Consider the following 144179-nt stretch of genomic DNA (forward strand, 5'->3'; position numbering starts at 1 on the left):
TAAATGATTTCAAAACCTGCAAGCAATTTTTCTTTAAGCCTGTTTAATATACATTTTAATTTCATAGCGCTCACTTAAATCAAGTCACCAGAAGAAAAAAAAAATAAATAAATAAAAATGGATTCCGGAAAAAAAGAGCACAGAAAAAAGTACTACCTACAAAAGCACAATTTAAGATTACTGTGTAAAACCGGCTGATAAAGTAGTGTTGTGATGTTCTCTCTAAAAATCATATGAAATTAACGATCAATTCGATTCTGCCCAACGAGCCTGAATTAAAAATAAAATATATTTATTCGAATTCGGTTAGATATTTTAAAGGAATTTATAAATATGGGAGGAATAATTTGAAGTTTATGGTAAAGAACTTTTAACGCCTCCTTATAACTGAAAGCCTCCACTCGGTTTTTTATAGGTAGTACGATCAGACCACTGTGAAGGATATCCACTTAGCGAACGAGTGATTTAATACAGAATATAATGAAAATAAGAAAGTGGTAGCAAATATATATATGACTAAAAATTTATTTTATTTATGAATATTATTGGTTTGCCTTATTCACTTGTCAACCACTACAGATTCAATTCTCAAATATATAAGATAAATTTCTCTCAATTACTTTCATAAAAGGTTTTGTGTTCATGCGCACAACTGGTTCACTTCTTAAACAGTGTGCGCGGACTACTTATAAAAGACCGTGTGGAGGCTGACCGCCAAATAAAAAAACTTTTGATCTAGTAAAATGATCAGGTTTTCACACACAAAAAGTCTATCTTAATGGCTCGAGGGCATAACTTCATATAAGCTAATAAATTAGTGCAAATTGTAATTTCGATATTATAAGTTACGAAATCAGACACAAAAACGTACTTTCTCTTTTCTCTGAATAAGCATACCTTTAATCCAACAGATATGGATTCTGTTAAAACATGCCCCAAACAAGGAAATATGGTCTCAATAGAAAGGTTGATAATTTGGACCTCTTAATTATGTTAATTCTTCCTTTTGCGTATTTCGTCATACCTCAAGAATTTTTTAAACGGTTCCAAAAATCTTTGCACATAAATTTAAAATCCGCTAAACTAAAGATAATTTCATACAAAAAATTATTTTTACTGATTTTTTTTCATTATTTTATTTATTTATGATAAAAATTTTGATTTGTAATCTCTACAACCATTTAAATCCTTTAAAAGAACCTAACTTGGCAAAATCTAACTTAAATGGCAAAATACAAAATTTGTGCGAAATCAGTCGAATAGTTTCTGAGTGATCAAACTTTAAAAAATTTGTATACTTCAAATTTAATTTTTCAATATCTATTCCACTGTCTTAGTTTCGTGATCATTAGGTCAAAAGTTATTTAAGAAATTTAATTATTTGTTTATTTTTCTTTATTTGCTTATTTATTTATTTTATACTGCACATTTTTCAATATATATCTCCTATAATAGAGTATAATAATTTAACTCTGATCTGCCTGGGGGTAAATTTTAAAAGTATGTGCAGAAATGATGAAATGGTTTATTTATATACATGTTTTAAAATTACACTCGTTTAAAGTTTCTTTCTTTCTATACGAGTTTTATCTTGTGGCATTAATTAATTAATAAATTAATAATTACTTACAGTCGAATTACATTAAATTAAAGCACTCAGTTTTGCATTGCCGTCTTAACCCTTTCGAAGGCCGTGGGAAGTATACTTGCAACCACTTTTTCACCACTTTTAATTTAGGTTTCCATTTGTTAATAACTTCAGCCTTCTTGAAGTGCGTTTGAATAAAATTGGTAACCATTTGTTAGTTTAAAAAAACGTATAAAAGTTATAAAATACATAATTCCTTTTGAAGTTTGTAGCATTTATAAAATTTATGTTATAAATAGGGAAAAATAAAAGTCAATAAGTTCCTAATAGGTCGTGTTAAATACATTCACCACCAAAAAAATGGCATTATAGTAAACTAAATTAATATTTTTTTCTTATATCAATTACTATTCTTAAAGCAATTTCAATTCCAAAATACTTCAATTTACCTTTACTAGAAACAAATGGCACACTAAAGGGACTCCTTTTTTATGTGTTTTTTTCTCATTTTAAAACAGAAAAATGACAAGAATTTCCTGAACGTATGGGTCCACTGTAAAATAATGTAACTAAGAAATTGCAAAAAAAAAGTACGAATTGAAAGAAAAAGAAAAAAAAAATAGAGCTGACAAAAAGCAACTGGAAAAAAAAAACATCGGGAAACGAAGCACCAAAATAGAATCCATGTAAATACAACAAAGAAAAGAAGAAAGAAAAAAAGAATTATTAAGTTTTAATGTGAAAATTTAAAAAAAAAAAAAATTATTGTTAATGACTGTTTAATGCCATATGAATTTAATGACCGTTGCGATCGGTATACGCGTATTTTAAGATTTCTGATCTTAAGTTCATAAAGCGGTAAGTGTGATTAAGTGATAACAACAAAACAAAATCGGTTTAAATAATTCTTGTTTTTAAAATGAGCAAGTATAATCAAAATGGAACTGATTTTTATGTAGATATACTGCCTCAATTAATTAATCTTGACATTTTTTATTTTAATTAATGTTAAGGTTGTGAAAGGTTTTTGACGGTTCGTTTTACTAGACTGAATGATTGACTTGAATCATAATTTGATTAGGACTTGAATCATATATTGAATAGGACTTAAATCATATATGTCCTGTCTTCCTCACCCACGTGACCCTCAGGCCAGGGCTCATCCTCTTGCGTGGGAGTCAGAGTGTCAACAAAGGTCTAATAAGTATTAATTTATAATTAGCAAATAAACGTAATTCCTACTTAGTAAAAAAAAAACTCTTTACTATAACAAGTGTGTTTTGAATATTTTTTAGATTTTATTTTTATTATTATTTAAGTGAAATTCAATTATAGATTATACTTCGCAAATAAATAATAAATGTCAGCTGAGAAGTAACTATAGCATTTCGGTAATATCCATTTTATAAATACAATAAACAGGCAATTATTTTATATTATTTTTATTAAAATGTGTTGAAACATTAGTTTCTTATAAATTTTTCATTGTACTAGCATTTATTGAAATTATTTAAGAAAGTGCGGAAAAGGATTATAAGGAAATTCTAAGCTTAAACAAAATTATCTAATTAATCTAAATTAGCAATTATATATTTTAGGAAGTGATTTTTTTATGCCCTTTTTTCCGGGGCTCTTCCTTTCGCCTACCTTTGAGATCATATGACTAAAACGTGACATACTTTGAAAGATATTGAAAATGCTGCTATTATTAGGAATTATAAATATTTATTTCTTCATAAAAGACACTTTGAACTGTCATCGATAAAATATTCTTCAAAGACAGACGAAATCAGCAGATTTTCTAAATTTCAGAACTTTGATTGAAAAAAATTGCATTTATTTTCTTCAATACCTCACATTGCTTAAATGGATGACCTTGAAGAGACATCTATTTTGAGAGGTTGGATATTGACATTTTGGAAATGGAATTCATAGAATTTCTGGAAATTCCAACGTAATGATCAAGTGCGAAGAAGAATTGAATAATAATCTTAACGAAGAAGAATTGAATAAAATAATGATGTAAAAAAAATTGCATGTATAATTAATAAGTGAGTATACATATAAAATAAAACAATTTTAAGTGTACAGATTCCTGATATTGTTTTTTAAAAAAAAAAAATAAACATAATCCCTGTAGAATGGAATTCTTTGAAAATTGTTTTTGATTGCCATTTTGAATAGTTGTTTATAATGTATAATTATCGTGTTTTGAAACGCAAAAAGTACATTAAGGAAACCTGCTGAGGACGTGATTTATTTTCCTCAAAAATAAATAACTGAAAAGAAATAAAGCAAATAAGATTTTGAGTAATACTGATGCATCTAATTTTTTATAGCATAAATTGCCAATAATATATAAAGAAATTGCGAATAATATTTTTCATAACGAATAAATATTAAATTACATTAAATTTAGGGTGCTACTTGATTTTCACACCGACCGTTATTAAAAATATGCCAAGAATAAAGCCAAGTTAGAGTTATTCGCATTTAGTTTGTGGCGCATCTCCGCGATTGCTTTCAATATTTTATTTTATAACCGTCGTTGAACAGCCGACCCAAGGCTTTCAATATTAAATCAAAAGGCTTGTCTTTCCCATAGGATTTTGCCACATGAATTTCACAAGATATTCAAAGACTGTAGAAGATGACAAGCTGTGCCTTTTTGCCTTTTGCTCCTAACATAAAAGATACTTTTTTTTTTTTTGTTCACAACTTTTTTACATTGCAACTCACCTCTACAAACTTTCCATTACATAAAGTTCCATTTCGTGTCCATTTACGCATATTCGATAGCGTGGTAGTACTCAGGGCTAAAGAGAATAGAAGGGCTGGTTCACTCCTTTGAAGTATCTCTCGCCGCGCCGATCCTCCGACGTCACTCTAATGACGTCACTTTGGCGCAAAGCTCGCACTTTTACTTCAAGAACGGAGCGTTTGGCCTTACTAGCACTAACTATTATTGGATCATTTCTTTTTGCGAGATACTCGTATTCTAAGACATTTGTTATTTTCTATAATGACTTTCCTCAGTTTTTGCAGTGATTTTACAAGAATTTAAAACTATTATCGAAATGCCAGTTTGCGCGATTGCAACTTGCAAAAATTCTGATACAAAAACAAAAGGAAAAAGTATAATTTTTCGCGTGTTCCCTAAAGTAAATGAACAACTATGTAAAGAATGGATTCCGAAATGACACAGTTAATATAAAACAGCAATGCGTTTATTCTGTCGTAAAGAGCTTTTATAAAAATTCATTATCTAAATAGAAAACGCCTCGTTACTTCATAAAGAAAGGCAGGTGAAAAGAATTAAAAAATGGATAAAGTCAAAGAATATTAAAATGTAAATAAAAAGTATAAATAAAATATATAGTATATAGTTGAAATTCTCCTAATTTCATAACATATTTTTTAATGTAGTTATTCTAAATATTTATGGTTTTTTTTAAAAATTATATTCTCTTCAATTTAAATATCTATAAATTATATCATCGTAAATTTAAATGTCTATAAACAATTGCAAAATTTCTAATGTCATTATGAACCTAAATTATTATTTCGTTTCAGTAATTAGCGTTTAAGGTTGATGTTTCCTAATGATTAAGTATGAACAAATTGCTATTAACGACATATTTTAAAATCAGGGATTCTAAATTTAACTTAACTTATCGTTATAAAAGAATATGTAGATAAAAAAAGTGCCGATATATGCCTTCATTTTTCTTAATAGTTAAAGTTAAAACTGAACTTTTTAAAATAAAAATACTTTTATGCATCTAAATACAGAGAGGCTTGTCCGCCTCTCTGTATTTAGATGCATAAAAGTGAATGAGAAGTGCTTTGAAATCAATATTATCTGAGAACAGTGATTTATTACTCTATTGGCCGAAGGTTAATAAAGAAGCTATTATTTTACGCTTTGTAAATGAATGACGAAAAGCCAGAATTGAAATAATGAACGAATTCTTAATTTTTATTTTGCTCAGCAGAAAGTATAAATTAAAATGATATTAGTAGGTAATCGAACTAAAATTAAAAAGAAAAAGGCCGACAATGAACAAAAACTCTGAAGATTTATATTAGCATAACATATTTTTGCAATCTATCGTCATTAGATTTGAGAGAATATCACAACCTCTTCTACCTCTTGATCCGCCGTTGTGTAGCATATGAAAAAAAAATTAAATGATTTTTAATAGCTATCACTTTTATTTAAAAAAGTTATTTGTATGTATTTTTAAATGTTAATTATCAAAGGGAGGAGCGAAAAACTTCAAAGTAGTCAATGCGCTTCAAATCTCTGATATCTATACATTGTAGGTAGGCGGGGAAAGAAGTGAAACTCGTTCTTATTGTAAGTAATCAGAATATGAAGTTGACGACCATTTTAATGCGGGTTGTTAAGCCAATTTTTATTGTAAGTAATTATTCGAAAGAAATTAAATTTTTTTAAGAAATTAATAATAATTTTGACACAGATGAGACAAGGGTGTCCCTTTCATATTGTTCTTTTTTTCTGACTCTCCAATTACAAGTAAAAATATATTTCGGTATTTTTTAATTATAAGAAAACAGTCTAATAGTTACAAACTAAATCTATTTGATTATCGAAATTATATTTGTACTAAAATATAAAATCCAAAAAAAGTAGTTCGTAAAACCTTTTTTTCCTTCAGATTAAAAAAATTATCAATAATTGATTTTGTAAATGAAAGAAATTTCAAAGATGAATAACTGTTTTTTTAGATCTAAATAAATGCTAATTTGAAAAATTATTGTTAGGAGTTGAGCCTGGTTGGAAAATTTTACCTTTAACGTAAAACAGGACGCTGGTATCGGACGCTGTAATCATGAATTATTAAAATGCTAAAGATTAGGCCAAAATAAATATTATCGATTATCGAATAGATCAGGCCAAAATAAATATATCTATTTATTTTGGCCTGAATTAATGTAAAATAACGAGAGAGAAAGAAAAAAAAATAGTAGTAAAAATTCTTTGTCAAAGGTCTTAAGCAGCTCTAAAATTGTTCCAAATTTCAATAAATAACACAATAATATTGTATTGTTTGTGATATTATAATAATACACTAGAATTAATACTTTTTCATCTTATTATATTTTTTTTTAAATTTTGTAATAAAATGAAATGTGATATCTTTTTTTTAATATCCTTAATTTATTTAAATAAATTAAGTCCCTGAGAGATTATTGTTAATTTGTTTAATAGATGCGTTATTTATATTTATAATATTATAGATTATATAAAAGCATTACATTAACAGTTCCTCTCATTCAACTTCAAACGAAACCTTGTATATTAATTATTTTTTAAAAATATCTAATTATGTTCGAATAATAAATAAATACGTTACATTCGGAATCAACGACCCGAATGGAATAGAACATTAAATTAAAAAAATAGTTATTAAGGGTGCTTTTTTTCTGTACTTTTTTCCCCGTTCTCTTAATGCTTGTTTTGTCATTATAAATCGATTCGCTGATACTACTCTGATTCATTGATTCGCTTCCTTTCTCCTCTAACTCATTGATTTACTTTCTTTATCCTCTCGTTTACTCACTCCATAGGGTGGAGTCTACCCCTATAGGATGAAGTCCATAGGGTGGTCTATACCATAGAGTTGATATACTGGGTTGATATTTCAACTCTATGGTCTATACCCCTTTTCGTCAGATTGACAAGGCTTTATTAACATACGTAATAAAAGCATTATGCTTGTTAATTTCTCCAGAAAAGTAAAAATCTTCATAAAAATATGTGTTCTCAACTTTTTATTAAACAAACTTTAAAAAGTTTAGATTAGGGACGTGCTGAGGTATGTAGTTGCCTCTTAGGAGTGTAAATACAGTAATTCCTAAAAGACTTAAAAGAAATCTACTGAAACAAAAAAAATTGACGAACGATGTATGTTCATAACAATTTAAATGTATATTTTAAATATTTTTTATACAAGTGTACCGAACTTATTATTTTTTTTTAAACTAATTATTTCCTTAAAAATAAGTTAAATTTTTTTAAATGTAAAAATATTTAAATTTTAATTACTTGAATCATTTTTTAATTTGCTTGAAAATCCTACCTTTTTTTTCTAAAAGATAATGCTTAAGCCAAATATTTACCTAATTAGCAAAATTTAATTCCTTAAAAAAATGTTTGCATCCAGTGTCAAATTTAAAGTTTTAATTTACTTAGTTGTTGTTTGGATGCCCCCCCCCCTCCCTTTGACTGAATGCCAGAGGCCATTGCCCCTTCGCCCCTCTTTCTACATGTCACTGATATTAGTTATCAGAATTTAAATGAATATATTCTTGTTATAGTGATCAATGGGTGGGGGAAGAATGATGCTTATATCCCCCCTAACTGCGTTATTTTGAAATCTCTTAAAGTACCCCTCAATATTTCAGACAAATGGAGAAAATTTTTATGAATTATAACCGATTTAAAATCATAAAAAGTAAAATCTAGAATTTAAAAATTATTTTTTGTTATGTGTGGCAGTTAGAGAACTAGTATGATTATGCATTTTAATTCCGCCCTACTCAAAAATTAGACATCTGCGACGAAAATGGCGCAGCACATAAACAATTGTTAAAACAAAAATGAAACTTAAAAAAAAGTATCTATTTTTATAATTTTTTTAATAAGAATAATAGTTGTATTGAGTTTTTGAGTGTTTTTAGATGTATTTCTGTTCTTAAGGGCACGATATATTTTTCAAGATATCATAATTCAAACATTTTGTATTTTTTAAACTACCACTATTCAATAAAAATATTTTTGCAAAGTATATATATATAACTTGTTGCCTAAAGGAAATAACTATTTATTAAATGATCTACCTGAAGTGATTATTAATAGATCCTTAAAATGGACTACTGTCCACCAAACACTGACAAGTCTTAACATAATTAATAATTTATTTCAGAGATCATTTAACAAATAGTTTTGCCTTTGAACAAAAATATTTTTTCAACTTCTTTTTTTCCTTACAACTTTTACAATTATCAATTTTTTCAACTCTTGTTTATTTTACTAGCTCCCCTCCCAGTAAGGAACTGCTAGTTGGTCTACGTGAATTCAATGCTTTGCGGTTTCTCGCAGGCTCCTGCTGCCTTCGGCAGCTTTACTCTAATTTCCAGGAATAAATATTTTAATTGGAAATCGGTGGGTTATAATAAGAAATAATAATTTGATTCGCTGTTGGACCGGTGGATGGAAAAAAGTGTAAAAGAAAGGAAAGAAAAAAAAGCACTGAAACAAAAAGTCTGGGAGAAAATGCACTTTTCAGTAATTATATCAATTTAACAACTGATTCAGTTCTTGCAGCTCAGGCAGAATTTAGTGTAATATTTAAATATTTATTCGAATGAAATTGGATATTTATAAAAAAATTAATGAATGTATAACAGTTGATTTAAAGTTTAAGGAATGAACTTTCTCCACTTCATGCTATTTAGCAAACTGATAAGGATATATAATAGTTCAAAATTTAAATTATTACACTTATTGTATTGTGTTTTACACTGATATACAAATAATACCTATAAAACTAACTCTTTTTTATAAAGTTGTATTAAACTGCATATAATGATACGCAAATAACGCTTTTCTCTTAATTTTATTTTTAAATGTAGTATGAAACAGAAATACTAAACCATCTTCTTTAATATTTTTAATTTATCGAAAGATTAACCCCGGAAAGACAACTAAGTGATTAATTATTTATGACAATGTTATACATTATATAATTATATTTACAATTAAAAATATGCAAAGTTTTAAAAGTCTCTTTCATTCGACTTCAAATTAAAGTATGTTTTTTAATTTAAAAAAAAAATCTATAATTACATTCGAATAATTATTTAAAAACAATAAATTACTGTTCAATGGCCTGAATAGCAAGCTAAATTTTCATATCACTAAATGAGGTGATTTTTTTAAAGCTTTATTCCCAGTGCTTTTTTTTATTTTGCGTTTTTTTACACGCTTTTCTTTCAATGCTTCTTTTCCGAGATTCTTATTATGGAGACAAATTTTCTTATTAAAATTTCCCTTATTCAAAGTTGTGAATGAATAAAATTTCAAACGTAAACGATTTCAAAAGCTGCAAACAATTTTTCCTAAAGCCTGCTTAATGTACCTTTTAATTTCAAACATTCACTTAATCGAATCACCGGAAGAGGAAAAAAATTATGGATAACAGAAAAAGGAGCACCGAAAAAAGTGCTAGAAAAGCACCCTTTCAGATTACTGTGCAAAACTGTCTAATAAAGTGGTGCTGTGATGTTCGCTCTAAAATTCATATGAAATTAACGATCAATTCAATTCTGTCCAACGAGCCCGAATTAAAAAAAAAATTTTATTCGAATTCGGTTAAATTTTTCGAAGGAATTTATAAATATGCGAGGAAAAATTTGAAGTTTATGGTAAAGAACTTTTAATGTTTTATCTCTATGCAGTGCGCCAAGAAAATAAAGAAAACTTTTGATCTAGTATAATGATCAGACTTTCACATACAAAGAGTCAATCTTAAAGGCTCGAGGACCTAACTTCATATAAATTAATAAATTAGTGCAAACGATATTTTAAGTAGCGAAATTAGACACAAAAACGTACTTTCTCTGTATAAACATTCCTTTATTCCAACAGATATGGAATCTGTCCCGTTAAAACATGCCCCAAGCAAGGAAATGTGGTCTCAATAGAAAAGTCGATAGTTTGGACCTCTTATTTATGTAAATTTTTCTTTTGCGTATTTCGTCATACCTCAAGAACTTCTTAAACGAATCCAAAAATCCTTGCACACAAATTTAAAATTCGTTTAACCAAAGATAATTTCATACAAAAAATAATTTTTACTGATTTTTTTTATTATATTATTTATCTATAATAAAAATTTTCATTTGTAATGCATACAACCATTTAAATCCTTCAAAAGAATCCAACTTTAAATGTCAAAATACAAAATTTGTGCGAAATCAGTCGAATAGTTTCTGAGTGATCAAACTATGAAAAAGTTGTTTACTTAAATTTTTATTTTTCAAGATCTATGCCACCGTCTTAATGCATGATTTTTTTTCATTATTTTATTTATCTATTATAAAATTTTGATTTGGAATGTATGCAACCATTCAAATCCTCTAAAAGAATCTAACTTTAAATGGCAAAATACAAAATTTGTGCGAAATCAGTCGAATAGTTTCTGAGTGATCAAACTTTAAAAAAGTTGTATTCTTAAAATTTAATTTTTCAAGATCTATTCCACCGTCTTAGTACGTGATAATACTATCATTAGGTCAAAAGTTATTTAAGATATTTAATTATTTGTTTATTTTCATTTATTTGATATTGTGCATTTTTCAGTATATATCTCCTATAATACTGTATAATAGTTTAACTCTGATCAGCCTGGGGGTAAATTTTAAAAATATGTACAAAAATGATGAAATATTTCATTTAAATGCATATTTTTAAATAAATCACTGGTTAAAATTTATTTATTTTTATACGAGTTTTGTTCTACTACATTAATTAACTTTTAAATTAATAATTAATTACATTCGAATTACAATTACATTAAATTCCAGCATTATAATTACATTAAATTAAAGCACTCAGTTTTGCATTGCCATCTTAACCCTTTCGAAGACCGTAGGAAGTATACTTACCACCACTTTTTTACCACTTTTAATTTAGGTTTCCATTTGTTAATAATTTCAGCTTTCTTGAAGTGCGTTTGAATAAAATTGGTAACCATTTGTTAGTTTAAAAAAAACGTATAAAAGTTATAAAATACATAATTCCTTTCGAAGATTGTATCATTTATAAAATTTATTTTATAAATAAAGAAAAATAAAAGTCAATAAGTTCCTAATAGGTCGTGTTAAATACATTTACCACAAAAAAAATGGCATTTTAATAAACTAAATGAATTTTTTTTCTTAAATCAATTACTATACTTAAAACATTTTCAATTCCAAAAATACTTTAATTTACCTTTACTAGAAATAAATGGCCCATTAAAGGGACTCCTTTTTTCTGCATGTCTTTTTCTCATTTGTGCTCATTATTTTCTGTGCTTTTAACCAAAGCTATTTTCCCTATACTTTTCTTCATTTATTAAATTATTACTCCTAAAACTTTATTTAGACATAGCATGGCCCTTAAAAATTATAAAAGTAGATAGGATTCCCTAAATTCATCACTTGGGTATGTATAAGGGAATGAGAAGAATCAGTTATAAATTTAGTAGAACAGAATGTGAGTAAACAAATGAATAAGAAGCTATAAATCAATGTGAGTGTGAAATAAGAATACCAGAGAGGGACAAACGCACACCGCATGCAACTATCTTCAAAACAAGCCTATAAATAAGAATAACCACAGCTCTCTTCTTCCAAGAAACAGGCAAGGTCTAACTAAACAGAGGATGCACCATATATGAAATGGAGGAATGACTTGAAGTGAAATATTTAAAGAAAAATACCGACTGTAACTTAAAACTGAGCAGGAAATTCCAAGTATTTGGACAAGAAAATAAGCTATACAGTTCATTGCCCTTCATAGAAATTAATCTCGAAAATTATAGCATTTGGTGTCACTTAACAAACAGTTCTTGTCGAAAATATCCTTAACGCTTTGAAAGTTCCAAAAATTAAAAAAAAAAAGAAAAAATCAAAATTAAATGAATAAATAATTATAATTGTGACACTCAACAATTCAAAACGACAGGAAAAAAAAATGAGTATTATGTAGTAGCGTGTAAAATAAGGGGGGAGGGGTGGGTGAAGGTGAGCATCTAATCAACGACAAAAAACACTAACATTATTAGTTTAAAAATTAAGATCCTTACTTTGAAATTAAATTTTTTAACGGGTAAATATTCGGCTCAAGGAAAATATTTTATGAAGAACATAATATGATTTTAAAAGAAATTTAACAATGAAATTATTGGATGGTTAAATAAAGAGAAGTATCACCCATAAGAACTAAGTATTCTTTTTGTTTGAGGACGAGTTACTTATATTTCCAGCATGCAATGTCTCTTTCTACTTAGTACCTACCTCAATGATCTGGAATCTAAAGATTTCGCTGTGCAAATTATCTCTTATAGTATTTTCGTATTTTAGTATGGATTGCTTGTATTATACTACCACAAATTGCTTTTGTCTCGAAGCCTTTATCTAATATAGAGAAATAATTTTCAACATCAGCTTACACCGTTCTCTCCATTGCATTCAATATAATACATTCATACTTTCCATTCCTTACAATAATAATTTCAATAATAATTCATTTTTTATGTTCAAATTATTCTGAATTTTGAAAAATTTTACAGAGATAGTACAAAATGGTTAAAGGACACAAAAAAACGCATCGAAAAAAAGCTCTTAAACAGCAAGAAAAAAAAACATAGTAGAAAAATGCTGAAAAAAACATAGAAAAAGCATCTTTTTAGCATTTATATAAATAAGGCCGAGTTGATTCGAGGGGCTGTTAAGCCTGAATTTAATGTACTTAAATATTGGCTGAAAGTAATTAGAAAATTCTTAAATGCCAATTAATTTAATGTTGTAACAGAACTATACTAACTTTAAAACTGAATTACCACCACGCCATCTTGTGGCGAAACTTTTGAGTTGAACTGCGGCAACCGATTGGAGAACATCTCCAAATTAAACTCTCCGTTTAGTGTTATGTGAGTTTCGTTTTGTTAATATGTTTTTTTTAGTAATTTGTAACTGTTTTCTGTGCTCTGCTAGTAACTATATAAATAAATAATTTCAGAGCTAGCCCGGTATTTTGTTTTCTTATTGTTTATTGGAAAATGGTTACAAATTTTGGCGCCCAACGTGGGGCCACGAACAGAATTTTTGTTTAAAATATCCGCTTTATTTTGAAGAGCCCGCTTTCAAAATTTTAGTATTGGTTGCTGGAGATCAACTCCATTTTTTAGGTTAAGACTGCTAGTCTTACATATGAAGAGTGTGGCGGAATAAAACACAGTGGATGATAACCACGAGCAATGCTGCTAGCATTTCTGAAAGCTTCTTCCTAAGGAGTTAAGATAAGTGTTAAAATTTTATTATTCTTGAGATAAATGTTAAAATGCTGCTAGCATTTCTGAAAGCTTCTTCCTAAGGAGTTAAGATAAGTGTCAAAATTTTATTATTCTTGAGATAAATGGTAAAATAAATTGCTTCTCGTAGCAAGTATTTTTAACAATAAAAAGATTTAAAATTGAGAAAGCGAACCAGCTTTCCTTGGAAGAACAAGTTCTATTTTTGGAAATTAATTTTAAATGTGTTATAGTGTATAATTAATATAATTTTGCTTCTATTAGCAATTAGTATGCACATTTGAAGAATAGTATATAAAGAAGTTTGTTATTTCTGATGTGTAATTTATTAACTTAATTCTCTCTTAGACTGAGATAGTTTCATCAAATCTTTTTATATTCAAGTGCCAAATTGTAAATTCTTGTGTTATTGAGAAATATTTTAGTTACGTTGTGTGAATGGTAAATATTTCTAACTGCGTAGAGAAACTTAAGTTATTGTTTCAATATATGTGTTGTGAACGTAAAAATATTGCTTAAAATATATCATTTGTTATTTGTTATATTGAATTTAAGTGAGAATATTTAAGTGTTTTGAGTGAAAATACAATTTATTCATTGAAACTTAGTTAATCTTTTATAATAAGAGCAAGCAGCTCTGTTAAATATTAAGTTGAAGGTCACTCCTCAAGTAGCTGCGATAAATCAGTGGATAGCGCATCACGGGAAAGTTTTATTGCATATTAGTCATACATGTTTTAAAAGTAATTTGAAGTGGTGAAGAGAAATATTTTATGTCAAAAGTTTATATTTCATTCTCTTATTAAAATAAGATATACACTTATTCTGGCGCAGATGTTATTTTTTGATTTTCAAGCCAGACTTATATTTTAAGCACATTCTTAATACTTAATGGTTTTGATGATAATAAGTTATGGAATTGATTTAGTCATGAAGTAATTCTCATTAATTTTATGAAGGATAAATATAAAGTGTGTTTTATTCGTTATATTTTTTCCTATTGACTACTTATATGTAAGTTAACCTAAGGAATGATATTGGGTTAAAATTAATGATATCCGCTTGTTTTAATTTAGGAATGTTAATTTACTTTGGCTTTGTTGATGAGTGCTTTAAATAGTAATAGAGTTAAAAGTGACTGATATCTTGAGTTACATTAGGTGTATAAAATGCTATTATTTTTATAAATATTTGTATTATTTTAAAGGCGTTAAATTTCTTTTGCGTGTTTTTTAAGTTAAGAAAAGCGTTGCAAGTGCTCATGTTTATTGTTAAAAATTAAAATATTTAAAAAAAGAAAAAAAATAAGTAAAACACATTGAAACTTGCAAATATGCTTATAATTTGCATTTAAAGGGGTAATTTCTATATGTGCATACTGAAGTTGATTTTGAAAATTTATCAGTTTTACCAGTTTTCCTCTCTTTTGAAAATATTGGTTTGTTTTATTATTATGTAGTTGTTTCACATGTTTTATTTACAAAGTAGTTGTGATTTCAATGTTACAATTGTAGGGGTTATTATTATTTCTTTTTTTAAAAAAAAGGTATTTTATTACTTGATTGGGTAAATTTATAAAAAAAAAACAAATTTTGTGAAAGAGATTACCTGCAAGGACTAAAAACTGAATAAAAAAAAAAAACAATATCTGAACGATTAAAATATATATTGCAACGTTTTCCCTCCCCCCTGACTCCACAAATAACAATGACTTACTTAGCCAAGGCCCGTAAAGACGATTTAAAAACTTTATCCATTGAATTGGGCTTGGAGGTAAGTGATACTATGCGCATTATTGATTTAAAGGAACTTATCCTGAAATCTGACACTTACGATGAAGAATTCACTAAAACCCTTCTTGATACTATAATAGAAACTAGACATCAAACAGAAAGTGATAACAAAGAATTAGAGGAGCGTAAAAGACAAGAGAGTGAACAGTTGTTAGAGATCGAACGCTTGAAGTTAAACTTGGCGGCTGCTAGCTCAAACCCTACTTTTGGCACATTTGCTTCAAAAGCAACTGCTGAAATAAATATACAACATCTAATTCCCAAGTTTAAAGAAACTTCTGATATTGCAGGCTACCTGCAAATTTTCGAAAGACAATGTCAAAAATTGAAGGTAAATGAAACAGACTACCTAACTCACCTTCTACCCCTCCTGCCTTTAGAAATTTCACAAATTATTTTACGTGAACCAAAAGACAAGTTGGAAGACTATCCGTACATAAAGAAAGTCCTGCTCCAGAGATTTAAATTGAACGCTGAATCTTTTCGAATTAAATTCACCACTCACCAGAGACTGCCTGGGACTTTATGGCAAGATTTTGGATATCAATTAAATAATTATTTGGAAGAATGGCTACATAGCCTAGATGTTACTGACTTTGAATCCCTCAAAGATCTGATGCTAACGGACCAACTTAAAAGAAGAGTGAGTAATGATGTTAGAGAACATTTCGTTGATTCTTGGGGTGCGATAAAAAGTTCGAGCGACTTGATGCAGACACTAGATGATTACGAAGCCGTACGTTTTCAGAACAAGAATCGTAAAGTTCAAGCCTCTGCAAGGCGGAATTATTCTCCCAAGCAAAATTATACAACCAGAAGTAGAACAGACTATCACCCCAGTGATATTCATAGAAACAATAAGACTTTTTCAAGTCATGGGGAGCAGCGAAGACAAGAAAACCGTTCTTTGGTATGTTATGGATGTGGTAAATCAGGTTTTACCAAGGCTAAATGTCCAGATTGTAATCCTTCGAGGCATGTAACTTCTTCTAATTTTGGAACTGTGCAAATCCGATCATGTGCTAACCGAACGGCTGTATTGCCTATTAGTATTGGAGGTGTGTCAGGTACTGCCTTCGCTGATAGTGGGGCAAGTCATTCCATTGCAAGTGAATCACTCTACCAAGTTCTGCAGCAACAGAATGCAGTATTTGAAAAAACGACACTGCAGGTGTCTTTTGCCGATGGTTTGGAATCGGAAAAAGAGGTACTTCGCACTGAACAAAGTATCCGTTTAGAAGGTAGAGAGTTCAGAAATTCATTAATAATTCTGCCTGGTGCTAAAAACAACTCCACTCTTCTAGGTATAGACTTTCTTCAAAAGGCTAAAATTGTGCTGAACCTTTTTGAAAACAAGTGGAGTTTTTCAGATGATCCTCGAAGAAAATATAATTTTGTGAAGCCCCATCAACATAAAGAACAGTCAGAAACTTCGATTGTAGTAAACAATTGCCAACTTCGCGAAAATGAAGGGCAACAATTGACTCCCTCGCAACGGTTGGAAACTGATGTACTACTGAAGAAATACCAGAGTGTCTTTGAAGTAGGGGGAGAAACTACCCCATTCATCGAACATCATATTAACACAGGAAACAGTCCTCCAATTTCCGTACCTCCTTATAGAATGAGCCCAAGTAAGAAAGAGCTGTTAAAACAGGAGCTCGATTCCCTCTTAGAACAAGGCATTATAGAAGAATGTGAAAGCCCATATGCCTCTCCTGTTGTTTTGATTCCCAAGTCTACTGGGAAAATGCGACTTTGCATCGATTATCGCAAACTGAATGCTCAGACTGTTCCCGACACGTATCCTATGCCACGCATAGACGATTTGTTGAATGAAGCGAAACCTACCCCATATATGTCAACTATTGACCTCAGGTCAGGCTATTATCAGGTAGAAGTGGCTAAACAAGACCAGCATAAGACTGCTTTTGTATGCCCTTTTGGCATATATAAATTCAACCGAATGCCCTTTGGCTTAAGAAATGCTCCGGCTACCTTTTCAAGGCTTATGGATAGGTTCCGTTCCGGATTGGATGACGTCTTTGCTCTATCGTTTCTGGATGACATCATCGTGCTGTCTCCTACATTTGAGAAACATTTATCAGACTTAGAGCAAGTTTTCAAACGGTTGACGTTGTTTAAGCTGAATGCTAATAGAGAAAAGTGCCACTTCTGTTGTGAAAAAGTTAAATATTTAGGCCATTACATAACCAACGAGGGTATATCTGTCGATCCTCAGAAGACTGCTGCCATAGCAGACATGCCATCACCAAAGACTGTCAAACAGGTGCAGTCGTTTGTACAGACATGCTCCTGGTATCGGCGTTATATTCCAAATTTCTCACAAATAGCTAAACCCCTGACCGATCTAACAAAGAAGAAAGCATTGTGGAAATGGGAAGCCGAACAAGAAAATGCCTTCCAAGATCTAAAAATGAAATTAACAAGCCCTCCTATTCTTAAGCAAGCTGATGGTACAAAACCTTTCGTTATTCGGACAGATGCTAGCAATGTAGCTATTGGAGCAGTGTTGCTTCAAGGGGAGAAGAATGAAGAACATCCAATAGAATATGCCAGTCGATTGCTGACCTCTTCAGAACGAAACTATTCTACTATAGAGAAAGAAGCACTAGCAGTAGTGTGGGCACTTAACAAGTTTAGAGGGTACGTTGAAAGCCAGTCCATCACAATCACTTCTGACCACCAACCATTGAAGTGGTTGATGACGCTTAAGTCACCGACCGGTAGACTCGCAAGATGGGCGTTACTAATCCAATCTTACAACCTGACAATTAATTACATTCCCGGACGTTCCAACTTTATTGCTGACTTGCTTTCACGACCCATTTGTGAACATTCAAGTACAGATTCCTGCCAAATCTGTGCTGTATCAATTGAAATTCCCACTACTACTCCAGCTCAATTACGTCAATCACAGCTAGAAGATGATGAACTTCGGAAGATCATTGAAGCTTTTGAGAAACCTGAGAAACCACTAGATTTTGCCACCTGGACTGGCCGTGGTTATATTATGAACCGAGGAGTACTATACCGGTACTCTCCAGATTCAGACGAAGAAGAGGCGCAACTGGTCATACCCCAACAAAGGAAAACAGAAATCCTTAAAGAATATCACGATTCTCCAATGTCAGGTCACTTTGGATCTGAAGGAACATTTCATCGTATCGCAAAAAGATACTACTGGGTTGGAATGAGAAAAGATATAGCAGAATATGTTAAAAGTTGTATTGAGTGCTGTCGCTATAAACCATCTAATCAAAAGCCTTCTGGGTTGCTTCAAACTCCTGTTTATGCTCAACGCTTTGAGACCCTGTCAATTGACCTCTTCGGTCCTCTTCCGGAAACACCAACTGGCGAGAAATGGATTTTTATTGTCCAAGACTGTGCTACAAAGTGGACAGAACTATTTGCGTTAAGGGAAGCAACAGCCAGAGAGTGTGCCACAACTCTCATGGAAGAAGTCTTACTTCGATTTGGGCTACCCAGAAAAATAATAAGTGACAACGGTGCTCAGTTTACAAGTGCTGTCATGCAACAGCTATGCTATATCCTGAATATAGACCAATGTCTGACTCCTGTCTATCATCCTCAGTCTAACCCTGTTGAAAGAAGGAACAGAGACTTAAAAACTCGGTTGGCCATACTTGTTGGTAATGACCATCAATCATGGAAAGAAAAGTTGCCATTCATAAGGTTTTCCTTAAACACAGCCAAATGTGAATCAACAGGACAATCTGCCGCCTTTCTCCAATTTGCACGAGAGTTACGAACACTTGATGATGTTAAACATGACATAAAAGCAGTTATTGAGAATGATAATTTCGTTCCGGAAATAACTCCTTATTTGAAACGCTTTGCCAGAACTGTACACCAAGTTCAGGAGAGAGTTGAGAAACATCAAGATAAACAAAAGAAATATGCTGATATGAGCCGCCGAGAAAATCCTATATTCAACCTTGGAGACAAAGTTTGGGTGAGGCTCCACCCGGTAAGCAAGGGTCATCAAAAGAAAACAAGCAAATTCATGCCGAAGAGAGATGGTCCTTACGTCATTGTTGCTATAAAATCTCCAACAACGTTCGATATTGCTGATCCCAATCAACCAGATAAAATTCTCGGCAAATATCATGTATCAGCCCTAACCCCATTTCAAGAACAGAATAAGTTTCGTGTTGCACATCAAATAACTCCAGTGGTTCCCTTGAGGAAAAGAGGACGCCCAAAACGTATACAAGATGTTCAAGTAGTTACACGGATTCCAACTACATCTCCACCTTCTGCACTAAATAGACATAAGAATGATCCTGACTCCTTGCCGAGACGTCTAAGAAGTCAGAGGGGGAGGTTGTAACAGAACTATACTAACTTTAAAACTGAATTACCACCACGCCATCTTGTGGCGAAACTTTTGAGTTGAACTGCGGCAACCGATTGGAGAACATCTCCAAATTAAACTCTCCGTTTAGTGTTATGTGAGTTTCGTTTTGTTAATATGTTTTTTTTAGTAATTTGTAACTGTTTTCTGTGCTCTGCTAGTAACTATATAAATAAATAATTTCAGAGCTAGCCCGGTATTTTGTTTTCTTATTGTTTATTGGAAAATGGTTACAATGTTAATTAAATGCTAATTAATTTAAAGTTCACGGAAGAAACTCTGTACGTTTCTAATTTATTAACTAAATGATTAGGACTCTAAACCAGCTCTAAAAATTATTTTAGTTCCAATAATTACACTTTTTGCGTTATGATATAATATTTGTCGAGTTGATTCGAGGGGCTGATAAGCCTGAATTTAATGCACTAAAATATTGGCTGAAGGTAATTAGAAATTTTTTAAATGCCAATTAATTTAATGTTAATTAAATGCTAATTAATTTAAAGTTCACGAAAGAAACTCTTTACGTTTCTAATTTATTAACTAAATGATTAGGACTCTAAACCAGCTCTAAAAATTACTTTAATTCCAATAATTAAACTTTTTGCATTATGATATAATATTTGTCGAGTTGATTCGTAGGGCTGTTAAGCCTGAATTCAATGTACTTAAATATTGGCTGAAAGTAATTATAAAATTTTTGAATGCTAATTAATTTAATGTTAATTAAATGCTAATTAATTTAAAGTTTACGGAAGAAGCTCTGTACGTTTCTAATTTATTAACTAAATGATTAGGACTCTAAACCAGCTCTAAAACTTATTTTAATTCCAATAATTACACTTTTCGCATTATGATATAATATTTGTCGAGTTGATTCGAGGGGCTGTTAAGCCTGAATTTAATGTACTTAAATATTGGCTGAAGGTAATTAGAAATTTTTTAAATGCCAATTAATTTAATGTTAATTAAATGCTAAATAATTTAAAGTTCGCGGAAGAAACTCTTTACGTTTCTAATTTATTAACTAAATGATTAGGACTCTAAACCAGCTCTAAAACTTATTTTAATTCCAATAATTACACTTTTCGCATTATGATATAATATTTGTCGAGTTGATTCGAGGGGCTGTTAAGCCTGAATTTAATGTACTTAAATATTGGCTGAAGGTAATTAGAAAATTTTTAAATGCCAATTAATTTAATGTTAATTAAATGCTAATTAATTTGAAGTTCACGGAAGAAACTCTTTACGCTTCTAATTTATTAACTAAATGATTAGGACTCCAAACCAGCTCGAAAAATTATTTTAATTCCAATAATTACACTTTTTGCATTAGGATATACTAATAATTTAATACAAATAATAATACTAATAATTTGGATTAAAAATTGTAATAAAATTAACTACATTATCATTTTTGTTAATACTATTTTTACTTTATCACAAGTTAATTCATACATAATATGAAGTGATGTTATTATATCAGGGTAACAATTAAAAAGTATGCTTGTTTTTAATTCATAAGTATGCATGTTTTTGAGTGCGTGTAATTTGAGCGTGTTGAAATAGCCCGTTATCACGAATTATGACGTAGAATATGAATAAGCTATAATCTGAATATCACTGCATAACATGAATCCACTCTTGCCTACGTTTGTGCAGCATTACTATTTTGTATTGAAACATTTTTCGTGTGCTTCGTTTTAACCGACGTTGTTCTTATCTTCATCTGATATTTCCTTTACTGAGTATGATTTCCTATAAAATAATCGGGAATAGTGAATTTTTTATTAGTCTTAGAAGCAACTGTGTACTTTGTAAAATTCATAACCAAAAATCGATAACAAATGATGGCGTTATCCGTGTTTATAAGAAAGGCGAATTATGCGATTACATTATGCTCAAAAGTTTATGTTAGAAAAATATGTAATGTTTATTATGTGTTAAATTATGTTACGTTTTTATTTCCGTTTTTCATTATAAAATGAAATGCAAATTTTTTGGGTTAAAAAAAAGTAAAAAGGTTAAAATATAGGGCATAATCTACGATTGCTTTGGCGTTTTGTCTTTTTGGACGACAGAAAAAGACAAAAAAAGACGAAAGGACCAGGGGGGGAAAAACACCGAATAAAAGAAGAAAAAAAATACAGAAAAAAGCACCTCATTAGTAATTAAATACCAGTCAATTTGTTCCGATTTATCGGAATATTTTTATTTAAATATTTAGAATGGAAATAATTTTTATGATTTGACATTTTATTTTTAATTCAATAAAGTTAATTTTAAATGACTTTGTTCACCACTGATAGAAACAACTTAAGTACATCTATAAAACCTATTAATTGTAGTTTATTTTATAACCGTCGCTGAACCAACCGACCCAGTTTTGAATTTACGGCTAAAAATGTTCAACGGCGAAGCCTTGTAATTTTGAACACAATCCAGAAGACAAAGGAATACCAGGATCAAGTATTGGGAGACAGTTTGCCTTCGTGAAGGACTTTTTGATAAAACTAATCCTCATTTGCGTTTAAAGGGGAAGAAAACCACGAAAATCTCCCATGGTTAGTCTGGTGGCAAAGGGAATCTAGCCCATGATCCGTCCACCACAGAGTATATTTTACGTCAACATTGTGGTCGGTGCAAGCCAGGTGCGGAATCCACCAGCCATCGCTGGGATTTGAACCAGATCTACCTCATTGGGAGGCAAACGCTCTATCCCCTGAACCACCACGAGAATTGAGAAGGGGGAAATGCGGGAAAAACTAAACAAAAATAAGTTTATCTTTAATTGTTATTTGACTATGTTGGCAACTATGTATTTATATGTATATGAATTTGACAACTGATTCAGTTGGGCCGTTGAGTCAGACTTTAATATAATTAAATATTTACTCTAATTAGATATTTTTTAAGAAATCAATTAAGATATAAATATTAATATAAAGTTTACGGAAATTAACTTTTCATATTTCCTGCCATTTAACCAATTGATAAACCACTTCCGACCTAATATATTTTTATTAAGCTCGGCCTAGAAACTGTTTTAATGTGGTAGCTAAATCTTGAAAAATATACAAATTGTGAAGTTATTTATTTGCTAAAATTATTTTCACTTCGTTTATCATGGTGTCGAAACTTCAAAACTGGTTTTAAAAAACTAAATTGGAAGTTAACTTTTTGTGAAATTTTTCTAACAGTCTTGAGAAAAGTTCGTCACTAATCTTTAGTTCTTCCAAGTTGTGGATAATCTGTATTTGATGAAGTGCATTAATGTGTACCTTGGGTTAACTCACTCTTTGATTGGAGTGAACACCATTTTCTACGGTGGTTAGAGCATCCGACTATCCTAAGAGATCCTTGGTTCGAATCCTGATGGTTACAGGTGGCGTAGAGCAGAGAATTCTCTACCTATGGCAACACTTCACATGCTTTCACCATTAGCGTGTGGAGGGTCATAGGAGAAGAAAGTACGTTAGTTTCTGTCTTGATTTTCAAATAGATTAAAATCATTTAAGTTAGGAAACTATATGGAACAGATAACTACATTAAAAATAGTTCTAAAAGTTCATCATGTAAATTTAAAAAAATATTTTTAACAATTAAATACGAAAAATATTAAGAAAAGGAAAAACATCGTAGTACATTCCTAAACAACTGAAAAGAGGAGGAGAGAGAAAAGTCAAAGGCATGGAACCGGTCTTTTCCCCAGATGGCGAATTCGAGTACTGCAATCGTGAATTTCAGTTTGTATCAATTTTGGAACAGATTTGTTACCTCTCTGCAACTGTTCTTTGACCCATTTTTCATTGTCAAACTAGGTTGCTGTAGTTTTAATTTATTTACGTTGCTGCCCAATGGGCTATTGGTTTGGGAAACATCCCTGAGGATGATCCGAAGACATGCCATCACAATTTTGATCCTCTGCATAGGGGATAGAGCACCCCCGCTTCGAGAAACCTACTACCAGCGCTTGAACTTGAGCCCTTTACGACAGAACAGTTTAACCAGGAAAGATACCGCTCACCCACGATGCCATTGTAGACTGATCAAAGTGGTCACCCAACCGCACACTGACCACACCTAGTGATGCTTGACGTCGGTGGGAACCATGTCTTAACGATCAGTCCACTGCGAGATCATCTAACTAGATGATAATAGCTGTTAATGCGAATCAACAAGTAAGGAAAGCAGTAATAAATGAGTGAAATCGATGAAAATACTATTCGATATCAAATCAAGAAACATCTTTGTTGTCTGCAAATGAGATATATTTGATTTTCTTGTACTTGTCGTGTTAGCAAGAATGTCTCATCGAAGGTTTTGTAAATTTGCAAACACTAGTGACTAAAGCAAGCTAAATAATTTTCGGTGGCTTAATTACGTAATGTTTGGATTCAATCCGTGTGGTGTGAAATTTCAAAATATCCTTGAACTTTTCCTAACATACAATGATGAAATTGTACTTATATTTTAATTTCTCTTGATATCTTGATGAATAACATAATTTTATTTGTAAGCTTTTTTAGAAAATATTATATGTTCATTTTTTCCTTTTTTTCCCTAATATTAGACATGAAAAATAACAATTTGTTTCCAATACCTTGATATAATCTGAGGTAATTCTTAAATTTCTTTGTAATAAAACAGTTATACTTTTTTATATATATTTTTTGATTTTGAAGCGTTTTTAATATTTTTTTTCTGTTATTTTTGTATTTCTACGATCCAGTTAAATTTTAATGGTTATATAATTCAACTAGTGCTTGATGTAAAATAGTAGGTATTATCCTACTAAAATTTTTTTTATGGTTTGTATCTTTTCTTCCATTTTTAATGATAACAAGTATTAATGTTTAGTTTCTGTTTCCGTATTTGATGTCGTAGTCAAGGACAGATGGACTTCGAAAGTTTTCAAAATTGAATACTTTGAATTGATATAGTTTATGATGGTGGTGTTTCACAAAACTTAAAATGTTCTCTGGTATTAAAATATTCTGTAAAATAAGTAAACTAAATTATTTTTAATGCGTATCTAGTGTATGTTTTGTAAAAAGTGTATTTTTTCTGGTTGTTAACAAGACATATGTATTAGCAATGAATGTAAAAAATATTAATTAATAAGTTATGATTTATTTTTTTTTGATTAGGTACTTATTCCATTGAATACTTAAATTTCTTTATAACTAAGGAATTTTTTTTAATTGATAGTAGTAATAGAAAATGTAACTTATGGTATACAAGGGTCTGTCTAAGTTTTTCTGAAAGGTACCTATTTTGTGAAAATTTTGACATCATTTGTGAAAAATTAAATATTATATTAAAAAATCAACACAAAAACATTGTAAAAATATAGATTTAGCGTTTCTTAAAGGAATACAAAAATAAAATTTTAAGAAAAAGTATTTTGTGTTCCTAAAGTTGAATTTGTTAAACTACCGTTTTACCTAAAATTGAATTTGTGAAATTACCGCTAAACGGTAGTAAATACGGCCTGGACAGACCCCTGACTGTGCTTATTTTTTGAGTAAATATTTTTCTATTTTTAACGTATATGTTCTTCACATTTTCATACTTTTTATTATTTAAGATATGCTAAAATTTGTCGCTATGTTAAATTTTTCTAACACTTGATTGATTTTTTGGTTGTGCATCTATGCTCTATCTTTGTTTAGGGGAAAAAATAGCAAATATAAAAGAAAAATATTTATTTGAATTGCTACATATTGAATAAAAATAATTAAAAAAAAAAAGATTTATTTGTTAACAGAGATCTCACAAGAAATAGGGAAAAAAAACATGGTTTTTGACTCCTGTAAAATTATTAAAATATGTTAGTATTGCTACTTATTATAATGAAAAAAATAATATAAATGCAACAGAAGTGAATAATTTTATGCAAATATCTTCTTAGGATTAAAAGGGCTTGCATTTAAATTATAGTAACATCAATTTTAAAGGGCACTTGCTCAGCTATAGAAATAATAAATCTTTAATAAAATTGGAAATTATTGTTATATTGTATTTAAGCAAAACGCAGATTTTGTTTTGTTAACAAATTTTTTTTTTTTTTTAATCGTGCGAAAATCATTTAAATAAATTAAAATTTATTTAATGATAACTTTTCATAAAATAAATATATTTAAAAATACATAATTATAAACCAATAAAAAGGTATTTTTATTGATCATTATGTGGCTATTACATAATGAAAAATGTTAAAAAGGAAGGCTTTGCCACTTTTACTTTAAATCATACGTGAAGATCAATTCTCAAACCACTTTTCTTTTATGAGGCCAATTCTGAAACCACTTTTTTTAATAGTTTCTTTTGTGATTTTAATTTATTTCTCTTCCTAAAGAATTATCAACTGTTTGATAGAGAATCTTTAATTATCTAAGTTAAATGAAAATAATATTTATGAAGAAACTATGTTTTTTCTTGAAATAAACAAGGAGTAGAAAGCCCCTACAGTATGTTGACAAAAGCGAACATTGTTTTTAATTTTTTAGAATTTTAATAATTATTTAGTTTAAATGAATTAATAATTTAGTTTAAGCGAATAGTGACATGATAAGGAACATTAATCAATTTTTAGAAAATGAAATTAGAGTGATCTGTTTATTACATTATTTTTTAACTATCTATTATGTGATAATTTGTTTATTTTTGTTTTACAGCTTTTTTTTAAACTTTAAATACGAATGGATAAGAAAAGAAGTGATGTAAACATGGGCATTTATGTGATGTAATTAAACTCCTAAGCAAATATAATGTGGAAAAGAATTTTAAAATCTCAAATAACTTTAACTAAGCAGCCTTGTTTTAAAGGACTTCCTACAAGTTATAGATCAACATTTACTAAATCAAAGCTACAAAGCTTCAATATGATGGCTTACACTCATCTAAATCCAGCATGTTGCCAATTATTTTTAAAATCAACAATCTCACAAGAAAAAAATCAATATTCACTGCATCATGATAAACCTACTATAATGGAAACCTTTGTTAATAAAACCCCAGCCGGCGTTCAACCTTATTTGAAATTGATGAGAATCGAAAAACCTACTGGTAACTATATTTTGTGTTTGTATTAAAAAAATATTTTTAAAATATTGTAAAATATATTTATGCTTTCTTTATTTCATTATTTTATCGCAAATAAATGCCAATATACATACTCATTGTTTTATTAGATATACTTTGTAAGCTTATGGCCAGCATCATTAATTTTAGCGTCATTAATTTTAGCATTATTAATTTTAGCATTATTAATTTAACATTAGCATCATTAATTTTAATTATTCTACTTTAAACACTTTTAAGGGTAATTTGATAATACAGAGTATTGAAAAAATTATATAATTAATACAGAGATATATGGTTAGTATTTAAGTAAGTGATTAACTGATTACTTAAATAAAAAAGTTCTGAATAATTATTGACATTTTACTTAATGCTTATAACTTTAGTTGGTACTTTGCATAAAATTATCATAAAAATATCATAGAATTATCAGCATTAAAATTATCATATTTTGTGAAAACTAAATAGAATTTTTTTTTTCATCATATGCAAGGAACTGAATTTACGAAAAATAAAATAAGTTTATAACTAGAGTTTAACAAAGCCTTGTATTTGTATAATTTAATTTATAAAATCGTATTGATTAATGCAACATATAAGTTGACGTAATACCTTAATTGATAAAAATTTAAAAAAAAGTGATCAACAATAAACACTGATAAAGACTAGAACTATGCAGGTTTATTTTGTTAATGTTGTTGGCCCTTTTACAAAAATCATTGTTTTAAAATCGGATATAAGTCAAAATTTGCACCTCTAAATTTCTATTTAATAATCACCTTCACATATGTTGCAATTTTCTAATTGTTTATTTTGCAAAACAGAGATTTGAAAACTAAGTAAAAACATGTGGTATAAAAATGCAATTGGCAAAATGATGATTATTTGCATTTGCACTGTAATAGATTCATTCGATATGAAACATTTAAATCTATAGTTACTTATATAGGTATCTTAAAAATTTATTTATTGGTGAAATGCTTTAATGTTTTCTATTCTCTTAAATAAAACAAATCTTGTTTATAGGCACATGGCTACTCTTATGGCCTTGTTATTGGAGTCTCTCTTTTGCAACTGCACCTGGTTGCTTACCTGATCCAACTTTATTAGCATTATTTGGTGCAGGTGCTGTTTTAATGAGAGGAGCTGGTTGCACCATAAATGATTTGTGGGATAAAGACATAGATTCAAAAGTTTGTATATGACACATTATTATGTAATACTAATTAATATCATTGACCACTTCTCCACTTTACAAATGTTTTATTTCACTACAACAGCGATTTGAGTGTTATTTAAATTTATGTCTTTTTACACTTAAAAATTTACTTAATGTCACTAGTCATTGTTTTAAATTGTTGCTTGTTTGAAATAAATTTTATTTTATAATTAAGCTTAAAAAAGATTAAGTAAAAGTTAATGTCACAAAATTTAAGGGGCAAGTAGAGGAAAAAGGTATAGTGCGATAAAAAAAAACTTTTAAGATTATAGATTTTCAAACACTGTTCATTAGACAAAAGAGATTTTTACATTTTAAGATATAGTACTTCCTATACATAACATTCTCTCTGCATGTTCAAAAAGATGTTATATTTCTCATAAATTAACAGATGTTACGCATCATCTACTTCAAATATTTTTTAAATTTAATGATTTCTTTGTGGATAAAAAAATTTCAATTTTATAATAGTTTTACAATTTATAAAAAAAAATTTAATTTTTCTCTAGGTGTCTCGAACAAAAGACAGACCCCTTGCTAGAGGTGATATAAGTACCTTAGATGCATGGATGTTTCTTGGTGGACAATTGTCTTTAGCCCTTTTAATTTTACTTCAGTTAAATTGGTACAGGTAAGAAATTTCCTTAATTTCTTGTATTTTTCTTCTTCTTTATTTCTTGTTTGATAGAAGTGACAAAATAGTTGAACGTCTTCTTGCAGGGTATCCGCGCACCTGGAAAGTCATGAATTTTGGTATTGAACAAAATTTGTCATGATTTTTACTATTTTTTAAAAAAAATCATGGAAAGTCATGGATTTAGGTCTCCAAAAAATATTATTTTTAAAATGGAATTAAACCCTCCAAATTTTTGGTGTTCCGAATATCTGAAATTGTAACAAAATCCCCACATACAGTCATATTTTATTACAATATAAAATGTTTTTTTATCATGTTCTTTAAAAAGTATGGTGTTCTTTCAAAAAATGAAAGAAAAACCTTTCTAGAGCAAATTATCTTTTTCTTGAATTTATTTTTTTATTTTATCAATTTGAAATTCTAGCTGAAGCAAGCCAGTCACAGGCAAATTTTTTTTATTCGGAAATGAGAGCAGAAAAAACAAGAGTGTTTCTTTTCTTTCGAATGAACAAAAAAAGTAGAATAGAATATAATATAATTCTGCAGAAAAAATTACTAATTATTTGCTTTTGTATTCCCCCCCCCCCCGCTATTTTATTGCTTCAACTCTTTCTTTACTCTATTTTTTAAATTTAAAATCTATAAACATGAAGATGCAGAGTGTAACAGTTTTGTTTATAGCTATCAATTAAGGTCATTATAATGCTTTTTTAAATTTATTGTTGTGTTTTTGTTGGAGGAAATAGTAACTTCGTTAAGTCATAAAAAATTCGTGGAATTAATCATGGAAAGTCATGAATTTGAAAATCTAAAATGTAGCAGATAACCTGTTCTTGCCTCTTTTAAATTATCTAATATTCTTGAACATATTCTGTAAATTTCATTATTTTTGTGAAAATGAATTTTTTTTGAATTTAGGAAAATATTTAATAGAATATATTTTTTTGTATGAAATGTATATTAGGTTGTATTTATATTGATGTTTAGTTAAACTCATTTGTTGTGTTTCAATTAGGATAATCAGAACTTTGCCTCAATATCATTGTGTGCATCCTTAAATTGACTTTTGTTAATTACATTTATTGAGTAAAGGGTTATAATTTTTTTTTCTCTTTGAATTTCATTAGCTGTTAAGTTAAATTATTGTTTCTGCAATCATTTATGATATAGTTTAACTTATGTTTAGAATTTCCTGAGAAATTTTACTTGCTATTGTATATAATGTTTACAATTTCTTTTAATTGAAATTTCTTTTTGTCTTGAATTTTTATTAGCATAGTTTTAGGAGCCAGTTCACTTCTACTAGTCAGTGTCTACCCTGTTGTTAAGAGATTTTCATATTTTCCACAGCTGATGCTTGGTAAGAATTTTTTAAAAAAATATTTTATGCATTATATAGATTAAACCTAATAATTTGATTTGAATTTATTAAGTGTCCTTTTTGTTGGTATGCTAAATTTATGCTCAACTTGTTTTCTCCATTCTTTTAGCTACTTGTGACATATGGCTCACAAGCAGCACAATGCCTACCTGCTTATGGTATATAGCCCTTTCTTATAAATGAAAGCATTTACAAGCACAAAAATAGAGATTTAAATAAAATATTTTTTTCATGATTAATGAAGCTTGTATAACTTAAATTTTAAAAGTTTTTTTTAAAGTTTTTATTTTTTTGTATTTTCTTTAAATATTGTCTGAGAAATTATTTTAAAGGCATGACTAAAGAACACATTTTTCTGGAATATATATATACAGTAAACTCACGATTATCTGCAGGTGGATCATCTGCACTTCATTCATTTATTTATTTATTTTTGCAATGATAAACAACATACCATCTAGAATTGAAAATAAATTTATAGAGATGGAACTATTTTAAGAGTTTTGAAAACAACATACTAGCAAATATTCATGCTCTTAGCTCAGATGTTCACAATTAATCAAATAATGGGCTAATATTTAAACATTGCAGCCTCAAGTGCAATACCTAAGTAAAAATGAGCATTGAAAGGGTTAAAATGGGGAAGCATTCATTTCAATAGGGAAGCTTTTTTTTCCGAAATGAGAAACTAAGTGGAGTCGTTCAAGCTGTAGAATATTTTAAAATGGAATTTGAACAGTTTCTGGCCTCAGAACTGTTCAGAACTCAAATTTATATAAATCAGAGGAAATTTGTGTATTATTTATTAAATAAAGACTGTATTAATCCTTAAATTTAAATTGTTTCATATCGGTAATTTAAAATGTAAAATAATTTAAATTGAAACAAATTGGTGTCTTACTCTAAGAAATATTAGTGTTCCCCCCCCCCAAATAATGCATATTATCTTGTTTTAGGACTTACTTTTAACTGGGGTGCCATGCTTGGTTGGTCAGCTTTACATGGTTCTTGCCAATGGTCATCAGTTCTTCCCTTGTATATGGCATGTGTTTCTTGGACAATGATTTATGACACAATCTATGCACATCAGGTTTGTGTATATGAATCAATTTCTTTTTAATATCTTAATTACATTAGATCCATGAAGTCTGTTTTTTATGTAGACATTGATAATTCTTTTTTAATCTAGTTCGTCCCGCAGTGGACTGATCGTTAAGACACAGTTCCCAGCAGATCACCGAAGTCAAGCATCACGTTAGTGTGCGGGTGGGTGACCACTTGGATCAGTCTGCATAGGGACCGAGAGTGTGCGGTATTGGCCCTTGTTAAACTGTGCTACCGTTAAGTGCTCAACTTCGCGAGCAGGTCGTCGGGCTACCGAAGCGGAGGTGCCATTCCCTCCGCAGAGGATCAAAATTGTGATGGCATGTCTTCAGATCATCATCTGGGATGTTTCCCAGACCGTCGCCAATAGCCCATTGTGCAGCTCTAGTGCGATGTAAATTAACAACAAGAATTGAATCTAGTTCAAATAATTACTATACAAGCCTCATAAACTATATATTTCTTGGAATTAAATAGAAAAACAATTTTATACTTTTCATAATATAAATTAGTTATGAAAATTAACTGTCTTAAGGCTAATTAGGCAGATGATTGAACCAGAAATCTTTGTTGACTTTGAAGTGTTAATTCTAGAATATTTGAAGTTTGAGTTAAATGTGAGTAAGGTTTGTGCTCGCACTATTAAAAATCTAGCAGTGTAAATATCATAAATTATTTTATAGTATTTCTCTTTTTTTTTCAAAGAGAACTTCAATTATTTGAAAGAAAAGATTAATTGACCATATTTTTTAATTATTATATTAGGTAGAATTTCTTTTTTTGTAACACCATTTTGCAGGTCGTTCTTTTAATTTTTTTTATATATATATGATATGCTTCCACTTTAATAATCATTGCATAAAATCAGGGATTCCAGAAACAACGAAGAGCAAAAAACAATTTTAAAGGGGTGCATTTGTTTTAAAATTCAATTTTTAATGTTGTTGGTTTTTACTAAATTTTTAAACTGAAGGAGAAAATAAAAGACTAGTTTTATCTCTTTAGATATGCAATATAGAAAAAAAACTGCTCCAATAACTGTCCCCATTAAATATTAAGAAAAAAATTGTCATACATTTATGTTGTGTTGTTCGGTGATATCTTGATATAAATTTTTTGCACATAAATATTTTCAGTGTTTTTCACTTTGTGTCACAATAACCCGGTCATGGGTTCACGCTGCCCATTTTTTCAAAATCAAATGTGAGTATGCTCTCTCTAAGAGAAGAAAATTAGGTGATTTTCGATCTCAAATTGACCCTATAGCCCCTGACTGCTGAAAGTGGAAACTAGCCATACACTTATATTCTTTGTAAAACAATTAAACAAACAAACAAAAGGAATAAAGATAGAAAAAAATCAATACTTAATGCAGTCAATCTACTTTATTTTTGCTGTAATGACTGAATTCTTAATTTTCAATATCTGCCTACACACAGGTTTTTGGCTTGAAACTAAGGCTTTTGTGTGCTGTTCAAGACCGCATGATACCAAAGTATTTTTTCAGGCATTTCTCCTAAGTAAGTGTATGAATCAGCAGACCTATGCACACTTTACATACAGCCCCAATTCTCTTTCTCCCAAATTAGTAGTTTTTTTTTAGCTATAGGAGTGTATTTAGTTTATCATTAATTCCTTTTTAGAACAGAAAATACTTGATGTATGATATGTTTACTTTTATTTTCAGGATAAAGTTGATGATGTGTTAGTCAAAGTTAAGTCTACTGCTCTTAAGTTTAAAGAGAATACAAAGTATTACTTGACAGGATTTTCAGTATCAATGATATCCTTTCTAGCTTTATCTGGCTACACTTGTCACCTGTCATGGCCTTTTTATACTTCAGTGGGAATCACTGCTGCTATGCTTGCTTCTCAAGTAAGTTCTGATTTTATTAAACAAATTTTATTAGCAATGTTTCAAATTTAAAAGGAAGGCTATAGCAGAGTTATTTTATACATTAAATATTGATATTTGAAGTTTCAGACAATATTCTTAACTGCACGCATTAGGAATTAATTGTGGTGCACTTTTAAAGGAATCAGAAAAAGTTTTACTGGTTTTATTTTAAGTTCAAGTCTGATATGATTTAATCGAAGCCCATCAAGCCTGATGGGCTATTCTCTAGAAAGTGTGACTTTTGTGTCATTTGCTTTTATTTTTCTTCATGAAGATTTTTGTTTTTAAAGAAACTGTTAAAGCCTTCTAGTTGCATTTTATGTTCATAAGTATTTATCAAGTAATATTCGCCAAAATGAGGTGGCGACAAAAGGGTTGAAACAAGTTAGAAGAGTTAATACATGTAGAAAGTTTCAGTTATCTGAATCTGATGCTTATTACATCTATTTTTTAGAAATTTTAAAATTATGTTTGTATGTTTTTAGTAGCTTAAACCTCCAATATTAATGTTTTTAATTTTTCAAATGAAAATATGCATTAGGAAAATATTAAATTTTATCATTATTCAATCTAATAAATCACAGATACATCTCTTGTTTCCTGTCCGTCTCCCAATAACAGACAAAAGTTTCACTATTTTCTTTGCTAGACAGCTTTTTTTTTTTTTTAATTTGAGTTTTTTAGTGTGTAATTTTTTGATAGAAAGTTTATTATAATATTTCCAGCTGTTAGATTTGAAATCTATAAAAATTGGAGACATTACTGAGGTACCAAGATTTATTTGGCTGAGGTTAAGTTTATGTGAATTTTCTTAAGACAGTTGTATCTGAAAACGTTGTTCGGTAATCTCACTCCTCTCATTCTTTATGTAAACTAAACTAAACTCAGTAGCGTGACAGCCCATAGAGGGCCAAGACCTACTGTGCCCACCTCAGTTTTTTGCGCTCTGGGGTGCAGAGGCAGATGTTCCATTTAGGTGGTCAGCCGAATGTGGAACCTCCGGTGTTTAGTTCCCAAGCATACTTGGTACTCATTTATTGACCCACTGAAGGGATGAAAGGGTGAGACAATCTTGCCCGGCCATAGGATCGAACCCAGGACCTGTGGCACGGGAGAATGAAGCGCTACCACTTAGCCACCGGGCGTCTCTTTATGTAAAACTTATATAAAAATTCCATTGCAATTTAGTGCAAAGAATTAAAATTCATTACAGTTGCAGTAGAACAATGATAAGACTCCTAAAATTAATGCATATTGTAGAAATTGGTATTGAGCTTGGATATTTTCTAAACTAATTTTAAAATATTACTATACAATGCATTTTGTAAATTTCTTCTTTTTTAAAAAAAAAATTCTTTAGATTGTTTTTAGCTTTCTAATCAAAAAAGTACTGATTCTTTAGCTACAGTTTGATAATCATTTATAGCTCAACTTCTATCAATGATTATTATTAAACGGAATACTATTAATTTTCGTACAATGATGGAAAAGAAAACTTTAATCTTTTTTTAGATGTCTTGCAGTGATTTCATCGAATAATGTACTTTTTTAATAAATACTTCAGATTTTAACTTTAAAAATTAATGATCCTAAAAGCTTAATTGATGATCCTTAGCTTAAACTTGAAATTCTTTTGCTTGTTTTTAGTTTTATAATAAAAAAAGTACTGATTCTTTAGCTATAGTGTGATAATCATTTAGAGCTCAATAAGGTCAGTGTATTGACAACAATTACCATTTTTAAACTGAATATTAATTTTAGTATGATATTGTAAAAGTGAATTTTTATAAATATTTTTTTCTAGATATTTTGCAGTAATTTCTTCTAATGATGTACTTTTTTAATAAATATTTTAGATTTCAACTTTAAAAATTGATGATCCTGAAAGCTGTTGGAAAGCCTTTAAATCGAATAGAAAAATTGGACTAGTCATATTTTTAGGTTTAGTTTGTGGTAACTTATTTAAAGAAGAATCAGATTCCAAAAAGAAGACTAATATAATATCACAAGATTCATTTTTATCGGAAACACATCTTCCTATAGCAAAGGCATTTCAATCTTAGTGTTAATATGTGACATTAAAGTACTTTAACTGTTTAAAATTTATTTAAACATTTTCACCAATATTTTAAATTATTAATAATTACATTTGACATTAATTTTATCACTTATGAGTTACTGATTTTTATATTGATTTAATTCTTATTAAGGTAACTAGAATATTCATAAAGTAAGTAATAAAATTGCAAATTTGATGCGTATGAATAATTAATTCCCTTTAAAAAGGTTATTTTTTTCATTATACCTTGTCTCACGTGAGCAAGTTAGCTAAGGTGATAAATAATCAACTAATTTATAAGTGTATAAGATAACAAGTAACTTTTTAATTTTGATGCCTATCAACATCTGATATGTTAATAAGTTCTGTTACTTACATATGAGTAACTTGGATACAAAACTTGTTAACATTATTTTGATAAAAAAAAATTTGTTAAATATTGTGCTAGATTTTTACATAAGTATACATTTTCCCTTCAATATCCAATGATTTGTTATTTTAATGCTAAAAGCAGAAGTTAGTCATATGCATTATTTGCAAATTAATTAAAATTTTATGTAGAAATCATTTTGCATGTAAAATACAACTGGAATGCTGCTAAGCATTTAAAACAAGTATGTTTAATTCAAAACAATATTCAGTATTTTATACCTGTTATTTTCTAGAAAGCATTTAAATTTTAAAAAATTCTAATTTATGATTTTGATTCTAAGATATCAATTTACTGTTATCAGTTATAATAAGTAGTTTAATTTTTAGACATTTATACTTGTGATACTTGCATAGTCCATTATTGTTTGTAAATATGTATTTATTTTGCATTAAAGTTAAAAAACTTGTTTTCCTTCCTCCTTTCTTTGCCTGACATTCAATGCTTTTTGATATTTGCTATCATTATCAATTAAGGCTTTATGTTAACAATGTTCTTTTTTTATACTATAAATTTGAACCCATTTTTTTTAAATCAGGAACTTATTTTGTTCTCAACAAAAAGTGTGGCAACTGATTATTTCTGTATGTTCATGAGCTTAATTGCATAGGAAAGAAGCAATATACTAATCTACCCAAAATTGTTACTAATTTGAATGTAATATATTTCTTACGTTGTAATATGAGGGAAAACCTGGAAACATCATGGAATTTTATTTCAACTCTTGCAAACAAATTATTGCATGAATGTGGATAGGATTATTTCCCTACTGTGCAATCCTGCACTAATTTGTTTGCATTTTGAAAACTTTTAGCATTTAAAATTTCATGGTTAACTCTTTAAGTTTACCTGAACTCGTTTTTTTCTATACTTTAAATTTCTTATGTAGGTAATATTAAAATTAATTTTAAACAATCTAAAATATAAATAATCAATGTCTATCTCTCAATATTTCTCAGCGACTGTGGTAAAATGATCAAAGGTTGACCAGACTGCAGCGCACTATAAAAAGATTGGGGAGCACTGAATTATATCCTCCTCCTCTGTGGAGAATAGTTAATCAAAGTGATGGTATTTACTAGCCATAATCAAGATTTTTTTGTGTAGCTATCTTAATTCTAATAAATTAAAAGTGTCCTTTCTAGACAGAAAAAGGATTTATATTCCTCTGTGTTAACTTATAACAACTGAGTCAACACAATTTACATTTTAGAATATCTTTGTTTTAGTTTATTCATTCAACATGGTAATTAAATTTACAAGGCTAGACTTTTAAAATACCTATTACCTTCAAATTTTGGTACATAAGTTCTACAAAACAAAAAATATTAATTACACAGGGGATTAATTAAAGGGGAAGCAAATTTTTTATTGCAATTATATTAGTACTTAATTCTGCCTAATTAGAGTGTAATTTCAAACCTCAAATTATTTTTGTTCCGAATACAACAGCCTTTTTTAGAAATGGCATTTTTACTCTATTTTTTGTCTGAATGTGCAAGTTTATAAAGAATGCATACATATACACTTGTACGTTCATCCGAAAATTACACTTTAGACAACAAAAAAAACGCGAGTCTTTAACATATCACAACATAAACTAATAGGTATTATCGTCTTTCTACCACTCCCTACATAGTAGAGAAGTTCGGATTCATTCGAGTGAATTTAAAAAAAATTCTGGTTAGAAATGTAATAGGCAACTGCGTAAAAACTAACTGAGAGAGAGAAACCGATTGCGTAATTGAAATCAGCGAGACGAAAATATCTAGGATTCGTTAAAAAATTTCATGCAACTGAAACAAAAAAATTGCTCCTCAGTATTGTAACTCTAGTGAATTTAAAAAAAAGTTATCACTGGTTTTGACAATGTTGTCAAACATTATAAAAACTAGTTTATAGAGTCCAGTTTCCCCAGTCTTATTATTTAATGAATAAAGGAAATATAGCAATACACTTAATTTAAACTGCTTTTTATGTTACTCCTAAAATTAAACCACTGAATTCATGGTACTGGAAGCGTTTTCATGAATAGAAGTTCAAGGGAAAACAAACTTAATTTTAAGAACAATTTAAAAAATAAAGCCCAAAAATCAATTTTTTTATAAGTTTGATAAATTTTATTTGGTGAGTTTGTTTGTATATTTTGAAACCATAAAAAGGATTACACAACCAATTAAGAATCACAATTTATTTTTCTCAAACAATATGGAGATCAGCTGCCTCTAATATTTACACATCTGCAAGGTGGGATGAAATGCATCCCAGTTGTATATATATATTTATTCAATGTACAATTAAATACAATTTACATTAAAAAAAAAGTAAAACTAGAATCACAGATGACTTGCATTTGAGCAGAGTCAATTAGAAAAAATCAAACAAACAAGAAAAATTAAACCTGAAAACTTGCAGCAACATAGCTGTCATAATTTATCACAATTAGAAAAAAAAGTAATAAAAATAAAAATTTAAAGTCACAACCAGAAATATAGCAACTTTGTGTTCAAGTGGATAAAATATTTTTTTAAAATTAAATATAATGAATTTTAACCCTTAAATCAAATTAATTTTAACTTTTTCAATTCATGAATAAAATTTATTTTTCAAGCATTTTCTTTTCAATCCAAAAACGAAAAAAAGAATGATATGGAAAACTTCATTAGCTCCACGAATACAATATTTAACAGTTATGAGATCCTATGAAGATCAGAATGAATTACCACTTTTCAAATTGTGTTTTCATACAATAAAGTCGATCATGGAGCAATGTACAATATTTTAATTATTCAATTTCTATAAATATTTTGCACAAAAACAAGTTTTCATGCAAGTTGAAAAAGGAAATTATGTAATTGTTTTATTAATTTGCAGATTTTAAAAAGTGTAATTTTTTTTATTAAATTATAATTGGGATATTCTTTGTGGTTTCAGATTAAAATTTTTTTTAGAACAGAACGTAAATGTTTTAATTTCTTTTTTTAAAAAAAATTATACCTAAATATTCTTTACATAAAAGGAACTTATATTATTTATCGGTGCAAGAGAAATGTTTGGAACACTACAATAATGAATATCTGCTGTTTTTTCTTTCCACAGCAAAGTTAAACATGAAGTTGAGTTTTGACAGTTGATAAAAATATTAACTAACCCAGGTCTAAATTAAAAATAAATACATGTTTGAAAAAAAGTACTAATACAACATTAAAAATAAAAACTTATTTCTAAATAATTCTCTAATTCATCTAATTTTCTAAAAAAAATAAGAACTTATTTCTAAAAATTATATTAAAATAAAAACTTATTTCTAGAACTGCATTAATTTCATTGGTTATAGGACATTTTATATAAGAAAACATAATCTGTGTCAAAAGTGAGAGACTTTCTTTAATATTTCAATTGCAATTTTCAGTAGTATAACAATTTTACTGCTGGAAACCAGTTTTCTTCAATACATTAACGGGATGAATAGGAAAATTAAAATTATAGCAAGAAAGATTGCTGTAAAAATACAATAAATATGATCAACAAATAGCGCAAGAATAGTGAAAAAGTCAATGGTAGTTAACCATTGAACAGGCGCAACTGGACAGTTCACCTAATAAACTTTCCGATTTTTTTAATTTAAGTGTTAGATAAAAATATATTTGGTGGTTTTGCAAGCATTTTTGTTTTTTGCAAGCATTTTGTTGTAAAACTTTTAGCAATAAATTCAGTATGATAAATTTTAAAACAAACCAGACAAACTAAGTGTCACGTAAATATGGGTCTTGTATACACAGGGCATCGTCAGAATGCCGGCTAAATATGGTACTCGTAACAAAAGAGGTTTAAGATTTACTGCAAACTAAAAATTTTAAACACAATATTTAATAACTGCTTATTTCACATTTACACTTAAAAGCTTTTAATAGTACAAATAATAAAAACAATTGAAAAATGAAAATTTTAGTTGGCTTATATAGTACAGCATGTCATATAGTAATTTCAGTCCATTCTTTATTTATTAATTCTGAGATCAAATTATTTTGTTTGCAATGAGAAATAAATCTTGTGAAAAAAATGTTAATTGAAATATATATATATATGCTATTTTATAATAGAAGTAATTAAATCATTAGAAAGTAAAAATGAAATTTGTTTTCTTTTAATTAAATAATATATTAAATATATAATTGGTTTTTATTACATAACCAAGTTGATACTTAGTTACTAATGAATAGTTACATTATTTTCAATAAAATAAAAAAATATAATATATAAGATATTCATTAAGCATTTTTTTCTTTGTGCAAAATGCGTTGCCTTTTGGTTAACATAAATCACAGTTTCTTAATAACAGATAAAACATTTTCTAAAATCAACACTTATTAATAAAATTATACACTCACATTTAAATTAGTTACATAGTTCAGCAATCACCTAAAATGGTGAAGGCGTTAAATACAACAGAATTGTTATTTGTTTTTTTTACAACAAAATCTACCTTGAAAATGTGATAAAAATATGTAAAACTCTAAGTTTATAGTTGTGGTAATAAAAGCATTAAACCTAATGCAAAAAAGAGATTTGTTTAATTACAATATACAAAAATTTTCTTTTTTAAAGATTTAAATGATATAAAAAATAATTAGAATTAAGAATATTTTTTTTTGGTATTAAAGAGTGCATAAACAGTTAATAGGTTATAAAAACTATTATATACATTAGAAAAGTTGCAATCAAATATGTTTTGCATTTGATATACACTACAATATACATTTTCAGAACCTACTACATACAACAAACATAATTAAATAAAAAATTTAATTTGAATTTTTTTAAAATTAAAAGTGTAAAATGAAAGTATTTGAAGAATCTAGGTTGATCTTTGCAGAAATATTTCCTTAACCATTTCATTTTTTTACACAATTCATTGATAACAATTTCTTTAGTAAAGCTTAAAATTTTGGTTTTTGACTAGAACTGTAACATTGAAATAGTCACACAATACAATTTAGCCCCATTAAATCTACTTCCTAGGAGAACTCACAGTTACAACTCAAATAATTCAGTTAAAAACATTGAAAAATCATCACATCAAAGGTGATTGCTGAAATATATACATATATTATATATTAACTATATCTATAGTAAAAAAAACTTATTCAACAATTTAATCCCATGGAGCATCAATATCATCCCAAAATTCAGGATTCAACTGGACAATTGAATGCTCTTGAGCGATGGCAGCAAGTTCTTTTAGAAATTCCTCCAGAACTACAGCACAAAGAATTGCATTTTTAGCCTTAATTGATTCAATCTCGCCCTCCAGTGAGAAAGGAGCTGGTTTGCTGACGTACCTATAGAAAGAATTCCACATATCATAAAACAAATCTGAGTCACTGTTATGGCCAAGTGATAAATGTTTCAAACTTAAATTGTTTGGTTTTTATAACAGACTGAAAGAAAGTAGATCATTATTTTAATCTGGATTAAAGTTTTTATAAATACAGTTGAACTTGTTTGTTGCTAGTCTTGATTTCGTGATTGAGATAAGGATTTTTTTTAATGGTTAATTTAATGTTAAAATCATACTTAAACCTGCGTTATACTCTTTGTAAATAGAATAGGCATCTTAAACTTATAAAATTTCTCCACTCTCTACACTTTTCCCCTCTCCATTCCCATGATTTTGACAAATCTTGCTTTTTTTTCACCCTACAGCAGTATGTTTTAATAAGAAGTTGAAACATACTGCCATGGGGGAAAATGCAAGATTAGCTGAAATCACAGTAACAGAGATGGGAAAAGTATGAAGAGTATAGTGCGACTCAGATTTAAAGGAATTTTTCCTAGAGTTAAACTGCGTAATTGAAGCTTTCTGGAAAAATAGGATCCAAATAGTCATAAGTATTTTAACTTCAGTAGTTTAAAACATTATTTTTAGCTAAAATTGCTCAAATTTTTTTTAAAAATCTAGATAAGCAGTAAAAATATAAAGTCCCTCATATCTGTTTTACCATGAAACACATACCCATTTCAGACACAAGCCTATAGCTAAGCAGTGGATAAACAGGAAATTCTATTCATAGTAACAAATATTACCATGAAAAACAGCAAATAGATTTTCCTGCTGTTAATGTGCCTGCTTTTATGCACTAATTGCTTGTGAATAATGCTCCGTGGTTAAGGTATTGAACTATCACGGTGAAGAACTGAGGTTCAATCCCCAGTGGCGGCATAAACCACTCTAGCCTCTGATTAATGAGTACCAGCTTGTGGGTGAAATAAAAGCAGCATGTGTACATTGCCACAATCACACTGTTGATTTCAAAATTGTGGAATCTTAATTTTCCATGATCCTTTGGCCCACAAAGGGCTGTTGCAGGAATGCTATGCTTTATAACTGGCGTTGAACAGCCAACCTAATTCAGAGTTTACGACTATCAATGTTCAACTCCATAGCCTAGAAATTTTTAACCCAATCCAGAATCAAAAGGGTCAGTAAATGGATGTGTTAACACGAAATTTGCACGCTTTAATAAAATAGTATTTAAAAAATTGGAATTGCAATCGCCACAAATCGAACGCGTCAGAAAGTAACTAAAAATCGAGCGTCGTAACTAACTTCGTATTAAAACACCAGATGTTGAAAAATGAAATGAAAATCAATCTACCGAAAAACGATTGGAAATCTATAGAAATTTACGATGGAATCATAACGAATCAAGCCTGCCAAAAAAAGTATCACTCTAATTTGCTTATTGTCAAAACATAATATTAGAATAATTACAAAATTAGTATTAAAAAAAAAAAGAAACAACAAAGGCTAAAAAAAAGACATCAGGAAATAACATGGATTTGAAAAATCATGTGAAAAGTGCTAAAAAAATAATAAATGACTGCTGAAAAAACTGTCATCAATTGTGATGGAATCATCATGAATCGAACGCGTCAAAAGTATTCAAATTCAAAAGTATAGTGTCCAATTTTGAATGTCATAATGGCATCGTATTAAAAATATCAGAATCAGATAAACCATGTTAAAGGAATCCAAAAAATAATTATTAATTGGGGATAAATTGTTATCAAATTATGACGGAATCGTCAAGAATCGAACGTTTTAAAGAATTGCACATTGTAACACATTCTAAATATATATGAATTAATTTGAAAAACAATAGGGAAGCAGACAAAAATGATAAAAAAACAAGTAGATTTACAAAAAAAAAAAAAAAAAAAAAAAACTGAATTAACTAAACTACAGTAAAAATTATATAGCTTTATAATTTTTATGTAGAACAGTAATTTTAATGATTCCCACGAATTCTTAACAAGTAACAAGTTTAATTAAAACAGGCATGCTTTGAGCTTGCCAAGTCAAACTCCAGATTTCGACTCAACGATGTTAAATTCCCCAATTTTTTGGACAATTTCTAACTTCCCTGCTTTTTCAGGTAGCATAGCAACCTTGTTACAAGTATAAGTCAGTGCTTATTATTATTTTTTTACCTTAAGAATAAATTAAATAAAACCTGAACAATTTTTATTTTGATATCTTTTAGTTCAATTTCGTGAATAATAGCTTTTAATTTGCATAACTTTGACCAACCCAAGTTTAAAAAGCAAATTGCTGCAAGCCCTTAATTTTTATCATAAATAAGTACCACCGTTTATGGTTTTTAATGAGATACACAACTATCATGGAATAAAAGGTTTTTTAGTTTGTTTTAGAAAATGACCCAATAACATCATAAAATTTTAACAAAAAAATTCGCTAGTGAAATACTGTTACTAAAAAAATGATTTAAAATGTTTAATAACTACATAATTAGCTAAATATAAAATACTTTTTAACTAAATGATAACTTAACACTCCTAAACACTTTAGAAGAAGGGATGATAATGAACAAAAACGATTTTTTTTCTTTCAAAACCTAAGCTTTATCTTTTTGCAATACATAATAATTACATAAAAATTATTTCCAAACTTATTTACTGTATGAATTTTCATGGGAAATCACAAGTATAAGGCATTTTTAGCATTAGAAATTATACTAGAGTGATATTTTGCTATACTGCACATTTCAGTATATATATCAGACATATTCATGATAACTAAATACATCATGAAGAGCAAATATGAATTTATAGTTCTACATACCTGTATCCATGTCCATCAGAAATAGATTCTAACACTGGCTCTTTACTAAGGGCATTTTCTCTTTGTCTTAAGAAACTGCTACTTTTACGAAACAAGTAACTAGTAAGACTTCTACGTCGAGGTTCTCCTGTTAAGAATTAAAAGAATTATTTAGCTTTATTTTAATGAAAAATGAAAGAAAAGAATTTAAATAATAATTAACATATCTGAGTCAAAGCCTATATTTTTAGTTTTGCAAAATAAATTTCATATTTGAATCTTTTTCAAAAATAAAGTCCTTCAAATTGCGAGATTAAAAACCCAATATGATAAAGGATTGAACTAAAAACAATGTAAAATCAACAAACTAAAATTTTATTTAAAATTTTGTTAATAATTTTTATTATTGATTGCAGAAAATGTGCAATTAAATTATGTTAGCACAAAACAGTAACAACAATTAGCTTAAAATATCTTTCACTTACGTTTGGAATCCACTTTATAGTTTTTTGCTTTGGGTTTTGATTATTTTAGCACTTGATTAATGGAATGAAAGTCATAAATGAGCAATTTTGGAAAGCCTTAAAAAAGATTTGTATTCTGAGTTTTTTTTTGAAATGATCATTTTCTAATTGAGATTTTTTAAGACTAAATACTTTGATACCTAAGCCAAACTGGACCAAGTTTGGTATTGGACCAATAACTTTCTGCAATACAGTGAAATATCAACGATGAACAAAATGATAGTTATGTAGCTCAAAGACACTATTTATTATATTAACATGGAAACACTGTTTCAAAAACAAAATAAAGAAGTGAAAGGAAAAAGCTACAAATTTCCAAAAGGAGAAGCTTATTTTTAATGAATCTATGGGGAAACAGATCTATGGGGGAACAGAAAAATAATTGCTTCAAAAAGAACAGAATCTGGCTGAAGAATCCCTATGCGTTAAAAGGTGACGGGTGCATATTAAATTCGTCAAGGTCACAAAGTCCTCCAAGTTCCCATAACAAATCAGTACCTCAGGGGTAATGAATTGGAGATAGATCGTTCTCTGGTTCGAGTTAATATTAAGTTTTGTGGATAAATGAATGCAGTATCAATGGGTCCTCGTCTAAAACAGACTGTGACACGCATGTGTGTGGCTGAAAGCATTTTCTTGGCCATAGATGGCACCACTGAAAAACAAGAAATGCATTCCTCTGCCTTAAACTCGATTGGTTTCCCATAGTAGGCTTGCTGGTATTAGCAAGTGAGATGAGAAACAACAACAGAATCACATTGTGAGGTAAGTAGTCAATTCACCGACTGGCCATCTAATTGTGATATCTGTCTTAATTAAGAACAGGAATTGTTTTTCTTTTTTTGAAAAATAGAATACTTTTTTAAGCCTTCAAAAATTTTCTGCAAAGCATTTAAATAATATCAATTTTAAAAATAAGAAGATTTTAAATGGAACATGGTTCATACCTCTTTGAATTTCTACAATGGGAGGACATTGATTTAGAGATCGAGAATAACTTCGAACAGTATTTGATTCTTGCATATGTTGAATCCTTGTGAAAAGAAACCGCTTACTCTGCTCAACTAAGTCTTCATAATTATCAACAGAATAGGAATAGCTGTCTACTTTTTGCTTCAAAGAACCTAAAACCTGACACAAAAAATTATTATCTATTCATTTGTATATTATTGTAAATTCTTAACATGTATTAATGTACACAATACAAATTACACTCAAATTATCAAAGAATCAGTTATAAATCATTAAAAAATTTTTAAAGAAAATTATTAAATATTTTTTCACATGTTCATGGAAATTTTTTCTCAATGTAAATTTTTTTATTCATTAAAAAGAAAACAAATTAAATTAATACAAAAAAGAGTCATTGCGAGTAAAATACTTTTCATTCTATAGAGCAAGATATGTTGGATTTTAAGAGCATAGCAAAAATGTTCCAGCCCAGTATCGGGCACTGTACATTATTACAGCATCTGTAGATTTTCTTTTTAGTTTATTTATTTATTTTTAAAAGCAAACAAACTATTTGGGGAAAATGTTTCCTTTTAAAAACATCTCTAAACTTGTGTTTCAAATAAAAATTGAGAGAAGACCTTTAAAGATTTTTTTCTCTTTCTGTTATGTATTTACAAGCTTATCTATATAGAGATTTATCAATCATTTTTAGTATCGTTGTATAAAATTCAACTTATATTCAAACATAAAGTGTTTTATATATATGAACCTTACGTGAATAAATTTTGCTACACGTATCTTAGATTAAGCTGAATATTTAGAATGATAATCTCCGTCCGATTGTGTTGAGGTGGCAGACAAATTTGGATTTATAAAAATAGTGTTGCAGATTCATTGCGTAAATTCTCCTACCAGGCTTGGAACTATAAATTTTAATTATATTTCATTTAATACTTGGGAAGTTGATCTTTAAAGGCTACTGTTTAAGTCAAGTTTTGCTACATGCATCTTTGAAGAAGCTGAATTTTTACAATGATAATCTCTGTCTGAATGTATTGAGGTCGCAGACAAATTTGGATTTAAAAAAATAGTGTTGCAGATTCATTCCGTAAATTCTCCTACCAGGCGTGGAACTATAAATCTTAATTATATTTCATTTAATAGTTTGGAAGTCAATCTTTACGAGCTATTGGTTAAACCAACTTTCTTAGCCAATACAGTGGGTCCTTCAAACAAATTTAGACATTAAAATAAAAAATCCAACATTTGATTTTGTTCTGCATGTTTACATATGAGACATATTTATATAAACATGACACATATTTATATAAACAGCCCTTTTCAGTACTGTAATGCATTTAATGTAGAACCATCCACAGAATAAAACCCCAACAGGATGGTTCTGGCTTTAAAACAATTGCATCCATTTCACTATGCTAAAATCATTTATAGGAAATATTATTTAAAAATCTATGGAGAAACATTTTAAATTCTTTTTTCTGCTATTTTAATTTACTTTTGTACAATTTTCCTCTCTATTGATGCATTAATAAAAGTCAGTGATATATTTTTTCCAATATCTAGTAGAACACAGTAACTTTGGGATTATTGATAAAAAAAATTAAGTTTTAAGAACAACATAAAATGATGAGGTCTGCAAACAAAATGTTTTCCATGTGAGGGTTTACCAGCAACATAAAGATATTAAACAAGTACTGTAAATCCCAGTGTTTAAGTAAACTTTTTAAATCTCCAAATTTTACGAAAATCAGAGAGTCAACATAGTGAGACCGTTATGAACAACTGTATCAATTTACTCTTTGTAACTCTCTACTATGTACATATATCGTGTAATAAAAAAAGTGAAGAACGTTAAGAAATACAAGATTCTTATTAATATTTAACGACAGGGGCATTCTCATTCCGTTCATTGGCAGACTTGAAAAGATCTGTACGAATCAGACTCGAGAAATTAGTAATGTTTGAAACTTGTTTCTTTACTAAACTTACATTAAAAGTGGTTGCCAGGATCTGTTAGTCGCGAGAAGAAATTTTTTTTTACAAAAAGCAGGAAATTTCTGTGGTGCTTCTATAGACGTCATGTGTCAAATGATACTAGACATGTGGCAAAATGCTGACTCAAATGCAATCGTAAAATCTTTTAAAATGTGTGGAATTTCAAATTCTTTGGATGGGGTTGAAGGCAATTTTTATATGCGACTCAACAGATGAGAATGAAGAAGAATCCTTTGCAGAGTGGGGTTCTTATGATGATATTGCTAACGTAATTGAATCCAATACAGACGATACTCTGGAGTCATTAAATTTGTAGTTTTATAGAACATTTAAAAAGTTTTCATTATGTTATCTTTACTTATTCTCCCCGTGGCAGAATCGCAGTGACACGGCGACATTGTCGCAGAACGTTACAAAGTTCTTGCAGAAAGATTTTTCTTTTGAAAAGTAAAAAATTTTGTTTTCTTTTATACAGAAATTTACATGCAATCTTTGAATCATACATAATCACCCATTTGACTTGCTCAATTTACGCCGATAGTATCGTAAATCGCAGTAATGTTTCAATTGAATTTTCGGCAGTTATTGCTATTGATATTAATTTTTGCATGTTTTTAAAATATCCCGTTATATTTCAAACAATATGGAAAATTCGAATCGTGCATTTGAGTATTTACTTTCTAAAGCATAATTCTATCGAATTTTTAGCAGTTATTGCTATTAATTTCTTCATAGATTTTAAATCCGATATCCTTTATAGAGTCCGATTCGAGTGATTTCGTCGTCGATCTTTCTTCCGGCAACGCATTGCAGGATTTTAAATTACTTTTTCATTATGATGATTAATTACAAAATGCGAAGAGGGAAATAAATAGTGTGCCCCTCCCCCAAAAAAAAACGCAAGGATATCACCCCTAATATTAGAATAAAAATTATTACGTGTTCAATTTAAAAAAAATTATATTAGTTTTTGTTATTTTAAATTAGTAACATATATGTTTGTTATGATTAAAAGTAGCTTGAAGAAAGATATTAGTGCTAGAGTTTTGTTGCAGATAGCTTGAAAATATTCTGCCATAGGGCTTATTCTTATCATTTTATCTAAATGTAATTTAAAGTATTGTTTGCGTGGCTGCAGCTGGTTTGTCGTCGGCCTTCTGAGCCCAAGTCTGTAGGTTCGATCCCCGGCCCAGACACCGGATTTTCGGGATGCAGAAAATCCTCAGCGGCCATGTCGTATGATTATGCGGCATGTAAAAGATCTCTGGAGTGCCTTATTGGCTCTTGGCATTTCCAGCAAAATTAAATTCCTAGTGCACTTTAGCATCCAAATAGAGTCTCGGTGCTACCATTTAGTGTGGCAGAAACTAGACGTCCAAATTAACATGACCAACGGTATCTCACCCATTGTGGTGGTACTGAAAGAGTGAATACCACCTCTGGAGAAGGCACTAGGTCTGCTCATCGACAAGACCGATTGTGCAGCTCATTGGAAATAAAAAAAAAGTATTTTTGTTATTGTGTAATTTAAAGTATTGTAAAAAAAAATATTCATCTGCAAAGAAAATGTGATGATAGAAAAATGCAATTTTAAAGGTAAAACTATTATAAATCTTACCTGAAACAAGGATCGGACGGTTGGCTGGAAAACTAAGGAGGGATTTAGAAGAAATGACCGCAGCAGAGGCTGTGGGTAGCAGGCTAAACGAGAAATGAGACCAGTCAAGTGTAAATTAGTATATACATCATTCTGCATCATCATTTCTAGCCTTGCAAGTATAATGCTTAAAAATGGACCAATATTTGGAGTCCCAAATGACTCCCAACTTCCAGGAGAAGCTGGACTGTTACTTTTTGTACTTGTTTCAGATACTGATGTGGAACTTCTTTTTAAATCAGTTTTTGTAGAAGGAGGTATACTTATAAATAAAGAGGAGTTATTTTCATTAGATTTGGCACTGATAATTGTCAGAGATGCATTGTCTGAGTCCTTTTCAGATATGCAACTGTCCCTACACTCAAAAACTCCAGAGTCTGCATTTGAGCATTCGTCTTTCAAATCGGCCGGTTCGGTAAAGCAGACGTGAATTCTACCTTCGAAGCCAACACCTGCGTCTAACTCATTGAAATAACTATCAATTGTTTGCAAACTGTCTTCAACGCTATCCTTGGAAGAAAGTGATTCTGTAGAACACACTAAGTTCCAAAACGTTGTTTCATCTTCTGCTTTGACTATTTGATCGAGTATGTCAGAAGGTATCGATCCTTTGTGATTGTCTTTCAAATTAGTTACTTTTTCTGTTCTTTCAATGGCAATAGATCTGTCCCTTTGTATTTGGTTAAATGTGTCCTGTAGAACTGCTAAATTTCTAGAGGACAGCTCCAAAACTTGGCGATCGGAGTTAATGTTGGCTTTTTGAAGTAGATGCTGATTTTTCTCATCTTTATTTACAGAAACTTTCGCACTACAATTTGTTTCACAACTATTAGGCTGTATTTCTTTAACTTGAGAGTCCGTAACAGAATTTGGAGGTGGATCGAGGCCATCGTAGGTAAACGACCAGCACCTACATGCGAGAGTACAAGTTTTCACTTTTTTATGAGCATCTCTCAAATAGTCCATGTAACTAGATAGTTGTGTTTCAGGTATGTTCACATACCATTGAGTCTTAGGAATAGCAGACTGAAGTCTTTCGAGTTCCCCAAAAGCAAAGCTATTAGTGGACGGTGATCTATGATGGCGCTTTATACGAAGACTTCCACCCCGGCTGACTGGTGGCAAGTTTTCCATGTGGTTGATTCCGGAGAATGGCAGCGATGACAGAGGCGTACTTTGGCTAGTTGTGAGCATAGAGTTTAGACCAGTATTATGAAGCACCGACGATGCTGGAATGAGAGATAAGAATTTGTCCGCAGCTTGATTGTACAAGTCCGCATCTCTCACTCTACTTCGCTGGCTCACCATAACATGAGAGCAAGGAATCAAATACCTGTAAGAGGAAAGGTTTTAACTTTTTTCATATTTACAAGAAGTTATTTTTTTAAATGCATTATTTAAAAAATTTACATTAATTTAAAGAACTAAGTATAAAAAATCCTAATTTTTTACTTTATTCACAGTCTTGCTCTTAATATATTTTTTTTTTTAAAAAAAAACAGATAATTAATTTGTTTTAAAAAACACAATTAGTGAACATGCCTTAAATATAATTTGATTACTTTTTATATATTTTTGAATAGCTTCTGGTAATCAAAAAATGTTATTCAATTCATATACAGTCGAATCTCGCTAACTCGAACCTCGATTTTTTCGATATCTGGAAGAAAAGTAAATTCCCTTCAAATTTCCTATACACTCAATGTTAAAAAAAACTTGATTTCACGAATTTTTTTTTCTAATCCCTCGATAACTTGAATTTTTTTCTCTCCATGAATAGTGTAGATTTTTCTTCTGAAAATACAAAACTATTCCAAAAAAAAAAATTCAACAAATTAAGAATAGAAAATCAATTCTCATAATGATAAACTTTTTTTTAAAAATGGACATAAAGACTTCAGTGGCATGGAATGATGCGTCTTTCTCTATGATAATGAATGGCTTCAAGAAGGCTGGATTCATTAAAGATCACGTAAGTAGTCAAACAATCAATATCGTTAATCCTGCTGAAAACTACACTGAAAAAGATTGGTACAGATTGACCGGACTCATTAAACTTGATGACATGAAATTTCATGATTTTGTAAACGTAGATGATGCAGTAACAGTGCGTGGTCAAAGGGATGATAGCATCGCTCAAACGAACGCTTCTTGTGAACTATCAGAAGAAGAGGATGAGGAAATCGAAGATTTACCACCCAATGTTACTAACAAACAAGCACTTTCTGCAGTGGACACTGCAAGGAGATTTATTGAGAGGCAGCCAAATATGTCACAGGAGACATTTAAAGCTATAGTCCACTTAGAAAGTGTTACAAACTTCCTTACGCATCTCTAAAGCAAACAACAATTAAATCTTTTTCAAATGAAAGTATAAAAACTGTTTTTACAATAAATATGGAATAGTAAGTAAGGTATGTAAAGAGCATTTTTCTTCATTCTACCATCGATAACATTCGATTTTCGGTATCTCGAATTTTTTCTCCTCTCCCTTCAAGTTCGAGATATCGAGGTTTGACTGTATAAATTGTTGGTAGCATATGTATAGCATCAAATTGTGCAAGCTGAAAAAAGAAACTTTTTTAATTCTAGAAAATCACTTGATTAAATTAATGATTGATCTATTTTGCTAAACTTGCACCTAAAAACTCTTTTAATTATGTGGAAACGATAATGTAGAAGCGTGCATAACAAAAGCAAAATGTAGAAATCGAATGCATATATAGTAACATAAAAATAAAATAGCAATTATATTAGGCATAAGTATGATTCATGAAAAAAATCAATATTGACGTACCTAAAAACTAATTCAAACAAAACATCTTCGCAATTTAGTTCCAGCAAACTTTGAAACAATGACATCGTAACAAGACAGAGCTGTAAAGAAATAATAATACATTTTACACTACTTATTTCAGGAACTAAAAAGTACTACTAATAAAATAATGATATACTAACCCTTGTTTGTGCCCCTAATCGATCAACTAAAGAATTTAAAATTCGATGACCATCATAACAGGAACTGAGAATGAATTTCAAGAACATTTGTATTAAAATTGGTTCAGTAATTGTACGTATGAAAAGTTCCAAATATGCAGTAGTAGCAACAATTTCCTCTACTGTGTTCTAAAATATAAAATACATTGATTTCTAACTTTAATGCAATGTTGAACTTGGTGAATTTTTATACACAATAAATAATTAAAAACCGAACATCAAGACATCAATAATTGAAAAATTTGGAATTTTTTTTTCTTCTAGACAACTAAAGTAATAAACTTAATATTTGTTTTGAAAATAAAATGTTTCTATAAAAATTAATTATTTTACTTGTGCTCATTATCTAACTTAAAACTATCAAACATATCTTCAAACAATGCAGTCAAACTTAGCTCATAACAAGTCTTGATTTAACGAGAGCCTAGATCTGATGAAGAACTCAATACTTTGATGTTACAAAGTTAACTGCTTCCAGATTAGTAATCTAATGGTAAATTAAATATTTTTTAGACAAAAAAAAATTATAAATTTTGACTTTGTCAAACTTCATCAAGAAAAATAAATAAAGTTATCACTTTTATGCATAAATACATTTTCCAGTTTCAAATATTTTAATAAATCTTGTTAAAGTACTGATATTAAAAATTAACATAAAAACCTACAAATCTTATATTTTTAAATTTGAATACGTAAAAAAATCTAAGGCATTTTATACAAAACAAAAAAAAAAAAAAAAAAAAAAAAAAAACACAATAAATTATTAATTAAATTTGCTTGCAACATGAAAAATTAAAATTATTTGCTGTCATTTTTTTTTCCTTCTAAGTCATGCAATTCAATTTTTTTTCTTTTAAAGTTTTTCTTGAACTAGTAGATTTTGACAGTTAAGTCATATAATTTAGTTTCCCTGCTTCGACAGCAAATTCATTAGTGGACTTAGTAAATTCATCTGCGCAGTGCAATAATCTAAGGAGTTTCTAAAGACTAATTTAGAAATCTAAGTAGTTCCAAGAACTCCTTGGAGACTATTTTATTTCTAAGGAGTTTCTAAGGAGTCTGTAGGCACCCTGAAAATGGTAAGGAATGCAGTTAAGTCTATTGGGGCACAGCTTGTTTTAAACAAACAAAACCTGGTTTTAGTGAGCAATATTTTTGTCATTCAGTCTACCTTTCCAGCTTAGCTAATACTTCTTCTAAAAATTTGTATAATATTTAATAGATAACTGGAAGTTAGTAATGAGTTATAAAACCAGCCAACACATGAACCTTTTTACAAGTGCAAAATATGATATTTTTCAGGTCATGAGTTCTATCAAAAGAACAATAACATAACAGAGACTGTTCATAGCAAATTAACTAACAAAGAGGCAGCAATACTGCTCAAAGCAAATTAACTAACAAGGAGACAATATGACTGTTCAAAGCAAATTAACTAACAATGAGACAATAAGAATGCTCAAAGCAAATTAACCAACTTATTTTGTACAATATACAAATAAAAAAATAAAGTACTACATTTATAATTTAGTAAGTATGTTGGAACTTTTATAATTTTTCACAAATACATTTTTAACCTGTACTCCGTAATTTCAAATAAATATTGCAGTCCCTTCGCACTCGTTATAAGCGAGTTTGAATGTAAATTTTTCTTAAACAAATTTTACAAATCAATTTTAAGCAAGTATGGTATAGTGCAGATTATCCGCACAGGCCAGGATTAACGCCAATATGGTTAACAAAAAATCTGAATAACTGTATAACTTTAAAAAACTTTGATATCAATACATATTAGCGATGGATCACTCTAGAACAATTGCAAGTTCTATCGGTTTGGTTTCGATTGGCAGGTTTTTACTGAACATAAGACAAAACAGAAATTACAAAAGATAATAAAATAATCAATACTAAATAACACACAAATTTAGATATAAATAAAGATACTTTTAAATGGAAGTAAATTTCATGCCTTAGAGCTATTTTTTTGTTATTGCTGGTGAACTGAAGAGTTAAGTGGTTTTACAAGCATCAGCCAAAGCAGATATATGTTTTTCTTTCATATAAAAGTTTTAAAAGAACAGCAGACTACTAGAAACACAGTTGTTTTGCTCATTGTGGCAGCTTTCAGATGAAAATAAAGCTAATATTAAAAATTTAAGCACACTTATATGAAAGTTGAGTTAAATATAAAAAATTTAATAATTGGTATACTTGTTATGTTAGTATTGGTACCTTATGAGCCTTAACCAAAAACGATTATACGTAGGTGATAAAATATTAAAATACATATACTTCACTAATAATATTAGACAATATCCATTTAAATAAAAGAAAAACTAAAATTATAGTAACAAAAACAAATCCTTAAAATTGTAAAAAATTAAAGACTTATAATTTTTATAATCATAATGAATTAAAACCAGCATGGTTATTAAAACTAAAAATACAAATAAGTTATTAAAATAGCAAATTATCCACTCTAACATAAATGTAATACAGTAAAATAAAAAGTATATTTAAGCTTGAACAAAAAAGTAGTGAAAAGAAAAACTAAAGGATATAAAGAAAAAAAAAACTAAAAATTGAATAAATTATAGTACAAAGGTAAGGTTTCTTTTTTAAAATTATAAATTAAATAATTTAGGAAATAAATAAAAGAAACTATTGCATTTTGAGTCAGAAGAATATTGCTCAGAAAATTAGTCTTACATGCAATACGTCAATGCGTGCATTATAGCATGCACAGTTTTGAAGGGGGGTGCTAAGAAGGCTTGTTAGTCAATAGAAGGATTGTCAAGTAAATTAACACCATTAGTCCAAAGCCACAATGAGGAAAAGCAACTGCGTACTGACCAAATACTTTGAAGTGTTTTCAAGCCTTTCAAGAGGCACTGCAACAGCATCCTGGTTCCCAGATAATGTGACACAAACAACGCAGCAACGAGTGGAAAATAGAGAGAAATAGGGTGTAATTACTTTAGAATTGTGCATTATGTTATTGTACAGAAATGTTATTACATATGAGACAAAAAAATGGAAAATTTATAAGAAGGAACCGTATGCAGTCTAAGAAATAAAAATTGCAAATACAAAAATTTTTTAATTTATAGATTAAATAATATGCAAAAATTTTTGAAGAAAGACTAATTTTTAAAATATAATGGTTTAAATTCAACATTACAACTCACAATTACACAAAATTAAAAAAACTAAGAGGATGTGAATTAATAGAGAAATATTTAAAGTTAAAATCATTATTCTGGTTTGTTGCTAAAATATTTCACAAATAATACCTGCTTTTAATATCAAGAAAAATAAAACAATGATGTAATTGAAAAGGCAACTCAAAACTATCTTTTAAATTAATATATGCATCAAATTAATTTAAACTAATGACAAATTTTGTTATCACCCAATGACAAAACTTAAAAGAGATTGAACTTTTCAGTATAATTAGTGAAACTAGAATCAGAAATTAAATTAAATGCCTGCGGAAAAAACTGTTCTACTCTTATAGAGCTTATATAACATACTATCTTTTAAATTAATATGTGTATAAAATTAATTTAAACTAATGCAAATTTTGCTATCATCCATTGAGAAAACTTAAAAGCGATTGAACTTTTCAGTATTAATTGTAGAACTAGAATCAGAAATTCGCCCGGTGACTGAGTGATAGTGCTTCACGCTCCCATGCCACAGGTCCTGGGTTCGATCCTCGGGCCGGGCAAGGTTGACTCAGCCTTTCATCCCTTCAGTGGGTTGATAAATGAGTACCAAGCATGCTTGGGACTAAACACTGAGGGTTCTGCACTCGGCTGTCCGGAACGTCTGCACCCCAGAGCCCAAAGTCAAGAAAACTGAAATGGGCCTTAGCCCTCAATGGGCCGTCGCGGCACTGAGAATAGTTTTTTTTTTTTTTTTTAGAATCAGAAATTAGATTTTTAGGGAAAAAACTGTTCTACGCCCATAGAGCTTATATAACATGATACTAGCTTTTTACAACTTTTTATTTAAAGCAACATGCAAGTAAAATATTTATAAAAAAATTCTACAATTTTTCACACAAACTTGATGTTTGTACAAATTATCCTCCACTAAATTAATAACTTCTTGAAGTAATATTTAAGTTGTTATAAGTTAAATATAGAAACTTATCTTTAATCTAAAAAATTAGTTTTTTAAAGCCTAAGTTGAATAAAAATAAATTTCATTCTTCATCAGAAAATACATCAGTATCATTGAAATTCATGAATTTCAACGAAGAAGATTTTCCAGAATTCTTGAGGTAGTTAACCCGCAATAAAGACTTATTGTAGCAAATTTTAAATTGTGTATTCATATTTTCTTTAAAGAAGGAGAACAATGTTTGTAAAATTGTGGGTAAAATTTCCTTTTATTCATAAATTAGAAATGTTTCTTAAAAGGACAGACCAAGATGCTTAAATAGGATTAGAACCACTGGTCTCAGTATGTTAAAAAAAATATAATCATTCCGTAATACCTGATGAAGAGCAGGTCCCAAAACTGGAACTAAAAATCCTTGATATAAATATTCCATCAATTGTTCTTGAACCATTGGATGTGCGACCTTGAAAAATATTGGAAATGAAATTTTATACAATTAAATAAATCTTAATACTTCTGCAAAATAGCAGAATGAGTTAAATTAAACAATGCAAAACATTCACGCATATTAACCTTCCGTTAGACGCGCGCACCTCACAGGTGCATCTTTACTGCACTTCCACCTCCTTTGCCGTCAATAGATTTTCCCGGGGGACGAGCCTAATGTTATCTTCCTATCTTCGGATTACTCAAAGGACCGTGTACTCCCGACCTTCGAACAAGTCGATGGAGAATTGCAGCAGCTCAAATCACCCCACAGGTGCAACGCGACCATTGACCCAAGTATTATGGATATAATATTTTTATGAATTAAATATCTATATTTTATCTTATTTTCTGCCCTACTCAACGTAGCAGGTATAAATGGTCAAGTTACATACGAAAAAAATGGTTACGAAGTTAAAAACCGCAGAACCTTCTTGCGTCAATTGGCTAAACAACTTGCGATGGATGAAATGATCCGACGTAGGAGCAAGAAAAATTTATCTTCAGTACTTCGCTTTCGATTGGCGGAAGCAAACTTCTCAAGCCTCAGAAAATTCACTGTCAGAAAATCAAGCCAAGAAAAGAAAATTGTGTATTCTATAAATTGTGTATTATATAAGCCTACGAATTATTTCGAGATAGTGGTGGATAAAAATCTACCAAATTGAATTTATTAAACAGAGAATCACAATTGATAAACTACCACTTTTAAATATATATTTGTTGTCCGGAGCAAGTTGGCATCTCTGCTTAACTATGATAAAAATGTTGTAACAAAACAACATTTGACTCAAAACAATTCCATTGAGTTTTAACATTTTACTAAAATAAAATTAAAAATAATTTTACAATACAGATACTACGTAAACTGATGCTATAATAATTTTCACACAGAAGAGTGGGGTCCATTATGAATCCCACTATGATTTATCTATTAATCCACTATAATGTATCAATTCCTTAAATTTTTTTTTTAATAGTTGACCTTCCCAATATGTATTAGTAATCATATTTCTAATTATTCCACAAAATATCATTACCCGTAAAAGAAAATAATGATACAGAATAGACAGATAACAAAATAGTTTTTTCCAAAATTAGTTGGGAAGAAGGATTCATAATAAAGGTTAAACAAAGGTTAAAGGTAGGGTTAAAACAAAGTTCTAAAGTTTGAAATTTTATTTAGGTTGTAAAGACATTTCTCTGTATAATAAAAAATATGGTTACTAATACATACTAGACAAGTCAACTACTAAAATTTTATCTTTAGGAGATGTGAACAGAAAATTTTATTAAAATGTCAGGGTGCAGAAAAATCTCAGAGCTTAAATATTTCCTCAGCACACAGGTTTTTTGATTTGAAATTTTCCCTAAAATTATTAAGTTTTTTTTTTTTAGTTATGTTGAGTTTCCAAAATATTTTTAGAAAGTAAAATCTGTTTATTGTTAAAATTTTATAATAAAAATTTTTTCTTTATATAAAAAAAAAAAAAAAAAAACATTCTTGAATAAACTAATATATGTGTTAAAAACAGAAATCAAAACTCACATCTATTTTCGAAATAGCAATAATTTATAAAATTAAATTTAAGGTCTCACTCACAAATTTAAGACTTCAAACTGGCAAATAAAGTTATTTGTGATATATTTAATATAACAGAAAATATTCTTTTTATTTTTAGACAGTAAGTTGGCATGGTATGTAAGAGTAACCAAAAAAATCTTCCCAGGACTCCCTGAATCTTGCCCCAACTTTGTTTGCACGATCGGACATATTCTGCACCCCTGCTATAGCAGTAGTGACACAACGAATTGGAATCCATACTGGATTACACTTCATTATGCGAAGGTTGATGCACTTTTCGTGAAATCCTTAATGCATTTCAAAATCCACTTAGTAATTTAAAATTATGCTAACCTGTATCACAGCATTACAGAACTCCAAAGAATTCAGAAACATGGCTAATTCAGGCATTTCTGAGATGTCTTCTGCTGTAAACTGATGCCAATCTTCAGGAACATGAGGCAGCTTTCGCGGTAGAACAGAATAGAGTCCGCTCAAACCAGTAGCTAAAACCTACAAATTTATTTAATGAAAGATTTTTAATGCACAAGTTACTGAGAATGAGAATATAAAAATATGGAAACAAAACTGAACTCACTGGACAGAAATTAGAATGTTCAGCAATATAAATTCCTATACTTTCATTCCTTCTAGATAAGGCCATGCAAAGTAATAATGCATCTCTTGCTTGTTGTCCAATAGAGCCTTCACGATGAACAAAAGGTATGAGAAGAGAAAAAATCAAGAACCTACAAAAAGAAAAATAAATTATGACAAAAGGATGCTTAAATGATATTTGAACTTATTACAAAGCATAGCAGTAAGGTCCAAACAAATGAAAAACCTTCAAATCTAAAAGCCCCCCCCCCCCAAAAAAAACGAGGGCAAAACTATCATGATTTTATTTTTACATATTAATTTTTTTAACAGTTAAACATAGAGGGCTTATCCCAAAAAAATTTATAATTGCCTAACAACAATTAACTCTGATATAAAAATAATGTAAAGATATTAAAATCTACTGTGAAAAAATGAAAAAATTAAATAAATGTAATTTTTTTTAAAATCAAAACATCTTGAATAAAAATTTAAATAAATTGTTTAGAGAATATATTTTAAAAGTACGATTTAGTTCTTGTAAAGTAATATAATATATACATATATATATACAAAACAGACAATTTGAAACTTAAAATTTAGTACCAAAAAATAGGGAATTCTTTGAGATTGGGTAATTCTTTTCCTAATCTGTCTGATTATGTTTTTTAGTCAATTTCAATGGTTAAATAGGTGGTTTAGTAAGTAAACAATCGCAGAAAAAAAAACTAATAGTTGGGTAAAAAAACACAGGGTTACTATAAAAACAAATTGCTAAAAATCTATGCCAGTTAACTATTATATTAGAGAAACAATCTAAACATAAACAACTATGCCAAACTTAATATATATATATTTTCAAGATATAGAATGTAAAATAATATTTTCTTTTCAGAGGAAATGTTGAGAGTCCTTATTATTTGAAAAATAGAGTTGAAACATATCAGACACAATTAAAAATGATTTTCTTAAAGGCTTGAAAATGTTTTTAATTCATCAGGTACAAGTTTAAAAAAAAAAAGAAGAAAAAAAAGCATAGCTTTAGAAAATTATTTCTAATTGGATTATCTAGTACAGGTTTCAAACTATTAGGCACATAAAACTTGTACAGAGTAAAACAAAAATAAGTTATTTTTGAAATAGTATAAGAGGTACATTTTAGCACGTTTAATTTTGTAATGGTAATTAATTAACCCATGGTATGTATGGTATTTAAAAACATACAACAAAATACTAAATTCAAATATGTCAAAATATTAACAGATGAACTATGAAGATAATATTGAGCAAGAAAAATTCTTGAATACATAAATTTCAAAACTGAAAAATACTTTACTAAAATTCAGACAGAAATCAACAATTATTCAAAAATAAAAACAGAAATTACAAGATAGATAAGAAATTATAAAAGCCAAATAGCATAATGAAATAATTAATGAACAAATATATTTCTGCATCCATCAAATGCAAGGGAAGGTTTCAGAAATACATATACTAATTACAGAAATAGTTAATACAATGAGGGGAAATAAAAAGTTAAATTAAGATAAGATAAAAACTTAAGGTTTAAAGTGAAAATATATCTTAAATTAAAAAATAAGAATAGGAATAAAAAATAAAAGTAATTACACTGAAAAAACACCTCCATGCCACCTCTTTAAAACAAATATGTAAATATATATATAGAGAGAGATAGCGAGATAAATAAATACACATACACTTTTTTCCATGCACATCCAATACTGATTCAGCAATAATCCATTTTTCACTTTTTGAATAAAAATATTAAGACATTGATAAGTCTAGTTCTTTTTTAAGTTAAAAAAAATTTTAAAAATTTGAAGGATTCTTTTAAAATTATGTATTTGTTGAAATGGCATGTTCTAAACAAAACAAGAAAAAAAATCAGAAATATCAGGACAAAACATTAAAAACAGGATAGATGAGGGCAGAATGTTTTGTATCAGGAAAATCAGGATAACTATGAACCCGGTAAATTAGCAACAAAAAATAAAGTTTTTTTTTTTTCTATTACCAAATTAATAAATTAAAACTAAGCTATTTTATTTATAGTTTATAACATTAGAATAAACTCTAGAAAGCTCAATCTGAGATTAATATTTCCTTAACAACTAACATAAATTTGTATGGAGAAAAAATGCAGCAAATGATGTCTCGAAAAAAAAATTAAGAAATTTCTTATTCCACTTATTTATTTTTCATAAAAAAAATAACTTCATTATTGTCTAAAAATGTTTCTAAGATCATTCTCAATTTAAACAAGGTAAAAAAGGAAAGTCATTCCAACAATAAAAACATACATGAACACTATCACAATAATACCCAAAACTAACACAAACTGCATATCAAAACGAAAAAAAAAAAAAAAGTAACTAATAAAACAAACCCATGCAGCATTCAACATACATGTCTCGTTTTTCAGACCTTGTTGAGCCATGGTCAGAGCTTGCACCAAAGAATACTTGAAGTAAATCAGGAAACTGAGTTAAGCAGACACACAATGTATTTAATAAAATAATTAGCCTTTTTTCAACTTCAACAGGAATACCCTCTCCACAAGAGGCCAGTAGACGTAAGAGTGGTCGAACAATAGGCTTATGGAAAAGTAAATCTTGATGACAATTTGTTACTAAAACCTATAATACAAAAAATATCATTAATATTTACATAATAATAAAAAACTATAAGTTTTTAAACAAATATGTTTGTGTAACTGGAAGAACTCAGCAATGTTAGTTCTTCAGTGAGAGAGTATAAAATATTCAGAGGTGAAACCTGCGTAGGTTGACCATGCGTTGCTTTAGTGGCTAATTTATAGGGCGTGAGTCATTGTTTTTTTTAATATCATGTTATTCTTACACATATAAGAAAAATGGATTTAATATAGGTTATTATGTAAGATAATAGTTTTTCCATATAGTCAATCCATTAAGGGGTTTAAATAAGTACTTCAAACTATTTTGCATCTTCAGTGAAATTCTAATGCATAATAGTTTTGTTTTTTTTGTCAGTCAACTTTTGAAGGGTTAGGAACATCATTAAATAACATTCCTAGACAAATTTGACTTATTTCAGCAGTCAACATACAAGATAGACATATGGTCAAGTTACAGAAGTTTTGCTCTCTTATTACATAAAATAAATTCAGTTCTTGGTAAGAAGGTCAACTTTGTTGCTGTTGTTTCTAATGTCACTTGCCACACCTGCTTGGTGAAACCGAGCAAATTTAAGGCACAGTGTGAGTTTCTTGTTTTTCAGTGGCGCCATCTATGGCCAAGGATTCGACTTCTGCCACACCATATGTCGCACTCGTTTATAGGGTGGACCCATTCATACATCCATTCATTCATCCACAGATTGTAATTTTGACCTAAATCAGAGAATGGTCGATCTTCAATCCAGTATCCCCAGAGGTACTGATTTGTTACGGGAACATGGAGGACTTTTGCGACTCGACAGATTTAGCATGCATCAGTCACTTTACTAAACGGGGAGTCTTTGGTCAGAGGGGTATGAACCCACGAACTCTCAGACATGGGTCCAGCGCCCTACCGACCAGGCTATCCCGGCTCGGAAGGTCAACTTAAGACAGATGATCAAATTTAACAAGTTTCACTATACTACAAATAATGTAACAATAAATTATTTGTAATGATTCCAAACCTTTCACAAGGCTAAAGTTCATTTACTAAAGTTCTGTTTTCATGCTTTAAAACTAGTAAAGCAATTGTAAGTAAGAGCTTAAATACTCTACTGCCATTTTGAGAATATCATAGAGTAGTTTTCACTTGTGAGTAAAAGAAACTATAAACTAATTCATATTGATTCAAAGCTCTATTAAACATATGGTTTATAGATAAATTGACGTTAAGTTTGGAGTTCTCGTTATAGCATGACAGTAGTTTCATTTATCAAAAAATTAACTGAAAAAAATATTTTTTTAATTATTAAAGTTTTTCTTCAGTTAATCATAAATTTCAAACTTAGATTAAAATAAAACTTACTTCGTAAAATTTTAGCTGCTCTAATTTTAAGGCATTTACGAATTCTCCAGCTCTTAAAGACCAGGTAAAAAGTTTATCTAAACAGCCTTCCATTAACAGATAGCTTAAAAGTGGACCAGTTGGTTCTGGTTCACTCCCTGGAGTTCCATTCGTCAGGCAAGCTGGCGATTGTTGTGCTTCTTGCAAAAGGAGTGTAATCATCTGATCCAAATTATTAATAACACCAGTGACATCATCAGATGTCGGCAATGTTTGTTGCCATGGCCTGAAATAAATTTTAGAAAATTGCTGAGCGAATAGAAAATAATATATATAGAGTAACAGAAGTTGTTGATATTTGGTAAGAAAAGAATAATGAAATTAAAACTTCACAATAGATCTATATTTAAGTGCAGATTTTAACCAGATAATATAGTGACTTCATTTCCAATAAGGGTTTTAAAAATGTATATTGAGGAGAAAACATATATCAGTCAGGGGTCTGTCCAGACATTTTGTAAAAGGTCCGTTTTTGTAAAATTGTGAAGAAAATTACTCGTAATTTGTGAATATAAAATAAACGTCAAGTCACATTCTTTCAACCAGGTTCCGCTTTTGAGAATTTGTGCAAATAGGGTCCGTTATTGCATAAAAACTTTTTCAAGGAGTTTTTAAATTGTAAAGAGATACCAAGATTATGCTCAACACTGCAAAATTATAATTAAAAAAATTAAATATTAAAAAATAAAGAGCAATTGCAGCTACTAAATTAGCGATGCAACATACAAATATTTGGTATTTAGCCTTAACTGCTGAACGCAGAATATTCATTTTGGACGAATATAGGAAGAAGCGTCTGCTGAGGACAAAATTTAGTTCGTTTACACCTGTCTTTCTCCCCCCCCTTCCTAGGAAGGGTTTATTTGATTAACAAAACAATAATAAAGATAAACAAATTTGTGAAGGGTCCGATTAAAGGATAAGTATTTTGTGAAGGGTCCGATTTTAAGTTAAAATATTTTGTGAAGGGTCCTTTTTTAAGTATAAATATTTTGTGAAGGGTCCGTTTTTATGAAAAGATATTTTGTGAAGGGTCCGTTAACGGACCCAAATTTCTTCTAAACAGACCCCTGTCAGTGATAAGATAATACTCCAAAATTACTGTACAAATAAATCGGCAATTGACCCTCTAGTTATTTAAACTTAAGATTTCATAGTTTTCTTTTTAACTGTAATCAACAATTTTCAAAAGGTAAAATAATCGAAAGCCCTCTAACAGATCCTCTTAAAAATCATGTGCATATTTTTTCCATTGGTGGCTTTCCCTTACTTTTTTTATCCTAGTGATAATTTTTTTAGTGGTAAGTACCATCAATATTATTCTACTTCCAAAGAAAATGTTAATGATTTACAAGAATGATGCAATGATACTTTAGAAGCTCCAGAGTTGCTTACTTACAGAGTTGCTATTTTCTTTGAACAGTAAATTTTTTTTTTACAACCACAATTTCTGGTGACCTCTTTGATTTGATTACACATTGTGTTAAATTATTTCATAAATAAAATTTTTCTGAAAAATATAGTGAAAAGTTTTTTTTTTAAAATTAAACATGTAAAAATGGAAATAAAATACTGCTATCTAAATCTCTAAAGAGTACATAAAAAAGTTTTTGAATTGTATAAAAAATTGAATACAAGAAAACTTAGCTTTAGGATCTAGGCAATTCTCACAGAATAATAAACCACTTTAATGCAAAAATAGTTTTAAGTTTTCCAGATTTAAGTTATGTAAGTTTAACTATGAATCAAGATGAAAAGTATTTGCCTAAACAGGAATAAACATTATTATAATTTAATGCTTACTCAGTTTAAATTGTACACATAGAAAAAAAATAATAACTTGCACAAAGTTCAAAACCATTTATTTTTATCACAACACATCGCAAAGTCATTTTGGAAAATGCTATGATTCTGCAGTCGAAATAATTCTTTAGAAATCAAAAATGGATCTTCTAGCAAGATTCTACACCAGCACACTACGTAAAAGGTACTAAAAATGGTGCAACATTTTCCCAACTTTCTTAGAACACAAGGATTACGACTTTATACACCACATTTGTATAGTATGGAATTTTTTGTTCATTCCATCTTGCCAAAAAGGGTTTGTGTCCTATCTGTACCTCATAAGATTTTGAAACTCTTTCCTCCATTACCCCCAAAAAAACCTTATACTAGGTATGGGACAAAATATCATTGGTGAGTCGCTAATCATAACATAAAACTTTGCAAGACGTTTAAAGCTTCGTATTAAGCCCGAAGGTGATCACCTATCAAAATTAATGGGTAAGTTATGATTCTTTTCATGTTTACTAGAAAGATTGACTTTGATATTTTAAAATGCTAAAATATATAAGCATCAAAGTTATTACTTGTCACCATGTATGAGCTAAGTTTATTTACCCATTTTTGTCAATGATACTATATGCTTGATGCCAATGTGTTTGAAAGACCTCTAGGCATGCACCTTCTGGCAATTTAGGTGACAGAGAGAATGAATATTTGCGAAGGCTAGATCGCAATGGACTATCACGTTTGAACATCCAACTCATTATGTATGCAAAGTTTAGAAATTCATAACTGAGGATTTCTTCTCTTTCGGGCCATCATTCCAATTGATCTAAAAATAAAAGAAATATATTCAGTAAAATCTTTTGATACTGAAACTGTTATGCTCTTTTTTTTCCAGTAGACAATTCTAATGAAATTTAAACCTTGTAGGGTACAACGTGATAAAGATAATTGAATTACTAATTAAAAATATTTCAGAGAAATAGATTAAATTTAGCAAATTGAATAATTGGATTCTAAGGAATTACAACATATGGCTAAATGTGCCCCATTAATGGTCAATTTCCCACTCAGTATGTTCTAACAAAATTTTAAAACTGTCCATTAAATTAATTTCAATAAATTTTTAAATTTTGAAGAAAACATCAAAATTATAACACGAAATTTCCAAAATGTGAAAGTACTACTTATTTTAAATGTCAAAATAAATAAATAACTATTACTGAAGACACTTCTTTCTGAACCAAAAAACGTTTAAAACAAATATAATTTAGGGCTTAATTTGAAAATTGAAGATGCAAGAATTAGTTATAAAATTCAAATTGTGTTGAAATTATGATTTTTTAAACACAATAATTTTCATTTGCTCTTAATTATAAAACAAAATTTAATAAAATTAGAAATTCTAAATGTTCTTTAATTTAAAAATATAATACATACTTTGATTTTTAAGACAAATTGATATTGCTCTTATTACATTAAAGAATAATTAAGTTAATATCAAATAATAAAAAACTAAATTTCAAATTGTCCCTGAAATAAATATATATATATTTTTAATTTTAAATAAAACCTTAAATTAAATAAAGTGCAAAAACTAAAAAAAAAAAATTAAGATTCACTAGAATTGTATTTTTTTTAAAGACAATTTCAACTATATAATGTAACTACACGATTACCGTATCCTAGCAAAGTTTACAAATACAATAGAGTCTCACCAAATATCCCCATGGTAATGCTTAAGTTTATATTCACCCATAACTTCCATTAACAAAATTAATAAACAGCACTGAGGCAATGTTTATCATTACTTGTGTGTGTTTTATAACTTGAATGTCTCAAAAAGCTTTATCTCAAAATTTACTAGTATGACTTCTTATCTCTACATTTTATTACCATGAATTTTTTTTAAAATCTAATAAAATGCACCACTTTGTTTACCAAATGAGAATTATTACAATAATCATTTATGTTAGATAAACAGTGTAAAGATTAGTAAGGAAACTGCAATTTTACGTCAAATAAAGCATTGTTTATGGTGCTGCAATTGAAATTGAATAATTAATTATGAAAACAAATTATATTGAATTATGAACCTTCAAAGTATCTATAAAAAGTTAATTCAGGTGAATCAATAAAATTCTTTCTTATTAATTTATAATAAATGTATATTTATTTTTTAAAGTTTAATTTCTTGTAGAGCATTTTTCAATACATTTTGGATTTTTCAATACAAGGATTGGTTTAGAAGAAAAAAATTCCAATTTATGAATTCAAAACTATGAGTTGCACTGTGCAATTAAGCACAATTTTAAATTATATACCCTAACTACATACATTAATTTCTGATAAAATTAAATTTTTTTATTTAAGTAAAAAATTTTAAATGGTTATTTAACTTGATTTTAATGTTTATTGTGGTTAACATTAAAAAACCATAATGAATATTCAGAGAGATACATAGCATTATATAAGAAAAACCAATGTAAACAACATTTTTAAATTAAATCATATTTATTTTTTTGTTAATTAGAACTTTTCTATAATCGTTATTTATTGCATATTTTCATATCCAAAGAAATTCCATGGATTTCCAAAATTGCCAGGTCTGTTTTGAAAGCAGAGTTGAAATGAGAAAAAAGATGGATTGTTTACTTTGCAATATGCAGCAGAAAGTACACATTTTAACGTATCACTGGCAAGATTTCCGTATTGTGACCTACAGCAGAATAATCAGCAAGCAGGAGTGATTGTGAGCCCAAGTCAAAATTCCGGAAAATTTCTTGAGTAAAAAAAAAAAAAAAAAAGAAGTTTAAATCGAAAAATTAGAAAAAAATTTAAACAAGGTTTTTTCTTTTTTCTCAGTTTAATTAAAATATATTTAAAATTCTACACATACCTATACCATTTACTCATACCTATGATGATCTGGAGAAGTAACTGAAATTTATAAATATGTCTTTCTTTCTTGAGTTTATGATTATAATAACTATTTACTGATAAAAAATGAATATTAATCTTGAATATAAGCTTATAAAGTATCTGGCTCTCTTTTACAAACAAATAAAATTAACTGTGTTTTTAAGTTCCACCTTTGAAAATTTGATTTCCAGAAACTTTTGTGATCAATGATTTCTTTAAATGCCTGAACCTTCCATCTCCAGAAACTTCCGGAGCACAATCAGCCCTGATAGCAATTTCCAGGCAATGGCCCATAAGAAGCTAAAAAGAACATAACAGAAAGAGACCAACTCGAAGATTATAACTCGTAGCCAACCCCGGGCAAACCTCTACATGTTTTTCTAACAAAAATTTGCACATTTTAGATCACAATACAGAAATACCTCCGTATCACCCCTTCCCTTTTCTAAAGCAGAATCATTTTGCTTTTGAAAACAATCACTGATTTGAATTTAGTGTGATTGTAACGTAAGTAGTCGTAAATATAAAGCAAAATATAGATTTACAGTATAAACTAAAGAAAAAGCAATGCAGAATGTCCTTTAAGGAGAAAAGATTATACTTACAAATACAGATCATAAATGAGGCTTACAAATACAGTTATAAATAAGACTTACATATACAGGTATAAATAAAGAAAAGCAACATCTTCAAAATACAAATAGCTAGAATCTTTAACCTCCTATGTCAATAAGATAAAATTCATCTCAACTTGTTACAAAACTGATATTTTGAATAATTTCTCTAATAACCGATTTTATTTTAAATTGCACTTCCACTTGATGAGGTAGAGAATTCTGGTTCATTGTATACAGTTTTAAAAAAGAACTAACATCATAATAAAAAGCAAAGATATTATCTAAATTAAAAAAAAAATGAAATAGGAACATAAAAATCTATTCACTTGTTTAATATATATACTAATAAATATCATAAACAGTTCAGTTGCGTAGATCTAATTATAACAACTAACAAATCAGACTAATAGCTTTTGTAGCAACAGAAATATGAATGTAAACTGTAATGAAATGAAAATATTTTTCAACTTGATGCTCTTTATAAAATGATTTTAATTCAGTCAAATTATAAACACACCTAGTGAAATTGTACAATACAGATAAACTTAATAATAAGCATAACAATAAAGTTTATTTAAAATGATATGAGTATATACAAAACAAAAAACAACGATTTATTTTCTTTCAAATCCGGTGTAAATGGGCTAAATTCGGCATAACAATTATAACATAAACATAGCCGTATAAACAAATAAACACGGTGTCTGCAATTAACCATAAATTTTATGGCTCAACTTTAAAAAGCTTACACAGTACATTGTAAAAACGAATCTTTTCGTTTTTAAAATCAAGCTATAATGTAAATATTTATAATATATTTAAATTGTAAAGGGAATGACTCATTTCTAATTAAAATTATTGTTAAACAAAATCTCACCTTGATTTCTTCATTTACCTGCTGATCCTCTGGTTTGCTGGCCTCCATGTGTAAATATACTCTCGTCAAACAATAAAAATCAAATTGATTTTTTGGAAAGAATGATGTTACAGCTTCTTCATAAGTTAAAAAATGTTGTTGAAAAGATTATTTGAATATTTTCAAATGCAAATATAATTGCATCATGCGTTAATTTGGATATAATACAATTCTTGATATAATTCAAAAATCACTGGAAACGAGATTACAAGATGGTGTCGATTTGTGGTGGTTTCCACTCTAAAGTTGGTGTAAATGAAATCTTAGAAAATACAGCCGACACCTTGTTTATTTAAAATAAAATTTTCAAATATTGATAATTCACAAATTCTGCTGTATGCGATAAAAAGTCTAATCAGATATCGTTTGTTTTCATTTACTAACTACATTTTATAGCAATCGAACATTTTGCACTTTTCATTAATCGATTTTTATTTATAATGTTTTATTTACATTTAGCAAATATGCAATCTATAGAACAAGTAACTGTTTTAAAGATCTTATTCATAAAAGTAAGGATTTTCTTATATTTATTTATCATTATGTAACGTACACAGTATTATATATTCATTATTTGACTAAATGTAATCAATTTCATTTGTTGTCATGCACACATTAAATTGCACGAAGAGTTACTTAAGAATAAAGTGTGAATTGAGAGCAAATATTGAAGTTGTTATTTATAAAATGTTCAGTACGTTATATATTTTTAAAAAAAATATTTGTTTATACGGCAGGTTTGTCGATAAAATTTTATGTGTAGTAGATACCGGAACTATTCGTCGTACCTATGATTCATCGGTTGTTTACCCTCAACGTTTTTTTAAATATAACATAATATTTAATCAATCTCAGTTTATTACTTTTTTTTAAATCTATTTACCCTGCCATTTATTAAGCATTGCATTTTCTATTCAATTTTTAAAGCAGTGCAATCGTTAAGTTTACATATAATGCCATTTACAACACAGTTTTCTAGTTTTTTGTTGTTGTTTTGTTTAACAGGTAATAAATTACATTAATTCTATTTTTATCGTTACATTAAATAGCAAAGATTTTCTGATAAAATGTTAATCTAATATTTTGTCATGAAAACAATAAAATGAGTTCAAGTTTGTTTACACTTACAGATGTTATTGTGATCACCTTTATTTTTCTTGTAAGATTACTTTATTAAAAGGAAATTGAACTTTTAGTTAATCTAGAATGTTTTAAAACTCAATAATAATACTTAAAACACATTAAATGTGATATTTATATTAATACTTGCCTCTAATGTAAGTTACCACTTCTATATATCATTTGTAATCTTCATTTTTTATTCAGTAATTTGTATGTATACTTGAAAAGCAATAAATCTCATGATTTGTTTTTATTGAAGTACAGTTTTTTATTCAAATTCATTATGCTCATAAAAAGTTAATTGTAAGTTAATGGAATATTAAAATAAGGAAAGAAATCCTCAAGCTTGTTTGTAATTTCTCTCTCATTTTTGAAACTATAATTTTGCTTTAATTTTAAGCAAATAATATTTTGCTTTTCTTTTAAGCAAACCATTTTGTTTTTAATGTATAGAAACTAATAATTCCTGGGAATTTATACAAGTTGTTATTTGAAAAAAAGTTATAGTAACTGTTTTTATTATAAAACAGAGATGAGCAATTTTTTTTTTTGCTGAAACTATTATACTGTTTTAATTACATTACAGTTCTTTGATTTCAGTTTTTAGATATTGCATAAGCTTATTTTCTTTTGTGCATTTGTGGCTAGTAAATATGGGACATTATAAATAAAATAACAATATTAGCAGGAAAGCACAACCATTTTTTGTATTAGAAGTGGGTTACAAAAACTACAAAATACAGAATCTGGAAGGCACCATAACATTATCTTGTAATTATAAATATACAAGGAATATTTAGATTTTTTTTAAAGTAATGTGAATGAGATTGGATGGAATGAGATTAAGTTACAAGTCTATAATTAATCTTTTGCTCCTGTGCAGATAATAAAGATATTTAATGTGAATAAATTTGAACAATTATACTTATTAGATTGCAAAAGCAAATTATGATACATTTATGTAGACATTGGCATACAACAAATTTACATTCATCTTATCCAAGTTAACTTTGGCTATTATTAAGAAAATAAAATTTGTTACTAATACTGTATGAGATTAATCTGATGACCATTGCTAGAATTTTAAAATTATTTTTTTTTATTCATCTTATCTACTTGCGTACATTTTCTTTTCATATAGTTTACAAATTTATAAGTAATTATCTTTCACTGTAAACTTAGAATAATCCATTACATAAATAAGAATTTTCATTATGAAACTGAAAATATCACATTCTTTGAGAAAGGCTGTAAATTAGATCAGTAACTTTCTGTTACTATTTTTCTTTCATATTTTAGACAATTCCAGGGTCTAGTTAAAGTGCTTTAGGGGCCACTTTTGACTTGTTTGCCATAGGTTGTGCATCCAATATTTCATATCTTCATAATCTTGTATCATTATCATTGCACACTATTCTTTAAAAGTAGTCAAATTACAAGTTTCTATACTTATTTATTTAATAATAAATAAAAACATGGAATGAGATGGGAAAATAATGTGTAGCAGGAAAATTTCTGTATAATTTTCCCCAGAAGCTCAATGCTTGAAAGAATAAAACTGCATTTGTTGCTGAACATGAAGAAAAAAAAAATTGTAATCAGTATATGTTTCTTTTTCTTATTTATTTAAATATACTTTTTTAAAATTTTTTTTATGGAGTTATTTTTTGAAATAATTTTACCATCTCTCAACAGTATAATATTCATAACAATTATTCTGTGCAGCAAAATTGCAGCTATTAGTTCATGTTTAAGTTGTAAAGTAGTAAAAAATTTACTGTTATTAAATTTCTTCAAAATGAAATTAATTTTTAGAAAGTATTCTTAGAAATTTTTAAAAGACAATGGATAGCAGGTCTATTCTATTTAGGTCTATTCTATTTATCTCTATTGCAAAAAATAATAAATAGTTTTTCCTTAGTTTCTACAAGGTTTGCTAAAGGCTATAATAACACTTTTTCAGATTCAGATTTTTTTCCTAGTTAGTTCTTGTTATTGTCTTGTTATTCAGGTTTGTTATTGCTATTAATAGACCTGCACATAATATGCAATAATAACTTTAAAAATATTTTATTGTTATAAAACAGAAATATCTAAAACCTTTTGGACAGGGTTGGCAGGTTTTTGACATGTGACAGTTTTTGACAGTTTAAACCATGGTTTAAACCGTCACGTCAAAAACCTCACTGTCAAAAATGTCGAAAATGTCAAAAACCTATATTCATATGTGAAATTTAATTAATACATAAAATTTATATATTTTTTTTATAAAGGATAGTGTTTCTAAATATGTTCTAGAAAAAATAAATTTAAAATTTTGAAGAAACACTTATATTTTGAATAGTAACCAAAATCTTGTACTTAAAACTCACATCTTTTGTAATATTATGTATTCATTTTCATGTGTTATTGAAAATCTGCAGTGATATTATTAAGAAATTTATTTATAACCAAATTTAGCGTATAGTATAGATTATACTAAAAATTAGACATTTTTAAAGATAAACATTAGCAGTTTTGTACATTAGACATCTTCTTTTAAAGAAAAATCTTTTTAATATTCTTTTAAATCTTCTTAATAATCTTTTTAACATAAGACAATACAAATTTAAGTGCTTTCTGTTAAATACACAGAGTAGTTAGTGTCGATTTACAGTATATTCAGCCTATTAATTTACTATGCTGAAAATTTAGTTTATCCAAATACTTGTGAATTTCATTTTGCTGAATACGATATAGTTTTGTTGAATATCTAAATATTCAGCTGTTGAATAATTACTTCTTGCTTTCAAGATATGCATTATTTGTATTCTTAATACAAGTGGAGAAAAAAAAATTAAGAGATAAAAATTGTTTTAAAATGATAAGTGTAATAATTATAAATAAATATAATAAACAATATGAATTATATTTATCATTATTCATAAATATAACTACTTTTAAATTCAAATTAACATACTGGATAATAAAGATATTCGGTATAACATTAAAAAAAAAATTTTATGCACTTGTATCAAGTTTGTATTTATACAACATAACTTGTAAGTTCCTTATAAATATTAGTTATATGTTCCTTATATGTCAAAAATGCATAGTAATAAGCTTTTAATTTTCTTAAGTATCAAAAAAAAAAATTTTTTTTTTAAATAGAAATATTTAAACAATTTTTGTGCAAAATTTTTCTGCCCCTTTCACTTGAATATAAATTTCTGAGATTTTAAATCTGTTATTTTACCTTAATTTTAATTAAAAAATATTTTAAAACCTGCTGATTACCTATAGTATAATTAAATTTCAATCTAATGCATGACAACTGTTGGTAGTTTTGAAGTTTATATATTTTCTTGGCCAACTTCAGTTTTTGACGGTTTAAACCAGTATTATACCCTTGTCATGTCAAAAACCACTTTTTGACGTCAAAAACCCAACCCTGCTTTTGGATAATTTTTCCCCTTAAGTGGACTTGGCCTATTATTATTTTGAATCCTTCATAAGTAATCACTTTTCCAGAAACTTTTTTTTAATTCTAGAGAATTTTACATTTACCTTCTAAATCAGTGTTCCCCAACCTTTTTATCACCCCAGACCTGTCAACGTTTGATATTTTTACCGTGGCCCGCTGGGGGGGGGGGGTTGATTGCTTACATTTAAGATTATTTTGATTTATTAACGATAGCATACCCGCCAACTCTTCCCGTTTTCCCGGAAGATTTTTTTTTCATATTTAAAGTGCTAGCAAAATTCATGTTATTTCACTAAACTTTTTGAATTATATTAATAATTATAAATGAATTTGACCACCACTACATATAAATAATTACAACAAATATATAAAAAGCATATTAGTTCCACGATAGCGAATTTCAACCTGGTTAAAATATAAATTTCTTTTTGAGTGAAACTGTTTTTCGGTAATTGTTTTACTACCACTTGGAAAATCCATTCTCGAAAAGAATGAATGTTGGCAGGTATGCAATAGAGAAAAGATGAAGTTCTTCATTAGTTCTAATGTAAATTTCGCGCCGCGCTTTCGTGTTTTATTTATGATATTTACATTTATGATAATTGATTTTTTTTATTGCAACTTAATTGAAAGAGAAAATAGTCCCAGTGGTTTTCCTTTTTTTTTACTTTTTAAAACATTAAAAAATTTATGTCATACCTTCAGGGCCCCCCTTTTTTTTAAATAAATAAAATTTTAATGGAACACAGATATTTTTAATTTGGGGTATAAACCTAGGAATTTAAATTCAGTTTCAATGAAATGGGCGGCCCTATACCATTTGATCCACGGACTGGGGGGGGGTGGTTGGGGAACACTGTTCTAAATAACCTAATGATGCTTTAGAAACAAAACAGAAGACATTGAGAAAAAAAATGGTAGACATACTAAAAATATGAAATATATTGACTAAGTTTTTATTTAAATATGAAAAAACAGAAATCTAAATAAAGGCTATTAAAACATATTTTTTTCCTTCAAATAAAACTGCTAACAGGTTCTTTGCTCTTGGACATTTAGTATATATTGTCATTTAGTATATATTTATATGTTCTAAGTTGAATATTATAATTTTGATTTCTATGCACTTCTTATTATCTGACAGTTATGAATTGAGATATATTTTCTATTTCAGAATGAGTAATTTAACTACTATGGTAGAGTTGGGAAAAGATACAGAGAAGTGTGACAAATCTTTAAAATGTTTCACTATGGATGAAGCATTTCTCAATGACTTATTAGAATGCTCAGTATGCTTAGAACAGTTAGATAGTAGCAGTAAAGTCCTTCCATGTCAGCACACTTTTTGTAAGAGATGTTTGCATGAAATTTTAAACTCTCACAAAGAACTGAGATGTCCTGAGTGCAGGATATTAGTGGATGTCAAGATTGAAGAATTGCCGTGCAATATACTATTAGTGCGTCTTTTAGAAGGTCTAAAAAATAATGTTCGGCCTAAGAGAGTGGGTAGCAGCACTGATGTTGCTTTACGGAGTGCTGAATCGAGTTCGGGACAGCAAACTACTCCACCTCATCCTCAGCTACCTCAACCTCTTGGTAGCTTACAGCGGTCCCCGAGTGTTACAGATTTACGGATGGTGCCAAAACAGGTAAGCTGATTATTTTCAGAGCCATTTTATTGTATTTGATTTTAGATGTTCTTTACAAAACAAAACTTGATCTCATTTGCAAAATATACTGATACAATTAAATTATTTTTTATTAACTGTTATAGTATTGTATAAAATTCTATAATGTGTTTTTTAATGTATTTTTATCACTGTATTTTTTATAATGACTGTAATGTATTGAAAATAATTGAAATTTTTTTAATTTGTATTTTTCTAGTGTTTTAAGATAACTTTTCTGATTTATTACAGCTAAACAAGACAAATGGAATAAATAATTATAGCATTTCATGTTTATATAACTTCTAATACATACAAAAGATCTTTCATAAATGCCTGTTAATTTGAGCTTTCATTTTAGTCTTTGAGAATTTACAATTTTAGTCGTGACAAAAACTGAATATGATCAAGTATTTTTTTAAATGGATCTAAAATATCATTTATTCAGATTTTGTCATTACATTGAGTTGGGAGAATTTAAAAGTTTCATCATTGAAGCTATATTTATAATAACATTTTTTCTATTAACTTTCTAATTTAAATTCTGCTTTTATGTATTGTTTAGTGTATTTAATATTCAATTATTTATGTTTAAATAGGTTTTACAAGCCTGTCCTTGTGCTAAAGCTCTTTATCCATATGAAGCCAAAGTACCAGGGTAAGATTTTTTCTTCTTCTTTGAATTGTTTGTATGTTTATATGAGATCAATGCTAAATATTAAAATGTAATTGTGTTTCATTTCATAGCTAAATTACAAAATTTTGCACCCATCAAAAAAAAAAAAATTTCTTTTGTTATTACTGGTACTATTTTATAGAAAATTTAATTGCTCAATTAAACATTGGAATTTAAACTTTGCTTTTCAATAATAGTGACAATGGAGATTCTGTAAGATTATCTGGAGTTATATTTAAAAAAAAAAGGAAAATTATTGATATTTTAATGAATTTTCTACATTTTAAATATGATATTTAACATTGTATAAAAAAAAATTGAGATTGTGAAACTTGTTACTAACTGTAAAAAAATGTAGTTCTAAACCACACACATATAATTAAAGTAATTTATATTTATCCTATTAATGCCGAAATGTTTTAATTAATAAAAAGAAGTAATATTTAGTAGACCAAATGCTTTAGATCACTTAAACTTCTTAATTAGATCTCTTTAAATTTTTAATTATTAAAATTTGATTTTCTTAGGTATATAAAGTTTTATCAGCATTAAAATGTGACAAAATTATACCAAAGCCTATAATTCTTACTAGCATTTCCATAAATTAAATGTTTTTAACTTTTGATTAAATTCGATGCACTTTTATTTTTATTTGAAAAAAAAATTTCAATGAATTTTAATAATGTTACATCTTTCAATCTTTTTTATTTATAAAAATTTATTTTATTTCAAGTCATCTCTACTCACTGATAAAAAAATTTTTTAATAAATTCATCTCACTGCTATTTAAAACTAGTATTTATTTAAAAAGAATTTTTACATTATTAAATTTTCCTGCTAAAGACGCAATAAATCTTTTAAAATTTTTTTGTTGTTTTAAAACAAGTGTTTATAGAACAACAAGCTTTAACATTAGTTTCTTTAAATGTATATATGTTCTTTTCTGCTCATTTATGTAATACAGTTTATTTCGCAAGTTTTTGTAAAAAGGAGGTACAGAAAAATGAATCATTTTTAAGGAGTATGAATTGGATTAATTATCTACTCTTTCCAGTAAATCCTTCAATCATTGTTTGATATTCCTGACTTAAAAACACTTTCTTTTTTATTTATAACAGTCATAATTTTAATGTGAATTTTTAAATTAAGATGGCACGTTGACATTGAGTTAGATCTCCATCACTGCCTCCTCAAAAAATTTTAACGCATATACAAAAGTACTCTATATACGTATATAGACTTTTACTTTACGCATTACGTACTACATACACATATACAAAACTGGTTTTATTGTTCACTTCTACATCGTTCAACAGAGAACGATCCGAATTTTTATTTCTCACATTGTACTCAGATCTCGCATACGGGTATGGACTTGGTCATTTGACAATAGATATGACTAACTTTCTTAACTGTGACATATTTTAGGGCTGTGCCTTACATTGCATCCATCCCAAAAACCAAGGTATAACTTTTTTTTTTAATTATGTGAGAAACACACATTACATCTCTTAAGTTGTTACCTGTTAAGAAATGACTTAATTATTATATGTATTAAAATATTATAAGATATACGATAAAATATTATTCAATTGTCTTCATATAAATTCTTTATTTGTTCATAACTTTTTTTATTTCTCTTTTATTTTACTAATTGTGATAATTATTTTATAGTGATCTCACCTTCAAAAAAGGAGATGTCATTATTTTGAGAAAAAGAGTTGACCAAAACTGGTTTTATGGTGAACTTGGTGGAAAATCTGGCTTTGTGCCAGCTAGTTTTGTGCAAGTTGTTGTACCTATACCTTCTCATGTGCCACAGTGCAAAGCTTTGTATGACTTCCAAATAAGTAGCAGTGAAGAAAAGGATTGTTTAACTTTTGTAAAGGTATAATTTTTTTTATTGTAATCCCTTATAATCATAAAAATTTCACTTTAAGGCATGAAAAACAATGTTCGTGGAATAAACATTTTTCAAAAAAATTGTGCTGCCTACTTTAGGTGGACATAACCTGCAGTCTAAAATCTAAGTGCTGCCCGTAGTTTGCCTTCTTACCAAAAATGCATTAGAGAAAATTGCATAACTAGCATAAGGAATTTTATAACTGTTTTCAAACTAATTTTTGTGAACTTTAGTAAAACTCTAAAAGTATAATATCAACTGATTCACTGTTGCACTTTCTTTTAGAAAATGAACATAAAGTGTTTTTTCTTCCGAAGAAGGTGTCTTTTATCTAATAAACGGGAATCTCTGGTCGCTGGACTTTTGCTGTTATTGATCACCAACCATCGGGGACTATATTTTATGAATCCTGATCACAGATATAATAAGGGGAACTTCTTAGTCATGTTTAATTGTTTTAATCAATTTTTCATTTCAGTTTTTCTACTTGTTATTTAGTCCGAATTAATTTATGTAAAAACTGAATTCATTGCAGCCTCCTTAAGGTAAAATATTTTTGCTGGCACCCTCTCAAAAAAGGTTGTGCATTTTTAACTATTAAAGGTTATAATGTGAGTAAACTTTTGATTTTTAACAGAAAAGCAATGGTGCAGTATAGTAAGCAGAGGAAGTAGGGGTAGTCTCTTTTAGTTATATGTAATAATTATAATTTAATTTTTTTATGTTCTAAACCTCCATTTTTTATTGTTTCTTTTACTTTGCTTGTATTATTTTTAGCAAATATGAAAAAACGAAACTTAAATAATTTCTACGTACACAAATCATTCAGTACATGAATTTGTTTTCCAACTTGTAAATAAAGTGTCATAAATAATATTTAGAGGAAATGTTAAATAAATTATTAATTTAGATATGATTTAAGTTAAAGATATTATTTTGCAAAGAAAAATAATTATTAAAAAAAAAATGTGTGCAAAATTTTTTTTCTTCTGAAATTTCACTCTACGTTCTAACATTTATGTTAAAAACTAAATTCTATTATTCAATATAATCTGTTAAATGTTGAAAATTTTTAAATTCCTTTAATTTTTAGGGTGATATATTGAATGTTATTAGACGAATAGATGATCACTGGGCTGAAGGAAAATTGCGTGATAGAATTGGAATTTTCCCCATATCTTTCGTTGAGGTAAGAGATATACTCCAAAAATAATAATTCCAATTGTATTTGAGAATTTTTAAGTAGATGAAATATTTGTTTTTTACTGATTGTCTTAAAAATGTTTCTGTGCTTATATTTTATTTTTAAATTTTGTTGCTGGTGATCATTATTATGAAGAAACATTCCTTTTGTACTGGTATTTGAGAAAAAATTGATTATCAGTTATCAATAACCAGTTATAAATCGTTGTTTAGGAAAAATAATTTGAAGTTTTATTTATTTTTTTTATAATAATTGCCCTTTTTTATTGTGGACACAGAGAACATTAATTGACAAGATTAGGAAATTTATCTGGTGGCCACTAGAGGTAAATTAATTTAAGGCAGTTTTTTTCGTTCCACTGGGCAATTTTTGCATTAAAAGTACTTTAATAATGACTTAGCTTCTTAATTGTTATTAAAAATATTTGTTTATCTTAGTTTTAAAAAAATGTAATTATATAATGAGAAATTATTATAAAAAATCTAGGCATTATACCATATTATGTTTTAAGGAAAAATAACTTAAAAAAAGGGGAGGAATGTATAATAGGTTTGATTTTAGACTTTTTTTTCTGTATCGGAATGAAATGTAATTACCTTATCTGGAAAATTAAACCTCTTAATGAACTTAAAATAGTAATATTAGAAATTTTAAAGCACGTCCGAAAGTGATAATTAAAATGTGTGATTTGAAACTCTTGTATTGTAATAATCTTTGTAAAGATACAGGATTTTGAAAAATGCTTGGAGAAGTGTAGCAATAACTGCCTTAAAAAAAAAATTTTAAAAAATCATCTAGATTTATGATGAAATCTATGCAAATAAAGCAGGCCAGAAAGTGATCTATTATGTGCGTGATTTATAACTCATGAGTTGTAATGCCGCGTTAAATGCATAGGCATTTCAAATACCCCATGGAAATTAGTATCTGTAACTGCAAAAAAAAAATTATTGAAGATGATTGGATTTAGAATGAAATCAGCAAAATAATCGAGTTAAAAAGTGCTTACTCAAACTCGAAATTTGCGTATCGTAATATCATATTAAAAATATTGTTTCTTTTTTTTTTTAAATCATGTGGAATTTCAAAGCAATTATCACAGAAAAAAGTCAAAAGTTATCGAGAAACATAGATTTATATTAGAATCTGTGCAAATTGAGTGTGTTAATAAGTGAGGACTTAAATGTGCTATTCTAAATTTTCGAAATTTTTTAATTTTGTTTTGTTTGGAAGCGCCTACAAACCATGCATCAACATTCGGTAGGCCGCATGTAAGTGGCAGGTTGTGCACCCTTAACCTAGATATACGTTAATCATCAAATTTTTACCCTTCATTTATTATAATCTTAAATTAATTATGTAATGTTTTTTTTAATTTCTTTTCTGTCATGTTGAAAAATTCTTAGTTTTTTTTACTATCATAGTTTATTAATTTTATTGAAAGCATTTTATATTTTCTAGATGAATGCTGCTGCTAGAGCTGTGATGAAATTATCTGCAAAGTAAGATTGCAATTTTCAATATTTTTATTGAAAATGTTTTAGTGTTAAATGACCTAGCAAAAATTGATTCTTGGTTTCTTAAACTGGTTTCAGTTAAATTTTATGTAATACTTTAAGAATGTTTTCCAATATTTTTTGACAGACGAAATAAAAAGCAAAATTTTGAGCACTTTAAGTTCAATGCTGGGAACGAGTGAAGGGACTGTAATTTAAATATTTTTAAAGAAAACTTTAATACACTTTTTTATAATTTTGGTTTGACTCAATTTAAAATCATAACTGCTGGTCAATTTTCACATAATATTCAGAGCCAAATAATGCCACGGTGACGCAACATTTCAAATATTAATTTAGATTTCAAAAGCCTTTCTTTTTTTTAAATCTTATATTTTTTCTTTCTAATAACATTTTGCATTATTTTCGTAATTGACATAGAGGGCTAGAGAGGAACAAAACTTAGCTTAGTTATGAATAACTGTTAGGAACTCTTAATAGTTCTAAAAATAGCATATTATTCATTTAAACATGTTAAATCATTTGATTAAAATTACCCTCATAAATATTCTTTAAGTATATTTCTTATTTTTATTAGAACATTGAAATCCATGCAAGTTGGTCATTTTCATTGAAAGAATGTGTTGGGTCACTTAGATAGGTAGTCAAGTATACTTATAAAGTAGCATTTCAGTTATTTTTTTCTAATTTGATGCTTGAATATGGAGATTAACTAGTTAAAGTAGTCAGTGTAATAGATTTCATTATATGGAATGTTATAGATAAAGTATGTTATATTTAAAAAAATTGTTATTTATTTATTCAGTGTTAAATTACAAAATATTGTTATTTATTATTATAATAATTATTATACTGCTGTAAACTAGGTATAATTTATAAACTTGGTATTCAGTATTGACAAAAGTAGTTCAGGTATAATTTATAAAAATTTATACTGTTAGGTTCGTAAACGTGGTTATAATTTATTTTCAATTTCATGGATCATTTTAGCCTATAATGTCCTTTAATAAAATAATATAATAGACCGTATAGAATTTGAAATAATTATTTAATAATTTATATTTTTGCGTTGTGATCAATTTAAATCAAAAATCAAGTAACATATCTAAAATATTCAAATAATTACGACGTGATTCTAAATTAATTGACGTGATGTTAAATTAATTGGTATATTCATACTTTAAAACTAACATTTAAATTCAGTATTTACTATCTCTCCAACGTGCTCGTGCAGGCCATCCATGTGACTCGAAAATTTGTTAGCAATATTAATCTGCTAATCTAAACAGCAATTTGGATTGGAATTAATTTTTAGCAATGATAATTGGCATTATTTAACGAAATATTTAGTTATTTAAAAAAAGGATTATAGATAATCTTAGAGAAACATGGCACTAGACTGCACGTGCACGGAATTTATTCCTATCCAAGAATTAGCACGAGGCATACTCAGAATTAGAGACAAATATTACTTTTAAAAACAAAATGTATTAAAACATAATTCTTGGTTACAATATATATATAAAACATTCTTCTTAACACACTAATTAGGATGTTAGGAATTCAAATTTTTTGGTACAACATCTCCAAAATAAAATTTAAAAAATGTTACAATAATTTACATTATGGAGAACATTTAACAACTTATAAAATTTGGGCTGGGTTTAAAAAAAAAGAAATATTAATTAATCGCACATGGTGGAAGATTATCGGCGTAATTAGGTTTTACGTATCTATTTAAGTTAATTTAACATTAAAAATACTTTTAGACATTGTTAATTAAAGACGTTCGACATTGTTAATTGATATAAATTACTAATTTAATACGCTAGTTTAAAAGAATAAAAATACTTATCGGACGTCCGGTCCCTGGATCCAGGGCCTAGTAGCCCTAAAACGACTATCTAAAAAAATAACGAGTTACCTTTAAGAAAAAATTTACGATACTGACTAACGTGCTCCGCGTCGAAGATTCGAAAAAAAGGGAGGGAGAAAAACAGCGCCCTCTGGAAAGCTCTGATTGGCTCTCACGCCACTACATCATCCTTACTCAGCTATTTTCTGCCTGTTGGGGAAAATCGTTTACACGCGACCCAGCCACCAGCCAATTGTACAACAGATTAAACATTAAAAATATAATAAAAATAGTTTTAACAATTCAATTTACTGGTTTGTGATGTCTCGATTTTTTTTTTTTTTTTTTTTTTTTTTGTTTATAAAAATTAATACAGAACAAGTATAGTAAAAAGAAAAAAAATTGCATACAAAAAATATAAAATTCTGCTATTTTGTTAAACTGCAACTTAAGTGTTTTTGTTTAATTATCTCAGCATTACAGCTGGAAAGTAAGTTAATTTTAAATAATATAGAAAATTAAACTTAGCTTTTGTGTTCAATGATGTTTAACTTCATATAACACAATCGTGAATTAGACTAATCTTTTTGTGTTGAGATAGAAATTAAAATTCCAAAATCTATTCTTAAATTTAACAGGGCTCATACAGACACCTTATACTTCTTTGAAATAAAAATGCCTCCAAGGGGTACTTGGAACTACTTAGATTTCCAAATTAGTCCTTAGAAACTCCTTAGATTATTGTGTTGGATAGATGAACTTACTAAGTCCGCTGGTGAATTTGCTTTTCCAAGCAGGGAAACAAAATATGACTTAGCTGTCAAAATGTAATAGTTTAGGAGGAACTTTAAAATAAAATAAAATTGAATTGTTAGAGTTAGAAGAAAAAAATAACATCAAATAATTTTAATTTTTCATGTTACAAGCAAACTTAATAACTGTGGTTTTTTAATAAAATGCCTTAGATTTTCTTTTGTATTCAAATTTAAAAATATAAGATTGGAAGCTGTAAAAAATATTTATGTGTGAAAGTGATAACTTTATTTATTTTTCTTGGTGAAGTTTGACTAAGTCAAAATTTATTTCAAAAGGTCTGGAGGAAACATCTTATGCAAAATATACATTTTTGCAAGTTTTTTATAGTAACTGCTTTTAGATTTGAAAAGAAAAAAAACTTATGTTATCTTTTACGCAAATTTTTTAAATTTTGGCCTCCTTGAATTTCTTCTTCTGATCTCTGTATGAATCCTGATTTAAGTCTTAACTGAGTTTCACAACCATTAAATATTAACATATTGATAGAAATGTTATTAAAACTTAACAACTTGATTCAACTCCTATTTTTATTTATTTGAACTTTTTGTACCATAAATAATTTAATTTTATTGTTTATATGAAGTTAAATAAAAATGAAATAGAAAAATATTTTGGTGTTAGTATATTCAACTTGTTTAATTTTGTTTTTCCAATTTTTATTTTGGTTACTAAATAATATTTTTCATTCTAGTGCTCAGTCTTCAAGAATTCTTCCTCCAGTGGCTCCATCTACTGATTCTCATTTTATCACTGCCACAACAAGTAATTTGAATATTTAAATAGGCTTTTTTGTTGGTGTCTCATTAATGCAATGAAAAGAAAATGTATTTAAAATAAAATAGATAACTGATATTTTTGTTATTGTTTGTTTTAAATAGCTTGTTAATTTCAAATAAAATAGCGGGACATAATGTAGTCATTATTATTATTTGACCTTAATTATCAAAAGTAAAATATTTAAATTATTTCAGGTGTTGAAAATGCTGCTCAAAGTCCTCAGTATCAAGATTCAAGCAGTACTGGAAACATGTCTCAGCCTGTTTCATCTGGAATCAGTCCTCCATTTTCATCTACTGCCTTTACATCTCCCATTCATAGTTCTTCTCATACAATTCATCAAAATGTAAGCATGGCTGGCTATCCTGGATCTTCATATGATGGCCAACACCATGCAAGTACATCATCACATCATCGTCAACCACAATCATCATCAGTTAAAGCCTCTTCAGATGAACATCATGTATCAAATGATGGCTCTCATGAAAATTCTGCTGTTTCTAAATCTAGGTCAACACCTAGTCCCAGTACGGCTTTCTCATCTGTCGCATCAGTGACACCTCCTTTGGTAAGTTGTTAATTAATGTATTTAAATTTTTGTTTAGCTAACAATTTTTATTCAATATGCGTGAAGTGAACTCTGAAAGAATGAGATAGTAAAGCTATGAGGGAAAGTTTAAAAGTTTCCAAATAAATAAATAAAAAAAATATGTAATGGTTTTGATTCTGCTTGTTATTTTATGCTTTTTTTCCCCTTCATTTTTTGAAACTAAATGCATCTAATAGTTTGTTTCATATGAAACTATGTTTGTCTTTTTAAATTTGGAAAAGGTGAGGTTTAACATTTGACTTTTGAAAAAAGAGAATAGTTCAGGTACTGATATCAATATAAAACTTTGTAATTAATTTGATAGCAAGCGGCTGATTTTATTTTAATTGTCTACAATAGTGAAGACTTTTTCTGTTTTAACTGTATTAAGTGATATTATTATGCAACCAAAAGAAAAAAAATACTAAATTTTAGGGTTTAGGAAGATGAAAAAAATACTTAAATTTCAAAATGATTAAATCACACATAGCAAGTTACTTGATTAAAATCTTCAAAGGTTTCAAAAATATACAAATTTGGAAAAAAGAGTTAACATGTTTCAAGTCCTCAAAAACAGACACCCATTATCAAGACTTGTCAGACGCAAATGTGAAGAAACAAAAGTGATTTGAAATATAAAGCGTAAAGTTGTCAAAAAAATGGAAAATAATGGTGTGAAACAAAGCTATTAAAACCACAGTAACTGAGAGAGAAAAAAGATGAAAAACAGAACAAGAAAAACCATTTTGGCCGAGAAGGGCAAATCAGGGTGAAAGTCATTTTCACGTGTTATGAAAAGGTGGTCAGGAACTAATGTTTAATGATTATTCTTATTCTTTATAACGGGCTTATCTATCACATTCCTTAAGTCTCTAATTTGTCAGATTCTGATAGTATTTTGTTTTTCCTCAGTTAAATATTAATTTGAATTGCGTGTTTTATATTTTTCTGTTTTCTTTTTTGATTAGGATTCCAAAACTACATATTAAGATATTTTTTTTGCAGGACAGCCTATATATTTAAATGAAAACAGGCTTAAAACTGTCAGAGATATTTGCATCAGTAATTTGAATTTTCCTTTAAAGCTAAGCATTATTGTAGAAAAATGAATCACAAAACTTAAATTACTTTTAGAGACTTTATTTATATTATAATATTTTTATTTAATTTGATATGTATATTAGTTGATGTGCTGTGTTTAAATTTCATAGCGAGCTGAATCAATAGCTGGTGCTCAGACACCGACTCAAGGAAATACAGATGAAGCTCAGGGAGTTTCCACTTCTCTTTCTTGTTCGTCTGAATCTTCTAAAAATAGTCATACACCTGCACGATCCACAGGTGCTTCTCAGCCACCTACGCATGTTCCTGTTCCAACTTTGTATGTTTCATTCATTACAATTCATTTTATTATTTACATTCTAATTTAACAAGGTCTTTTAAGGAAAATAGAAAAGCCACTGTTTAAGTGCCTTACGCTTGAAGCAAAAATAACTGAAATATTTTAAAATGTATAAATTTTTTTTTTTAAATTGCTACTTTGTTGGCATTTTTTTACCTAGATGAAAATTATAAAATCAATTTCTTATTCCCATATTTTGGATTCTTTTACGAACCGGATAATCGGCCAGCATTGGAATAAGTTTTTAAATATTAAAATATCAGACCACAAATGCTTTTTTTTAGTCAAAACTGTGGCTATTGACATTTAGCGCTATTTTCTGAATAAATATAGATGGCGCTGGCTAAATGTAGGTTTAACTTGACCCAACAGTTATAAGTAACTGTTGCTAACTCACATCAGTTATGAAAATAGCATATTATTTGCAAAAAACATCATTTCCTGCGACTACAGTGCCCTCGAGAAACAACCCTAAATGTTAATATAGTGTGAGAAATACCAATTATTGCTCAATATTTTGTAATGTATTTTTTACTGAATAATTTTTTTTGGAACATTTATTTTTAATTAAAAAATTTTCTGTATCTATGTCTTTGTCTAAGGTATCGGTTAAATATTTTTCTTATTCATTTGAGTGCCTGTAGTGAGTTTTTTCATGGCAAGCATTTTTTAAAATGTAAATTGAAAAAGTAGACAAATTTTTTTTGTTTTTTTACTGCCAAAATTTTGATTTATCAAGTATTTTTTTTAAAAATATTTATTTTGTATTATTTTTAGCTATTTGGCTCTTTACACGTACAGACCTTTGAAGGAGGATGAGTTGGAATTGAGAAAAGGTGAATTATATACTGTAAGTGAAAAGTGCCAAGACGGTTGGTTTAAAGGAACATCACTAAGAACAGGTCTAAGTGGAGTATTTCCCGGAAATTATGTTCAAATTGCAAAGTAATTTTTTGATTTTGTCATTTCAAACTCATATCTTTCAATCTTTTCACAAAACTATCTTTTTTAGTAAAATATTTTTTACAGTCAAAATTTAAGGAACATAAATAATAAATTAAGCTTCTGTAGAAGATTATATTAATTGTACTCTGAAATATTTGCTATTCCTACCATCTAATTTAAAATTAGTTATACATGTCCATCTTTATTTTAATTAGTTGGTGTCCATTTGAATAAGCTTTACTTGTATTCATTGATAAATTGGAAATTCATCAGAACTTTGTTGATGTTAAAAAATTGATTTCATTCAGAATATTAACATTCTTTTTATTATATCTTTATTTACATTAAAATATATTAAATGAATCATTATTTCTATTTTTAAATGTTGTTCAAAGTGTATAGCATTTTTTAAAATAGGTTATTTTTGATCTTCAGTTTTTATAAACCCTTAACAATGTTTTTAATTGAATATTTGTGAAAAGTGCTGAATTTATCTTTTCCAAAGAAATTTTGTCGTTGCCCTATCAATTGTTGGCATAAATTACTCATAAAGCGGGGTTTTTCACTATGTTCCATTCAACGTTTAACATTTCATACAACCACAATCTGTTTGGTGGTTTATTGTCTATACTGTAGGAATACACCATCATTTTACACATTGGATGGGTTATGCTTGTGCTCTGCATGCTTGTGCACTGAGCTAAATTGGGTTGGAAGGATTCTTGCACTTACACATCCATCATTTCAGCATTTTGCTAAAAATTTTCGATTTCAGGTTTCATCTCCCGTTCTTTGAAATTGAACTGAAAATCTTTCCAATTTTTGCTCATCGTGGGGACAAACTAAGCATCTTTTCCCCAATAGCAAGAAATTTTTTGTTTTGTTTGTTTCATTGATGATGAAGTGCTATTGTCTTCATTACAAGCAAGTTAATGTTCTTGCATTGTATCATTACCAGAACATGACTTGGGGATCATAAACTAATTAAGTATTTTCATGTGGGTCAAGGGCAGTCAACTATGCTTCATCAATTCAAATTTTCATCTCCCTTTAGTTCAATTTTAAGGATAAGAATTAATTGAAATTATTGATCGTCAGATTTTGTTCCCGGGGTACCATTCTCCAATTGTATAAAATATTTTGGACTTTATATTGTAGACCTACTTTAATTTTGCTGGATTTGTTATTAAAATTTTCAATAACTACTTTTGAGTTACTAAATAGAAAAAAAAATTTAGAGAAAAGATTTTAAATTGTATGAATAAAAAGGCATTTTAACATTTAGCAAATGCAGTAAGAAATATGCGATTCAGATTTTTTATTTCAAAATATAATTTATATCTTTATCATTTGATTTAAAACTAATTGAAATTAAAAGATCAATAATCTCATCTTTGTTAAATGTAAGCAATATAGCATGTAATATAATTTACTTCTGACAAAAATGTTTAGTTTCAATACTCATTGTGTTCTAATTTCAAAATTATTAAAATATTTTAATAATTTTATTAAAGAAATACTGAACAAAATTACAAATTTTATTAAAAACTAAATTTGGGGCCGTTAATTTATTTACATTTGTATTTTCAGTTTATTAAGACTTGCTAATTTCTCTAAACATGTTTATCATTTCAGTATGATATATATTATTAATCATGTAAATGGTTGTAATCGTTGGGTATACATTAAATAATTTTTATTTAAATTTTAACAATATGCCAGGTAACTTTTTCAAGTTGGAAGTTAATCTTACTGTAGCTTCGAATTAAAATTATTATTTTGTTACATAATTGAATAAGTAATTATTAATTTAAAAAATAGAATAAGCAAACCTATATTGAGTATGTTTAAAATAGTCTAAACTTTTTTTTTAAGGTAGCAAAAAAAAAATCAAAAATGGAGTTCTTTACCCAAAACTATTGATTTTGTCTTAATTTTTTTTAAGGGCTTAAAAATATTTCTGAATGCTTTTAAGAAGTACTTATTTTTTGTTGAAAAATTTGGTTACGTATCCTTTTGTTAAAAGATAGTTATCCTACTTTGTGATTAAAGTTTCATGAAATATTTCCATCCAGAAAATAAGCATGAAAATAAGTCCCATAACACTGTGCAGTAGTTGTTATTGGAGTTCCTTTCAAGAAAGCAACTTCAAAATTATATTTAAATATTAAAGACTGAAAAATGTGATTAATAATTGTAGCAATTGCTGATGAGTTTACTATTTATTTAATTTAAATTAATAGTTTTAAACCTAATAACATAATAGTGATCTTTAACAAGTGACAACATTTTCATCCAGAATGATTAAAAAATAAATAATATAAAAAGAAATACTTATAATAAGTTAGTCATATCAGTTTTTTTGCATTTTTTTAAAAATAAAAAACATTTTAAATAAAAATGAGGAATAAATGTTTGATAGGAAGTTATGAGGTATTTGGCAGATTTTTTAAAAAAAAATGTAATCTTTCTTTGTAGTTCTAAGTCAGTTTGAAAAGTTTCAGTGCTGATATTCTATTAATAGTCAATCTAATTTTTGCAGAAATCACTTTTTGATTTTTCTGTGCTTTGCTTGCCTTTTTTTCTCAATATATACTACTATAAATGGAAAAAAAAAACATTGTGATTGAATTCTTTATGCATATTTTTACAGTACAATATGTTCTAAATCTACACATAATTGTTGTATAATCATTTTACATGTTAGATGTAAAAATTACATGCTTGTTGCAATGAGAAAAATGTGATTTTGGCATTATAACTAACATCTGCTCACAAAATACTGCAGTTCATTTAAGATTAAAAAAATCAGATAAATCATAAAATAACAAATAAATTGTAATTTACTACTACAAATTGCTTTTTACTTATTTGAATAATATGTAAAAAAACGTTGTAAATAGAAATATGTTATAAAAGAGGATTTTTTTTTTAAAATGAGTAATATTAAAAAATTGCCCATAAACAGCTCTTGCTTGTTTTATGCATATCTGGTATTTGATTCAAAATTGAGAACATTATTTCATTATGAACATTATTTTATTATGATGGACATACAAATGATGCATAATTTCTTTACAGGTCTGCTGTGCTACAGCCACACATTGGCGTATCAATAGCTGGGCGTACATCTCCGGCATCATCTACTTCTCCTCCGCCAGCTGGAACGACGCCTTTGCAAAGAACAACTTTTTCAGGATTGACCACTGAAAATCCTCACCTGTTTCATCCAATTTCCACTCAAGGCGTCATTTACACCAACAGTCCCATAACACTGTGCAGTAGAGTGCCTGCTACATCTACTTCTCCTGTTTCACCTGCTCATCCTGCTGTGTTAGAGTGGGCTCATAGTATAGCTGTAGCAGCTCCACTTCAGAGGTTGTCACGACCTGTCAGCTCTGTTGCATCATTTTCCCCTGCTTTGTATAAATCAGAGGTAAAGGAAATTTACTTGTTCTTTTTAAATCTCAATGTTTATTTTTATTACTAATAATTATTTAAAAAAAATTAAGGAATTATTGGAATTTTTTTTCTATATTGTAAATTAAAATTTTAAGGGTCCTCTTCAAGCAAAAAAAAAAAAAAGATTTTGCTTTCTCGGTGTTAACTAACAAGGAATTATATGCCCAGAATCTTATTTATTCAGTTACTAAAAAATTTTTGTTGCATTTTATTCATTGAAATTTGTTCTTTTGAATTTAGTTACCAAATTTTAAAGCTTAAGATTGTAAGTATTTTTAAAACTTTTTGAAAGTTTAAAGTTTTTCAAAATTCCAACTTTAAAAATACTTTTACTTTAAAATTTAAAATTCTTCAACCCACAATCCTTAAAATTTAATTTTCTTTAAAATGCTTCGAATTAAGTTCAATGGAATACATTTCAATGAATAAAATGAAGCAAGAATTTTTAAAAAATATTAATTAGTCACTGATTAAATAAGGAAATTTTGAACATTGTTATCTTTAGGTTAGCAGGAAGGATGTAAAATTCTTAAACTCTCTTAAGAATACTCTGAAGGGAACCCTTAGGGGATTTCTTTTAACAAAGTCATTTAGTGTTTGTTTTTTAATTTCTGTAAATATTTAAAATTTATTGAATATTCAAAATATTAGCAAAAAGACTTCAGCTTAAAAATTTATTTACAAATTATATTCTCTGTCTTTTTAGCTAAATATTTATTTTTAAAATATTTTTTTTCCAGCTTAAAAATAGTTCGTATTGTGTAGTTCGTGTGGCACTTTTGTGGTGTTTTTACCTTATCAGAGTAAGCTCTTCTGTATTGCTATGTTGCAACTTAAACTGAATAATTCACTCCAACAATAATCAAATTTGTATGTCTCTAAAATAAAATTTAACATTTATTATATATTAGATAGTGGCACTTGTGTTTTAGATGTTAGTGATCATCAAAAATAATGTTAACAATAAATTTAGTGCGGATTCAGAATTTTGAATGAATGTTTAAGTGTACAAAGTAATCAACTGGAATTAAAAAAAAATACAAGATTCTTTTTAAAATATCTAATTAAGCAGTCTCTCACTTTGAAATAAAATATTTAATTCACATTAATCTAAAAATTTAACTATAATGCAGAAGCTATGCGTTGCATACTTCAATTTGTTGAAAATCTGGAGTAACTAAACCTGTTTATCTTAGTAAAAAAAATGATCTCAAACATTAAATTACAGAAATTTATTTTTTAAACATTACATGTTGAATTTCTTACAGTAAAATTATTTTTCCTCTACATTAATTTTAATCCCAATAGATTGGACCAAAACAAAACGGATTTCCATGTGGCCAGCCTCGTTCATTGGCCATGGCTCCGTGGACTTCTCTATGTGCAATAGATATTAATTCATCGCCATCATCTTCACAGATAGTCACTGATTTCCCAGTGAGAACAACCAGTGCTTCTCCAACAAGAATGCTGTCTTACCAAGCATCACCCAATACTTCTCTCAACCAGAATATGGTATCAAGCAATACAACATCAGAGGGCTTGTCACAGGCAAGGTACAGCACTTCACAGCCCTCTACTCCTCTTATGATGCCCCACTCAGCTCCACCTAATACCAATCCTTTCGTAACTCCTGATCGAGTTAGTTGTTCCACGCCTGTGACAGCTGGAGCAGCATGCCCACAAGCTTCTCAAGCAACGGCCTCACAAAACAGAGTTGAGAAGGTATATTATTTCGTTTGATAATATAAAAACTTTATGCTCTTACAAATTTATTTTCCTGTATTTCATAGAAAACTTTATGCATTTTGATTTAAATATCTTGAAAACAATGTTTTTTCAATCAGTTCTAGTGAATCTGGAGAATAGGAGCCTATTTTTGAGTGCTTGAAATATCTAGACTTTTACCACCCTTATAAGTTTTTAAAGCAAATGAAGTTTCATGTAATTAAGGCATATTTATCTTTCTTAATTTAATCCACTGACAATTTTTTCTGGTATCAGACTATTCATTCGTACGCGATCTTATAAGTTTGAGGTTTGTAATTGCTATCGTTAAACAATAATGGCAAAAGTTATTTCTGAATATCTTAAATGTAAAGTGATTTAAATTGAATCTATCTACGTGGACTTGCCGTTTACCATGGTGTGTAGTGTTTTTAAAAAGTGCTTTAAGGTGTTTATTTTTGATTTTCGTTTTTAAAAGCCCTTCGAGGTGCTTTTTTTATTGGGTGTTTTTAAAAAATGATTAATTTTCCCTTTTTGGAAATTAGGTTTTTTTTCTTTACAATGTCAATTTTCGCTATGCATTATGCAAAAGTGTGGTTTTCACATTGTTCTATTCAACGTTTTCACAATTCATTCAAATACAAAATATTTAGGCGTACCGTCGGTCTGTAGCATGAAAGCGCCAATCATTGTACTTGTTTGATGAAATACTCGCGGGTCCGCATGTGCGTCTACTGAGCTGGGTTTGGTGAAATTCTTGCACTCTCATGTGCAACTCTGCTGCATTTTGCAAGATATTCTCAATTTCAGGCTTAATTTTCCACCCTCTGAAATTGAACTGAAAAATCTTTTGATCTTTTTATGGTGGCTAACATAATCAAGAAAAAGAGTTCTTTATCAAAAACTAGTAATTTTTTCATGATCATGTAAAAGTCTTTGAAAATTATTTTGCATTTTGTTAATGTATTTAGTGCTTAAAAATATTTTTTGAGTACTTAAAAAATACTTAAAAGGTGCTTATTTTTTGTTGAAAGATTTGGCTATTCACCCTGGTTTACGCATTGCATCTTAAAACATATAATTAATTATGCAAGAAATGAAAATTCCTTTTTATGTCAGAGCTAAGTTATTTTTACAATGAAGGATGTTCTATTTTGTGAAAAAGAAAACTACAATTTTTTTATAACCAATTATAACCATTTTTCATAAAAAGTCATTTTTTTTTTAATTATTTTCCTACAGTCTCCATTAATGTAAAACATTTGCTGCAGTGAATGATTATGAATATGTTGGCTGTGTTAATAATAACCTAAATTATAACAACTAAAATAATTATGTGCTAAACTCTTATTAATATCTTTTAGCTAGTTTTTAATTAATAATTTAGTTTTATTTTCCTGAAATAATAAAAATATTTTTTCACAAACATGTCCACAAACATATTACAGGTCCATCTAGAACATTACAGTAAACAAAGTGCCAATTGGTGCACTCATTTTTAAGTTATAAGCTAATTACACAGACAGACATACATTTTTAGATATCAGTAGGGATGAAAAGAATCAGGTACTGATCTAAAAATAGTACAGTACAGAACACGTTATCCGGAAATCAGAAAACCGGAACAAAATTCGATAAATTTTCCCGTCATTTTTAAAAAACTTTTTTCTCCCCTCATAAGATTTTAGGATTTTTCTTTCTTTTTTGAACGATGTTAACCTTACCATCATTTTGGAAATAATCGTTAGTGTATTACTTCATCGTTTTTTCTTCTTTTTAAGATTATTTCCAAACATTTTTTTTTAGTTGGGTTTAACAATAAAGAAAAGCCCTTTTTGTAGCGATTCAGAATACCGGAAAAATCAGTTATCCGGAATAGCGATGGTTCCGATCGTTCCGGATAATCGGTTCCCTACTGTATAACATATTCTATATTTGTAATATTAACCTTCAACTTTTTACTTTGAGTTTTGATGATTAAAATTTAATTTGCATTTGCTACATTTTATTTTTATTGAAAAATATGAAGTGTTATTTATGTTTAATTTGTGTAGCACAAGGAGAAGAAAGAAAAGGAAATTGTTAGTTTAATGAAACGATTAACTAAACGAAAATCTAAATCACCACCTCCATCTGATTATTCTTGTGATAATCCCTCATTTGTGGATGGAACATCATCATCACAGCAATCATTATCTGCTGTGCATGTCAGGTAAGCTAATAAAGTTATAAATCTGTGTGTCATTTAACATATATGAATTATAAAATATATATACTTAGTCATTGCTTGTTTAACAGTGAGTTATTTGAATGTAGATCAACATCTTGTCCCAGTGAAGCTTTGGGTAGTCAAAATGCGAACCATAAAAAAACTGGATCTCTTGATGGTTCCAATGGTGAAGTTCCAAAATCATCATCACGACCTAAGCAGCCAGCGCCGTTGGTGCGGGAAAGGTTGTTCATTGTTTTTTATTTAAATTATCTTTTATTGGTACACTTTAAGAAATGAAAATAAATTGTAAAGAAGCGTAAGAAAACTCAGATATTACAAATGCATGGTACAATTTTTAATTTCTAGTTACGATTCTTTGTAGTAATGATATAACAATTTAGTTTGCAATTGTAAGCAGGAATTATTTTCAATATGCAAACATTTAATACTTTGAATGAATATTGTTAAGTCTCGTATATATTTATTTTAACTATCCGTGTCAAAATCTTTTTAAACAAAGATAATAATATTCACATGTATATTTTGTTACCACTTAAAAAATAAAAATAAATTCTTCCACAGAAATCGGTATACTCCGCCTATGCAAATGTGGAAAAGATTTTTGTATGAGTTTATAAAAGATTTAGTTTCATGTTGTTCCTAAAACTAAACTCAGTGGCGGGACAGCCCATTGAGGGCCAAGGGCTACTGTGCCCATCTCAGTTTTCTTGACCTGGGTGGTCATCGGAACACCAAACCCGTAGTGTTTACTCCCCAAGCATTCTTGGTACTCATTTTATCGACCCACTGAAGTGACAAAAGTGGTTGAGTTGACCTTGCCTGGCCCGAGGGTCGAACCCAGGACTTGTGGCATAAGAGCGTGACACACTACCACTCAGCCACCAGGTATCTTATGTTGTTTCTAAACAACTTAATAAATTTTAGGCAAACACCCATGAAATTTCTTGTACTGTGTCGATAGTAAAATCAGGGAGAGGAAAATAAAAGACCCTGTTTTTTTTTTCTTTCTTTCTCTGACCCTGTCTTTTATTTTTCCTGTTTATGAAGAGATTTAGTTTGTTGTTGTTTTTAATTAAGTTGAATTTTGGGCACACATCCATGAAATTTCCAATGATATTAAATGCTTACAAGAAAGCAAATAAGCAAATTACCACTCTTAATTATAAAATTCTCATTATATATAATTACATTAGGCTATTTATGTATATCTTATCAATATTAGAATCAATACCATTGTGATGAAAAAGTTTGTTGATGTTGGAATTACTATTCTTTAAAGAGGTTCGATGATTTACTGTTAGTAGAAGATCTTTCCAATTGTTCACTATTTTACTTCAGAGTGATACAGGGCAGCAATTACATCATAAACTACTTCATGAAGAATCAAAGTATGATAAATAATAAAGAAAAAAGGTTTATTTATGAAATATATGGAGTTCTAAAGTAAATAGAAATGTTCCTTTTTTTATGTTTGTATGAATTATTAAATATAAATTTATTGCCAAGGCTCTTTTTTCTTAGCCTTATGCATTCAATTGTGTTGGCGGAAGATAAAGTGTGAGAAATAATAATAAATTTTATGGAATTCAAATGATTAGCAACCATATAACGGTTTTTGATTTCTATGCTAATGTGTTAAGTAGATGTAGAAAAAATAGATTTTATTCTGCTCTCAATTCTAGGTTGTTGTGTTAAAAGGATTACTTATTATATTAATTTTTATTTACTGAGAAAAGGATTAAATGAGATAGTTCAGGATGACAACTATATATCACTGTTATAATTACTCTTATATTTAAATAATTTTCATCCAACAGTTTTAAATCTTTTATTTCTCTTTTTATGTCATGATAGTTTTAATTTATTTTGTGCATTATTTTCTCCATTATGTTCATATTTATTATAGATTTTTTTTTATTTAAAACATCAGTTTAGGGAATGTTTATTTCTTGTCTTGCAAAATTTCAAGATTCTTTTCAAATAGAAAAGGAAAATTTTGCATAATGAAAAATATATATTCATGAAACTCATGTTTAAATTAAGAAAAATCCATTGTAAATATGAACATAATAGAGAAAAGAATGCATAAAAGATTTTAAACAATCTTTTCTTCCAACTATTTTTAGGGAGTAATTGTAACATTACACCAAAAACGTAACTGTGACACCATAATTATCATATAAGTAACTTTTGATCTAATGATAATTTTACGTACCAAAACTTATTCTATATAGTTTGAGGGCTGACCTCATTATATGCTAATTATTTATTGCACTCAATATTTTAGGTGGCAAAATCAGACACAAAAACATAATTTGTCAGAATAAATGTATCTTTTTTTCAGCAGATTCAAATTCTTGACCCTCAAAATATGGTCTCAATACTTGTTATGAGAGAGCGGTCTATAATTTTAATTCCTTAATGTAGGGGAGCACAACCTTTTTGAGTGAAGGGCCACTTGCACAGCAGGTTGGCTAACGAAGGGCCGCACATGTATTGAGACATGTTAATGACAAATGTAGTAATGTTTATTTAACATTAGCGTTCTATTTTTTTATCAATAAACTTTGTAATATATTTGTAAAAAATTAAAAGTGTTTATTTTTAGAATTCATTCAAAAATAAAGAAACTTATACTTTTTTTTTCAAAAAAAATTGCTATTTTTATCATATGAACAATAGATTTATCAAAATAAATAAACTTTGAAGAAAAGAAATGTTTTTTTTTTTTTTTTTTTTTTTTTTTTTAAATCATATCATGCAAAACGAAAATTCATTTTAGAATTACGGGGCTCATCCAGAAAGTAAGTTTCCCTATTTTTTTTTTTTTTTAAAAAGAACTCATACTTTCAGGAACATATTTATTGGCAACAAGTACAGCAATGTCTAAGCTATTTTCCAATATAGCCACCACCAGAATTGAGACACTTGTCGTATCGTGAGATCAATTTTTGTATTCCTCTGTCGTAGACAACTCTTCGTCGTTGCCAAAACGCTCACCGGAGGACAGGAATTTCTTGAGGTGCAAGAAAACATGAAAATCGCTAGGAGCAAGATCAGGGCTGTAGGGTGGATGATCAAACAACTCCGAGCCAAATTTCGTCAAAACAGCTGCTGTGTGTCGAGCTGTATGTGAAAGAGCATTGTCATGGAGGAGCACAACACCTGCAGTAAGCATTCCACACCTCTTGTTTTGAATGGCACGTCGCAATTTCCGCAGTGTTTCACAGTAACAGTTGGCGCTTACTGTTTCACAACGTGGTTCCATTCACAGGCGGCAGAGTTCTACGACAGAGGGATACAAAAGTTGAACCCATGATACGACAAGTGTCTCAATTCTATGTTGCTATGTTGACAAATAGCTGAAACATTGCTGTACTTATTGGCCAAAAATATGTTCCTGAAATTATGAGTTATTTTTTTTTTAAAAATAGGGAAACTTACTTTCTGGACACGCCTCGTAAATTCTAATAAATAAAAAAAAAACTGCAATGCCCACAGAATGAAAGTAGGAAAAAATTTGGTCATAATCAAGTAATATAAATTCAAATTAAATATTGTAATTGAAGAAAATTTATAGGTTTTTAACAAAAGCCTAAAATAAAAACAAAACTGTGAGAGTATAGGAAAATAAAATTCAATGCTTATTTTGTAATGTACTTTATTATTTCTTTTTATTAATTATTAGATTTTTTTATATCGTAAAAAAAATTTTTTTATGGAAAAAGATCACTTTAGCAACAACAAATTGAAATCTTAACTACAAACAGTGAGCAGTTTAAAAATTCACGTTTTCCGCCATTTATGAATTTCTCAAGTTGCAATAACATTGCATTTAAATTAGGGATGTAACGAGTATTTGGCCCTTCTGTGAAAAATTCAGAAATATTCAGCAGAATATTTTTTAGAAATGTATTTTTCTAAGTTCTGAATTTTTGAATTTTTATAGATATTACTTTTTTTTAAAAATTATAATCAGACAAGTCAATTTTGTCATTTTTTCGATACTTTGAGAATTGAGAAGGATTTTTTTCCCATTTTTTGCTGTTTTTATTATAACCCAGCATTTCAACAGAACTTCTCATACTATTAATTTATTATCACTCTTTCCCTATACTGTAATATAAATAACCAGTAACATAGAAAAGTGTGATTTTCAGTATTAAAGTTTTGTTTTTGGAACTAAAAAAAATTTGTTTTTTCTGTTTTTCCTTTTTAGGCATTTTTATTATGACTCAGCCTTTTTTTAAAAACCAAAGTTGCTAATAAAATTTATTTTATAGCAATTTTTTTTCTTCTAAAATTATAGCAATAAGAAAAATTTAAATTGCGATTTTCAGCATTAGATTTTCATTTAAAAAATTAAGAACGTTTTTTCTAACTTTTTATTTTTTTTAAATAAAAAAAAACTTTTTTTTGACGTTTTTATAATAACGCAGTAATTTTTAATAGCATTTCTGTTGACTTAATTCTTTTTTCTTGGCTTTTTCTGGTAATTGGAAAACTGAGATGTTCAGCTTTAAAATTTTCTTTCAAAAATTAAGATTGATTTTTATGTTCTCTGTTTCGCTTTTTCACATTTTCAAAAACGTTCTTGATTGGCCTTATTTTTTAGAGTTAATTTATGAATACGTTTTTCCAGGAAATATTATTCTGAGCATTGAAATTTCAGTTTCAGTGTTGCTATGCTGCTAAAAGATTTTGCTATTTGGCCCCAAGTGTACGGCGTTCAGTCGATTTTTCTTCTTCTTCTTTTTTTTTAACGAATATTTGGTTTTGACCAAATCACAATTCATTACCACATTCGACCAAATCATATTCGTTGCGGAAAAAAAACGAAGGAAAAATAACAAGGATTTACGATAAAACTGCACCGAAATACCGTATCAAAAAGTGATTATTTAATTGCGCGATTAACAATCACGTGTCGTAATAACATCATAGTTAAATAACGGGATCGTCAAAATCATATGGAAAAAGTATAGAAATAATTGGGTGAAAAAATTACTTATATTTATGCTGAACTCAGCACGTATAAAGCTTGTCAAATGCACGATTTAAAATTTGCATGTCGTAATAGAATAATTGGAATTTTCTATGATACGTGGGAACGCATAGCAATAACTGCCGAAGAAAATTGTTGAAAAAAAAGAAAGAATTGCAACAAAAAAAAAAGATAAAAAATCACTTAGATTTATGATGAAATCGTCACAAATAAAGTGCACCAAAAAGTGATTATTTAAATGGGCGATCTGAAACTCGCGTCGTAATAAAAATTCGGGATTTCCGAAATCACGTAGAAAAGCGGAAATAACTGTTTAAAAAAAAATCATTTATATTTACGATAAAATCGGCTTAAAGAAAGCGCGTTAAACGTACATTTACTGAAGAATCTATTATAATTGATTGTGCCAAAATGTGATGACTTAAAAGTGCGATTAAAAATTGCCATTTTTTAAACTTCTTTTATTGTGTTTAGAAGTTCTCGCGGGCCGCACTTCAGTAGTCGAAGGGCCGCATTTGGCCCGCGGGCCGCAGGTTGTGCACCCCTACCTTAATGTAAATTTGACTTTCTGCATATATCTCAAGAACTTTTTTAAGCTAAATCGATTGTTAAGTTTCTGAGTTATCAAATTTTTAAAAAATTGTATAATTAAAATTTGAATTCTTGAGAACTATTTGATCAATTTTGTCGTATAAAATTACATTCTTGAAAATGATTTTACAAATTGCATATCTTACCATTCAAAATTTGTTCACATCATTATTAATTAAAATATTAAAAAATAAATATTTAAAATTATCTTTTGCATGGAATTATCTTCAGAAATTTTTTTTTATTCATCTTAAAAGTTCTTGAGACATTGCGAGGTACACAAAATGTAGAATTAAGGGTTCCAAGCTTTTGACCATTCTTATTGGGACCATATTTTCTAGATTGCAATGATCCTTATATTTCAAAAGTCTGGAATCTGAATCCGCCAGAGAAACTAAGTTTTTGTGTCTGATTTTGCAACATTAAATATTGTATTCTACATTAATTAGCCTATTTAAGGCGACGGATTTTGAATCATTTAAGTCTTACTATGTGAAAATTCTATCATTATTCAGGGTGTTTCATCTTACACACTGTTCAATTTTCGCATAGACTTTTATTGTGACAGTGTGAATCCTGATTATGATACTTCATAATTTTTAATATAACCACATCATTATATTTAAGTCAATGACTTTGAAAGATATAGAAATATCTAAAGTTAAGGTAAAACTATTTCCTGTTTTGTTTTTTTAAAAATAGTTTTATTTTCTGATATCAAATAGACAATATAGAGAGGGGCAAAATCTTCTGTTAAATGGCAAAGTACTTTGTTTTACTCTTTTGATGAAATTTGAACTTTCTAATTCTAATTATAGAAATTTTGAATAATCTGTTATATTTAAAATGGAATTTCAATGCTGTATTGTGGTTATCTGTCACTGAAAATATTATTACATAGTTGGGTGAAAATATAAATTTTTTATCTATACAATTTATATACAGTTTATCTCGAATCTCACGGGAAAGGTGAAAAATTCGAGATAGAGAGGTTTCAAGTTATACAGGTACTGTTAAGAAATTTGATTAAAAGTGCTTTGTTTTTAGTAGAAAAATATAGACATTTCTTTAAATTAGTTATACCACATACATCTATATACATAACAGTTTTTTAACATACATTTAACACTGAAAATAATAAATAAGATTTTTGACTGATAACCTTATTTGTTTCAATTATTCTTTAAAACTCTTAATTATCCTTTGATCCATTGGTTGCAATTTTGAGGTGAAAATGAATTTTTATTCTTAGCTTTCGTATCTATGTTGAAAAGCTAACCCCTGATGGTCACTACTCATTAACCCCTCTCTTACTGCCAGAATCATTGTATTCCTTTCTAGTTAAGGAAGTGCAGGGATAGTGATTGAAATTCCAAAAAACACCCCCAACCTGTTCTTCCTGTGGATTCACGAAATTCATCTCTGTCTACAAGTTCTGCTGATAAGGAAAGTTTTGACATTTGTGCTCTATTATTAGAAATTCGAGAAATGGAGGTTTTGAAAAAAAAATCGACATAAACATGGAAAATACATTTATTTTAGACAATAAATGTAGGGAATTTTAAAAATTTCGAGATAAAGAGGTTCGAGATAAACAGGTTCAACTGTATTTTTCATGCCTTATTGGTAATTAATATATGCTTTATTTATTTTTGTTTCTAATTAACTTGCATTAATTTCAGATTTCGCTGTATTGTGCCTTATCCTCCGAACAGTGACTATGAACTAGAATTGAAGGTCGGTGATATAGTTTATGTTCATAAAAAACGTGAAGATGGTTGGTACAAGGGAACATTGCAAAGAACTGGAAAAACTGGACTTTTCCCCTCTAGTTTTGTAGAAGGATTTTGAAGAAAGTCAGGCATAGGCATAACATTTGAAGTCTCAAGAACATGCACATTTCTGCCGAAAGGTGACCGTTGCCTTATTACGTTTGGGTTTTAGAAAACAGTCTGAATCTCAAGTGATATTGGTGTTAAACAAGTCTTATTTAGCTGCTTATTATACTGCCTTTTGTTTTGCAATAACAAAATAACAGTGGAACTTGTGATTAACAATCCCATTTTATGCAAAGTATAAAGTGTGATGCCAAATATTAATCTATTCTTTCATTTTTATTTTCTTTTGTTTTGATACTGTTTATATGTACAATTTGACCAAATTTTGTTAGTATTATAGTAACTATTTTTTTAATTTAGGTATGCTATTTATAATTTAATTGTTTGTTGGTTTATTTATTAGTGGTATGAATAACAATAGAAATCTTCATTTCTCAGTTTGCCATAAATTACCCAGTACCATCAATACAAAAACTGCAACTTTAACCTTTTTTAAAAAATGTGTAGGGGTGCCAATTTATACTCGTTTAAATTTATCAAGAACTAATAGTCTTTAATAAATATATATATATTATTTAAAAAACACACAATAACGTAATATTTTATAACTAAACAAAATCATATGCAGCTACTTAAATGAATAAATTTACATCTGTTTCATGTTGTTGGTGTTTTAATGTATCAGCATGCACTCATATTTTAAAATACACCTAAAATAACTTATTATTTGCTATTTTACACCCACACTATTTAAACTTTATATTTAATTTGAAAGGCTTATATACTACTGCCTTATTACTATTTTCTATAATTTTTGTTTTATGCTAACTGTACAATAATGTGTATTTAATTTTTCACAAACTTAATCGCATCTTTTATTGTATTTGTATAAATAATCCTGTTATTAGATTGCTTAAAGTCTGTATTGATACAAATGTTTCAAAAGGAAAAAATCCAGTTATGGATGATATAAAAAATTATTGTATTTCAAGGAAATAATGGAAAATTAGTTAAGTTCACAATGCATAAGTACATATAATATTTAATCCAAACAGTCTCATACTTATTAAACTTAAGTAATATCTTTAAGTACAAAAATTGTATTTACTTCAGGGCATGCATTTTAGACTGGCACCCCTATTTCCATAAAATATTTTCTTGCATTTAATTTTTTACTGGAAACCTACTGCTATTCCCATTTTTTTTTTTTTTTAAAGGAGGCTGTATTGATAAGAAATGTTATTTGCTGTTTATTTATAGAAATGTTTGCATCTGTTATCTTAATTTTTTATTTCATTTTGTACATTTGTGAAGAATTATTATTATATACTTCAAAGTTAATGCTAATGTGTATAAAAATTGTATCATAATTATTTGTTGCTTGTTTAAATTATTTATTAGTGTAGTTTAACAAACATACAAACTTAGTTATTTCTTTTCCTTGTTAACAACTTCTTTGAAAAATTTAAATTGTGTTTTCAAGCACAATTAAAAATAATAAAAAAAAATTTATATATATATATATATATATATATATATATATATATATATATATATATATATATATATATATATATATATATATATATATAAGAAAAACACGAAGAAAGTTAAGAAAAACAATAAGTTATAATTTTTCTTTGTTTTATTCTTCATTTTGAACATCATATATATATATATATATATATATATATATATATATATATATATATAATGAGCTTAAGTGTAAACTCAAAGACTTAAATTTGACTGTCTTTTTAAGAAGTGGTAAATGATATTGGAGCATTAAAGGAAAAAAATTTTTTTTTTTTGATGCAGTAATATTCACCAGAGAAAATGTGTAGATCTATACATTATTTTTATTTTATTTTTTTAACCATGGGATCAACATTTAAAAAGTCTAAACTCAACATTGCATTTAAAACCTTGTATCCTAAATAAAAACGGGTTAGGTTTTATTTAATAATTTTAAAAATAAATTCAACATTAATTTTGTTTATTTCTTAACACAAAACAATAGAACTCTTTGTTTCTCTGTTTGCTTTAAATTAATGAATACCTTTTACCAGTACCATCAATATAAAAATTGTAACAAGTAAATTGCAACACACTATCTGAACTCACTTAATGCTTGAAAATTATTCAATGTCAGTTACATATTTTTTTGAAAATATTGCATTTGCCTATGTATGTGCTACTTTCATTTTCATTTATTTTTAAACTATAAAATGTTTAATTTCTTTAGTTAAATTTTTGTAGGCATATTATTTTTGATGAAAAGTCTTAAAATACTATTAAGGGACAGCTGGATGATGTTTTAAGATAAAACATTAAACACAACTTTAGAATAAGTTCTCTATTTTTAAAGATGTGATTTGCATAGTTGGAGTGTTATTGAAATTGTGTAGTAAATATCAGTGAGGGTCAAAAGTCAGCATGATAAGATGAATGTTTAGTTTTTCTAGATTTATATTGCTACTATGCGTTATTTTCTACATCTTGTGCACGTAGCCTAATTCATTATCATTTTAAAGATTACATTTCATTGGTAAATTTTAAATTTATGCATTGATAAAAAAAAAATGTTTGCTCACAGCAGAATTAGTTTATGTAATTAGAAAAGTGAAATTATTAAATTTTTGCATTCTGTGGTATTCTTTTTGTTACTATAGTTATATTTGTGGTTGTATTATTTGTACAAGTCCTATTCCTACAATGAATATAGATTTAGTTATGTTTGGTGCTTTATTAAGATAAGTCTGTTATTAATAACGCCTTTTTTTTTAGAAATGTACTTAATCTAAAAGTTATCAGTTTCTTTCTTCTTTTTTTTTTAATTTAGAACTACATTTATTAAAAGTCATAATTAGTTTTTTCAGTGATAGCTGTACATATATTAACACACATTTTATCTTGAGAGTATTTTTAAACCTTTAATTTTTATTGTTTTTAAAATCAGCACGTATATTATTTATTTTAATAATAAACTTAAGTTATGCCTCAGTGTTTGTTTGTTTGCATTAATGTAACAATGATTTTTTTAAAAATGTTTACTTCCCCCACTATTGTCTAAAAAAAGATCGCTCAACAGTTTGTAAAGTGTTTATTGAAAGGCTCTGTGAAAGAGCAAAGCTGTATCAGGCGTATATTTACTTTATAAACCAAATTATTAGTTGATAATTTTTTTATGTTACTTCTTTTAAAGCAACAGTTTCTCACTGAATTTTTAATTTGCAATATTGTCTTCTCTTAAGTATAAATCTTTTACTGAGATCTTTCTCATTTTAGTGTGCCATTGAAAAACTTTTTTCACGAATCATATAAAATGTATTCAACTTGTATGATTTGTTTTAGCTATCCTCAAAAAATAATTAAATAAAAAATAAGAAAAGTGAATTAAAATTCACAGTAAGCAAATTTAGACAGTTGTTTTCTTCCATCCCGTTAAATGGAAGTCTGTCAACTAGGAATAAAAGTTTTATTGCTTCTTGAATAGACTGAAATAATTTTAGAAATGTTTAAGTTGTTGAAATCCATGGGGGTCACCGGTGACTGGCTAAGCCAAGATTATTAGAAACACATAATTCAAGTAAATTTTAAATTTTTTTATATTATTATCGTTACTAAAATGATTTGAAGAAATTAATGCAATATAGAAAACACAAAAATCATTTTGGCCTGGCGGGCAAGCCATGTAAAATTAGCGTGGCATTCAACATGTTAATTTTAAAAAAAAGTACAAAATTTTCAACTTTATTGAATTAAGTTCATACAAACTACATGCACTAAACGTGAATTATTAAAGGCAAAATCTTTTACTGCAGCAAAAGGTAATGTTTCAATAGAGTTAACTCAGTGAAAATACTTCAACTTGCCCAAAATTCAGTAATGCATTTTTTTTTCAATTAAGTTTATTTCTTAGTGAAATTTTAAAAGTATCAAATTAGTAGAGAAATATAGTTAAAATTTTGTGGACCAGCCATTTAACAAAGAAACTAAGTCATGTCACCGTCTATTATTTTGTAATTGAATAGGGAAGTAAAGAATGGAACATTCTGAACATTGATTTCATGCACAGACGTTGTTAACTAATGACAAAAATATATTAACTAAGTTTAAGGAATTTTACTTTTGATAGTGATGACAAAAAATATACGAGACATATACATAAAAAGTAACTTCTTACGCAGTTTTTTAAATTAAATTTAAATATTCCTTTTCGATGAAGATTATCTTAATGTTTTATAAACTGTTGAGTTGATTGTTTCCTAGCTTTTCTACATTTTGAATTAGATTGAAGTTTGAAAAAAAAAATTTCTTGGTGCTCATATGCTGTTTTACATTCCAATTGTCACAGGAGAGAATTATTGAGGCATGGCTTGAAACCAACTTTTTTCATATATAACCCCTGTGGGGTAGTATACTGTACATAGATCAAGTTTATTTATATTTAAAGACATTTCTGGTAGTATAGTCACTGACTGTTTTTTACTGTCTGTTTATATTTAATTGTTGTTAACCCCTGAGATGGTAAATTTTGAGTCCCCCTCCCCCCACACAAATGTGCTTTTAATTGTATGTAGCTTTTAAAAGAGTACTTTAGCTAGCAATGCACTGATTATGAAGTTTTTAAACACTGTATTTTGCATACTTAAACTATGTTTTTCTATGCATGTACTTATTTTTTGTTTATGAAATTATATTAGCATACCTGCCAACATTCACTCTTTTCTAGAATGGATTTTCCAAGTGGTAGTAAAACAATTACCGAAAAACTATCTTCCTCAAAAATAGATTTATATTTTAATCAGGCTGAAATTCGCTATCGTAAGGAATAATATGCTTTTATATATTTGTTGTAATTATTTATATGTAGTGGTGGTCAAACTGATTTAAAATTATTATTATAATTCAAAAAGTTTAGTGAAATAACATGAATTTCGCTAGCACTTTAAATATGAAAATAAAATCTTCCGGGAAAACCGGAAGAGTTGGCAGTTGTGTATTAGTATCACTTTTTATATTAGTATTAATTATAAATTTGTAGAAATTTTTTTTAAAAATGACATACCAGATAAGTATTAGTATTTAACAAAGGCTAAATAATACTTTTCACATATTGTATATCCAATAGAATTGTATTCAATAGTTATCTTTTGCCAATTACATTTGGATAGTTTTATATGCAGTCGCCAAAATTTTGTATTAGGTAGTTACAATAGATATTAAAACCTATAAATTATTTTTAAAACACTTTCTTTTTAATAAAAAAAAAAAGGATTTTTCAATAGGTAATGCTACATTGCAGTATTAAAAAATTTATGTACCTCGGTTATGCTTATCAAATGCAGTAACTGTTCTTGATAAATCTTCTACCATTAAAGTCTTAATAGGTTATATCTAACAAGGGAAACTAGGGAAGTGTGACTCGCCAATTTTGAAATAAACTAGTGGGATGTATGCCTTATGAGGAATAATTTTAGGGGGTAACATCTGTTTTGGCCCATAGAAGGACCTGTGAGAGATAAAAAATAATTCAATATATAGAAAAATCGGTATTTTATTACTTCAATGCAGACTATTACTTATTGTAATTGTCTCATAATCCAATTAATTTGTAATTAATTGGATAATTAATTTTCAAATTAATAAATTAATTAACATTCGTTTCGGCCCATAGAAGGTCCTGTAAGAGATAAAAAATAATTCAATATATAGAAAAATCGATATTTTATTACTTCAATGTAGACTATTAGTTATTGTAATTGTCTCATAATCCAATTAATTTGTAATTAATTGGATAATTAATTAATTTGGTAATTAATAAATTGATCAGAAAATTAATTATTAATTGTTTATTAATAAATTGTTAATTAATTATTAATTAATTAATTGATTTGCAATTACATACTCCAATTATTTTGGAAAGTTTTTTGGAAGAAAAAAAAATTGAAAAAATTTGATGTCAATTTTCTTTTAAAATTAACCTAACAGTTTTTTCTGAAAAACTACAGATATATAAAATTTTCGAAATCAATTTTGACAATAAATATGCATTATATAACTAACTAACTCAGTGGCGCGACAGCCCATTAAGAGGGCCAAGGCCGACTGTGCCCATCTCAGTTTTCTTGACCTTGGGCTCTGGGGTGCAGGAGCATATGTTCCGGTCAGGTGGTCAGCCGAACGCGGAACCCCCAGTGTTAGTACCCAAGCATGCTTGGTACTCATTTTATCGACCCACTGAAGGGATGAAAGGCTGAGTCGGCCTTGCCCGGTCCAAGGATCGAACCAAGGACCTGTGGCACGACAGCGCGAAGCATTATATAGTACGTGAATATACCACAAAATTAATTGGAGTATGAGACAATTGCATTAACTAATAGTCTGCATTGAAGTAATAAAATGCCGATTTTTCTATATATTGAATTATTTTTTATCTCTCATAGGACCTTCTATGGGCCGAAGCGAATGTTGCCCCCTACAATTATTCCTCATAAGGCATACATCCCACTAGTTTATTTCAAAATTGGCGAGTCACACTTCCCTAGTTTCCCTTGTAAGTCATTAATGGATTATACTAAAAATTTTTACAACATGAAACAAGATAAATAGTAATGTATTATTTATAAAAAAAAGTTTTTTTATGTTACTTATTTAATAAATCTTCATTAAATTATGTCCTGATTGATTTTCTTACTACTCTCCCTTATTTGTTTTTAAAATCATTTAATATTTCATTTCTTAAAAGCTTCAAGCAATTTCTTGTTATTTGATTAAAATTTTTGTAATAATCTTTAAGTTAACCTAAATACTTGATGGTCAATATGTAAATTACATTATAAATTGATAACTTTTTAATTCCCTTTCAATTTTCTCTTGGTGGGACCATTAAATTATTTATTTCAAAAACATTACATATCATAAAATAATCTGTATTTTTTTTACTCTAAATGTATTGTTACTGTAAAAGAGGAAAAAAAATATTAACGTAAGATCTTGGGAAAATAAAGTTAATTGATACAAAAATATTTTACCAAAGGAAAATGTAATATATATTTATTTTTATGCATTAAAATATTATTGACAGCTATTAGGTTATTATAAATTTAATTAGCATGGACATTTTTATATTATAAAAATGTATGTTCAAAATTTTATACATTATGAATACATAAATAATTTATTAAAAATAAATTACCTAATAATTCAATTAAAGGAAAAATATAATTTAAATACTAACATTCTACACATTTTTTCGTTATAAACGTACACATTCCTATAATTACGAAATAATTAATAATTGAACTTATTGCTTACATTATTATTATGTGCGTGTACTAAAGAAATAGAAATCATATCTTCATTATTAAAATTTCTTTGTAATGCAAGAATTTACTCTATATTTTTTAAAACACACACATATATATATATGTCATTTAGAGAAATATTTTTATAGCATGAAAATTCATTAAAAATTTTGTTCTGTTTATAATTAAAATTATTTTCTTTTCCAAAATTTTTAATAAATTTTTTTTTTAAATCAAAGTTGGGGGAAAATGTAGACATGTAATTTCAATTTATGTTTAAATTAAACTTCCAAGATTTTTACCCAAAATAGCCTCAAATTTCTCCAATATATCATTGCAGAATTCAGCCTTTAGTGCAATTGGGAAAGAGTTATAAAAGTATTAATTCCATTCTATCGCATATTGTGATAGATTAATTTACAGTAGCGTACTGTACTCTTAAAGGAAATTTTTTTTTTCTCAGGGAAATTATTTTTATTCATTGTAGAGATATCTGGCAGCTATAGCAGTGCAACTGTTTTAACTTCTCTTACTATTTTATTTATAAATAGTGCAATTACATATTGTGCAAATTTTAAACTTCATATATCAGTGCGTGGCTTGCAACTGAACAACAATTTTTTCAGTCTTCTCTGTGAATGTATTCTGTAACCTCATGGCAGAAAACTTAAAGATGTGTTGTTATAGATTGTTATTTTAGTGTATTATTACTGTAAAATAAATTGCTTCTAAACTGATGTCTTTTTTTTAAAAAATTTTAAGAAACTAAAAATCACGCAATTTTTAAAATTAATTTTATGATTAAACATTGTTTTGTTATTTTCAATAGTTATTACATTAAAGTTAATCAAAATATTAGCTCTGAATAGTTTGTAAAACTGATAATGGGATTCAGATCTTTTTAAAACTGATACCAGTTCTTTCTATTTTTCTTTCCTAAACGTTCCGGTATGCTTAAAAAATTTATCAAATAATAAGGTTAATGTCAAAAAGCCAAGCTTTAATCTATTTAGTGTGAAAACAGAAATTTTATAATCCCCAAAGAATGGTAAAAATTTTATTTTATAACCGGCATTGAATTGCCGACCCAATTTTGGGTTTAAGACTACTAATGTTCAACTCCGTAGCCTTGTAATTTTGTACCCAATCCAGAAGACTAGGGAACTCCTGGATCATGTATTAGAAGAAATTTCCCTTTGAGGAGGACTTTTTGATGGAACTAACCTGCATTTGCGTTACATGGAGAGGGAAACCTCCCATGGGTAGCCTGGCGGCAAGTGGACTCTAACCCATGATCTGTCTACCACTGACTATATTTTACGTCATTACCACGAATATCCACGTGTGATGGGTGAACATCGTGATTCTCGGGGATTGTCCTTAGTTTGTGTAGAGTAGAAACGCTTTGCGGCTATCCCGTATTTCTATATTCTTTAAATGTTATAATTACTTTATCTATCTTCAAGAGAAAGAAAATAAAAAAAGCAATTTTATTTTGTATATGCTTATAGATTAAGAACTTTATTTTAATATTCAAAAATTTAAAAAAAAAATTCTGTATTCTTTTTTCTTTCGAATCACTTATATGCTTGAATTTGTTCCATCAAAAATTGATCAGTATCTATATTATATAAAACGCTAATACGTACGTATGTATCAATAAAACCGATGATATTTCTTTTCTCGATCTGGCAACAGTTTTCATTTTTAATTGATTGGATTCGGCGCGCAAGAGCACGTAGTGAGCATCATATGGCTAATCCATGCTATATAAAACGTTAATACGTTTTAATTGATAGGCTTCGGCACGCAAGAGCACGTAGTGAGCATCATATGTCTAATCGGGGGAATTCTCACCGAATTATCAAAAAAATTCTAACAAAATTATCTTCATCGAAGCCGATGCTTTACATCCGGCTTTCAGTACTATTTCATACTGTTTTACAACACATGGTTTTAGCCCTCTGTTGGGAAAGACTTTAAAACAAAACTTACAACAGTTACTTTTCTCAACAACTGAAATTTAGAATAGTGTGATTAAGAAAAATATGTGAACTGTTTGCAATTTCAAATTAATATTGAAAGAATTTTCTAGGTTTAGAATTTTCTACAGTGAAAAGTTTTCGGAACTTCAGTGTTCAAAAAAGTATACAAAAGCTAGATGTTAAGAACGTATCCAATGAGCGAGCATCGGATTGCGAAGCAATCCGAAATTAACTGCGAAAACAGTTCCGGGGGTTGGCGAGCGCCAGCGAGCAGGGGGCGAAGCCTCCTAGTACATATTAAAATCAATTTAAATTAAAATAAATGACTTACGACAGATTTTTTTTATCGCTAGATGTATTCTGTTATGATTAATTTTAAATTTATTCTATTTGATTTTACGCGACCACACTTTTTTTCCAGAGAGTTTGTGTGTTCCACAGAATTAGTTTACAAGTCGAGAAATTTTAAGAAACAATAAACGTTTACCTTCTGACACCCTACACTGGTTTAATTATGATGGTACCTAATATTCTTTCATTATTAAGGACGTCAAATTACCTCTTTGATAAAGACATAAAACGTTAGTACACATAATAATTTTATGAATAAATTTATATTTTTAGTCTAATTTGATGAATGTAAAATGGCCATTAAATTTTGACATATTTTTTTTTAAATTTATTTTTTTGTGTTTGGCATATTGTATGTGTACTTTAAATTCATTAAAAATATTTTATTGCATGAAGATAAAATTCTAAAAATTTAAAATAGGTTATTGTGGCAGTTCCCTAATGGTGTTCCACGGAACTCTAGGGTTTCGTGGAAAAATTAAATGAGTTCCGAGAGTGAAAGACTTTTTTTTAAACATTTTTGAAATATGTAATTATATTTAAATCCTTTTTGGACTTATGGAATTGGTCTAATTGGGATGGACCTCTTGGGGATTAGAAACAACAACAACATATTTAAATCCAATTAATAATCCATTATTTACTCATTTTGATTGCTTTTATGAAATTATATTTAAAGTAAAGAAAACAAAGAAATGAATATTTTATATATATATATATATATTTAAACACGTTTGATTGCCAGAAAAAATAGATGGCAAGTTCTAAAAACGCCACCAAGCTGCAACACTGATTCAAATTGTTTTTTATGTTTTTCATACCGCCTTTCTCAAAAATGTTATATTAAATTTCTGTAGCTTTTTTTTGCAGTAAGAAGCCGGTAAAAAAGGAGTTTTAAATAAATTTTGCAACGATTAGGATTAACTTAATATATTTTTTTTTTATCTTATTGTACACAATTTAATCTTTATTTTATCATGTTACAAACACAAAAATTAAAAAAAAAAAAAATTTAGCGCTTATATAAAACAATATTTGTAACTTATTTTTTAAATTATCCATAACTTAATTATTAATTCATAACTTAATTATTATATAAATTATCCATACTCATAAATGTTGAAAAAAAAGTCATCCAAATTTAATTCCTTTTTGATTTCTTTAAACTACTAGTGTAGTTTTCGTTGCACATAGGATTTTTTAAAAAATATTTTTTTTCTTCACAAAATGGCAGTGTTTTTAAAAAATTAAAATTAAAAAAAAATGACATAAAATAAGTAACATTTTAGTCAAGGTTTCGTGATTAGGTTCAAAAATCCAGCCAATACAATTAAAATCTCCCTGAACTCAACGAAAACTGTATTGACTGTGAACATTGTGTTAAAACTTGGAATAAATCGGCTGAAAATTGAACTAGTTAGAGATACAGCAAGTAAGAGAAACATAGTCTCGAATAAATTGCGTTTAAAGTTTTTTGACCAATATTCCATGTAAATATATATAAAATTTTGTAACTAACTATATTGCACCAATACCAAGTTCATAAGATGAATCTTCTTCATCCTCTTCAACAGTCTCAAGTGCTAGTCTAATCTTAATCCTTGCCGATCTATCCTTATGTGCGACGGCTCATATATTTTTTAAGTAATAGCCGAAATTCCACGCTCATCTACATTTTGAGCATATATTTTTGACTGCTAAGCCTATATTTTTTTAAATTGTTTCATAATAATACCCAACAATAATAAGTTTAATAACCCATTGGCAACGAATACTCACTGTCAACCCATTGCAACCTTCATTAAACATTATTACAGGTAAATAAGTTGCAATTTAAACTATTTTTATTGAAAGTACCCTCTGATTATGTTTCTTAAATAATTTAAACAAATTATTTCGAAATAGTTGAAATAAGAGTGTTCGACTAAAATGTTTTGATAGGAGTTAGCAAATCCACTAATAAACTGAGCGCATAAATTCACATGATCATACTTGTCACAGCGCGTCTTGCGTCGTACGCCACGTTCCGCATATGCTACAACTTTGCATTTAAACGAAAATCAATTCAATATTTTGGTACAATAATCTTAAAAGGACAAACCATCAAAAAATGCAATAATTTTTTTGCCTTATTTTGTGAAAATTTTACTATGTTATTCCTTTTTAAATGCGAATTTGATTACAATTTTCACAAGAGGGAAATAAACACATATATGAAAGAAATAAAAATATTTATAAAAAAATATGTATGAAGAGCAGTCATGGCGAAACACCCAGTATAATTTGTCTAGTATTCGAAGTCATTATAGCAGAAGAAACATTAATTCCTTTTGTTCGCGTCTTTTTCCTTAATTTTTTTCTCTCTAAAAAACCGTAATAATGACAAGCTGTGCGGTTAATTTGAATAATTATTGTTCTGTAACAATCTGTTCAGAAGGAATTTCAAAATCCATCTGTTATTTTGTTCAATATAGCTAGAGCTTTTTTTTTTTTATTAAATAAAGTAAAATGTTTCATAGCTTTATAGATATAGTTAAATAGAATAATTTGTCTAGTATTCGAAGTCATTATAGCAGAAGAAACATTAATTCATTTAGTTCGCGTCTTTTTCCTTAATTCTTTTCTCTAAAAAACCGTAATAGTGACAAGCTGTGCGGTTAATTTGAATAATAATTGTTTCGTAACAATCTCCTCAGAGGGAATTTCAAAATCCATAAGTTTTTTGTTCAATATAGCTAGAGCTTTTTTTTTATTAAATAAAGTAAAATGTTCCATAGCTTTATAGATATAGATAAATAGAATAATTTGTTTAGTATTCGAAGTCATTATAGCAGAAGAAACATTAATTCATTTTGTTCGCGTCTTTTTCTTTAATTTTTTTCTCTCTAAAAAACCGTAATAATGTCAAGCTGTGCGGTTAATTTGAATAATTATTGTTTTGTAACAATCTCCTCAGAGGGAATTTCAAAATCCCTAAGTTATTTTGTTCAATATAGCTAGAGTTTTTCCTTTTTTTATTAAATAAAGTAAAATGTTCCATAGCTTTATAGATATAGATAAATAGAATAATTTGTTTAGTATTCGAAGTCATTATAGCAGAAGAAACATTAATTCATTTTGTTCGCGTCTTTTTCTTTAATTTTTTTCTCTCTAAAAAACCGTAATAATGTCAAGCTGTGCGGTTAATTTGAATAATTATTGTTTTGTAACAATCTCCTCAGAGGGAATTTCAAAATCCCTAAGTTATTTTGTTCAATATAGCTAGAGTTTTTCCTTTTTTTATTAAATAAAGTAAAATGTTCCATAGCTTTATAGATATAGATAAATAGAATAATTTGTTTAGTATTCGAAGTCATTATAGCAGAAGAAACATTAATTCATTTTGTTCGCGTCTTTTTCTTTAATTTTTTTCTCTCTAAAAAACCGTAATAATGTCAAGCTGTGCGGTTAATTTGAATAATTATTGTTTTGTAACAATCTCCTCAGAGGGAATTTCAAAATCCCTAAGTTATTTTGTTCAATATAGCTAGAGTTTTTCCTTTTTTTATTAAATAAAGTAAAATGTTCCATAGCTTTATAGATATAGATAAATAGAATAATTTGTTTAGTATTCGAAGTCATTATAGCAGAAGAAACATTAATTCATTTTGTTCGCGTCTTTTTCTTTAATTTTTTTCTCTCTAAAAAACCGTAATAATGTCAAGCTGTGCGGTTAATTTGAATAATTATTGTTTTGTAACAATCTCCTCAGAGGGAATTTCAAAATCCCTAAGTTATTTTGTTCAATATAGCTAGAGTTTTTCCTTTTTTTATTAAATAAAGTAAAATGTTCCATAACTTTATAGATATAGATTAATAGAATAATTTGTTTAGTATTCGAAGTCTTTATAGCAGAAGAAACATTAATTCATTTTGTTCGCGTCTTTTTCTTTAATTTTTCTCTCTAAAAAATCGTAATAATGACAAGCTGTGCGGTTAATTTAAATAATAATTGTTTTGTAGCAATCTCCTCAGAGGGAATTTCAAAATCCCTAAGTTATTTTGTTCAATATAGCTAGAGTTTTTCCTTTTTTTATTAAATAAAGTAAAATGTTCCATAACTTTATAGATATAGATAAACAGAATAATTTGTTTAGTATTCGAAGTCATTAAAGCAGAAGAAACATTAATTCATTTTGTTCGCGTCTTTTTCTTTAATTTTTCTCGCTAAAAAATCGTAATAATGACAAGCTGTGCGGTTAATTTAAAAAATAATTATTTTGTAGCAATCTCCTCAGAGGGAATTTCAAAATCCCTAAGTTATTTTGTTCAATATAGCTAGAGTTTTTCCTTTTTTTATTAAATAAAGTAAAATGTTCCATAACTTTATAGATATAGATAAATAGAATAATTTGTTTAGTATTCGAAGTCATTATAGCAGAAGAAACATTAATTCATTTTGTTCGCGTCTTTTTCTTTAATTTTTCTCTCTAAAAAATCGTAATAATGACAAGCTGTGCGGTTAATTTAAATAATAATTGTTTTGTAGCAATCTCCTCAGAGGTAATTTCAAAATCCCTAAGTTATTTTGTTCAATATAGCTAGAGTTTTTCCTTTTTTTATTAAATAAAGTAAAATGTTCCATAACTTTATAGATATAGATAAACAGAATAATTTGTTTAGTATTCGAAGTCATTAAAGCAGAAGAAACATTAATTCATTTTGTTCGCGTCTTTTTCTTTAATTTTTCTCGCTAAAAAATCGTAATAATGACAAGCTGTGCGGTTAATTTAAAAAATAATTATTTTGTAGCAATCTCCTCAGAGGGAATTTCAAAATCCCTAAGTTATTTTGTTCAATATAGCTAGAGTTTTTCCTTTTTTTATTAAATAAAGTAAAATGTTCCATAACTTTATAGATATAGATAAATAGAATAATTTGTTTAGTATTCGAAGTCATTATAGCAGAAGAAACATTAATTCATTTTGTTCGCGTCTTTTTCTTTAATTTTTCTCTCTAAAAAATCGTAATAATGACAAGCTGTGCGGTTAATTTAAATAATAATTGTTTTGTAGCAATCTCCTCAGAGGGAATTTCAAAATCCCTAAGTTATTTTGTTCAATATAGCTAGAGTTTTTCCTTTTTTTATTAAATAAAGTAAAATGTTCCATAACTTTATAGATATAGATAAATAGAATAATTTGTTTAGTATTCGAAGTCATTATAGCAGAAGAAACATTAATTCATTTTGTTCGCGTCTTTTTCTTTAATTTTTCGCTCTAAAAAATCGTAATAATGACAAGCTGTGCGGTTAATTTAAATAATAATTATTTTGTAGCAATCCCCTCAGAGGGAATTTCAAAATCCCTAAGTTATTTTGTTCAATATAGCTAGAGTTTTTCCTTTTTTTATTAAATAAAGTAAAATGTTCCATAACTTTATAGATATAGATAAATAGAATAATTTGTTTAGTATTCGAAGTCATTATAGCAGAAGAAACATTAATTCATTTTGTTCGCGTCTTTTTCTTTAATTTTTCTCTCTAAAAAATCGTAATAATGACAAGCTGTGCGGTTAATTTAAATAATAATTATTTTGTAGCAATCTCCTCAGAGGGAATTTCAAAATCCCTAAGTTATTTTGTTCAATATAGCTAGAGTTTTTCCTTTTTCTATTAAATAAAGTAAAATGTTCCATAACTTTATAGATATAGATAAATAGAATAATTTGTTTAGTATTCGAAGTCATTATAGCAGAAGAAACATTAATTCATTTTGTTCGCGTCTTTTTCTTTAATTTTTCTCTCTAAAAAATCGTAATAATGACAAGCTGTGCGGTTAATTTAAATAATAATTATTTTGTAGCAATCTCCTCAGAGGGAATTTCAAAATCCCTAAGTTATTTTGTTCAATATAGCTAGAGTTTTTCCTTTTTTTATTAAATAAAGTAAAATGTTCCACAACTTTATAGATATAGATAAATAGAATAATTTGTTTAGTATTCGAAGTCATTATAGCAGAAGAAACATTAATTCATTTTGTTCGCGTCTTTTTCTTTAATTTTTCTCTCTAAAAAATCGTAATAATGACAAGCTGTGCGGTTAATTTAAATAATAATTGTTTTGTAGCAATCTCCTCAGAGGGAATTTCAAAATCCCTAAGTTATTTTGTTCAATATAGCTAGAGTTTTTCCTTTTTTTTTATTAAATAAAGTAAAATGTTCCATAACTTTATAGATATAGATAAATAGAATAATTTGTTTAGTATTCGAAGTCATTAAAGCAGAAGAAACATTAATTCATTTTGTTCGCGTCTTTTTCTTTAATTTTTCTCTCTAAAAAATCGTAATAATGACAAGCTGTGCGGTTAATTTAAATAATAATTATTTTGTAGCAATCTCCTCAGAGGGAATTTCAAAATCCCTAAGTTATTTTGTTCAATATAGCTAGAGTTTTTCCTTTTTTTATTAAATAAAGTAAAATGTTCCATAACTTTATAGATATAGATAAATAGAATAATTTGTTTAGTATTCGAAGTCATTATAGCAGAAGAAACATTAATTCATTTTGTTCGCGTCTTTTTCTTTAATTTTTCTCTCTAAAAAATCGTAATAATGACAAGCTGTGCGGTTAATTTAAATAATAATTGTTTTGTAGCAATCTCCTCAGAGGGAATTTCAAAACCCCTAAGTTATTTTGTTCAATATAGCTAGAGTTTTACCTTTTTTTATTAAATAAAGTAAAATGTTCCTTAACTTTATAGATATAGATAAATAGAATAATTTCTTTAGTATTCGAAGTCATTATAGCAGAAGAAACATTAATTCATTTTGTTCGCGTCTTTTTCTTTAATTTTTCTCTCTAAAAAATCGTAATAATGACAAGCTGTGCGGTTAATTTAAATAATAATTGTTTTGTAGCAATCTCCTCAGAGGGAATTTCAAAATCCCTAAGTTATTTTGTTCAATATAGCTAGAGTTTTTCCTTTTTTTATTAAATAAAGTTAAATGTTCCATAACTTTATAGATATAGATAAATAGAATAATTTGTTTAGTATTCGAAGTCATTATAGCAGAAGAAACATTAATTCATTTTGTTCGCGTCTTTTTCTTTAACTTTACTCTCTAAAAAATCGTAATAATGACAAGCTGTGCGGTTAATTTAAATAATAATTGTTTTGTAGCAATCTCCTCAGAGGGAATTTCAAAATCCCTAAGTCATTTTGTTCAATATAGCTAGAGTTTTTCCTTTTTTTATTAAATAAAGTAAAATGTTCCATAACTTTATAGATATAGATAAATAGAATAATTTGTTTAGTATTCGAAGTCATTATAGCAGAAGAAACATTAATTCATTTTGTTCGCGTCTTTTTCTTTAATTTTTCTCTCTAAAAAATCGTAATAATGACAAGCTGTGCGGTTAATTTAAATAATAATTGTTTTGTAGCAATCTCCTCAGAGGGAATTTCAAAATCCCTAAGTTATTTTGTTCAATATAGCTAGAGTTTTACCTTTTTTTATTAAATAAAGTAAAATGTTCCATAACTTTATAGATATAGATAAATAGAATAATTTGTTTAGTATTCGAAGTCATTATAGCAGAAGAAACATTAATTCATTTTGTTCGCGTCTTTTTCTTTAATTTTTCTCTCTAAAAAATCGTAATAATGACAAGCTGTGCGGTTAATTTAAATAATAATTGTTTTGTAGCAATCTCCTCAGAGGGAATTTCAAAATCCCTAAGTTATTTTGTTCAATATAGCTAGAGTTTTTCCTTTTTTTATTAAATAAAGTTAAATGTTCCATAACTTTATAGATATAGATAAATAGAATAATTTGTTTAGTATTCGAAGTCATTATAGCAGAAGAAACATTAATTCATTTTGTTCGCGTCTTTTTCTTTAACTTTACTCTCTAAAAAATCGTAATAATGACAAGCTGTGCGGTTAATTTAAATAATAATTGTTTTGTAGCAATCTCCTCAGAGGGAATTTCAAAATCCCTAAGTTATTTTGTTCAATATAGCTAGAGTTTTTCCTTTTTTTATTAAATAAAGTAAAATGTTCCATAACTTTATAGATATAGATAAATAGAATAATTTGTTTAGTATTCGAAGTCATTATAGCAGAAGAAACATTAATTCATTTTGTTCGCGTCTTTTTCTTTAATTTTTCTCTCTAAAAAATCGTAATAATGACAAGCTGTGCGGTTAATTTAAATAATAATTATTTTGTAGCAATCTCCTCAGAGGGAATTTCAAAATCCCTAAGTTATTTTGTTCAATATAGCTAGAGTTTTTCCTTTTTTTATTAAATAAAGTAAAATGTTCCATAACTTTATAGATATAGATAAATAGAATAATTTGTTTAGTATTCGAAGTCATTATAGCAGAAGAAACATTAATTCATTTTGTTCGCGTCTTTTTCTTTAATTTTTCTCTCTAAAAAATCGTAATAATGACAAGCTGTGCGGTTAATTTAAATAATAATTATTTTGTAGCAATCTCCTCAGAGGGAATTTCAAAATCCCTAAGTTATTTTGTTCAATATAGCTAGAGTTTTTCCTTTTTTTATTAAATAAAGTAAAATGTTCCATAACTTTATAGATATAGATAAATAGAATAATTTGTTTAGTATTCCAAGTCATTATAGCAGAAGAAACATTAATTCATTTTGTTCGCGTCTTTTTCTTTAATTTTTCTCTCTAAAAAATCGTTATAATGACAAGCTGTGCGGTTAATTTAAATGATAATTGTTTTGTAGCAATCTCCTCAGAGGGAATTTCAAAATCCCTAAGTTATTTTGTTCAATATAGCTAGAGTTTTTCCTTTTTTTATTAAATAAAGTAAAATGTTCCATAGCTTTATAGATATAGATAAATAGAATAATTTGTTTAGTATTCGAAGTCATTATAGCAGATGAAACATTAATTCATTTTGTTCGCGTCTTTTTCTTTAATTTTTTTCTCTCTAAAAAACCGTAATAATGTCAAGCTGTGCGGTTAATTTGAATAATTATTGTTTTGTAACAATCTCCTCAGAGGGAATTTCAAAATCCCTAAGTTATTTTGTTCAATATAGCTAGAGTTTTTCCTTTTTTTATTAAATAAAGTAAAATGTTCCATAGCTTTATAGATATAGATAAATAGAATAATTTGTTTAGTATTCGAAGTCATTATAGCAGAAGAAACATTAATTCATTTTGTTCGCGTCTTTTTCTTTAATTTTTTTCTCTCTAAAAAACCGTAATAATGTCAAGCTGTGCGGTTAATTTGAATAATTATTGTTTTGTAACAATCTCCTCAGAGGGAATTTCAAAATCCCTAAGTTATTTTGTTCAATATAGCTAGAGTTTTTCCTTTTTTTATTAAATAAAGTAAAATGTTCCATAGCTTTATAGATATAGATAAATAGAATAATTTGTTTAGTATTCGAAGTCATTATAGCAGAAGAAACATTAATTCATTTTGTTCGCGTCTTTTTCTTTAATTTTTTTCTCTCTAAAAAACCGTAATAATGTCAAGCTGTGCGGTTAATTTGAATAATTATTGTTTTGTAACAATCTCCTCAGAGGGAATTTCAAAATCCCTAAGTTATTTTGTTCAATATAGCTAGAGTTTTTCCTTTTTTTATTAAATAAAGTAAAATGTTCCATAACTTTATAGATATAGATTAATAGAATAATTTGTTTAGTATTCGAAGTCTTTATAGCAGAAGAAACATTAATTCATTTTGTTCGCGTCTTTTTCTTTAATTTTTCTCTCTAAAAAATCGTAATAATGACAAGCTGTGCGGTTAATTTAAATAATAATTGTTTTGTAGCAATCTCCTCAGAGGGAATTTCAAAATCCCTAAGTTATTTTGTTCAATATAGCTAGAGTTTTTCCTTTTTTTATTAAATAAAGTAAAATGTTCCATAACTTTATAGATATAGATAAACAGAATAATTTGTTTAGTATTCGAAGTCATTAAAGCAGAAGAAACATTAATTCATTTTGTTCGCGTCTTTTTCTTTAATTTTTCTCGCTAAAAAATCGTAATAATGACAAGCTGTGCGGTTAATTTAAAAAATAATTATTTTGTAGCAATCTCCTCAGAGGGAATTTCAAAATCCCTAAGTTATTTTGTTCAATATAGCTAGAGTTTTTCCTTTTTTTATTAAATAAAGTAAAATGTTCCATAACTTTATAGATATAGATAAATAGAATAATTTGTTTAGTATTCGAAGTCATTATAGCAGAAGAAACATTAATTCATTTTGTTCGCGTCTTTTTCTTTAATTTTTCTCTCTAAAAAATCGTAATAATGACAAGCTGTGCGGTTAATTTAAATAATAATTGTTTTGTAGCAATCTCCTCAGAGGTAATTTCAAAATCCCTAAGTTATTTTGTTCAATATAGCTAGAGTTTTTCCTTTTTTTATTAAATAAAGTAAAATGTTCCATAACTTTATAGATATAGATAAACAGAATAATTTGTTTAGTATTCGAAGTCATTAAAGCAGAAGAAACATTAATTCATTTTGTTCGCGTCTTTTTCTTTAATTTTTCTCGCTAAAAAATCGTAATAATGACAAGCTGTGCGGTTAATTTAAAAAATAATTATTTTGTAGCAATCTCCTCAGAGGGAATTTCAAAATCCCTAAGTTATTTTGTTCAATATAGCTAGAGTTTTTCCTTTTTTTATTAAATAAAGTAAAATGTTCCATAACTTTATAGATATAGATAAATAGAATAATTTGTTTAGTATTCGAAGTCATTATAGCAGAAGAAACATTAATTCATTTTGTTCGCGTCTTTTTCTTTAATTTTTCTCTCTAAAAAATCGTAATAATGACAAGCTGTGCGGTTAATTTAAATAATAATTGTTTTGTAGCAATCTCCTCAGAGGGAATTTCAAAATCCCTAAGTTATTTTGTTCAATATAGCTAGAGTTTTTCCTTTTTTTATTAAATAAAGTAAAATGTTCCATAACTTTATAGATATAGATAAATAGAATAATTTGTTTAGTATTCGAAGTCATTATAGCAGAAGAAACATTAATTCATTTTGTTCGCGTCTTTTTCTTTAATTTTTCGCTCTAAAAAATCGTAATAATGACAAGCTGTGCGGTTAATTTAAATAATAATTATTTTGTAGCAATCCCCTCAGAGGGAATTTCAAAATCCCTAAGTTATTTTGTTCAATATAGCTAGAGTTTTTCCTTTTTTTATTAAATAAAGTAAAATGTTCCATAACTTTATAGATATAGATAAATAGAATAATTTGTTTAGTATTCGAAGTCATTATAGCAGAAGAAACATTAATTCATTTTGTTCGCGTCTTTTTCTTTAATTTTTCTCTCTAAAAAATCGTAATAATGACAAGCTGTGCGGTTAATTTAAATAATAATTATTTTGTAGCAATCTCCTCAGAGGGAATTTCAAAATCCCTAAGTTATTTTGTTCAATATAGCTAGAGTTTTTCCTTTTTCTATTAAATAAAGTAAAATGTTCCATAACTTTATAGATATAGATAAATAGAATAATTTGTTTAGTATTCGAAGTCATTATAGCAGAAGAAACATTAATTCATTTTGTTCGCGTCTTTTTCTTTAATTTTTCTCTCTAAAAAATCGTAATAATGACAAGCTGTGCGGTTAATTTAAATAATAATTATTTTGTAGCAATCTCCTCAGAGGGAATTTCAAAATCCCTAAGTTATTTTGTTCAACATAGCTAGAGTTTTTCCTTTTTTTATTAAATAAAGTAAAATGTTCCACAACTTTATAGATATAGATAAATAGAATAATTTGTTTAGTATTCGAAGTCATTATAGCAGAAGAAACATTAATTCATTTTGTTCGCGTCTTTTTCTTTAATTTTTCTCTCTAAAAAATCGTAATAATGACAAGCTGTGCGGTTAATTTAAATAATAATTGTTTTGTAGCAATCTCCTCAGAGGGAATTTCAAAATCCCTAAGTTATTTTGTTCAATATAGCTAGAGTTTTTCCTTTTTTTTATTAAATAAAGTAAAATGTTCCATAACTTTATAGATATAGATAAATAGAATAATTTGTTTAGTATTCGAAGTCATTAAAGCAGAAGAAACATTAATTCATTTTGTTCGCGTCTTTTTCTTTAATTTTTCTCTCTAAAAAATCGTAATAATGACAAGCTGTGCGGTTAATTTAAATAATAATTATTTTGTAGCAATCTCCTCAGAGGGAATTTCAAAATCCCTAAGTTATTTTGTTCAATATAGCTAGAGTTTTTCCTTTTTTTATTAAATAAAGTAAAATGTTCCATAACTTTATAGATATAGATAAATAGAATAATTTGTTTAGTATTCGAAGTCATTATAGCAGAAGAAACATTAATTCATTTTGTTCGCGTCTTTTTCTTTAATTTTTCTCTCTAAAAAATCGTAATAATGACAAGCTGTGCGGTTAATTTAAATAATAATTGTTTTGTAGCAATCTCCTCAGAGGGAATTTCAAAACCCCTAAGTTATTTTGTTCAATATAGCTAGAGTTTTACCTTTTTTTATTAAATAAAGTAAAATGTTCCATAACTTTATAGATATAGATAAATAGAATAATTTGTTTAGTATTCGAAGTCATTATAGCAGAAGAAACATTAATTCATTTTGTTCGCGTCTTTTTCTTTAATTTTTCTCTCTAAAAAATCGTAATAATGACAAGCTGTGCGGTTAATTTAAATAATAATTGTTTTGTAGCAATCTCCTCAGAGGGAATTTCAAAATCCCTAAGTTATTTTGTTCAATATAGCTAGAGTTTTTCCTTTTTTTATTAAATAAAGTTAAATGTTCCATAACTTTATAGATATAGATAAATAGAATAATTTGTTTAGTATTCGAAGTCATTATAGCAGAAGAAACATTAATTCATTTTGTTCGCGTCTTTTTCTTTAACTTTACTCTCTAAAAAATCGTAATAATGACAAGCTGTGCGGTTAATTTAAATAATAATTGTTTTGTAGCAATCTCCTCAGAGGGAATTTCAAAATCCCTAAGTTATTTTGTTCAATATAGCTAGAGTTTTTCCTTTTTTTATTAAATAAAGTTAAATGTTCCATAACTTTATAGATATAGATAAATAGAATAATTTGTTTAGTATTCGAAGTCATTATAGCAGAAGAAACATTAATTCATTTTGTTCGCGTCTTTTTCTTTAACTTTACTCTCTAAAAAATCGTAATAATGACAAGCTGTGCGGTTAATTTAAATAATAATTGTTTTGTAGCAATCTCCTCAGAGGGAATTTCAAAATCCCTAAGTTATTTTGTTCAATATAGCTAGAGTTTTTCCTTTTTTTATTAAATAAAGTAAAATGTTCCATAACTTTATAGATATAGATAAATAGAATAATTTGTTTAGTATTCGAAGTCATTATAGCAGAAGAAACATTAATTCATTTTGTTCGCGTCTTTTTCTTTAATTTTTCTCTCTAAAAAATCGTAATAATGACAAGCTGTGCGGTTAATTTAAATAATAATTATTTTGTAGCAATCTCCTCAGAGGGAATTTCAAAATCCCTAAGTTATTTTGTTCAATATAGCTAGAGTTTTTCCTTTTTTTATTAAATAAAGTAAAATGTTCCATAACTTTATAGATATAGATAAATAGAATAATTTGTTTAGTATTCGAAGTCATTATAGCAGAAGAAACATTAATTCATTTTGTTCGCGTCTTTTTCTTTAATTTTTCTCTCTAAAAAATCGTAATAATGACAAGCTGTGCGGTTAATTTAAATAATAATTATTTTGTAGCAATCTCCTCAGAGGGAATTTCAAAATCCCTAAGTTATTTTGTTCAATATAGCTAGAGTTTTTCCTTTTTTTATTAAATAAAGTAAAATGTTCCATAACTTTATAGATATAGATAAATAGAATAATTTGTTTAGTATTCGAAGTCATTATAGCAGAAGAAACATTAATTCATTTTGTTCGCGTCTTTTTCTTTAATTTTTCTCTCTAAAAAATCGTTATAATGACAAGCTGTGCGGTTAATTTAAATGATAATTGTTTTGTAGCAATCTCCTCAGAGGGAATTTCAAAATCCCTAAGTTATTTTGTTCAATATAGCTAGAGTTTTTCCTTTTTTTATTAAATAAAGTAAAATGTTCCATAACTTTATAGATATAGAAAAATAGAATAATTTGTTTAGTATTCGAAGTCATTATAGCAGAAGAAACATTAATTCATTTTTTTCGCGTCTTTTTCTTTAATTTTTCTCTCTAAAAAATCGTAATAATGACAAGCTGTGCGGTTAATTTAAATAATAATTATTTTGTAGCAATCTCCTCAGAGGGAATTTCAAAATCCCTAAGTTATTTTGTTCAATATAGCTAGAGTTTTTCCTTTTTTTTATTAAATAAAGTAAAATGTTCCATAACTTTATAGATATAGATAAATAGAATAATTTGTTTAGTATTCGAAGTCATTATAGCAGAAGAAACATTAATTCATTTTGTTCGCGTCTTTTTCTTTAATTTTTCTCTCTAAAAAATCGTAATAATGACAAGCTGTGCGGTTAATTTAAATGATAATTATTTTGTAGCAATCTCCTCAGAGGGAATTTCAAAATCCCTAAGTTATTTTGTTCAATATAGCTAGAGTTTTTCCTTTTTTTATTAAATAAAGTAAAATGTTCCATAACTTTATAGATATAGATAAATAGAATAATTTGTTTAGTATTCGAAGTCATTATAGCAGAAGAAACATTAATTCATTTTGTTCGCGTCTTTTTCTTTAATTTTTCTCTCTAAAAAATCGTAATAATGACAAGCTGTGCGGTTAATTTAATAAAAAAAGGAAAAACTCTAGCTATATTGAACAAAATAACTTAGGGATTTTGAAATTCCCTCTGAGGAGATTGCTACAAAATAATTATTATTTAAATAAAGTAAAATGTTCCATAACTTTATAGATATAGATAAATAGAATAATTTGTTTATTATTCGAAGTCATTATAGCAGAAGAAACATTAATTCATTTTGTTCGCGTCTTTTTCTTTAATTTTTCTCTCTAAAAAATCGTAATAATGACAAGCTGTGCGGTTAATTTAAATAATAATTGTTTTGTAGCAATCTCCTCAGAGGGAATTTCAAAATCCCTAAGTTATTTTGTTCAATATAGCTAGAGTTTTTCCTTTTTTTATTAAATAAAGTAAAATGTTCCATAACTTTATAGATATAGATAAATAGAATAATTTGTTTAGTATTCGAAGTCATTAAAGCAGAAGAAACATTAATTCATTTTGTTCGCGTCTTTTTCTTTAATTTTTCTCTCTAAAAAATCGTAATAATGACAAGCTGTGCGGTTAATTTAAATAATAATTATTTTGTAGCAATCTCCTCAGAGGGAATTTCAAAATCCCTAAGTTATTTTGTTCAATATAGCTAGAGTTTTTCCTTTTTTTATTAAATAAAGTAAAATGTTCCATAGCTTTATAGATATAGATAAATAGAATAATTTGTTTAGTATTCGAAGTCATTATAGCAGAAGAAACATTAATTCATTTTGTTCGCGTCTTTTTCTTTAATTTTTTTCTCTCTAAAAAACCGTAATAATGTCAAGCTGTGCGGTTAATTTGAATAATTATTGTTTTGTAACAATCTCCTCAGAGGGAATTTCAAAATCCCTAAGTTATTTTGTTCAATATAGCTAGAGTTTTTCCTTTTTTTATTAAATAAAGTAAAATGTTCCATAGCTTTATAGATATAGATAAATAGAATAATTTGTTTAGTATTCGAAGTCATTATAGCAGAAGAAACATTAATTCATTTTGTTCGCGTCTTTTTCTTTAATTTTTTTCTCTCTAAAAAACCGTAATAATGTCAAGCTGTGCGGTTAATTTGAATAATTATTGTTTTGTAACAATCTCCTCAGAGGGAATTTCAAAATCCCTAAGTTATTTTGTTCAATATAGCTAGAGTTTTTCCTTTTTTTATTAAATAAAGTAAAATGTTCCATAGCTTTATAGATATAGATAAATAGAATAATTTGTTTAGTATTCGAAGTCATTATAGCAGAAGAAACATTAATTCATTTTGTTCGCGTCTTTTTCTTTAATTTTTTTCTCTCTAAAAAACCGTAATAATGTCAAGCTGTGCGGTTAATTTGAATAATTATTGTTTTGTAACAATCTCCTCAGAGGGAATTTCAAAATCCCTAAGTTATTTTGTTCAATATAGCTAGAGTTTTTCCTTTTTTTATTAAATAAAGTAAAATGTTCCATAACTTTATAGATATAGATTAATAGAATAATTTGTTTAGTATTCGAAGTCTTTATAGCAGAAGAAACATTAATTCATTTTGTTCGCGTCTTTTTCTTTAATTTTTCTCTCTAAAAAATCGTAATAATGACAAGCTGTGCGGTTAATTTAAATAATAATTGTTTTGTAGCAATCTCCTCAGAGGGAATTTCAAAATCCCTAAGTTATTTTGTTCAATATAGCTAGAGTTTTTCCTTTTTTTATTAAATAAAGTAAAATGTTCCTTAACTTTATAGATATAGATAAACAGAATAATTTGTTTAGTATTCGAAGTCATTAAAGCAGAAGAAACATTAATTCATTTTGTTCGCGTCTTTTTCTTTAATTTTTCTCGCTAAAAAATCGTAATAATGACAAGCTGTGCGGTTAATTTAAAAAATAATTATTTTGTAGCAATCTCCTCAGAGGGAATTTCAAAATCCCTAAGTTATTTTGTTCAATATAGCTAGAGTTTTTCCTTTTTTTATTAAATAAAGTAAAATGTTCCATAACTTTATAGATATAGATAAATAGAATAATTTGTTTAGTATTCGAAGTCATTATAGCAGAAGAAACATTAATTCATTTTGTTCGCGTCTTTTTCTTTAATTTTTCTCTCTAAAAAATCGTAATAATGACAAGCTGTGCGGTTAATTTAAATAATAATTGTTTTGTAGCAATCTCCTCAGAGGGAATTTCAAAATCCCTAAGTTATTTTGTTCAATATAGCTAGAGTTTTTCCTTTTTTTATTAAATAAAGTAAAATGTTCCATAACTTTTTAGATATAGATAAATAGAATAATTTGTTTAGTATTCGAAGTCATTATAGCAGAAGACACATTAATTCATTTTGTTCGCGTCTTTTTCTTTAATTTTTCGCTCTAAAAAATCGTAATAATGACAAGCTGTGCGGTTAATTTAAATAATAATTATTTTGTAGCAATCCCCTCAGAGGGAATTTCAAAATCCCTAAGTTATTTTGTTCAATATAGCTAGAGTTTTTCCTTTTTTTATTAAATAAAGTAAAATGTTCCATAACTTTATAGATATAGATAAATAGAATAATTTGTTTAGTATTCGAAGTCATTATAGCAGAAGAAACATTAATTCATTTTGTTCGCGTCTTTTTCTTTAATTTTTCTCTCTAAAAAATCGTAATAATGACAAGCTGTGCGGTTAATTTAAATAATAATTATTTTGTAGCAATCTCCTCAGAGGGAATTTCAAAATCCCTAAGTTATTTTGTTCAATATAGCTAGAGTTTTTCCTTTTTTTATTAAATAAAGTAAAATGTTCCACAACTTTATAGATATAGATAAATAGAATAATTTGTTTAGTATTCGAAGTCATTATAGCAGAAGAAACATTAATTCATTTTGTTCGCGTCTTTTTCTTTAATTTTTCTCTCTAAAAAATCGTAATAATGACAAGCTGTGCGGTTAATTTAAATAATAATTGTTTTGTAGCAATCTCCTCAGAGGGAATTTCAAAATCCCTAAGTTATTTTGTTCAATATAGCTAGAGTTTTTCCTTTTTTTTATTAAATAAAGTAAAATGTTCCATAACTTTATAGATATAGATAAATAGAATAATTTGTTTAGTATTCGAAGTCATTAAAGCAGAAGAAACATTAATTCATTTTGTTCGCGTCTTTTTCTTTAATTTTTCTCTCTAAAAAATCGTAATAATGACAAGCTGTGCGGTTAATTTAAATAATAATTGTTTTGTAGCAATCTCCTCAGAGGGAATTTCAAAATCCCTAAGTTATTTTGTTCAATATAGCTAGAGTTTTTCCTTTTTTTATTAAATAAAGTAAAATGTTCCATAACTTTATAGATATAGATAAATAGAATAATTTGTTTAGTATTCGAAGTCATTATAGCAGAAGAAACATTAATTCATTTTGTTCGCGTCTTTTTCTTTAATTTTTCGCTCTAAAAAATCGTAATAATGACAAGCTGTGCGGTTAATTTAAATAATAATTATTTTGTAGCAATCCCCTCAGAGGGAATTTCAAAATCCCTAAGTTATTTTGTTCAATATAGCTAGAGTTTTTCCTTTTTTTATTAAATAAAGTAAAATGTTCCACAACTTTATAGATATAGATAAATAGAATAATTTGTTTAGTATTCGAAGTCATTATAGCAGAAGAAACATTAATTCATTTTGTTCGCGTCTTTTTCTTTAATTTTTCTCTCTAAAAAATCGTAATAATGACAAGCTGTGCGGTTAATTTAAATAATAATTGTTTTGTAGCAATCTCCTCAGAGGGAATTTCAAAATCCCTAAGTTATTTTGTTCAATATAGCTAGAGTTTTTCCTTTTTTTTATTAAATAAAGTAAAATGTTCCATAACTTTATAGATATAGATAAATAGAATAATTTGTTTAGTATTCGAAGTCATTAAAGCAGAAGAAACATTAATTCATTTTGTTCGCGTCTTTTTCTTTAATTTTTCTCTCTAAAAAATCGTAATAATGACAAGCTGTGCGGTTAATTTAAATAATAATTATTTTGTAGCAATCTCCTCAGAGGGAATTTCAAAATCCCTAAGTTATTTTGTTCAATATAGCTAGAGTTTTTCCTTTTTTTTATTAAATAAAGTAAAATGTTCCATAACTTTATAGATATAGATAAATAGAATAATTTGTTTAGTATTCGAAGTCATTAAAGCAGAAGAAACATTAATTCATTTTGTTCGCGTCTTTTTCTTTAATTTTTCTCTCTAAAAAATCGTAATAATGACAAGCTGTGCGGTTAATTTAAATAATAATTGTTTTGTAGCAATCTCCTCAGAGGGAATTTCAAAATCCCTAAGTTATTTTGTTCAATATAGCTAGAGTTTTTCCTTTTTTTATTAAATAAAGTAAAATGTTCCATAACTTTATAGATATAGATAAATAGAATAATTTGTTTAGTATTCGAAGTCATTATAGCAGAAGAAACATTAATTCATTTTGTTCGCGTCTTTTTCTTTAATTTTTCGCTCTAAAAAATCGTAATAATGACAAGCTGTGCGGTTAATTTAAATAATAATTATTTTGTAGCAATCCCCTCAGAGGGAATTTCAAAATCCCTAAGTTATTTTGTTCAATATAGCTAGAGTTTTTCCTTTTTTTATTAAATAAAGTAAAATGTTCCACAACTTTATAGATATAGATAAATAGAATAATTTGTTTAGTATTCGAAGTCATTATAGCAGAAGAAACATTAATTCATTTTGTTCGCGTCTTTTTCTTTAATTTTTCTCTCTAAAAAATCGTAATAATGACAAGCTGTGCGGTTAATTTAAATAATAATTGTTTTGTAGCAATCTCCTCAGAGGGAATTTCAAAATCCCTAAGTTATTTTGTTCAATATAGCTAGAGTTTTTCCTTTTTTTTATTAAATAAAGTAAAATGTTCCATAACTTTATAGATATAGATAAATAGAATAATTTGTTTAGTATTCGAAGTCATTAAAGCAGAAGAAACATTAATTCATTTTGTTCGCGTCTTTTTCTTTAATTTTTCTCTCTAAAAAATCGTAATAATGACAAGCTGTGCGGTTAATTTAAATAATAATTATTTTGTAGCAATCTCGTCAGAGGGAATTTCAAAATCCCTAAGTTATTTTGTTCAATATAGCTAGAGTTTTTCCTTTTTTTATTAAATAAAGTAAAATGTTCCATAACTTTATAGATATAGATAAATAGAATAATTTGTTTAGTATTCGAAGTCATTATAGCAGAAGAAACATTAATTCATTTTGTTCGCGTCTTTTTCTTTAATTTTTCTCTCTAAAAAATCGTAATAATGACAAGCTGTGCGGTTAATTTAAATAATAATTGTTTTGTAGCAATCTCCTCAGAGGGAATTTCAAAATCCCTAAGTTATTTTGTTCAATATAGCTAGAGTTTTTCCTTTTTTTATTAAATAAAGTAAAATGTTCCATAACTTTATAGATATAGATAAATAGAATAATTTGTTTAGTATTCGAAGTCATTAAAGCAGAAGAAACATTAATTCATTTTGTTCGCGTCTTTTTCTTTAATTTTTCTCTCTAAAAAATCGTAATAATGACAAGCTGTGCGGTTAATTTAAATAATAATTATTTTGTAGCAATCTCCTCAGAGGGAATTTCAAAATCCCTAAGTTATTTTGTTCAATATAGCTAGAGTTTTTCCTTTTTTTATTAAATAAAGTAAAATGTTCCATAACTTTATAGATATAGATAAATAGAATAATTTGTTTAGTATTCGAAGTCATTATAGCAGAAGAAACATTAATTCATTTTGTTCGCGTCTTTTTCTTTAATTTTTCTCTCTAAAAAATCGTAATAATGACAAGCTGTGCGGTTAATTTAAATAATAATTGTTTTGTAGCAATCTCCTCAGAGGGAATTTCAAAATCCCTAAGTTATTTTGTTCAATATAGCTAGAGTTTTTCCTTTTTTTATTAAATAAAGTAAAATGTTCCATAACTTTATAGATATAGATAAATAGAATAATTTGTTTAGTATTCGAAGTCATTATAGCAGAAGAAACATTAATTCATTTTGTTCGCGTCTTTTTCTTTAATTTTTCTCTCTAAAAAATCGTAATAATGACAAGCTGTGCGGTTAATTTAAATAATAATTGTTTTGTAGCAATCTCCTCAGAGGGAATTTCAAAATCCCTAAGTTATTTTGTTCAATATAGCTAGAGTTTTTCCTTTTTTTATTAAATAAAGTTAAATGTTCCATAACTTTATAGATATAGATAAATAGAATAATTTGTTTAGTATTCGAAGTCATTATAGCAGAAGAAACATTAATTCATTTTGTTCGCGTCTTTTTCTTTAATTTTTCTCTCTAAAAAATCGTAATAATGACAAGCTGTGCGGTTAATTTAAATAATAATTATTTTGTAGCAATCTCCTCAGAGGGAATTTCAAAATCCCTAAGTTATTTTGTTCAATATAGCTAGAGTTTTTCCTTTTTTTATTAAATAAAGTAAAATGTTCCATAACTTTATAGATATAGATAAATAGAATAATTTGTTTAGTATTCGAAGTCATTATAGCAGAAGAAACATTAATTCATTTTGTTCGCGTCTTTTTCTTTAATTTTTCTCTCTAAAAAATCGTAATAATGACAAGCTGTGCGGTTAATTTAAATAATAATTATTTTGTAGCAATCTCCTCAGAGGGAATTTCAAAATCCCTAAGTTATTTTGTTCAATATAGCTAGAGTTTTTCCTTTTTTTATTAAATAAAGTAAAATGTTCCATAACTTTATAGATATAGATAAATAGAATAATTTGTTTAGTATTCGAAGTCATTATAGCAGAAGAAACATTAATTCATTTTGTTCGCGTCTTTTTCTTTAATTTTTCTCTCTAAAAAATCGTTATAATGACAAGCTGTGCGGTTAATTTAAATGATAATTGTTTTGTAGCAATCTCCTCAGAGGGAATTTCAAAATCCCTAAGTTATTTTGTTCAATATAGCTAGAGTTTTTCCTTTTTTTATTAAATAAAGTAAAATGTTCCATAACTTTATAGATATAGATAAATAGAATAATTTGTTTAGTATTCGAAGTCATTATAGCAGAAGAAACATTAATTCATTTTGTTCGCGTCTTTTTCTTTAATTTTTCTCTCTAAAAAATCGTAATAATGACAAGCTGTGCGGTTAATTTAAATAATAATTATTTTGTAGCAATCTCCTCAGAGGGAATTTCAAAATCCCTAAGTTATTTTGTTCAATATAGCTAGAGTTTTTCCTTTTTTTATTAAATAAAGTAAAATGTTCCACAACTTTATAGATATAGATAAATAGAATAATTTGTTTAGTATTCGAAGTCATTATAGCAGAAGAAACATTAATTCATTTTGTTCGCGTCTTTTTCTTTAATTTTTCTCTCTAAAAAATCGTAATAATGACAAGCTGTGCGGTTAATTTAAATAATAATTGTTTTGTAGCAATCTCCTCAGAGGGAATTTCAAAATCCCTAAGTTATTTTGTTCAATATAGCTAGAGTTTTTCCTTTTTTTTATTAAATAAAGTAAAATGTTCCATAACTTTATAGATATAGATAAATAGAATAATTTGTTTAGTATTCGAAGTCATTAAAGCAGAAGAAACATTAATTCATTTTGTTCGCGTCTTTTTCTTTAATTTTTCTCTCTAAAAAATCGTAATAATGACAAGCTGTGCGGTTAATTTAAATAATAATTGTTTTGTAGCAATCTCCTCAGAGGGAATTTCAAAATCCCTAAGTTATTTTGTTCAATATAGCTAGAGATTTTCCTTTTTTTATTAAATAAAGTAAAATGTTCCATAACTTTATAGATATAGATAAATAGAATAATTTGTTTAGTATTCGAAGTCATTATAGCAGAAGAAACATTAATTCATTTTGTTCGCGTCTTTTTCTTTAATTTTTCGCTCTAAAAAATCGTAATAATGACAAGCTGTGCGGTTAATTTAAATAATAATTATTTTGTAGCAATCCCCTCAGAGGGAATTTCAAAATCCCTAAGTTATTTTGTTCAATATAGCTAGAGTTTTTCCTTTTTTTATTAAATAAAGTAAAATGTTCCATAACTTTATAGATATAGATAAATAGAATAATTTGTTTAGTATTCGAAGTCATTATAGCAGAAGAAACATTAATTCATTTTGTTCGCGTCTTTTTCTTTAATTTTTCTCTCTAAAAAATCGTAATAATGACAAGCTGTGCGGTTAATTTAAATAATAATTATTTTGTAGCAATCTCCTCAGAGGGAATTTCAAAATCCCTAAGTTATTTTGTTCAATATAGCTAGAGTTTTTCCTTTTTTTATTAAATAAAGTAAAATGTTCCACAACTTTATAGATATAGATAAATAGAATAATTTGTTTAGTATTCGAAGTCATTATAGCAGAAGAAACATTAATTCATTTTGTTCGCGTCTTTTTCTTTAATTTTTCTCTCTAAAAAATCGTAATAATGACAAGCTGTGCGGTTAATTTAAATAATAATTGTTTTGTAGCAATCTCCTCAGAGGGAATTTCAAAATCCCTAAGTTATTTTGTTCAATATAGCTAGAGTTTTTCCTTTTTTTTATTAAATAAAGTAAAATGTTCCATAACTTTATAGATATAGATAAATAGAATAATTTGTTTAGTATTCGAAGTCATTAAAGCAGAAGAAACATTAATTCATTTTGTTCGCGTCTTTTTCTTTAATTTTTCTCTCTAAAAAATCGTAATAATGACAAGCTGTGCGGTTAATTTAAATAATAATTATTTTGTAGCAATCTCCTCAGAGGGAATTTCAAAATCCCTAAGTTATTTTGTTCAATATAGCTAGAGTTTTTCCTTTTTTTATTAAATAAAGTAAAATGTTCCATAACTTTATAGATATAGATAAATAGAATAATTTGTTTAGTATTCGAAGTCATTATAGCAGAAGAAACATTAATTCATTTTGTTCGCGTCTTTTTCTTTAATTTTTCTCTCTAAAAAATCGTAATAATGACAAGCTGTGCGGTTAATTTAAATAATAATTGTTTTGTAGCAATCTCCTCAGAGGGAATTTCAAAATCCCTAAGTTATTTTGTTCAATATAGCTAGAGTTTTTCCTTTTTTTATTAAATAAAGTAAAATGTTCCATAACTTTATAGATATAGATAAATAGAATAATTTGTTTAGTATTCGAAGTCATTATAGCAGAAGAAACATTAATTCATTTTGTTCGCGTCTTTTTCTTTAATTTTTCTCTCTAAAAAATCGTAATAATGACAAGCTGTGCGGTTAATTTAAATAATAATTGTTTTGTAGCAATCTCCTCAGAGGGAATTTCAAAATCCCTAAGTTATTTTGTTCAATATAGCTAGAGTTTTTCCTTTTTTTATTAAATAAAGTTAAATGTTCCATAACTTTATAGATATAGATAAATAGAATAATTTGTTTAGTATTCGAAGTCATTATAGCAGAAGAAACATTAATTCATTTTGTTCGCGTCTTTTTCTTTAATTTTTCTCTCTAAAAAATCGTAATAATGACAAGCTGTGCGGTTAATTTAAATAATAATTATTTTGTAGCAATCTCCTCAGAGGGAATTTCAAAATCCCTAAGTTATTTTGTTCAATATAGCTAGAGTTTTTCCTTTTTTTATTAAATAAAGTAAAATGTTCCATAACTTTATAGATATAGATAAATAGAATAATTTGTTTAGTATTCGAAGTCATTATAGCAGAAGAAACATTAATTCATTTTGTTCGCGTCTTTTTCTTTAATTTTTCTCTCTAAAAAATCGTAATAATGACACGCTGTGCGGTTAATTTAAATAATAATTATTTTGTAGCAATCTCCTCAGAGGGAATTTCAAAATCCCTAAGTTATTTTGTTCAATATAGCTAGAGTTTTTCCTTTTTTTATTAAATAAAGTAAAATGTTCCATAACTTTATAGATATAGATAAATAGAATAATTTGTTTAGTATTCGAAGTCATTATAGCAGAAGAAACATTAATTCATTTTGTTCGCGTCTTTTTCTTTAATTTTTCTCTCTAAAAAATCGTTATAATGACAAGCTGTGCGGTTAATTTAAATGATAATTGTTTTGTAGCAATCTCCTCAGAGGGAATTTCAAAATCCCTAAGTTATTTTGTTCAATATAGCTAGAGTTTTTCCTTTTTTTATTAAATAAAGTAAAATGTTCCATAACTTTATAAATATAGATAAATAGAATAATTTGTTTAGTATTCGAAGTCATTATAGCAGAAGAAACATTAATTCATTTTGTTCGCGTCTTTTTCTTTAATTTTTCTCTCTAAAAAATCGTAATAATGACAAGCTGTGCGGTTAATTTAAATAATAATTATTTTGTAGCAATCTCCTCAGAGGGAATTTCAAAATCCCTAAGTTATTTTGTTCAATATAGCTAGAGTTTTTCCTTTTTTTATTAAATAAAGTAAAATGTTCCACAACTTTATAGATATAGATAAATAGAATAATTTGTTTAGTATTCGAAGTCATTATAGCAGAAGAAACATTAATTCATTTTGTTCGCGTCTTTTTCTTTAATTTTTCTCTCTAAAAAATCGTAATAATGACAAGCTGTGCGGTTAATTTAAATAATAATTGTTTTGTAGCAATCTCCTCAGAGGGAATTTCAAAATCCCTAAGTTATTTTGTTCAATATAGCTAGAGTTTTTCCTTTTTTTTATTAAATAAAGTAAAATGTTCCATAACTTTATAGATATAGATAAATAGAATAATTTGTTTAGTATTCGAAGTCATTAAAGCAGAAGAAACATTAATTCATTTTGTTCGCGTCTTTTTCTTTAATTTTTCTCTCTAAAAAATCGTAATAATGACAAGCTGTGCGGTTAATTTAAATAATAATTGTTTTGTAGCAATCTCCTCAGAGGGAATTTCAAAATCCCTAAGTTATTTTGTTCAATATAGCTAGAGTTTTTCCTTTTTTTATTAAATAAAGTAAAATGTTCCATAACTTTATAGATATAGATAAATAGAATAATTTGTTTAGTATTCGAAGTCATTATAGCAGAAGAAACATTAATTCATTTTGTTCGCGTCTTTTTCTTTAATTTTTCGCTCTAAAAAATCGTAATAATGACAAGCTGTGCGGTTAATTTAAATAATAATTATTTTGTAGCAATCCCCTCAGAGGGAATTTCAAAATCCCTAAGTTATTTTGTTCAATATAGCTAGAGTTTTTCCTTTTTTTATTAAATAAAGTAAAATGTTCCATAACTTTATAGATATAGATAAATAGAATAATTTGTTTAGTATTCGAAGTCATTATAGCAGAAGAAACATTAATTCATTTTGTTCGCGTCTTTTTCTTTAATTTTTCTCTCTAAAAAATCGTAATAATGACAAGCTGTGCGGTTAATTTAAATAATAATTATTTTGTAGCAATCTCCTCAGAGGGAATTTCAAAATCCCTAAGTTATTTTGTTCAATATAGCTAGAGTTTTTCCTTTTTTTATTAAATAAAGTAAAATGTTCCACAACTTTATAGATATAGATAAATAGAATAATTTGTTTAGTATTCGAAGTCATTATAGCAGAAGAAACATTAATTCATTTTGTTCGCGTCTTTTTCTTTAATTTTTCTCTCTAAAAAATCGTAATAATGACAAGCTGTGCGGTTAATTTAAATAATAATTGTTTTGTAGCAATCTCCTCAGAGGGAATTTCAAAATCCCTAAGTTATTTTGTTCAATATAGCTAGAGTTTTTCCTTTTTTTTATTAAATAAAGTAAAATGTTCCATAACTTTATAGATATAGATAAATAGAATAATTTGTTTAGTATTCGAAGTCATTAAAGCAGAAGAAACATTAATTCATTTTGTTCGCGTCTTTTTCTTTAATTTTTCTCTCTAAAAAATCGTAATAATGACAAGCTGTGCGGTTAATTTAAATAATAATTATTTTGTAGCAATCTCCTCAGAGGGAATTTCAAAATCCCTAAGTTATTTTGTTCAATATAGCTAGAGTTTTTCCTTTTTTTATTAAATAAAGTAAAATGTTCCATAACTTTATAGATATAGATAAATAGAATAATTTGTTTAGTATTCGAAGTCATTATAGCAGAAGAAACATTAATTCATTTTGTTCGCGTCTTTTTCTTTAATTTTTCTCTCTAAAAAATCGTAATAATGACAAGCTGTGCGGTTAATTTAAATAATAATTGTTTTGTAGCAATCTCCTCAGAGGGAATTTCAAAATCCCTAAGTTATTTTGTTCAATATAGCTAGAGTTTTTCCTTTTTTTATTAAATAAAGTAAAATGTTCCATAACTTTATAGATATAGATAAATAGAATAATTTGTTTAGTATTCGAAGTCATTATAGCAGAAGAAACATTAATTCATTTTGTTCGCGTCTTTTTCTTTAATTTTTCTCTCTAAAAAATCGTAATAATGACAAGCTGTGCGGTTAATTTAAATAATAATTGTTTTGTAGCAATCTCCTCAGAGGGAATTTCAAAATCCCTAAGTTATTTTGTTCAATATAGCTAGAGTTTTTCCTTTTTTTATTAAATAAAGTAAAATGTTCCATAACTTTATAGATATAGATAAATAGAATAATTTGTTTAGTATTCGAAGTCATTATAGCAGAAGAAACATTAATTCATTTTTTTCGCGTCTTTTTCTTTAATTTTTCTCTCTAAAAAATCGTAATAATGACAAGCTGTGCGGTTAATTTAAATAATAATTATTTTGTAGCAATCTCCTCAGAGGGAATTTCAAAATCCCTAAGTTATTTTGTTCAATATAGCTAGAGTTTTTCCTTTTTTTTATTAAATAAAGTAAAATGTTCCATAACTTTATAGATATAGATAAATAGAATAATTTGTTTAGTATTCGAAGTCATTATAGCAGAAGAAACATTAATTCATTTTGTTCGCGTCTTTTTCTTTAATTTTTCTCTCTAAAAAATCGTAATAATGACAAGCTGTGCGGTTAATTTAAATGATAATTATTTTGTAGCAATCTCCTCAGAGGGAATTTCAAAATCCCTAAGTTATTTTGTTCAATATAGCTAGAGTTTTTCCTTTTTTTATTAAATAAAGTAAAATGTTCCATAACTTTATAGATATAGATAAATAGAATAATTTGTTTAGTATTCGAAGTCATTAAAGCAGAAGAAACATTAATTCATTTTGTTCGCGTCTTTTTCTTTAATTTTTCTCTCTAAAAAATCGTAATAATGACAAGCTGTGCGGTTAATTTAAATAATAATTATTTTGTAGCAATCTCCTCAGAGGGAATTTCAAAATCCCTAAGTTATTTTGTTCAATATAGCTAGAGTTTTTCCTTTTTTTATTAAATAAAGTAAAATGTTCCATAACTTTATGGATATAGATAAATAGAATAATTTGTTTAGTATTCGAAGTCATTATAGCAGAAGAAACATTAATTCATTTTGTTCGCGTCTTTTTCTTTAATTTTTCTCTCTAAAAAATCGTAATAATGACAAGCTGTGCGGTTAATTTAAATAATAATTGTTTTGTAGCAATCTCCTCAGAGGGAATTTCAAAATCCCTAAGTTATTTTGTTCAATATAGCTAGAGTTTTTCCTTTTTTTATTAAATAAAGTAAAATGTTCCATAACTTTATAGATATAGATAAATAGAATAATTTGTTTAGTATTCGAAGTCATTATAGCAGAAGAAACATTAATTCATTTTGTTCGCGTCTTTTTCTTTAATTTTTCGCTCTAAAAAATCGTAATAATGACAAGCTGTGCGGTTAATTTAAATAATAATTATTTTGTAGCAATCCCCTCAGAGGGAATTTCAAAATCCCTAAGTTATTTTGTTCAATATAGCTAGAGTTTTTCCTTTTTTTATTAAATAAAGTAAAATGTTCCATAACTTTATAGATATAGATAAATAGAATAATTTGTTTAGTATTCGAAGTCATTATAGCAGAAGAAACATTAATTCATTTTGTTCGCGTCTTTTTCTTTAATTTTTCTCTCTAAAAAATCGTAATAATGACAAGCTGTGCGGTTAATTTAAATAATAATTATTTTGTAGCAATCTCCTCAGAGGGAATTTCAAAATCCCTAAGTTATTTTGTTCAATATAGCTAGAGTTTTTCCTTTTTTTATTAAATAAAGTAAAATGTTCCACAACTTTATAGATATAGATAAATAGAATAATTTGTTTAGTATTCGAAGTCATTATAGCAGAAGAAACATTAATTCATTTTGTTCGCGTCTTTTTCTTTAATTTTTCTCTCTAAAAAATCGTAATAATGACAAGCTGTGCGGTTAATTTAAATAATAATTGTTTTGTAGCAATCTCCTCAGAGGGAATTTCAAAATCCCTAAGTTATTTTGTTCAATATAGCTAGAGTTTTTCCTTTTTTTTATTAAATAAAGTAAAATGTTCCATAACTTTATAGATATAGATAAATAGAATAATTTGTTTAGTATTCGAAGTCATTAAAGCAGAAGAAACATTAATTCATTTTGTTCGCGTCTTTTTCTTTAATTTTTCTCTCTAAAAAATCGTAATAATGACAAGCTGTGCGGTTAATTTAAATAATAATTATTTTGTAGCAATCTCCTCAGAGGGAATTTCAAAATCCCTAAGTTATTTTGTTCAATATAGCTAGAGTTTTTCCTTTTTTTATTAAATAAAGTAAAATGTTCCATAACTTTATAGATATAGATAAATAGAATAATTTGTTTAGTATTCGAAGTCATTATAGCAGAAGAAACATTAATTCATTTTGTTCGCGTCTTTTTCTTTAATTTTTCTCTCTAAAAAATCGTAATAATGACAAGCTGTGCGGTTAATTTAAATAATAATTGTTTTGTAGCAATCTCCTCAGAGGGAATTTCAAAATCCCTAAGTTATTTTGTTCAATATAGCTAGAGTTTTTCCTTTTTTTATTAAATAAAGTAAAATGTTCCATAACTTTATAGATATAGATAAATAGAATAATTTGTTTAGTATTCGAAGTCATTATAGCAGAAGAAACATTAATTCATTTTGTTCGCGTCTTTTTCTTTAATTTTTCTCTCTAAAAAATCGTAATAATGACAAGCTGTGCGGTTAATTTAAATAATAATTGTTTTGTAGCAATCTCCTCAGAGGGAATTTCAAAATCCCTAAGTTATTTTGTTCAATATAGCTAGAGTTTTTCCTTTTTTTATTAAATAAAGTTAAATGTTCCATAACTTTATAGATATAGATAAATAGAATAATTTGTTTAGTATTCGAAGTCATTATAGCAGAAGAAACATTAATTCATTTTGTTCGCGTCTTTTTCTTTAATTTTTCTCTCTAAAAAATCGTAATAATGACAAGCTGTGCGGTTAATTTAAATAATAATTATTTTGTAGCAATCTCCTCAGAGGGAATTTCAAAATCCCTAAGTTATTTTGTTCAATATAGCTAGAGTTTTTCCTTTTTTTATTAAATAAAGTAAAATGTTCCATAACTTTATAGATATAGATAAATAGAATAATTTGTTTAGTATTCGAAGTCATTATAGCAGAAGAAACATTAATTCATTTTGTTCGCGTCTTTTTCTTTAATTTTTCTCTCTAAAAAATCGTAATAATGAGAAGCTGTGCGGTTAATTTAAATAATAATTATTTTGTAGCAATCTCCTCAGAGGGAATTTCAAAATCCCTAAGTTATTTTGTTCAATATAGCTAGAGTTTTTCCTTTTTTTATTAAATAAAGTAAAATGTTCCATAACTTTATAGATATAGATAAATAGAATAATTTGTTTAGTATTCGAAGTCATTATAGCAGAAGAAACATTAATTCATTTTGTTCGCGTCTTTTTCTTTAATTTTTCTCTCTAAAAAATCGTTATAATGACAAGCTGTGCGGTTAATTTAAATGATAATTGTTTTGTAGCAATCTCCTCAGAGGGAATTTCAAAATCCCTAAGTTATTTTGTTCAATATAGCTAGAGTTTTTCCTTTTTTTATTAAATAAAGTAAAATGTTCCATAACTTTATAGATATAGATAAATAGAATAATTTGTTTAGTATTCGAAGTCATTATAGCAGAAGAAACATTAATTCATTTTGTTCGCGTCTTTTTCTTTAATTTTTCTCTCTAAAAAATCGTAATAATGACAAGCTGTGCGGTTAATTTAAATAATAATTATTTTGTAGCAATCTCCTCAGAGGGAATTTCAAAATCCCTAAGTTATTTTGTTCAATATAGCTAGAGTTTTTCCTTTTTTTATTAAATAAAGTAAAATGTTCCATAACTTTATAGATATAGATAAATAGAATAATTTGTTTAGTATTCGAAGTCATTATAGCAGAAGAAACATTAATTCATTTTTTTCGCGTCTTTTTCTTTAATTTTTCTCTCTAAAAAATCGTAATAATGACAAGCTGTGCGGTTAATTTAAATAATAATTATTTTGTAGCAATCTCCTCAGAGGGAATTTCAAAATCCCTAAGTTATTTTGTTCAATATAGCTAGAGTTTTTCCTTTTTTTTATTAAATAAAGTAAAATGTTCCATAACTTTATAGATATAGATAAATAGAATAATTTGTTTAGTATTCGAAGTCATTATAGCAGAAGAAACATTAATTCATTTTGTTCGCGTCTTTTTCTTTAATTTTTCTCTCTAAAAAATCGTAATAATGACAAGCTGTGCGGTTAATTTAAATGATAATTATTTTGTAGCAATCTCCTCAGAGGGAATTTCAAAATCCCTAAGTTATTTTGTTCAATATAGCTAGAGTTTTTCCTTTTTTTATTAAATAAAGTAAAATGTTCCATAACTTTATAGATATAGATAAATAGAATAATTTGTTTAGTATTCGAAGTCATTAAAGCAGAAGAAACATTAATTCATTTTGTTCGCGTCTTTTTCTTTAATTTTTCTCTCTAAAAAATCGTAATAATGACAAGCTGTGCGGTTAATTTAAATAATAATTATTTTGTAGCAATCTCCTCAGAGGGAATTTCAAAATCCCTAAGTTATTTTGTTCAATATAGCTAGAGTTTTTCCTTTTTTTATTAAATAAAGTAAAATGTTCCATAACTTTATGGATATAGATAAATAGAATAATTTGTTTAGTATTCGAAGTCATTATAGCAGAAGAAACATTAATTCATTTTGTTCGCGTCTTTTTCTTTAATTTTTCTCTCTAAAAAATCGTAATAATGACAAGCTGTGCCGTTAATTTAAATAATAATTGTTTTGTAGCAATCTCCTCAGAGGGAATTTCAAAATCCATAAGTTATTTTGTTCAATATAGCTAGAGTTTTTCCTTTTTTTATTAAATAAAGTAAAATGTTCCATAACTTTATAGATATAGATAAATAGAATAATTTGTTTAGTATTCGAAGTCATTATAGCAGAAGAAACATTAATTCATTTTGTTCGCGTCTTTTTCTTTAATTTTTCTCTCTAAAAAATCGTAATAATGACAAGCTGTGCGGTTAATTTAAATAATAATTGTTTTGTAGCAATCTCCTCAGAGGGAATTTCAAAATCCCTAAGTTATTTTGTTCAATATAGCTAGAGTTTTTCCTTTTTTTATTAAATAAAGTAAAATGTTCCATAACTTTATAGATATAGATAAATAGAATAATTTGTTTAGTATTCGAAGTCATTATAGCAGAAGAAACATTAATTCATTTTTTTCGCGTCTTTTTCTTTAATTTTTCTCTCTAAAAAATCGTAATAATGACAAGCTGTGCGGTTAATTTAAATAATAATTATTTTGTAGCAATCTCCTCAGAGGGAATTTCAAAATCCCTAAGTTATTTTGTTCAATATAGCTAGAGTTTTTCCTTTTTTTTATTAAATAAAGTAAAATGTTCCATAACTTTATAGATATAGATAAATAGAATAATTTGTTTAGTATTCGAAGTCATTATAGCAGAAGAAACATTAATTCATTTTGTTCGCGTCTTTTTCTTTAATTTTTCTCTCTAAAAAATCGTAATAATGACAAGCTGTGCGGTTAATTTAAATG

At 27.7% G+C, this 144179-nt stretch overlaps 3 protein-coding genes across 15 annotated transcripts; 2 read left to right on the forward strand and 1 right to left on the reverse strand.

Annotated features, from left to right (window-relative positions):
• The first annotated feature begins 24194 nt into the window (after positions 1-24194).
• Positions 24195-36113, forward strand: Coq2 (ubiquinone biosynthesis protein COQ2, mitochondrial). Of its 4 annotated transcripts, XM_043051955.3 has the most exons (9): positions 24293-24352; positions 24464-24509; positions 26571-26961; positions 28003-28169; positions 28705-28826; positions 30107-30192; positions 31170-31303; positions 33005-33193; positions 35071-36113. In XM_043051955.3, the coding sequence occupies exons 3-9, from the start codon at positions 26664-26666 to the stop codon at positions 35275-35277; spliced, it is 1203 nt and encodes a 400-aa protein (XP_042907889.1). In that variant the 5' UTR covers positions 24293-24352; positions 24464-24509; positions 26571-26663; the 3' UTR covers positions 35278-36113. The 4 variants fall into 4 exon arrangements, with proteins under 4 accessions (XP_042907890.1, XP_087020135.1, XP_042907888.1 ...); XM_043051956.3 differs by lacking the exon at positions 24464-24509 and having other exon boundaries at positions 24195-24352; XM_087164009.1 differs by having other exon boundaries at positions 24261-24509.
• Positions 36114-40655: 4542 nt separating this feature from the next.
• Positions 40656-69159, reverse strand: LOC107440695 (FHF complex subunit HOOK-interacting protein 1B). 6 transcript variants are annotated; one of them, XM_071185960.2, is made up of 14 exons: positions 69020-69159; positions 65216-65432; positions 62777-63041; positions 61197-61408; positions 58753-58903; positions 58509-58667; positions 56481-56567; positions 54830-54880; positions 51938-52105; positions 51777-51856; positions 48941-50312; positions 45300-45483; positions 43850-43976; positions 40656-41045 (listed from the first exon to the last, which is right to left on the reverse strand). In XM_071185960.2, exons 2-14 carry the CDS (start codon positions 65362-65364, stop codon positions 40859-40861), a joined length of 3192 nt encoding a protein of 1063 aa, XP_071042061.2. In that variant the 5' UTR covers positions 65365-65432; positions 69020-69159; the 3' UTR covers positions 40656-40858. The 6 variants fall into 6 exon arrangements, with proteins under 6 accessions (XP_071042061.2, XP_042907881.2, XP_087020134.1 ...); XM_043051947.3 differs by having other exon boundaries at positions 61179-61408; XM_087164008.1 differs by having other exon boundaries at positions 61159-61408; positions 69020-69071.
• Positions 69160-69250: 91 nt separating this feature from the next.
• Positions 69251-103375, forward strand: POSH (SH3 domain containing ring finger posh). Of its 5 annotated transcripts, none has more exons than XM_043051952.3 (15): positions 69251-69570; positions 74818-75292; positions 75910-75968; positions 77661-77874; positions 78983-79078; positions 80555-80595; positions 83973-84043; positions 84253-84626; positions 85859-86028; positions 86827-86994; positions 90076-90430; positions 91765-92181; positions 94239-94396; positions 94501-94638; positions 101696-103375. In XM_043051952.3, the coding sequence occupies exons 2-15, from the start codon at positions 74819-74821 to the stop codon at positions 101862-101864; spliced, it is 2904 nt and encodes a 967-aa protein (XP_042907886.2). In that variant the 5' UTR covers positions 69251-69570; position 74818; the 3' UTR covers positions 101865-103375. The 5 variants fall into 5 exon arrangements, with proteins under 5 accessions (XP_042907886.2, XP_071042063.2, XP_042907884.2 ...); XM_071185962.2 differs by having other exon boundaries at positions 91876-92181; XM_043051950.3 differs by having other exon boundaries at positions 94483-94638; positions 101696-102106.
• Positions 103376-144179: the final 40804 nt, after the last annotated feature.

This window comes from Parasteatoda tepidariorum, chromosome 5 (genome assembly GCF_982258835.1).
Source record: "Parasteatoda tepidariorum strain Cologne lab strain chromosome 5, Ptep-v5.0, whole genome shotgun sequence".
Lineage (NCBI taxonomy): Eukaryota > Metazoa > Arthropoda > Arachnida > Araneae > Theridiidae > Parasteatoda > Parasteatoda tepidariorum.

Coding starts and splice junctions, on each gene's coding strand:
- Coq2 (XM_043051956.3), top strand. CDS start 26,664: ATGTGGAAAAGAATTTTAAAATCTCAAATAACTTTAACTAAGCAGCCT. Junction 26,962..28,002: donor GAGAATCGAAAAACCTACTG/GTAACTATATTT, acceptor TCTTGTTTATAG/GCACATGGCTACTCTTATGG. Junction 28,170..28,704: donor ATAAAGACATAGATTCAAAA/GTTTGTATATGA, acceptor ATTTTTCTCTAG/GTGTCTCGAACAAAAGACAG.
- POSH (XM_043051950.3), top strand. CDS start 74,819: ATGAGTAATTTAACTACTATGGTAGAGTTGGGAAAAGATACAGAGAAG. Junction 84,044..84,252: donor TTTTATCACTGCCACAACAA/GTAATTTGAATA, acceptor AAATTATTTCAG/GTGTTGAAAATGCTGCTCAA. Junction 86,029..86,826: donor CATGTTCCTGTTCCAACTTT/GTATGTTTCATT, acceptor TATTATTTTTAG/CTATTTGGCTCTTTACACGT.
- LOC107440695 (XM_043051947.3), bottom strand. CDS start 65,364: ATGAGTTGGATGTTCAAACGTGATAGTCCATTGCGATCTAGCCTTCGC. Junction 56,568..58,508: donor TCTGTAATGCTGTGATACAG/GTTAGCATAATT, acceptor ATATTTTTCAAG/GTCGCACATCCAATGGTTCA. Junction 50,313..51,776: donor TTGTTTGAATTAGTTTTTAG/GTACGTCAATAT, acceptor TTCCTCTTACAG/GTATTTGATTCCTTGCTCTC.